At 37.3% G+C, this 144179-nt stretch overlaps 1 protein-coding gene across 4 annotated transcripts; it reads right to left on the bottom strand.

Annotated features, from left to right (window-relative positions):
* Positions 1 to 2295: 2295 nt before the first annotated feature.
* Positions 2296 to 69918, bottom strand: ARHGAP28 (Rho GTPase activating protein 28). 4 transcript variants are annotated; one of them, XM_026035467.1, is made up of 15 exons: positions 69783 to 69918; positions 32218 to 32420; positions 27714 to 27931; positions 22384 to 22471; positions 20253 to 20410; positions 17777 to 17942; positions 17595 to 17686; positions 16208 to 16285; positions 13098 to 13260; positions 11242 to 11324; positions 9279 to 9476; positions 8443 to 8562; positions 6290 to 6444; positions 5564 to 5628; positions 2296 to 3614 (listed from the first exon to the last, which is right to left on the bottom strand). In XM_026035467.1, the coding sequence occupies exons 1-15, from the start codon at positions 69905 to 69907 to the stop codon at positions 3523 to 3525; spliced, it is 2004 nt and encodes a 667-aa protein (XP_025891252.1). In that variant the 5' UTR covers positions 69908 to 69918; the 3' UTR covers positions 2296 to 3522. The 4 variants fall into 4 exon arrangements, with proteins under 4 accessions (XP_025891252.1, XP_025891253.1, XP_025891251.1 ...); XM_026035468.1 differs by having other exon boundaries at positions 6290 to 6414; positions 8443 to 8586; XM_026035466.1 differs by having other exon boundaries at positions 8443 to 8586.
* Positions 69919 to 144179: the final 74261 nt, after the last annotated feature.

Below are 144179 nucleotides of genomic sequence, written 5' to 3' on the forward strand. Positions count from 1 at the left end.
CCAACTCCTGCCCCCTGTGAGGAGAAACTGTTTATTAGTGTGGAAAAAATGGTAGACATGAGAGAAATTARTAGTAAAAAGCTTTGGAATAAGAAACCTCTAAACAAACATATATTTTTTTTTCCCGGAAAATGCAGAGTGAGGTAGTTTACAGTATATATAGACACAGAGACATTTGCACACACCGTACGTTATAAAGACATTACCTGTATAAACAGATTAGAGCATTCCAGTCTGTTTCYAATACCTACCTTTTGGCAATACTCTCTATAGATGTGGTTCATATGCAAAATACTATCTTTGYAGAACCATGGAGCATGTAAATGCATTAAGGCATCTTTGGAGTTTGCTGAAAAGGTTTCTTCCTGCATGCTACCATTTTTTATTAATAGCTTTCCATATGTGTTGCTTTGACAACAATACTGTTGTAACTTTGGTTTGGACTGAAACTGCTGTTAGGAACAGCAAATTCCAGGTATTTCCACAGGCTTTTTTATRTAAGGTTTCAAGCTGAGACATCAAATTTTAAAATGTCAGAGTGATTTTTCAGTTTGTCTAACACATTAATTCAAGTTAGTGTACTACAAGAACACAAAACAATTTAATGTGTAAGAGTATTTACCACAATACACAAGGGTCATTAGGGTCTGCTCTCATTTGCATTGAAAAGAATTTTGCCACTTTGTTTCAGAGATGGGAGATGTTTGGCTGTATTGTAGGAGTCTGGGCACTGCATGTAGAATCTAGTTCATCTGCTAATATGCATATCTTTTCTAGTTATAGGCAATTTTAGTATAAAACAAATGATGGATATCATTGTATCAGATTTAGCTTTTCCTCAATTGCAAAGTGGAAAGAGATGAAGGTGTTCCAAAAAGCCCTTGTATTCTTTGCAAAGTGTGGTGAGATTTACTTAGGAAATGATTTGGTGAAATTTTCATTTCATAATGCAGAACATACCAAGCAATTTTCAGTTTGAACCTAGAGGTGCTCAGTGCTCCTATAGGTGCTCTCTGCCTTGCATGGCTATTGAGAACACAGACTGTYGCGAACGGGCACGACAAGGAAGGTCAACGTGTCTGTCTGAAAGTACTGTAGAAAAAGTTTTCTTGTTTGCTACCACAATTCAGATCCTTCAGTCAACCTTCAGGCTTTTTCTACAGTCATAAAAGCTCTTCCGTTGGTCATAAATACATCTATGCTTAGCATTTATATTGTGCTYTTCATATTCAAAGCACTTTCCACATAAAAACCCTTTGTTGAACTTGTCCCTCCTAGACAGATGTTTGAATTCAACTAATTCTCATGTTACCTTTATAAGGAAAGAATAGCAAAGAAACCACAGAAGAAAGAGCTGTCCATGGCCATAGAAGGAACTAAAGGGACTCCAGAACAAGGCATATGACAGAAAGTCAATGCTTAGTCCTGTGAACAAATGACAGATTTACAATCTCTCATGTCCTTAAGATAAATAGTTGTCAAAACAAGCGGTGTATTTTATAGGACAGCTGTCCTGGTCTTAGCCTGGCTGTACCTATGCAGCCATTAGTGTTAAGAAAAAAAATGCTTGAAAACTAAAAATCACATTGACTTTCAAAGAAAAGAGAATACTGTTGCTAAATTTTATCATAGTTTGTTTCAAGAAAGAAAGACAAAATCTGTTCTCTGTAGGTATTTTTGTTGCTGGGAGGATTTCTGATTAGAGGTTCATTTCTCTCACTGAAGGCTAACAAGGAAAGTTAAATACTGGGAACCRCAATTAACTTTGAATCAGAAGTAGGGTAGGTTTTCTAAATTGTGAAAATTGCTGTGGCAGCAGATCATCACAAGTTAGAGGCTTTCTCTGCAGGACAATGTACTGCATGGTCACTTCAGGGACTTGGTTCATAGACCTCTTCCATTCCTACCACATGGGTGTAGCTGAAGCCCCTGCCCTATGTGTGCGTCCACGTTTTCAGACTTATCAGACCGTAGGTGAATTCACCAGAATTCACCATGCAGGACAGTCTTCCAATGCCAGGGATGTCACATTATATTTGACATTAGTTCCTTTTTCTTTCTTTTTTCTCTTTTTTTTTTTTTTTTTTTTTACAGAAGGCAAAGCTGAAAAAATAATTATTGTCTTCCAGAGACTTATGATTTCCACACTGAGTCAAGTTATATAAAGTTATGCTTAGTTATATAAAGTGTAGCCAAAACACACCCAAATACTTGGAGAATGCTGCTCACCCTTGTGGCAGACTACAAACTGGACATACACGATTATATTTGTGCTGTTCCTAGTACAGTGCACTGCTTCTCTAGGCTTTTGTTCTCTTCAGAGACAGTAAATGACCTTTGAAAGGTGCTACGATTTGTTACTTATTTGTAAAATTACTAGCAGAGCTGAGCCTAGCTTAGCTACATCTTTAGGCCCAAATTTGTAAATGTTAAATAGTATTAAATCCCTCTGCTCACTGGAAGCTCTTATTCTAATCCATGCTGTATTATACAAGATGCAAACAAGGATCCTTCTTCTCAGTGCTGCTGAATAGTATAAAAGCTGCTTACATATTAAAACTAAAATAAACAAAAGAAAAAGAATTAGGTTATGAATAAAGAAATGATAAAGGTTAACAAAAAAGGGTGATGTTTTTAAGTGGCACCATTTGCACATATATCTTATTATTGAATGCCACAGATTTAGGTCTATGTGAAAGATGAAAAAGGTCTTCTACTTAGATACTAAGTAAAAGATGGAGCRAGGGAATATGCCTCTCCTGTAGCATTTGTCTCCTGGAGCTATCAGTGTGTGTGTGGTAGAGGAGGGAGGGAGAAAAAAACAGTTAGTGGTCCTACAAATACACACAGTAACGTGATCCAGACAGATGGTTTCAGAAGACGGACAGACTGCACGGTGCTACATACATAGAACGGTATGGCTATTCTTCCYCCACCTGCCTCCCACCAGTGTCAGGTACCAATGTGGAGTGACTGAGGACATAAATATTGCAGTAATGCACACAGTACGTCTTTTAGCAGAAAGGTTTGGTTTTCTTTCTCAGCTACATTTTGGCACTGCTGTAGAAGGAGCTCCTGCTTCCATGTTTTAGAGATACCTTCTTGTCTTGAATGTCTCTGCGACGCTTCCRTGGTTGGTAGTGTTGCATGCATCCTAGGATGCCACTGGAGTTTTCCCTTTTCAAAAATACACATTCTAACACCAGCTCAGGAAAGGAACAACTCTGTATGTGACAGGTTGTTCTCTGTGCTTCGGTACCTCGGTCCTTCCTCTTAACTCCTGCGCCAGCTGGCACGAGTATAATCCAAAGCAGAACCGATGTGAYGTTTTCCAGAAACTGGAGCGATAGTTCTCATACCAAAATCAGTACATGGCGAACATCAGCTGAACAGTACKGTAGGAAGGAGCTCAACCCCAGAGCTACCAATTTGCTTGAATCTGTGGTATGACCTTCACAAAACGGTCAGGCTGCATCGCGGTTGTCCATTTGGCCATGGTCCAGCATGGTGCCACCTCACACTTCAGCTCGCCTTGGGCTTTATCACCCATTCTGCCTGAGGATTTGCACGGTAAACATCTAACATGTAGGYGTCCGGGTCCAGGCAGTGCTGACCTGAGCCAAAAACGAACAGCTGTGAATCCCCCCACACTTTCAGCACATTCAAAGGACACATAGGACGGACCTATGCTTAAATGCCTTGAATATGTCTCTGATCTGCCTATGGTTTGGTGTGCAGGTGGGTGTTTGGATTTGCATGTGCCTGTGCCTATGTGCAGGTGGGTGTTTGGGCAAATTTGCCTTTCTGTGTTATTTGGTGAGATTCATGGATTCGCCTTCTCTTTCAGACAGGCTGCTGGACTTTCCACGGAATTATGGAAAAGGCAGTAAGTTTTGGACAAATATCAYGGTTTCTTTATTGCCACTAACAATTGCTGTTGGACCTATAGGATGTAGCTTTATTTCTTTCCCGCTTGGTATTATATCTCTGTGATTTGATTTCTGTGCTCTTTTCAAATGCTTGAAAAGTAGCTCTGTGAAGCTGATGTTCTCATCCATGCAGGAACCAATGAAGAAAAATATGGAATATATCAGGGTTTTTGGCAGCTGCTGTTTTGCTGGTTAAAAAAAACTAAATATAAATAATGGAATCCTCCAAAATCTAGTTGTTAGATGGCTTTTTTAGGTGGTGATTGGAAATAGGAGCTGGCTGCCTGGGGAGTCCTAGCTGCCTTTGCGACAATTTGTTTTTGACTCAGAAAGAGGCWTTTAGTTCATGTTAATTGAGTAAAAAGGCAATAAAATCTTGAGTTTAAGTTGATTTGTTGGATTATATTGCATTTAGACAGGGTGATGAAGCAATTAACTGGTGAGGTTACACTTCTGTGACATTAAGGATTAATGGTAATTTTTTTCTTTGCTTACTTCTAAGGTCACTGCAGGTCCTAACAATTATATTCAAGTAAAAGCAATATAAATGAATTATGCATAGTCAATGGAATAAGGTACCCCAGAATATCTAGGACTATGAAAACTATTTTAAATGAATATATGAATTAAATGGGCTTATTTTTAAAACAGCATGGTGGGTGTAGTTGGGATTGTTTCACAAGGCCCATGGGCTTTTCTCGTGTTTTAGCATCTGTTGGTCACCGTACTTAGTCAGGCTAAACAAATAACTAATCAAATTTTGTTTCTAAGAGCATGTCTTTAGGAATAAAGACTTTTAGCTTTACTTCTTGACTGCTGTTGAAACAAGATTTGCAATAACTTTATAGAGGCTGTTCAGAGCTGAAACTAGGAAAACAAACAAATTTGATCAGATAATTGACAAAAGATTTAAGCACAGTACCCAGAATTTTTGTATGAATAGAGACAGCAGCAAATCAGAACTATGTAAAATCAAATTAAAATCACGTTTTGACCTTTAGGCAAATAACCTGTGTGGTGAGCCACTACCGTTATTATTAGAAAAATGTCACTGTGTAAACCACAGAAGAAGACAAAAATCCTACTGCTCGTAATTTACAATCTGAACTAAGCACTCAGATTAGTACCAGTATATTGTATGTATGTATGTATGTATGTATGTATGTATGTATGTATACAATGGCTGAATTCTTAATTATGATTTTTTATGTGGAGGAGTTTAACACTTAAATACACTGAGGAAGAAATGTAATTTGAGAAAAGATTTAAGAGCAGGGTGGAATACGCTTTCAAGAGGAAGACCAAGGATCTCTTTACTAGGGGGAAAAATCTCCATTATGAGAGGGAGAGAAAAAGCAAGAGGTCAGATGAATCTGGCAAGACTACAGCATCCATGAGGAGTCCTGCTGGGATCTGGCCATAAGGTCATCACAGCCTGCAGGGAGCCTTTCCCATTATGCTGGAGTCAGGAGGGATGATTACACTGGTTTTTAACAGCTTTTGGATCAGAAACCTCCTTTCTCGCAGATGTAGTGGAAGGCAGGGGAGACCTGGCTATGTGAAAATAGTACCAGTGTGCAGTATTTTAACAGACTAAGGACATTCAGGAATCAATTTTGAAATATGAGACATACCTATATTTCCTCCAATTTCATGTAAACTTTGGATCTGTCCTCCCGTGTTTTGTGATGATCCATGGCTAAGAGAGAAAAAACTTCAGTTTTGTCTTTCCTGTTATAATGACTGCCCTATCAACCCCATCTATATTAAGCAGGAATTTGAATTTTTTTGCCCTTTTCCTGAAAAATTTACTTATCAAATGTAAGGACTTCTAACAAATTAAGTGCTACTTAATACTCTCTGCTACAGAAGTAATTCTTTATTTCACAGTCAACTAAGTCTTCTATATTTTTATTATTTATTTGAAAAGAAGAATTATGTGATAACAAAAGAAGGCTTTGTAAGAAGAGACTTTCAGGACACAATTTCTCATTTCCTGTAACGGTTAATAATTATTACTTTACAGAAATAAAAACTTTACTGTTTTATGGACAGATGTAAGACAATCCCTCTGGGTTAAATATGCAGCAAGTCTATAAAATGTACGTTTTTAGTAGAGGCATAACATAGGGCAGATTGAATAGGAGCCAATTGTTAAGTAACATAAAAAGAATAAAAATCAACTAGATTTTATTAGCCTTTTTTTTTTTTTAGGTTAGTTTTTTTTAACACGATCATAACTTAACAATTTTAGGTTAATAAAAGAGTTCTTGTAACACAGTCTCAGAAAAGGGTCAATCTGTTCATTAATGGTTCTGGAAATATTGTTCAGGAAAAACAAAATGTTCTGTTTTACCCACCTGTTTTCACAGTGGAATCGAGCCAGGATGTCTTTGGCTTTTGTTTGGCTGTTGAGTTGAATAGCCATAGAGACTTTTGAATGTAGTGGAGCATAAACTCTTATCACTCCCTCGGGTATGTCAGACTGCAGGTATGGGGGAAAAGTGACTGCTCCCTAAAGTCAATATTCAGTAGAATAATTCTAAGACACATATTGCTGTAGCTCCATTCAGAAAAAAAAAAAATCTACAATTCTTTCTTTCAAGGCTAGTTGAAAAAATCATGCATAGACTCACTTAATTATTCAAATGACATATTTACATTCATATAATTGCAAATTTATAGGTACAGTATAATAAGATACTACACAAAAGCAAAAACTCCTCCATAAGCATCACATTAATGCATGTAGAATAAAGAATAGCCTTTGAATTATAATTGCTGTTAGTAATATTCTAAGTCAATTTGTTGTCTTGAGATTTTGACCGTCTGCTTCTGTTAACATTGGCCAATCAACCAACTGCTTACTTTAAAAATACATTTAAATATCTAGCAATATCTCTTCTTCCTTTTAAAGATGAAATTCTCTTGACACATGAGTGAAGATCCAATTCTGTTTCCGCTTTCTCTAGCTTCAACTAGATCGAAGCTTAGGGACATTAAACCATAAAAAGTGCCATATGGTTTCCGTTAATTTGAAATTTGACCTTGTGCAGGGTTCAAACAATCATCTGTGAAGTTGATGCACTCTTCCATGATTAATGGCAGATAAATCAATTAGCAAGGTTTGCATTCCAATTCTAATCCAGTTAATACTATGCTGAGTAGAGTACAATAGTCTCTCCAGACTTTGTCCCTGTGTAATGTAGAACATCTGAGACTTATAAGTACTCTCAAAATTCAACTGTCTGTCCAAACTGAGTTTGTCTCCAACATACCCTTCATATTTCAGCTACCTGCCAGGGGTGGACTCCTTTTTATTAGATATAAAGGAACAATCAGTGAGAATCTGTCTCTGCAGAGTTGCACTCCAGCAGGTCAACCCCTAATCTGTACTGGTGCCTGGGGTTATTCCTCCTCAGGTGCAGGACCCTGCACTTGTCCTTATTGAACCTCATGAGGTTCCTCTCTGCCCAACTCTCCAGCCTGTGCAGGTCCCTCTGGATGTCAGCACAGCTCTCCGGAGTGTCGGCCACTCCACCCAGCTTGGTATCGTCCTCAAACTTGCCAAGTTCCACTAATGTGAACCATCCTACTACCCAGCCACAGCTGAATGTATTTGTTTAACATTCACAGAACATTTCTATAATATGCAGTCCCATTTCTGATCATTTTAAAACATAAATACAGATGATAAAACAGATTAAAACCTGCATTACTATTTATATCTTGAGCCGCTAGAAAGCATTTTGCCGGACAACTCCTTTTCTCAATCACTCCCCAATACTTTGCCTTTGCAGCCTATTGGGCTGGGAAACACATCTSTCAAGATACCTCCCAAATCAGCTTATTTTGTATGGCAAAAGTATACAAGCTGCTGTCTGACTAGAGAGTACTGGGATTTTTTCTTTTTTTTCTTTTTTTTTTTTTTCTTTTTCTTTTCCTTTTCCTTTCCCTTTCCCTTTGCCTTCTCTTTCCTTCCCTTTGCCTCCTCTACCCTTTTTTCCTTTTCTCAGTCTAAGACCTTTACTCATACTGCTTTTTCTTTTTTTTTCTCTGATAAAATGTATTTGAGATATATATATATATTCATTTGAAAAACACAAATTTATCTACTTTATTTCCCAGAATCACCAGAGAGCAAGTTCTCTGTCATATGGGAGATGCATAGGCAAATAATAAAGCTAGCAGTAGCTACCATGTGAAACAAATGATATATGGAAAATAAAGTGCAAGAACCAAACTGAACAGTTAGGTAAGGGTGTGGATAACCTAGAAAAAAAGAAAGAAAATGAAAATGAAAGAAAATGAAAGAAAGGCAGACTGAAAGTCTAACTAAACCCAGATGGGAGCATTTTCTGAGTGAAAGAATGGAAATTAATTTTAATGAAATATTTAAAGAGTGCTTTATACACCTCTATAGGAATTTCCTTCCCCCATCAGAGGTTTTTAAGGGATTCTAGAAGAGGGGAAGTGTTAAGGATGYGACTTAAAATGATACATTTTAACACACCTCTGGTCTTTCAGGCCTCTCCCTCTCCATGGTCTTTCTCCTCAGAAGCTTTCTTACGCCCTTGTCAAACATCAGCTGCCTCTTGCTGTTGTTCATTGCTGCCTCATTCATTTTTCTCACCTGGGAAATCAGAAAGGATGGGACCTAAAGGAAAGAAAGTGGAGCTGAGCATATACAATGAATACCTCTCCTCATCCCCTCAAATTGGTTTGGGGGCTTTAGAGAGATGCAAAACTATATGCACCAGAAACTCTATTCAATGCCAAAAGATACAGGGGATTATTAGCTACAAGTTATTCTTTAGGTAAAATTGTAAGTCCTTTTTTTCATACCACATAAAACTTTTCAGTGATGCTTGCAGTTATAGGAAATTCATTGCAAGGCTCTCATCTCCACCAACCCTCCCTCCCTTCTAAGGGAACAAGCTGAGACTGTCAACATTTTCAGATAAACCTTCAGAAGTCCAGCAAGCAGGAAAGACACTRACCCATATTAGTTATTTTGAGCTAGACTTTAAACAGTCATTTAATCTCAGTCAAGTCTAGACATCTCATCTAGACATCTGCACTTCATCATCTATATTATCCTGTGTAATCGGTGGTGTGGGATTGGTACTTGCAGAGGATTTATTCATCCTAAGAAGGATGTCTTAGGTAAGGAAAAGCTCCTTTCAGGCTTTCCTCTTTCTACAGATATATAAGCTCTACTCATTTTCCATAGAGCAGCAGATAGTTTCTTCTGCCAAGACCTGTTTACACTGATTTCTACAGATCTGCAGCATATCACAAAATACTTTTCTATCCTGGACACATAAAGAGAGAATCACCATTACTCACTGTCCACAAGATGTCCTGGTACCTAATTAAAAGTCGCACGATGTGTGCTGTGGTGGCAGCTGCTTGCATTTCTTGTTGGTTTGCACGTTTGCCTTTGTAGATGAAGAGGTTTGGTGCAACAATCATGGAAACATTCCAGAGATTCATTTTATTTTTCCCTTCATTGGCAACCACCTTCTTCAGGAACTGAAGGAAGGCCTAGAAAAACAACACCTATTATGCTCAGTCTCACAAAAGGTTTTACTTATTAAATGCAATATTTCCAAATGTAGATATGTCTGTCTAAATATTTGCTTTTTGCAAGTGATATTTAGGATTTTTTTGCCTTCTAGCTTGAGCTCACTGTGCATGATATTCACGAGCACACTCACCCTTGTTAGTAACTACAGAATGATTCAAGTTATCAGACACAGACATTAATAAATTGTGAACATTTTGAGCATATCCCAAACTCATTAAAATCAAATGCAGTATTTGCACTGAGACTCTAAATCGTTCAGTAGAGGAAAGGTATAAAGGCTTTGCAATTGAATAGTTTATTTCTCCACAGCATTCAGGGTGTCCATATTGATGTATTTGGTAGAGGCTTTTTTTTGTGCTGGAGTCATCAGGGTGATCGGTCTCTCTTCAGACACGCACCGCTCCCCTATGTGCTTTAATTGGAGGCATTTCTGCCAGCAAACCAAAACTGGTTCTGGGATAATGAAAGCAAGAAGTGCTCTGTGGTAGGTCTTTGACGTTGCATCTGCATATGCATTGCGGAGTCGGAGAAAACTTGTTTCCATTTTGGACAATTTACGTAGGATTTTGTTTGAGTGACTGAACAGGAYGGATTGCTGTTCTCCAATGCAGCAATCACCGTAGAGTTAGAGTTGTGATCACCATATTGTTGGAACTGCTGTCTTCATACCCTGCCTTGCAAGTAAAACATTTTTACTGACCAAAGAAATACAAAACAAACTCTACTRGAGATATTTCTAGAATCTCACTAGAGATGGCAAGTAGAACAGTATTCAGCTTTGTTATCATCACTTCCATTTCTGTATGAAAACMTAAGAATACTTAAAACTACTCCTCTATCAAATGCTTTACATATGTATATGGACTTGGATATAAGAAATAACCCCTAATCTTCACAGAGCCCTAGGAAAACTCCATACACTTTAAAGAGGTAGTCATAATTCTAGTCTTGTACTCACAAAGAAATACAGATCAAGAAGACACCTGAATTTGTACCCACAAAGMAATACAGATCAAGAAGACATGAAAGCTACACCTAAACTGACTCTCCAAGACTTTTGAGGTGGAGGATCTGATGAAATATTTTGGGGTTCCAGACAACTCAGTCACCCAGATTTCCCTCATTCCCACATTCAAATCCATGAGTTTCCAAACAAAAAACTTTTGTAGCCAGTTTCTAGCAATCACATGGAGCAGTACAGGCCAAGGAGTATGGATTTGTAAAGCCAAACAGATCAGGCTGAGGACCTGATATCCAGGCTATAGACATATGTTTCAGGAGTTTTGCTTAGAACTATCATCTTCTCTACTCTGAACCAGTGGACTTCTTCAGTGCCATTCACCACCTGGAGTGTCCTAGACGAGCTCTTGGAGTTTTAATTTTATTCCAAAGTTAAAGCGAAAACCCAGAAACCCAGAAAATCTTATTTTCCAAACAATGTGAGGAACAAACAGCTTTAAAATGGACACTTCAAAGCAAAAGATACTTAGCAGTTTTCACCAACATCAGCATTTGGATACTTCCAACAGTAATTCCTTATTGCTTGTAAAAGTAAGTACAGCCAGSGAATTGGAACATCTTTTTTCAATGGAATTATAAGAGAAACAGATGAATGCTTTCATGGCAAAGCAGCTGATCACTGCCTCTTAGAAACAAACTCCATCTCTAATTTAAAAGTCCAAAGCACCACAGATGGTGGATAATAGCACACAGAGCACATACCTTGGCTGTGTCTCTATTGGCCTCGGGCAGCAGCATGATCAGCAGATGCAAAGCTTGTAGTTGTAACTTGATCTTGGAGATTTCTAAGAATATGAATAATTAATATTTAAAGTCCTAATTATGATTGGTTTGTGCTAAAAGCCTTGCTAATCAGTTGTTCTAGAGACACAACAACCACCAGTAATTGAGAYTAGTATGTTGATATTGATTAGTGGCAACCTTTTTCCCAAATGGCATAAATTCAATTTAATGAATGGGCTTTTCCTCCTTGTCTTTGGTCTTTTTCATAGAATGAGACAATCCTGTACAAAATTCTGTCTAAATAACAACAGTTCTATAATTTTTCAGTGTTAGTCAGTTTTTCTTTGATATCACTATATTCTCTTTTTAATATCTATGGCATAATCATACGGATCATGCCATTGTTACCAAGTTTCAAACTGAAATGGGTACTTGTTCTCACAAAATGTTCAGATTGGTATTTTCGAGTGATTTGCTGAATCCATGTGCCCTTACTTTCAAGCTTGACTGTTAATAACTTAAGTAGTATTTGTACCTTTAATCATAAATCTAGCACTGTAGACAAACTAGAGCCTCTACAGAACACAATTTTTCAATAGTTGTTCTATATTAATAAGGTACAATTCTCGCTAGAAAAGTTGGGTTTGAGAAGATGGGAAGGACATAAACTAACTCCACCACTCATTCCCATTTGGGGCAAATCACAGAATCATAGAATGGTTAAGGTTGGAAGGGAGCTCTAGAGATCATCTRGTAAAACTCTCCTGCTCCAGCAGGGACACCTAGAGCACATGGCACAGTGCAGGTYTGGAAGACCTCCAGAGAAGGAGACTCTACAACCTRTCTGGTTAGCGTGTTCTGTCACCCTCAGAGTAAAGAAGTCCTTCCTCACATGGAGGTGGAACTTTCTGTTTTTCAACTTACACCCATTGCCCTACCACTGGCCACCACTGAGAAGAGCTTGGCCCCTTCCTCCCTACGTTCCTCCTTTATGTACTCATGATAGAGGTTCAGGGGAAAAAACAGCAGTGCTGGAGACAGTGTCTGTTCAGGCAATAAAGTCACTTTATTGTGTGCATACACCACCTCCTATTCAGTCGTTCCCTCCATGTTTTCAGCCTGGGACTCACAAGGAGGGTATTCAGATATGTCAAGGTTACAGGAAGGGAGACAACTTTTGTGCCCTTTAAAATGCTTTATGGAGACACAAAAAAATTGGCTGCAAACTCACAAAAGAGTCCCAATTTTTCTATACCGATTTATGGTTGTACTAAGAAATGCTCCATCCCGATACTCACACTCTTTCCAAACTCAAGAGAATTTAAACTAAAATTAATAGGTATTATTAAGCTCTAATGCATCCTTCCTGGAAGGAAAATGTACCAAGCATGAGATGCTGTGTATACGCTGAGAACAAAATGAAGTTGTCTGAAGCTTTCTGTAAGAACTTCTGTATTTATATAAACACTCTGATCTCAGCATAAACGATAATAAACACAMAATAGATCTAATAAAATAATAACTAAAATGCAGTGACTTGAACTTATGTGAAGTTATGGTGCAGAAATTTTTATTTGTGAAATCTATAATGTGCGTGGGTCAGAGGTTATATATGAAAGGCAATGCTCACCATCACTTAACCACAGGTTCATATCCCAACTTAAATGGACTTGTCAGCCACAAAATGAGTCTATACTATTTGCTAAATAAATGATTTTTTTTCATCTGAAAAGGAAAACTTGCAGAATAATCAAATGTTTAGACAATGCAGTAGACCTCTGTACGTAAAACACTTCTACATATTACCATAATTTGTTTATCTCTTTTCTACCTACTTTCCACTAGCGTGATGAAAGCAGGTAGATATTCGATGGTGAAGAGTGGGCTTGGGAGTTCCCTTATAAACATTTTTAGCAGTCCTGCTGCATCATTATTTCGTACTTGGTCCCAGTCAAAAGTRTCATCATAAAATTTTGCCTCAAGTTCTTGATGGAGATTCTGAAAGACAGAAAAAAAAATCTAACCTTTAACCACTGCTCCTGACCTTACAGTTCGAAATCATTTCTCAAATATTATTACAAACAATAGCATATACTGAATTATATATAGCTGAATTAAAGTTGCCTTAAACCAGGAGTAACCATCCAAATACAGTAGTATGGAGTTCTACTCCATAGAGCAAGTTAGCTAATCAGATGCATATGGATGTTTTGCAAACCAGCTAAGTTTTGTTTGTCATAGTTAAGATTTTTGTCAATGACACATTTGAAYGAGTTTAAAGCAAGACCTCTTTGCACAATGTAACCTTTGAAATAAAGGTCAGCTGAATGACATTTTTATAACATTTAAAAAATATGTATTTAAAACATTCTCTAGAGGCTTTGACCCTTAAATCACAAATGAGTAGGATCTTCCTCTTCACCACCTGTTAACTTGCTAGAGAACCTGTTGGTATTTTACCTAATAGAGCTCTAAGGCAGAAGCCACTTTAATCTACTTGTTCTGCAGTGTCAGCATCTTGCTTTATAACAGAAGTTTAATTTTGGAGGCAAACTAGTCAACATATTCTGCATATGTCCAGGGAAATACGCAGTAGGGTTCCAAGTGGGAGGATAATTTGGCTTCAAACCCAGATTACTGTTTGGAAAGTGCAAGCTCAATGAAAACATCATTGGGTTAATAAGATTGAAGGAGGCTGTTATAATATAAAGATACCCATAAATTACAYGATTTCCATAAGTTTTACTGGCAARAAACATTTGATTTACAGTTTCAAAGCATATTTTTTTTAATCAAAAGTGTATTACTATAATACAAAAAAACTTAGCCCATTAAGACAGAAATGATTTTTAGAAATGAAGTCTGTTTACTTTCCACAAATGAATTGAAGGAAATTACATATCAAATATGGTCACACATAATGAAGTGAAATAGTTGGAACAAAAGGAAACACAAAGTCATTCAGGATTTGGTGTATAATGTCACAATCTCATTTTTATCAGCACCTTTTACTGGTTGTAATCTGTGCTACCTCAGCTTCCTCTGCATTCACATACCTTGCACATAATCCATGCACATACTTGGATTAAATTCTATTCTGGTAACTAATTGAGAAATGTGGAAAAGAATTCCTCACTTTTTGTTAAAAGCTCAAGAAGAGAAAAGGCTTAGTATGTTTTATGCTGAGAACTATGAAGAAGCCTTAAAATGGAAAGCCACATTTTGAAATACACACACATATTTCATATATACACATGCACAGACAAGTATATATATACAAACTTTATCTATGTGCATGTGTTCATGTATGTGTATATATATATCTAAAGACATTTTTATGAAGCTCATTTCTTATAGCATTTTTTTTAAATTGACTGATCTCGCAATAGACTGTCATGCATTTTTAGTTCACTGCAGCTTTTGTTAGAAATCAAGGACTAGAGACAGAGGAACACTTGTATTTATGTTTTCTTCATTTTATAGAAAAGTAACCTTTAATCATTTCCATATGCCTTTTATTCCTCCAAACAAGACTGAAATAAAGTTGGAATGCCCTCAAATCCTAATGTCATAATAATGTATGAAGGCTTTGAAGGATGAAATCTGAATCTGCTTTGGAAAATTCTCTTTCTTGCTGGTTGGCTCATTGGACAGACATAAATGAACCCACAACTCAAATAATTTAAAACCATCGTGTGGGAAGTTYAACTTACCACCCAGTGCAGGAGAGATACACAGAAACTAGTATCTCAAAGCAATTCTCTGAATATAGTTGTGAATAAAAATAAGAATAGTAAAGATACAAAGAATATGAAGACACCAAGAGCAAGAGAGTCATTTAATAAGGCAATAAGACAGCCCCACTGTGTAATCTCCCTGGAGAGGTCAGAAAAACTGGAGGTTGTGTGAAATAACATCTCAAATATTTGCCTGAAAAAAATGAGGAAGCTGAAATATACAAGCTAAATTAGGGGCTCCCTTTTGCAAGAGGTGGCACTTTGGAAAGCGTTGAGTGCTTGTATCGATCCAGACTATCAGAGGGAGTTGGGATGCAGCTGCCTATCTTTGGCGAGTGTCACGTAATGCTGTTATTTCTCTTGCGCTCATTTTTAATGACCCATCAATATTTAGTAACTCTCATTGTTCTTTTTTCATGCCTTGTGGCTGCCACCGTGCTTCAGCTGCCTCAGATAGGAAGRCTGTTTTCTTCTGAATGAGAAAGGAGGTGAACACTATGAGAAGTTGCTTGAAATAGACAAACAAAAAAAAAGGGAAAGAGACATCACTAAGCCCAGGAAAAAAATCTAATTTCCTAATGATTTCAAGGGAATAAACCACTTTAAGAGGGAGTTAGTATGGAGAAACAGCTGCAGCACTTAACTGCACTGCAGTTGCTCACATGCACGACTTTTTGAGCACAAAATACCCTATGGCAACAGTCAGCAGATAAGACTCCAAAAATGCAATGCTCTATGCTGCCAAAACTGTCTCACCCGGGACATGAAATTGTAAGATCACAGAGGATAAGTGAGAAAAGAAATCACACAAAGGTTAAAGTGACATGAAATGAGATCTTTATCTTGAATTTACTCAGTTTAGCAACTCTGGAGTCTCTGAAATAAATTAAAACAGAGATAAGATCACCACAATTTTGGATGACRGAGATAAACTGAAAGAATCCCTCAGTGCTTAGTGGAGTGAAATTGCACTAACCATCGAATTTGTGCTTTTTATAGAACATTAACAAATGCAAAGCAATAGCACACATGTTCTGTGATTTATTGGTTCCCAGGAACCAATCTGACCTTTTGCTTGTAGGAATAGAAATACTGATCTATACACATCAGTGTTTATATGCAGGGGGTATTTATATGCACTGTACTATTTTACACAGAATCTGTGGTCCGGAAAGCAGAATGCAGCTTKTCTGGGGACAAGCATGTACCTTAACTCTTGAGGCAGATCCAGGCACTCGAAGAATTCCTTCAGTTTCTAAACCTGTTTCCTCAAGCTTGAGTAACAACTGTGGCAAAAAAAATAGAAAAATATTCAGAACTTTTTAAAAATACTCTTAAAATACTGTTTCAGCAGAGCCTCCTTGAAATTAACTCAAAAAAGATACATTTCTATATAATTAGCTAATGAAAATTATTTGTTCATGTAAGTAATTGTGCCTAATTTGACTTCCATGTACCTCACCCTGAAATACAGAGTCAGAGAGTTTGGAAATCTGATAACACAATAGGCCTTTCTATCCTTGACTTGAGACTTGGCACTGCTGGAGAACAAGTAACACATAAAGGTATTAATAAAAGGGTAGGTACATAGGCTAAATCACAATGGTGTTTTGAGGGAAAATTAACCTCTGAGAAAAGTTGAAGTCACACACTGAGGGCTACAATAGAGAGGACTATAGATAACATATGTTYCTGAGACCTGAGAACTCAGATTAGAAAATGACCCCAGGATACTTTACTTTTGAATTTTCTGTGAATAAAAGCATAGTCTTTTCACCTAATTCTGTAGAAAAATAAATAGATTTTATTTTAACAGAATAAAAATGAGTAAAAAAGGAAAATAATTTCCTAGTATTTATTTGCATTGCTTTGGCTTTTCACTACCTATCCTATTGGCATTAGCTTCCTTCTCTATCAGTTGGATCCTGCTAATTTGCTAGAGGAACTTGACCGAGGAGCTGGTGCAGTTGATTGAAAAGACATGTAATTATATTTATCAACGGCCTYGGTCTTCTCCATGACACCTCATCCTGCTTGTTTTGTCAGCATTTACAAAGAAATCTGTTGCAATTTTAAGTCCATGTAAATCTGTGCAGTTTTATGTGTGTTTGTATATRTGTCCAGAACATCCACTGGATGTCACCGTATTGTCAAGTGATTTATTTAAATGATATTGTCTTGTTATACAAACCTCAAGGAGAAGATACAACTTCTGCTATGGAAATARTATCTAGTTTTAAGTCATGGAAAATTAAAACTCTTGAACTTCCTGCCACCATTTCTTCACAAACCCAAAATTTTGCATAGCATCATATTTCAGTGAGAAATGGAAGCAGAAAAACAAYAATCAGTTTCCAGATGGTATCATAAAATTCCAAAGGAATGGAAAGAGGTCTCTATGCTAGATAAAACACACAAAAGGAGCAGTTTTTATCTCCACCTCATGAAGTGTTCAAACCATRACATATATACAGAAAACTTGTCAACAGCTTGAAAACTGTAAAGTCTTTATCTTCTTTTATCTGACGTCTGTTTGTGTGTCAATGCTAATGGTGGAAACGCAATTGTGATGYAAGCTGGTTGTGTTCTACTCACTTTTTGAAAGATGAGGGGAACTTTTATGCCTGGAACCTTCTTTTGATCATTTTCCAGTAGTACTGTGAGAGGGACTCCAAAAAGACCATTTTCTTAAAAATAGAGAAGTAAAAAATGTGAAAGGCAGAACATACATCCTCACACACATCTTACCAGCCCTGAGAACTAGCCCAGTGCAGTACCTCGTCCTTTGATTCTTTCTGTTCTGTTCCTCTTCAGTTCCACCCCCAGCGCATCATAGAAGGCCGTTAACTCGATAAGGGAGAGGTAGCGGATCTTCTTCATGTCCTCGGGAGAAAGGTCCCCAACCTCTGTCAATCCAAAACGGCTCTTCCGAATGATGAATTTCTACAACAGAGATGGGTCGCATTTTTATTTTGATAAAAATTAGAGTGTGTGAATTTTGTTTGTGAAAGAGATGCCCAGATGTGAGGGGAAGACACAGTAAATTAGTAACACCAAGGACCTGATCTGCACTGCTCTATATAAACATAATACATTGAGATAACCTGAAACTCTCTGGAATGTAAAATTGAGCTTCTTACTCATTATGTTCACTTGAAGTTTGATTGATGCATTTTGCCAGAGTAGACATATTAACCTARGTATCCTGACCATACTAGCTAAATATTTGAAATAATTAGCTACATTCTAATTAAACTTTTATCCGTTTTCAGTTGTTTATAATACTGTGCTTTGCTTCTCCCATAATGCTGCTGAAGAAGCTGGCATGATTCATCACCAATATGGTTGTATATCAATGATGGAGGATGGCAGGGAAATTAACCCATACTAATACCTTGTATTAATATCMGTTTAAGAAGTTTTAGAGGAAAATGCAGATTAAAGATGAGAGTAAAAGTCCCAAATTAAAACCTCATAGTCCTGATCCCAATCTACCACTTACTTACATATTTTATTACTCAAAAAGCATTTAGACTGAGAAACAGGACTCCCAGAAGCTAAGAAATATGTTATTCACATAGGCTTCATGTATCTTTTACATGAACTAAAGACTTATCAGTTTTGACATAATTGTTCTAAATAATAAAAATGACATAGTGAAGAGTATGTTTTCAAAGCACTGTAGAACTTTGTTATTGTAATTTAAAGCAGTAATTGTTAGTCATAGGCATAAATAAACAGCATTACAAATCATCCCCTCCTTTTAGAGAGCTGAGTGGAAGCAAAGCCTTTAAGAATGCCTTGTTGCTGGATACTCAGCACAGCCCTCTTATTAAGTGATTTTGGACTCAATAAATTTAACCCATCTCTTGATAAGGCCAATCAAAAAGACTAGGAAAAAGACCAAAAAAAAAAAATTAATCAGAGACTAGTTTCAAAAGGAAGACAAAGAAGATCAAGATCATGTAAATCATATTCCATATGGCCTTTCAAGAGAAGACAGAGTGCAGAAAGAATAACCAGTTTAATGACCAATGTATTGCCAATTTTGGGCCAGCATCTTCCCTCCAGAGAATACTACATTTCCACTGTTACATTTATGCTGAGACTTAATAATGTAACAAAACCTGCAGGGAGAATGATCTTCCAAAGACATATTAAAAGAAACAGAATTTCTATGCTTTTTGAATCCCAGTGATGAAAAAAAAATCCATATGCAAACAAAGCATAATAAATTATGTTGAAAATAAGAAAAAACAATTTACACAATATACATATATTTTCTGAGAGGAAGAAGAAAAAAAGAACACAGGGAATAACATAATCCCTTTGGAAGTGCACTTGCCAAGAAGAAATCCCAGGCTCTCCATGACAGATTACAAAGAATGGCTACAACGCACTTCCATGGTGGCTGGTTGTCTGCTAATATATCACTTATTATGTGATACAGTGTTAAAACAAGCTTTGGGCTGTGCGTCTTTGTGAGAAAAATTACTGGAGAATCATGACACAAGACACAACAAACAGTACAGTCATAGCACTGTGCAGTGTTGAAGGTGGCTGTGGTATTCTGAAATGAAATTACTAGCATTTGGATAAAGACTATGCCTGGCATTGTTTGGCATTTTATCTTGATGAATGCAGTGATATAGTTGCTCTCTGGGCACTGAAGTTTTCCCCATCAGAGATCAGCCAGACACGCTAAAGCACAAGGATTTCACATCAGTTCTAATTTGTTTGGTATCTATTTCTCCTTTCAACAGGATAGCTTACTTCTAAATCTCAAGTGCTGGTGCCTGAGATGGACGAATGGGTAATTCTGAATGAATTCAGTGGATAGGAACAATTTTATATCGGTACTGGACACCACAACATTCAGGAAATCCTTTCAAATAGTTAACAATCGTTTCATAAATTTCACAGGCRATAATCAAGCAATGAAAATGACTCCTACTCTCAGTACCAGTAACTGGCCATTATTTCTAGGTGAAAAATGTGCAGATGATGCCATTTTTCTTTTCTGGATTRAGTTACATAGACCAGCTTGTGATGGATATAAAATAAGACTATGATGGAAATTTTATTTTCTTTGGAGCCCCTCTGGGAGTCAGAAACACATGAGGTAGGCACCCGCAGCAGGAAGTGCCCATAATTAAGGACATCTAGTATGTCTTAACAGCCTTCAGTGTGATCTAAAGCAGGACATGAACGGGTTGAAGAAAATAATTGAGAAAATATCCAAAGAATACTTACAGGCAAAGCAGAGTCGTCCTTTTTGAATCTCTGATTTTTCTGCCATTCACGGGCTTTTGGAACGACTGTAATGGATTCTGAGAAAGAAACCTCATAGGAGAGCTCTTCCATTACCAATGGGCTGCCTTTATCTAGTCCACAATCTAGACAGCTATTAGCTGAAAACAACGGAAACTGCATATGAACATCAAATGTATGTTTGCATTTGATACAGAGACATTAAAATTTTGACTGAGATGACAAAAATCTTGAGAAAGTAATAAAGGAAGTCCTTCAAAGAGGAATTTCAGTGTAAAACACAGCATGTTCCTGTTTTGTCTGGAGGAAATTACCCCTTAGAAATAAAATCCCTATTTTCAATTTTTGATTATTTTACTGGTTGCTTTTTCGTGAGAAAGATAGTCAAGCTGGAACTTCCTGTTTATCAGGAACTATCAAGTTTTTGTACTCTGCCCTTGTCTACTCAGGCCAGGCAAGTGTGTTGGCAYGTGTGTAATGAACAATTAAATTAAGAGTTCCTGACAGAAAATACAGTTGACATAGTTTCTCAATAAGTTGACTTATTTACACTCATAAGACATTGTGTGTATGTTTATATATACTCCCATACATAAGGACTCACATTTCCCACAGTTGCTACTCTAGGTGTATATCACCAAAATAGGATTCATTATATAGTCTTCCAGTTTGTAAAACACTATCTCTACTGGAATTTCTGATAGAGATTTTGAAATACTTTATTGCTGTACTTTAAAATATAGTTGCCTCCTGAAATTAATGGATGCCAGAGGAAAATTTTTGAAATCAAATATYAAGCACAGAAACACTCTATTGTCATGGAGTCCAAAGAGTAATAACATGCATGAGTTCCAGTGTTGCCAACTTTCATGACTTATGTCCCACAGCTCATGACACTTTTAGGTTTTCCCTCAAGATCCAGCTCCTTGACTCATGCAATTGGAAGATAATCATAGCTTTCACTGAAAGTGAAGTAAAGTTTCACCTCCCAGGACTGCAGAGTTTAACAAACATGACCTAAAGCCATTCAAAAGCCAAAGGAAATCAGAAGGTGAATTAAACAGTATTACATGTTTTATGGACATGCGCATGTCCCATGATTTTTGAATCTTTTGTTTGCATATACAGAGACTTAAATATTTTTTGAAGAACACTTTGTTTTGGCACAAATTAAAACTGTATTATTTTACAAAGTGTATTATTAAATAATTTACAAAATAATGTTATGCCTTTAGGCCCCAACAACTTGCCTTCTGAACTGTGGCCTTAGGTTGCAGGCCAGCATTACATATTAAAAGGGCYAACCCATTCAAAGGTGTTTTTTTATCTCTCCTTCTCAGATCTTGCATCACAGATCCYCCCCTGTGTCCCTGGCAATTTGGTCCCCATCTGTTCTAAAGCAACTGCTCATAGAGCAGAAGTAAGACCAGCACAGGGCTTCTGCAACCAAGGAAAATGTGTTTGGCACTATATCCAGACTTAAAAGTATAAGGGAGTAATTTAGGAAAATGAGGATTGATACCGTTTTATATAAGCCCTGAAAAATAGCAATGGGATGAGCTTTCAAGCTAAGAGAAGGACATTCACCTGGAAGGTTGCTGACAGTTCTTTGGATGCTATGTAGAGCAGAGCCATCATTTTCATTAGCACTGCCAATCACCACCAGGGTAGTGTCCAGACCAGAATAATACAGGAGAACCGGAAAAATGGTGAATTTCTAACATTACAATTTCTGCAGTACTAGAGAAGAAATATGAAGGAAATAGGCATCTTTCTTATTATGATTTGCAACAAGAAAATATGTTGCTGACATATTATGGGCAAATTCTTTGTCAATTTGTTTAGAGGTTATTTTTACATTCCTGGTATTGAAACAATCAATACCTTTTAGACTCCTCAGCCTCAAGGGCAGGAGTCTGTGTCTGCATAACACCAGCCTTGAACAGAAAACTTTGGTTCTTACATGACAATAAGCTGATAATAATCTTAAGAAAAAATATATTCAGCATGTCTCCGGTGCACGGCAGGGAACTGGCCTCACAAGCACAGACAGATCTTTCTGTCTATCATTTCTAGGAGGAAGTGAACACTGGTTACACGTTGGCATACTCACAGCTAACTGATTTCCAAACTGGCTTCTGCCCAGGAAGCTGGATACCATTAGAAGGAACTGGTGACACTGGAACTGTCTCAAATGTGGGCTGATGGGCAAGGAAAAATGATCAGACTGCAGTGAAAGTAAAAGTCTATGGACAGAAACTGCCACAGTTCAAGCAACAGTGAATCATTCTCAGCTTACATTGTTTTGCGACGTTTAAACAACCTGTAGTGATTTGCCAGAGTCCGTTTTTCATAGCCCAGTCTGGGAATTAATCTTTCTCAGGCTGCACAGATATGGATCACGTTGAGGTCAGTGTTATTACAGCTCTCTGTAGCTAATGAGCCCTGCCCTATATAATGACTGAAATTAGCTAAGTAAATTGCTGTACGTAATTGTACTAAGTGAAAGGTTCTTGTCAAATTGTAATCCATCCCASTTTTAATCACTTTGGCCACAATTCTGCTTGAGCTATCTCTGACACCCGTTGAGCATCCAAGCACGTGCCAGACTGGACTGTTCTCCATCGTTCAGGACTTGGTCACCAACAAATTGCTAATGAATTGGTGTCCTCCAATGGGTTATGTACTCGCACTCTGTCAGAGGACTGCAAGAACATATTGGTGAAAAAAAAAAACCCCACCTTTTCTGTATTCAGTTTCTTTTGTTCCTGCTCCAGAAATCATTCTGCACTGTTTAAAAATGAGGCTAGAACATGCGGCACAGCAGAGAGGGGGCTCTGGAGCCCACGGGGTGACTTTCAAGARGTGTCTCCGTTTCTTGGCTGCTGTGCTTTGTGCTCAGCAGTTCCGGGATAAAGACAAATCAGTCTGTGTGTGTGGAGGGAGGGTAGGAGCTCATGGGCATTATTTTCTTGCCTGAAAAAATGGCAGGATATAAAGAAGCTCTGAGGGGCAAAAATGGCTAAGCTGCCYCAAACTAGCCTTATATTTTTCAGTCTGCTCTTCTTTGCATCCCACTGGGTGCCTTTGGAGCCCCTCTGTTTCTCAAGCCCTGCTGTTTCACACCTGACCTTGCTATCAGATGCTGCCACCTCCTAAAGAGCAGCCTTCATTTTTCTACCAAATGTGCAGCGAGAGCCCYGATGAACCCAGCCAAGCTGCTCTTTAAATTGCTCTTTAAACTGCTAAATCGGCTGCTTATCAACAAGCAGGGATGCCTCAGGGCACAACATTTTGTCTTCCCCATTTGTAGTCAGTGCACAGGAGCAGCTTCCAGGCTGACAAAAAAGTCAGATATTTAAGAGGGGCAGTCCTTCCAATTGGAAGCCCAAATTAAAGTGGCAGTCGTTTTATTCAATCTTATCCTTCAAGCTATTTGGGTAACAAAGTCAAATCTAACATGAATAAAATCTCTCCTGAGAGAGTCTATTCAACAGCCTACAAACTTGATAGCAAACAGGATTTGAGTCACATGGACTTCCTTTGCGGCAGAATGTAAGGACTGTTTTTTGTTTTTTTTTTAAGGAGAACTTTTACGATAAAACCCCATAACATTTACACAAATGGTTTTACAACATCAGACAAAGCAATGTGAACGTCAGGTAGGAGTAAAGAAGTGGAAAGGACAGTTAAACTTGCCTCTGCATTTCAGGCAGATCAAACATAAAAGTWATTATTCCACAGTTTAAGATCCAGATGGAGAAACTAATGACAGACATCAGCAACTGCAACTGGCTCATCTACTTTCACTGCCCAAAGTACATGACCTTGAAAATAGTATTCAAAATAGGCTTACAGTGAATCTAAAGTATATTAAAAAAAAAAAAAACTTTCAGTCTCAATACACAGGTGAAATCAATAGCAAAAAAGCAGTAGTAAGCAGTTTTAGCTAAGCGCTCTGCGGCTGGGAAAGGTGAACTAAGAGCAAAGCTCTAGCTCTCACCCAGCAGTGTGGAGGAGCCTGGAGGCTGCTCTAGCTTGTTGCAGATGAATATGATGAACTGTGCACTTACTGAACAAGGAATGACTGGAAAACACTAGATTTTTGCCTTCTTTCACCATGGGGAGAGTAACAAAGAAGCCAAGTCTTCCAATTATTTGGTGGAAGCGTCTTCCAAGCAGAAGATGCTTCCACCAAATATGCTTTTCAATGCATTCTTTTCAGAGATCTGTATTGCTTCTTTAGTGAAAAACAAAGATTTTAGAAAAATGAGATGCTTCTATCTTGATGAATGTGAAAGGCCAAAAGTCAAATTCTGCCCTTCCCCAAATGGGGACAGTTTTATTGAATTGGCTAGGTCTCCAGTGAAGACAAGACTTCACATATCCTGAGTTCTGTCTGCAAGTGATTCATTAGGCACTTCTCATTATCTGATGCTAAAAATGACTCCAGTGTTTACTAGCACAATGTACACAGGAATTTCCAATGGGAAGAGGAAGCCAGAACAGCAAGAAAAAAAAAAGAAAGAGATGAGATGGAAAGTCAGATCTTTACTAGCTCCTTTGTTGTATAAAATGTAAAAACAAATCAGTAGAGCAGTAGAACGAAAAATTCTATTGTCATTCCTACAACTAAGGGAAATACAGGCAAAAGAGGGTAGCTTTACGGATCTGTTCAGGATACAAATTGCCAGTGCTTTGGATATAGTCATATTTTCAGGCTCTCTCATCACAAATGCTTTATCGTGCAAACAGCTCTGGGCTAGTTAGTTGTTGTTCTTTAATTAGGACATGATTTTGTCATGCATTGCCCAAGAATTATGCTTGCAAAAACTCCAGAGTTTTAGCTGGTAACAACACGCAGAGCTGTTAATGAGCGCGGTGCTTCATTGCCTCTCCCAGTAAAAATAATAGCAACAATAAAAAAATCCCCCCCTATTTGTATTCTGCTGTTGATTTTTCTAGGCTTTGAGCACTAGCAGAGCCGATAACCTCCATGGGAAACGGCGGGGGACCAGCACTTGGGGAAATCAGAACGCTGTGATTAATAAACCGAGCTTAGCTTGGTGCCCTGCAGGCTGCAGTGCTGCCTTGGGCTCAGGGCAGCAGGAACTGGGGGGSCATCTTCACCCTGGGCTGCCCCTGCTCCAGGTCCTGGTGCCTGCCTGTGGCAGTGCCCTAGGGCAGCAAGGAAGGAAAGGAAAAAAATTGGAAAAGATAAGAGAAAGCAGACAGAAGAAACTAGGGAAAAATATCTTTTTTTTCTCTCTCTCTCTCCTTTTTCTTTTTCTTTTTTTTTTCCCCTCTAGATGACAACTACTTATGCAGCTTCAGAGGTCACCACTGTATTCCTATAAATCTCATCTCAGGCGACCCTAGTGAGCTAATCACCTTTTCCCTCATCATTAACCATAGAAGGGAGTAATCCATCCTGTGACCCACCCCAGGCTGCTGAAATGCTTAAAYGGATGGGAAGAAGATACAGAGGATTATAGAAACAGTTATGCAAAGTAATTAGGGCTATTTTGCTATTTACAGCACGTTAACKTCTCAAAAAGCAGGATGGAAGAACAAAAATCTCCTGCATACTGTTTCAAGATGTCTTTTTCACCACCTTTTTTCTCCAGCAGCTGTGCTGAAAAGTTTTCCCCTCCCTGTCCCCCGTTGCTCTCAGCTTTTGGCTGAGTTGTTTTTAATCTATATAACTTTCCCAAAATGATTCATCCTGAAGACTCCSCAACAGCTGTAGTGCTCCCACCAAGAAAACAGTACAGAGACGGGRGCAGCTTAGTCTAATTTTGCCTTACAAAGAACTGCTTGGGAAATGCACATTTCAGCTTCAAATGCTGAGATGCAGCTCTGCTGCAGCAGTGATGCAGCAGTTGTTGCAGTGGCAGAGGAAGGAGGTAGTGGTTGAGATGGACCTTCTAAATCCCACAATGAGTAGCAGASAGAGCGGCCCAAAGGGCACAGGGAGCCTAGCAGCCCTTTAGAAGTAAAATCTCCTTCTTAGCCCATCTGAGGGAAGCAAGCCTGTGCTCTGCAGATGTGTTTGTGTGCAGGTTTTGAGAATGGTGCCCTGTAGAACTGCATATTTTTGTGGGAAGCAGGAGAGAGAGGTCTTAAAGAATCACTTTCTAATCTGATCTTTCAGACTTTCACAGTACAGAACAACTAAGCGAGCTGGATTTCAGAGCAGGTAAAAGGCTGATTTGAAGGACAACAGCTCTGGAGCTTCAGTTGCTTTGTCAAGCAAGAAACAGAAGAGAAAAATAAGCAGGTCAAGAAAAATCAATAACGTGTGCATTTAAGAGAATGCACACAACATCCATTTGGCAGGCTCTAATCTATTTAGAAAACTTAAATTCTATTGCAAATTATAAATGTATTGACGTTTGCAAGTATGTGATACAGAACAAATGTGATGATCTTACAAAAAGTGCCATAAACTTTCAGTGTTCATGCAAACATGCCTTAGGAGTTTTCATGCAAGAAAGTCTGTCCATAGGAAACTGCTGTGCACTTCTGGGTGTATCTGTGTGTTAYGAGCTTGAAGTTCAAAACAATCTAGATGCTTACGTTGAAGATCAATAAATTAAGCCCAAACCAATATATTTTTGGAATTTTAAGATGATAATACATCTCTGCTTTTGTTTTCCACCTTAGCTGAAATGCCAGGCTTTGGGATGAAGGAAAGGCAAATAGAAAGGGATAAAACAAATTTATAGAAAGAAAAATTTTCTTGGGGGGTTGCAGTGATACTATTCTTTTCAAAGATGAGCTTGTGAGCTTTTCTGTGTCTCCTACATAGAATAACTTGAATCACACATTTAAAATCATGTGTGCTGCTTTGAGCATTGGAATAAATTCATGTAGTTGACTGCGTTCCCCCAAACAAATTGTGTAAGGATAAGATTGGTGTGTTTAGAGTTCTCCTTTGGGAAAAGTGGATGAAGCCACTAGAGGCAATGCTCATTCTAAAGCCATGAAACAAATGAACAGTTAATGGATTTTTGTTTGCTGTACAAGTGAAACGTAGCTGCCAGTGTACTAGTTGCAATCATGCCGGCAGGTGTTTAATTGCTTATGTATATCTGAACCCCAGTTGCTTCATTAGATAAGTTTTACTTCACTGCTGAGACTGCTGAGTAAATAGCAAGTGTTCCCAGAAGCCAGCAAAAATCTGAATAACTGCCAAGAGTAACTCACCAATTTCCAAAAAATAAGGGAGTAAATGTTAGTCTTGATAGGAGATTGCAGGAGGAAGGCTGGCAATAGATACAACATTACGTTACAGGTTAGTTGCAAAACTGCACCATCTACATCAGTCTGTTTCTTCATTTCCTCTCAAAATGCAGCAAACACATCATTAAACATCTAAACTTAGTGCCAGAAACTGCTATAACTGTCTGCACGTCGACAGCAAAAAAGGCTGTTCCTTACCGCGGAGTCGCTGACGCCGAAGATGTCGCGCACATCGCGGACGCTGTGCTTGTTCTTCTTCCTCAGCGTCTGCGTGTAGGTGTTGTACCTCTTCTGCACTGCGGCGGCTTGCGTCCGCGTCAGGGTGGACAGCAGGGCTTGGCCGTCCTCCTCTTGGGCTCCCGAGATCAACGTGGACAGACCTGCGTCTTGCAGCCACTCAGCCTCCAGCTCCCCTTCTGCGGACACGGGGGAAGAGCGCGCGTTAGCGGTGCGAGGCAGGGAGGYGGTTTGGTGCACCAGCCTTCACCTCCACAGCTTCCCACTTCCAGTCTGTTACAGGCCACAGGGGTAAGTTAATTCAGTTTTGTCGAGACTGTCACCTTCCAGTTTGATGGTCTCTGCACGGGAGAGGCTGAGGAGAAGTATTTTAACCTGTGCATTAACACACCTGAGTGAGAAAGGCTGTATAGGTTCTATCCTGACACAGCAAGAATGCTGAACACTAGCCCCTTATTCAAGAACATAAAGGAAATCCCTTTGGTTATCATAGTATGCAGGTTGAAGCCTTTTGGCAGGTGGTAGTTTAGCAGGTGCTTGAGTTAAATTAGGAAAAAATATTGCAGTACTGTATACAATAAAATTGGGATGAGATTATTAAGGACGAGAGGATTTAAAATACTTAAAAAAAMCCCAAACCCAAAACTGGGGATTCAGCTAGAAACCAGGTACTTTATAAAGATTTCATTTTGAGGGAAACTTGACACCCATCCAGTCTAACAGCCAGTTTTGGCCAAGGTGATTAAGACCCCGAGCTACTCACTAAAGAGTAAGGGTTAGGCAGGGGTAGGTATTTTTAGGTAGGGGTGAAAGCTGAATAAATAGCTGTCCTTGCTTGCGAGGTATCATGCTGATATCTAATAGATGAAACAATATACATCCCAGGGTCACTTGATATTCAGATTAGTAGTGACCTACTTGAATCCTATCTGATACTTGACTCTCCGTTGGATCATCACTGCAGTTAGTTCTACAGTAATGCAGTTCTGCACCACATGAAAAAGCATTTCCTTTTTCAGGCCCATATTAAATAACATGAATATCACATGTCACTGTAGGATAGGGAGAGGTTCCCAATCTTTGTCTGAATCATTCACTAATCTTAATTTTYGCTGTTACTGCCTTTTTATTTATTTTCTAAAGCAAATGACCAAGAATTTTAAAAATCTGTCTTCACATGAGAATTTTGTGGGCCTTTATTTTAACTGTACCTTTGAGTGACAATAATGTGCTTTTGTGACAACGCAATGAGAACAATAACTGTGTTCCAACTTTGACTGAGGAGCAGGTATTATAAACAAACATGTTAAAAAGATAATGGATTAATTTGCAGAATGATCCTTAAAACAACTCCTTACAATGCTCTTAATAACAGCCTTGCATTCCCTCTCTTTCTTTATTGCCTCTCTGTGAGGTAACCAGAATGCAGACAAATTGATAGATACCATTTTACTGTGTGTTGGCAGTTACATAGACAAAAAAAATAAATAAAATTATAGGACTGGTCAGAAGAGGCAAGTGACATTTACACAAATGCCCCCTCCATTCCTCCTATTAACTGGCTTGTCTCTTGGCAAAGCTCTGTAAGAACATCTCCTTCCAAGAACCCTGCTCTAAGACAGTGGTGCATCCAGCTCTATATCCTGTAAAACAGCTTGCTCCCACTCCATTTCCTTCTACATATAGGCTGACAGACTGTTGCTTTTCCTCCTTTCTAGGTTTTGAGCTAGCAGAGGTCCTTCTGCTGTCCTTGCTCTTTGTTCCAACAAGCTGTTTCATCTCTGTGTGCTGCTGTTCCAGCAACAACCATTCATGTACCTGCTTCTTAGTTAAACTCATTTTGGCTCTTGTCCTGAAATATTCTTTCCAAGAATTTAGTTTTAAATCAGACTGGACTTTCATGCTGCTATGAAAAAAAAAGTAAAACTCACAAAATTCTGCCTGCTTACCAGTCACCTCTGTGACTTGCTTTCTCTGGCATTTTCCTTTTTCCTGTTCCAACCACSCTCAAACAATAAGCTAAGAAATGACGACAACCAAAAGAGTAAAACTATTGCAGAAAAAGAATTTCTGTATAAAACGCCTCAGAATTATATAATGCATAGGTTTAAGTGAGGGCTAATAAAAGCATGTTTCATTAAATATTATTTTTATAGCAGTAGCTATATAACTGGACCTAGACCCTAAGCTCAAATCTGCCAAGCAAACAGATTCCCACTAAGTGGTAATTCTTTTTTTTTTTTGTTTTTTTTTTTCCTCTTTAAGAGTGTTAGAAAGATGTGCCTTTCAGATAATAACCCCAGACAACTCATACTGCCTCTTGAAACACTGAGTGTTAAAGGCAGCTCTCTATATGTCACTGTCACCTTTAAACACCGATTTACGTCCTCTTCCCCTACTTTGTCATCCCTCATGTCACCCAGTATGATCTTTAATTCTTTCTTATTGACATCATCAGTGTAAGTATCCTGAGGGCTTCCTCTTACACACATGACCTTGCAAAAAGCAGTATTGTGGTTTTGACAAAATCACTGGTGTCTAGTTGTTATCACCCCCTCGTTTCCTTAAACATTCTGCATCTCTTCCTCTCAAAGACATCTCAAAAGGATGATGAATATATATATATATTTATTTTACCCCGAGGATTTCCACATTGATTTTCGGTGTTTTGGCAAGGACTATTAGCCTATTAGTATCTTGACAGAACTCATTGTTATTTCCAAGATTTATAATCCCAGACTGTATAGATTCCTAAAGTTAATAACTAGAACAAGCACTCCCAGGTTGCATGTGTTTATATGTGTATATATGTATTCAAAAACAATGATACAGTGGTAAATGAAGTGTGGAAATATTTTGTATTTTACCTTGCAGTCTCATTTTTAATTCAAGTCAGAAAGGAAAAAAATCAATGTTATGTATTGAGGTGCAATCAGATGAAGAATAACCTGGGACTACAGCGTGGTTTGCACAGTTGTGAAGATTTAGCTCAAAAGGGATGAGTGTGGCTGAGAGGCCTCTGCAGATATGAAAATTTGCCCCAGTACTGCCTTGATCTGGTAACTTTCCTGGCTCATAGATCTGTGGCATCCCACTGGCCATGGCGACAAGCCAGGGACATCCCAGTTCATGCAGAGAATTAAAGGTCACCTCCATTCGCTCACAACAGAGTCCCTATCTAGAACTAGTGAGCAGTATTCCCCATGAAGCCGGAATATGTTTGGAGCCAGGTATGGGACACTTATCGTGACTGATTACCTATTTAGTTGCTAAATATAGTAACCTTTCTCCTTTTTCACCCTGTTTTCTTGGTAGCAGAATTAAAGACATCTCATTGCACTCAGAGGTAAGTGCATCATTGCTCATGTTAATAATTGCACGGAAAGAATATACCACTTTTTCAAAATCTATCCCTGGATCAGTTGTTCCTAGACTAGTGGTCATGACCTAGACTAGGACTGCAGCAGTTATTGGTGGGTCATGACCCCAAGAGAAATTCTGTTTCATTGCATAGTGAGACTTGGTATTTTGCATTGCACAATATAATAAGTCGTTAAGTGGGATCACAACTGGAAAAAGTCTTGAAGACTGCTGTCCTAGATGTTATCAAATCATCCAACACAAAGCTGCAGAGCAACAAACCAGTGCTGATTATTACAAGTTTTTTTCCAAATACATYATAATAAAAAGAAAAGAGGAAAATATTAAAGTAGCATAGTGAAATAGTAGTATGTTCATAATAACTTGTGCATTCAATAAATGGTTTTGAAGAATGAGGAAGCTGTATGATGTAGACATCCATAAATTCAGATTCTGTCTCTCCTTGAACTACACCTAAGTTGGGCAATCTCAGATAAACAAGCAGTTATCAAATTTGTGATAGGACTGAAAGATCTATCTAAAAAYGGCTTCAAGACTTTCATGACTTGTGCTTTATATCCTAGAAAAGCAATGAAGTGGAAAATTCCAGTAAAGTATTTGAACTTTTTGGTCCCTTACATTTATCTCAGTCRGCTTGGTTTATTTAATGCTGAGGACGAAGTTTTCCTTTAGTTCCTCTCTTTTCTGAATTACACATTATCTGTCCTCCTGAAGCACAAATAAAAGCAGTGCAGAAAATCCTACTTCAGAAATCATGTTGTTAATCCCAGAGCATAAAGTCACCTAAATTCTTGTATTTTTTTTTCCAGTAACCCCCGATAACATCAACTGTAACACTTAGAAGTGGAGTGACAAAGACCATAGGCCCAGCCTTGCACTTCTGTGATTTAAAAGAGTATTATATCAATATGGACTTAAGCATACTCCCCAAATGATATTAAGTGAGGTTTAAAAAACACTGCACCTCTGGCTCAATATTTGAATCATATTCATGCTTGGTGATGGGAGAAAGACGATCAGGGCATCACTAAAGAGACAAGGAAAAACCAAAACGTGTCTAAAAAAGCCATATTCATGTGCTTACCATCAGCAGGCTTGAACTCCAAGAGTGTTGATTCTTCAGGCCTATCTTCACTGCTCTCCTTAATGCTCTCCACTTCACACCAGAAGTCCTCCATGGAGGTACTGTCCATGGACACCTGTGAGTTGGAACGACTGAACGAAGGAGGAGGTGTAGGCTCGTTGGAAAGCATCCTGTTAATCCTTCGACAGCGAGACAGAGATTTTCTGAAATAGTGGAAAATAAAAATATGTTATTTTTTCCCGTGTGCCAGCTCGTATCATGCATGCAAACCATGCAAATGGGGCTTCAAGTAAAACTGTACCAGAGAGACAGGAAGAAGATGCTGGAAGGAGAGTACGTAATTTTGTTGCTCATAATTATCTCTGCTCATAGCAGTTATGGTTGTACATTGATTTTGCATTTAATAATTTATCTCTTTATGGATCTTTAATGGTCTATACTCTAGCAGGAAACTCAGGAGATGCAATTTCTATTGCTAGCGTTGCTAGTGGTAGAATGAGGCATTGAGAAGATATTGCATTTTCTTTGTGTCTCCATTTCTCTTTCTGTCTCTTCTCATGTTTTCCTTACTGGCTGTAATGTTTCAGCAAAAATGTCTATGAGAAAATAATTCAGCTTTGAGAACACTGAAATATTTTACAAATTCATCTTAACTTCACTGATTGTGTGTATTATAAAGAAAGAAAGAAAAACCTGGAATACTTTAATTCAGCAGAACCTTATATTCTTTTTTTTTTCTTAAGTTACACTAAAGCTTAACAAAAAATTTTCTTTGAAATAAAATACAGTACTTTAGGCCAAACACAATATTAAAAATATATATAAGATTTACTAAAAATCAAAATTAAAGTATGATTCAGCACAATGATATCTCCCCTTAATACTTTTAAAATATTTTTAGCAAAACAAGGAGTSAGGTCATCATTCTTTTTCCTTGACTATTCCCACTGAAAATTYTTCCAACTGGAGACATTTATACAAAATTTTGTGAAATACCCACCACAAAGGTCTTGTCTAGCTTTGTTCTTCCACGTTATTATGTGACAGTAATGCCATAAACAACTTTTGTAAGTGTAATTACAGTAAACAGTAATAACCACAACAATATTTGTACAAAAAAGTCAGGAGGTAACGTAATTATGGCAGTGAGCTAGACTACAAGAAGCAATGGAAAATTCTGTCATACGGTCTTCTGGCCTTAACTTATCTGAATTAATTCAAATGCAGTTTCCCTTTCTCTTCCTTTTCTTTATGGCATCATCCTGCCAACAGCCCTTTGTTTAAAACCACAGACATCACTTTTACTCCATCCAAAAAAAAAAAAAAAAAACACTTCCTTTCAGCATTTCCCTTCTTGTCAAAGCTTTCAGAATGAATGTATAAACAATATACTATTTAATAAAGCAGAATGGATGTACTTTTTCTCTTTTGCACTGCTGAAGCTGCCTTTGCACTTCTTACCCCAGGGCTGGCTGCTTCCCTGCAATTATTGGAGAGGTTTTTTTTCCCCATCATTTGGGTGGTCTAAGGCAATTAGCTCGCAATTAGCGTGGAGCTCAAGGTTAGGGAGCTGGGGTGGAAACAATGGAGCACAACAAATTCCAGCTGTGGACATTATCAGTGCTTTAAAGAAAGCAAGGCTGAGCTCCTCTGCCCTTTGCCTCTTCAAACCCAGGGGCATGTAATATAGACAATGCACTTGCTCATTTGTTAGTAGTCAGATGCTGAGAATCACGACTTTCAGATGGATGAAAATGTTTCAGCAGAAAGAAATGGACCACTACACTATGGAGACAAATAAACAAAGAGAAAATGAGAAATGCTATTTTAAATGTTTCTATCTTCTTTTTTTTTTTTTATTTTTTTTCTCAAAAATGACGAGAGTTTGCTTTCAAACAAAGCACTAAAACTGTTATTCTTTTAATTAGGACAAACCACAGTGAACAAATGCAAGACACAAATGTGTTTAAAGCTATTTGAGTGCTTTCCATGTATCTTTCTCAGTGCTGAGATGAGACTCTTGCAGTTGCCCTCTACTCATAAGCTCTGAGATGGCTGAGATACCTGAAAATATCTCAGTTGGTTGAATAATGCATCTGGAAATCATCATGGCCTCTATTTCTTTCTAGATTCACCCTTCTCTGCACTGCATCAGCCTCAGCAAGGAAATGCATGTCTCCCAACCTTTAAATATCATAAGATAATATTGTACTGAGGGGCCCTTGGCTGAAGTTTTAGCTACTGAAACAGGACACCTCAGAGCCAGCCAGCAAAGCTCCCATGCCTGGTAGTAAATGGGGAAACAGCTCTTGCCAGGCAGTCACTCACAGCTATGAAAAACTGTGCTCTTTTGTTTAAAAGGTGATAGTGAACATAAATAAGGAAAACGGCAAAACTTCCTGGCAATCCAGCAGCATTTGGGGCCCCTTTCCACCAGGATCTGTACAAGCCTGAGGGAAACATGTAAGTTCTGGTGCAGGGAGTGAGATGGGAGCTCTCTCTTTCCAACCCACCACCCATCTCTTCCCTGGCTTTAGCCTCTTTAGCCTGGGGCTCTGCCCGACACCCCCATGCCCACACTGAACTGCCCACCCGCCCCGTAATTAGATTGCTACTTATTATAAACCTGGGCTAAAAATAAGCTCTTGCATCCCATATACAACACAACTCATGATTCCCATTGCAGCAGTCACAAGAACAAATGTTCTTGCCATTCTGGAGGAGAAGAGGGATTTTTCCCTGATAGCATAGCTGGCTCTGACCATTTAGTCATGGTCAGGGAATTTAAACATTTCCTGCCCTCCCAGTGCAAATCTCGACCATGACCCTTGTGCTCTCCAAGCACCGCCGGACTGATCCTTGGGCTTTGAATCCATCAGCACTTCAGCTTACTCAGACTGTGGCTTTTGATTTCACCATATTAGGAAGAAAGAGGCTTGGTGGGTCGTCCGTTTTCGCCCACAGTGAGTATGTTATTTTGTCATATTACCATACCCAAAAGCTAAATGCAAAACAGATCATGTAGCACAGCAACAACTGCTGTGACAACGGACTTTACCCAATACATCTAAGGTTACTGGGTAATTAACATGAATTTACAACAATATTAAAAAGTACGGAACATATTTGGAAAATCAGCCGAACAAAGTCTCCGGAGAACTGCATATCTGCGATTTGTTATCTCAGTCAAGATTAAAGCAAGCTGTGTAAAATTCCTCTWGCGAGAAATGCTAGGCAGGGATACTTTATCCTTATTGGTAAACAACCAGAGCTTGCTTCCAGGCGGTCTGGTACAAACTGTTTCCGATTATTCCAAGTCTTGCTCTTAAAAATTCACATTTCCAAACATCTCCAGCTGCTGTTTTGACCCATATACCTGCAGCATTTTGTCCTGGAGGAAGTGGTCTTGCTTTTATATGATAATGTCAGTTGTCTCCATTTCCTCCAGCCAAAGTTGCTCAAAACAGTCTCAGGAAAGAAAAAAATCACCCTGAGGAAGTAGAGAATATTCTTCACTACTTTTAATTCATTTTTGAAGGACACTGAATGAGCACTGACTCAGCAAGCTGCCTACATTTCTCAGTAACAGCTCAGAAATAGCTCTGTAAGCCTTGGCTGCCCGTCACCTGGGGACTCTCCTAGCAGAAAGTCCATGTTTCCAATGCCTTTTTCACCCTCAAGTCTTTCTGATGTGGTTTGTTTGCCCTTTTCCTCTCYTTTCATCCAAAGAGAAGCTTACACGAACCAAATGTTCATACTAAGCTGGTTTTGTTGTTCTTCAAGAAAATAGGGAAAAGAAGTTTTGTTAGATAAGTAGCAGTCATGAAGCTCATGCTCTGGTTCTTTCATTCTGTCTGCACTGGCACTGGTGAGCTAGTCTGAAAGATTTGATAAAATTAAAGAGAGGAAGGCTCTCATATCCTGGCTTCCTAGATGGAAAATGCTGGGAGAAATATGGACCTTGAAACACCAAACAAAAATGACTGTGACTCCTCTGAAGGAACCAAAATTGTTTTCAGAGTGGAATTTAAAAAAAAAAATGAAAAACACATAAACACACATAAAACCACACCCTTGAAAAAGAAAAGAAAGAGAAATAAACAAAATGTATACTACAGTGGGCAGTTTTATCAGAGCACCCCATTATAACTGGACATTTATCACAGAAGAAAGAATTAAAGTGCCAGTAAAGAGAAATGTTTACATATCATACAGAAAACTTTCCATGGAAAGTGTATTGCAAAGAAGCAGGATATTTCCAAGGGACACAAAGATGCTGATGGACTGTGACTCTAGTTTTGCTGGTCTGTGGTGTATAACAGCAATGCAAGGCAAATTGAATCTACTGTGTTTAATGTTCTGTACACAGGATGGYAGTGTGCTCGTCAGGAGCTCATAGCACTTCCCATAGACTTGGGGATAGCCATGTCACTCCAATAAGAATTTTGTCCTATCCCTGGAGCGAAGAKTAGTCAATCCACACAATGAGCTGGATTGGTGACACCTAATGATTGCTCACATGCTGACTAATGATAAAGACATGCTGGTGTTTTCAGCTTAATTAAGTAATGGGTGGTAACCAATCTATAAAAGAGATAGGGAGTAATGCAGTTACCTTGTAGGTAGAAACAACATTTAATCCTTGTTTATACAAAAATAGGACACCTCATTTTTGTGGAACATTATGTTTCATTTCATTCAACAGGTCCTGAACCTGCTTCACCACAGTCAGTCTCTTTTATAGAAATGAGGAAGATGAAGGAGGTAAACTGTCATGGTCGCTTTAGGACTAAGATTTGCCTTTCCATATGATAAGCATTATATCGGAAAATCTCCTTTATTCAAGGAAATCAGTAACACGAAAGTAACACGGGAGTAGCTGAGCTGTATTCTCTCCCCAGATGTTCCTGTTCTTCAAGGGAAAAGACARTAACAACCAACACCTAACAAAAAATAATTGCCCTCGCTCTCCTCAACCTTCCTCAAATGTAAAATAAAGGGGGTTTTAACTTGCACTGAAGGGGAAAACAAATTTCTCTCTGTTAATTATGAAATTAGTATTTTTGTTTTTCTGTAGAAGAACCAATCATGGAGCACCTTTTCTCTTTCTCTCTTAAAAAAAAAAGAAAGCAAAGAAAGATTCCAGCAATTGGTAATACCTTTGTGCACAGGTCATGGCTTGTTTTGGACAGCACTCTTCCCCAAATCTCTTGTCTCCTAGTTCCTTCCTGGACACTCATTTCCAGCACTGTGTTTGTTCTCTGCTTGCTTCCTCCTCTCCGTGCTTGGTTGCTTCTGCTCACAAAGGGGCAAATACCTTAGACAATATGCCCCCAGCTCCATCTGCATAGCTCTGTTTCTCATTACCTTGCAGCTGCTAAGCAAGCTGTAGGCAGGGCATCCTTACGTTTCACCTTTCTTGTGCTAACATCTAGTACAGCAAATATTTAACCTGACATGCTCATTGGCCTTGTGGAGGTTTAACCCAACCTCCTTCATAAAGAATACTCAAGTAAGAAGCAAAATTTCATTTCATTAATAATGTTCTTTTCCTGTTGCTTAGCTAAACTCYAAAATCATGTCAGTTTTACTGCTCTTTGTTCAAAATCGTGTTTTGAAAATAAGCTATGTTATCATACTGCTGTATTAGCTAGACTTGGAAAGCCACAAATTCAGTACTTCATATGTCCTGGTATTCCACAGAACATTCCACAAAATATAATTCTGTTATTTATTAATTCTGCATTTTCAGATCTTGCTCCACAAACACCTTTGGGACGAAAAGGATATTCTTAATGTCTTTTAATGAGTCTTACATATAAGACTTAAAGACAAGAGCTTTAGAAGACTTTTTCTCCTAAGACAAATTATATATTCACAAATTATCTGCAATCCATCGAAGTACGAACAAGAGTTATTGAGATTAGATAGTTAAGTTTGCATGCTGGTGTTATCAGTCACCATTTACAAATGCAATTTCACCTTGGGCTCTTTAGCTCTCTCCAACACAACTTTTTTCATAATTGTCACGGAAGTCCTGCCATTACAACAAGGGCCACATTGTGAGGGCTCTGTGGCTGAGTGGTGGATGCTGTAGAAGAATCTCCTTCTGTTTCTGGCTTCCAGTGTGAGGGCTCTCACAATCAGACCCTTTGAGCGGGGTGAGTGCAAGGAATATGCTCTCTAGGTATTGCCTGCTGGCAACAGTGACCTTAGGGGACATGACCCAGACCTCTTTTCCACACTGGCAATCACATCACTTCAGGACTAGTCTAATGCACCATCAACAATGCACTGCCTGGCTTGAAGGCATCTATCAAAATGTGAAAGAGACTCTATTTCTTCTTCAGCCTTAAAACAAGGCTAATCCTAAAGGGCAGCAGGGATTCCCAAATGATTAGCAATAACAARAGTACATTCTGTTGACCCTTTTTTTTTCCAAGTGAATTGGAAAAGGATTCTTTTCATATACATTAAGAAGCAGCAGCGTGTACTGGTTTTGAATGCTGAAGACTTAAAGCCATGAGCAAATGGCGACAGAATATATTAGACATATTCCTCAATGGCCATGGGCAAGATATGAAGATATCACGGCCTTCAGCAGGCAATAACCAATTTAAACATCTTGAACAATTCCAAAATTTTTAGTGAATTTTCTTTTCCGTTCATGCTTTCTTCAGACCTATTAATTTTCTGTGAAACAGAATTTTCTGAAATAAATCAGCATATTTAGGGCAGACCAAGATTTTCCAAGATGAAGCATAGACCAYGTACTGCAGGCTTAGGAAATGCCATGCTTCCAAGACACGTTTGATCTATTGTGTGTGTGCAGTACAAATGATTTGTGTCTAGCACTCCATACTCCCATGAGTCAAGCCATTCCCTATATGCATGCTAGAGGGCTGATCAGGGCCTCCAGAACTACGTGTGCACCATACTGCTTATCTATTCATGTGGAACCGAGATCTCCCCAAATCCCAAATGTCTGGCACTTGCCCAGACAGATGATCAGGCAGCTGAGCAACCCACAATGCAAGACAAATCCTCCCAAATTCCACTTGGGCAGAATTTGAAATCCAGATGTATGGCAGCCCTGAATATGCTATTGTAAGGTTATCTATCCTTGGCATCAGTTATTTGGTTAAGCCACKCAGTAAGCATGGGGCAGATGCATTTCATTCTGCAGCTGGGTGCAAGCAGCTCTGCAGCATCTCATCCAAAGGAACAAGCAAAAATGAGGCAGAGACATACTAATGAAAAGGAGAGGGGAAGGCATAACTGCCCATGATGCATTCTGATCTCTCACACTGTGTAAAGACTCACTCTGATAGCAGCATCCTGGGATAGCAGCATGGGACCAGCTTTACTGGAGTAACAGCTTTCACAGAAGGTTGTGGGAAAAACATACATCTCTTTTCCCTGCTACAGCTCTGGGGCAGTCACTTCTAAGGTGAGCAGCAGCCCTGTACACCCTCCCTGGGAAGMGCAGCACTCCAAGCCAACGGGTGTGCACCATGGTGCATGCAACTGTGTGCAAGTGCAAATGTTAAAGAGATTAGGAAGAGCAGGGAAATGTGCAGATTAATCCAGAATCTTCTCTGACAACAAAATTCATAAGCCTTCGCTAGCAACTCACACTTAGCCAGATTCATTATTTACAGTGCAACAGGATACAATCAAAACTACAGCAAATGTGTCAGTTTCAGAGCTCAGAAAGAGCTTAAAAATTCAACAAGCAAAGAAGAAAACCATGTAAAATCCACAGGGAAGGAGAATTGGTCAGTTTTAAAATATTCTTGGCTATGAAAGCACAAATTTGATCTCTTAAGGAAGCAAGAACTTTTAAAATACTCATCAGGAACAAAGAAATTGCAGAGACATAAAGCTCAGACTGCCTAAGTACAACTTCTAGTGTTAGCTGTATGTATGTTGCAGGAATATCTGCGTATTTTTCTATTTTAGTTCATTCTAAAGCATATGCTCTCTCAAAGAATTATTATTACTACCAACTAATATTATCTTTAAAGTGATGATATTTATACAACTTACATTAACGCAATAGTATTTACAGGACTTTCTATTTMTGAAGCTCTTTAAAAGACAAATTCAACCATTTCAGTAAAGTTAATTTAACAACACAAATAGCTAGACTGTTGTATCTACTTGAGGGCATCTAGTTCAATGACATACACTGCAGTGTGTGCTTTTAGGGCCCTGATATAATCAGTAAAAGGAATGAGGAAATTCCAGGGAATGAACATCTAAAATAGGCAGGAGCTAGGAATCAGGATTTATCTTTGAAGTTTTATTTGTGCTTAATTTTAAATGAACTTCAGCTGTTACTTGTTTCCTTCCTACAATTAACTGCCTTATATTTTTAAATAAGTATTTAAATAAATGTAAATAAATGAAACTCCACTCATTCTGCATGAAGTGGTGGTTTCAGGTCCTTATTAGCTATACTTATTTTGATGCAATTTTGGGTTTTCCTTTAAAGGGTCTTTAATTTAGATGGAAGGCAAATTTGACTTATAAAGCAGGACTATGTTGAATGCCTAATGTGTCCACTTACATTTTAGTTATTAATTTTATGATTTACAGCAATTCATGAGTAAACATTTTGGACATTATATTTAATAGTTTTCAGAGTGCTTGACTGAAGTAACATAAAGCTACACATTGAAATTTTAAAGCTATTTTATTGAAAAAAAATCTCATGTGGTGATGATATTGTTAAATCTTTCTGAACAGTGGGGAACAACTTGACATTGTCGCTATAAAAATCTTGGATCAGATTCTCAGATAGTTATAAACTGGTACAGCGCCGCTAGCTTAATTAGTCCCACATGCCTGACTTCAGAACATGCTTAAATATGCTTGACTTCTCTGTGGAGAGTGCTCATGTTGAAGTTACTACAAATCAAAAAAATTGCATGAACAAATTTACTTCCCACTATTATGTTTTTTTTTCTCTGCAGCTCTGGACTGCTGTCAGGCAATTCTGAGCCCTCAGTATTGTACTTTGTGGCATACTGAATCAGTGAGAAGGAATGGCAAAATTTCTGGAAAATGTCATAGCAAATAAAAATCAACATGCGAGCGTAAGTCTATTACTTTGCCACTCAAACACATCTGTAAAGATGATATGGTTTACTAACAATTTTTTTTGGCTATTTTAAGAGTTAAAGACTCCCAAATATTCTGAATAGAAGCTATGCCTGCTTAATAAGTTGGTGTAGATGTGGTATCTGRAAGAATTATCTCAAAGCACTGTGTTCCCACTTTCACGCAGAAAAAAAAAGAAGCCCAGAGCCACTCTAGRAAGTACTACAGCACCTACTGTAGACACCATGATTTACAGATATGGATTTATCATGCCTATTTTGCCAGTTGCTGATTTGTTCTTGCTTGTTCCAAGCTGTCCTCTCTTTGCACCATCTTATGCTGGGATAACCAAAAGAGGACTTCGGAGAAGTGCCTCTTCGGATATATTGTATGCTCTTTAATTTCAGTTCAGAGTCTGAACTCAGATACAAAGATTTTTTGTACTGTGGATGAAGATGGCAGAATCAAGGAATCACTTACTACTAACCCAATCACCTCCTGTAGCATTTAATGAACTATATACACAAGGGCTTTTTAACTGGAGACACAGAGAGACTGACAAATAGGATTACTGAGGAAGGTAAAGTGATATCACTAAAATCATACATATATTGTACTGCATCAGAGTATTATATGCACAAAAGCTAGTTTCTGTAACACAATGGGTAATACAAAACACTAATCTTCTGTTAAGTCCTTCAGAATGTGACTAAAGCTTTTAACCAAACTTTTTTAACTTTGTGCATATTTTTGACTTGATAGCCTATAAAAAGTGTTTAATATAGCTATGCAAATGTAGTAAATAATGTTTGAAAGCTGACAGGCTTATGTCAAATGAGTATGAGTAAGTTCTTGTGCTCTCTGTAGTCATGAGTACATGCTCCTCTTCCCACTCCTGCCTGGATGAGAACCATGATGCTTGACTGGAGGTGAAGATTCACAGGTCCATCCCTCTCCTAGTGATCATGTTAGATCTCCCACTATACACTTTATGAATGGTGTAAAGCTGTAACACTACCAGGACACCACATTGTTTATCAGTGCCTTTGATACATATCTAGCCCGAGCTGTGGCAACTMCCTCCAGCCAAGGGCTATATTTACATTAGTTACAGCTGATTCAAAATGCTTCCACAGGATTTTGAAATGGGCTGACCCACCTCCACATGTTTAATCCAAAACAGARACACTAGACTGCTTTGCTAGTCAGCAAAGGGATAATTGTGCTAGTATCTCCAGTTCCCTTGTTTGAGTTGTTATCCTTAGTTGGTATCCAGCCTATGCTTGGGTCAGTATCTTTTCCGGACTTCCCAGAGAATGTGGGTTATGCTTCCAAAAGTACTGACTGACTAAGGAGGTTGGACAGCAAATTCCCATTTCCAGAAACAATTGCTGAATTCAGGAGCACAAGACCTGGGGATGCTATAAATGCTCCTAAGTACAAAGTCTATTTTGAAAGTGGCACTTAGGTATTTAAGTCTAAAAAGCACTTTTTTGAATCCAATTTACCCATGTACTATTAAGCTCATTATCCTCAGAGTTATCCGTTTTCTGTAAGCATTTAGCTTGACCAGTTTGCTGGTATTTTCACCACTTAAATTCAAACCTTATCTTTAAATTTGCCTTTGATTAACACAGCTGTTATTTATTCTTTTGCTTGGCAGGAGTTTCTGCAAGACTGCCATAAGGTCAGCCTGTTTGTATTGTATTGTACTGCTAATCACTTTTTCCTTTATGAAATACACACACAATATCCTAAGAGGAAGATTGCTATACACATAGATGGAATCATGGTCATGTATAAATATGTATATGAACATGTATCAAACATCAGAACAAAAAGGAGGAATATTTTAGTAATCTCCTATGAGATTCTGTGAAAAAAAAAGTCTAGATAACACATAGAAAAGAGCATTTCATAAAGCATGAACCAGGGGATCAACATTAATCAGTTGCTTAATGGAAGTTTAATTCAAGATAAAAATGGAACAGACTTTATTCAAAGTAGTTGGAATCATTTGGGTAGGAAAAAGATCTGTCAGATTAAGTCCTTGCTATATCATTATGTTCACTTATATATAGTTTGCCATTTAAACTTGTTCTTAAAAGAATGCATTTTAAGACACTTTCTAATAAGAAGCAATTAAAATAGCTGAAAAAATAGGATACTGTTTAGTGTTGATTTTCAGCAGAATCTGGCCATTACCTTGGAGCAGCCTAAAGAGCAGCTAACTTCTACCTATCTAGACAGATCTACATTTCTTTTCTGTACTAGGAATTCACAGTTGCACTGCCAGCAAAAGCCCTAGAACSTAGCAGTTCTCAGTGGGCAGAACAAGCTTTTCAGTTCCCAGACAGGGTCCCTAACATGTGTCTGACTTCCCTGAGAATAGGAGAAAAAACAGTGGTGAGGCATGTCTCAGAATTCTTCTTTATCCTTACGAAAAAGAAGTCACAAAATCAGTGAAAACAGCTTGGACAGTCATTTATACCAATGAGCACTTTTTCCCATCCTCTTTCGACTCCCTTCTTTATTGGACATTATCTACTTCTCTCTTCTAAACAAATCAGTTAAGAAACTAGCCAGTAAGAATGAAATCTAAGGGGATAGTTGTCTCCTGGATTTCCTCTAAGTGCTTTCACGTAGCAATAAGAAAATACTTGCTCTTTCATCCTGATCAAAGTCAACTTAAATCTCTTATGTACTCATCATATTGGGCCATGATCATCATGTTGGACTGCCCTCAGCATCTGATGCCACCTGAGATTTCCCTTTGATCCCCAACATGGGCTTTGTGCTGCTGCTACAGAGAGAATAACAGCAGAAAATATCCTTGAAAAGATTTCYGCAAGGCAAGGAGTATTTTTTCTGTAGATAGTCATGACCCTGGCTCATGATACTTTAYTGCACGGGAACTTTGGAACTAGAGATGTTGTGTTGGCCACCGCAGAATGTGCAATTTGCCTTTGAACGGAAGCTGCTGAATGAAGCTCTTCAAACACTCCTGGTGTTTGCTCTGGAGGTGCAGAGATGTCAGCACCTGACCTGCCAGCCAGCGTGAGAGAAAGCCCCTGAAGCCCCAGCGGAAGAGATGAGACTGTCTATGCATGCTGCCTTTCTGGATTATTGTTTGTATTTCCATTTATTTAGAGAAAAAAAAAAAAGGAGCTTCTGTTTTCATCAGAATGATGAGGGCATGTGTTAGTTTCCAGCTTCCTTATTTTTTTCCAATTTCTGTTAGGCAAACATTTTTAACTGCTCTACACTATCACTGTCCCTGTATTTTTACATRGTTACCAGCTGCAAACCCCTTCAGATGGAAATTGTGCATTAGAGAGAGCCTGTGCTACCTGTAAATCCCTGTCTGCCAAGTGTACAAAGCCAAGCACTATTTGAAAATGTGGATTTGGGTAATATATTTGTGAATGTAAAAGCACTTTTGCCTTTACAAAGCAAATCTATGCAATATGTATGAATTTATCACTTAAATTATCAGACCTGACTTTTAAACTATATGTCTTCTAAGTCTCTTTCCTCCTTTACATAATACTTGTGTGAACGACTACTTGTGCAAGTTAGGCTATGGTCAGGYCACTGAGTTGAAACACAAATCATATCAAAAACATATAGATGACATCAAAAAGTAGAAGTTGGAAAAGGTAAAATTCTGATTCTGAAACAATTGAAAGGAAAAGAGAAAAAAAAAAAACAAACAAAATCACATACACCTCTGTTTAACCTAATCTGAAGCAAAGATTCCCTTGCCTCTAAAATGTTACCCTAGCGTCAGGCATTTCTAAAATGGGGCAACCAGCAAGGAAAATGTTGTCTTCTAGCAGAGCATTTCWAGAAAGCATTGCACAGGCTCGTGCTTACTCTAATGCTCGATTCTTGAGGCATATTTTTGCACGGATTCAGCCTGAATCAACACAGAGCCTGCATGCGCCCACCCTGCTGCTGCTTTCGCTTGCGGGGCGCCCTGGTGTTTCCTGCAGCAGAGCATTTTTTGCACCCCCCCCTTTTCCTGCCCTGCAAAGCTGGAAAATTCCACTGGAGATAACTCTGAGGGCTTGCTTGCCCTCCTGTCACTCCTCGCTTAGGAAAACAAGAGGGAGGGAAGAGGCCAGGGAAGGCTGAGAAGTTGCTGATTTAGGAAATGCCATAAGTCTTACCTCGGTGCAGGCCTGAGCCCTGGTGTTATCCTTAAAGGAGTAGGGCACTTCAGAAGCCTGACTTCTTCATGCTCCTCGTGGCTGTAAATCCTTCCTCAGCCTGTGACCACGAATTTGCCTGTTCTGGGATCTATCTGACGCATCGGGTGTTCTGTCCCTAGTCATGCAAAGGCTGGAGGCAGAGAGAGCAGCGGCGCTTCTGGCCCTTGTGGGAAAGAGGCTTGTGCTGCCCCATCACTATTTAAAGAGCAAATATCTTCAGGATAAATCCTCTTAGTGTGCTTTCCTGTTTGTGTCAGAACTTAAACCTTTTGTCCATTTCCTATAGGAGAAATAAAGGAGCAATTAGCCCTTGCTGCTCTGTAATTCGTGAAAGTCCTTGTGTGTCACTCGGAGAAAAAAAAAAAGTCAGAGCTAATTAATGTGTTTTTTTGCTAGAAGAATGTAAGACACTATCATTATCATGATTCAAAAAATTGCAAATGACCAGAAGCAATTTAATGAGGAGCTCTCCCTGCCTGGTGACTGCTGCTCCACCCCATGCGGAGCCGTAGTGCACAGCACCATCTAGGAAAAGAGCAGCAAGCCAAAGCATGGCTATTAAGAAATCAAATATTTATGGAGAAGGCTTTTTCCTATCTTTTTTTTTTCCCCTTAAAAAAATGACACTTAGATGAATGCAATTAAGAAGCATGCACCCAGCTTTGTATGATCAGTGGCCCAAATTAAACTTCCTACCATAGAATATATAGTGTCTCAAAACATACTATGCAAATGATTCCTTCCCATAAGCAGTTGATGCATTTCGAGGAGGCTTAAGAAGCAGCTTTTAAAACCAGAATGCATTTGCAGTGATCAAACTTATCTCCCTCTACTGAACTCTACCTATGCATGGAATGCGTAAATTGGTATGGCAAATTTGTAATGTTCCTGTTATAATTCCTCCAGCCCAAAATATGTGAGGAAAAGCTGACTTTCTGCTTACAAGGTCTTTGATATTCTTCACTTCCTCCGAAGGTATAGCTGGAAGCCCTTCAGCTGAGTGAAGGGAAAAGAAAGTCTGAAAGTATTTAGTCAAGACAAGYGAAGGTTTAAAAATAAAAACAAGAAAGGGAAAAGACTTCCTGATTCAGACACAGCTTTCCTGAATGGTTAGGAAAGGACAAAAACAGAAGTCATTTAGTGTTGTGATTCATCTTGAAATTAAATTTGTTTTATGTTTTAAACTTAATCTCTTCTTTCTTCTGGTGAACTTTTTAAATTACRGAAGTCCTTGACAAGTTTGAAAGGAGTCCAGAGTCTTCCCAGACTTTCCAGAGTCTTGAAAACTTCAGAAAATTTACTACTGCCTGTAGGCCTGTTTAGAGCCCGTGATTTAAAGGATAAACTGCAGGGAAGTGAGTGGCTTAAGAGTTTGGTAAAGTGTCTGCTCATGCTGCAAATGCAGTTGATGCTGATGGTGACTAGAAAACACCYGGCAGCTTTTGTTGCCTTATATGAGATGATATGGAGGTCTTAGTCCATAGCCTCCCATAGCCAAGTCCATTAGTCCATAGCCAAGAATATATATCTTAATAATCTCACCTCCTGCAGGCATTGAGAGGACAACTCCAGGCTCCAGTTATAATGTTTCCCACTTTAGGCATCTCCTGGTCAAACCTTAGGCCTCAAAATATGAGATGGCAAGTTAGGGCCCTTGTTTGCTGCAAGTTGCTGTTTGCAGCAGGGAGAAAGTCACCTCCAAAGGGCAGTTCAGATCTCCCAGGAATGAGGTAGCCACCTCCATGGATGGTAGACCAGTGGATGGTAGGCCATCCATTGATGACACAGGAAGAGGACAGCAAGGGACTCACCTGAGAGCTATTAAATGTGGGAAATATCTGTCTGATCAACCAGTCCCAGGTATACTTGAAAGTAAGGCAACCGTGACCTGCTTTTCCCCACTCTTTCTGAACCAGCTCAATGGTGAGCCCTAATCACAGCTGTACCACGAAAAATAAACAGTGGCAAACTCGTATACACAGGTGTTCTGCTGCAGCCAGTGCAGATCTGCATGTTACAGAGATACATCTGCACCGCTGCCTTCGCAGATTTGTCTTTGATTTATTTTTCTTTTTCACTGTTGGTAAAAAATGACTCAGAACTGGTCCCAGACTCTGCTTACATGTGGGCAAAAGGATGAAATAGTTCAGGAGCAGAGATGCTGAATGTCATATGCCTGACAAATAYTAGTGTATGGTTTTAAAAATTTTACTCCTAAAATGAATGCAGAGATATAGAACCTGCTATTGACTCTGTATTATTTTTTTGCAAAAACACACAGATTATACTGAAAATAAGAGGAATGCTTAAACTCTTTGCTTCATCTGGATTTAAGGCCCAATATTATGCATTATTAAGCAATAAGCTATGTAAACAATAGATTTTTCAGGGTTTTAGACAAACAAATAATTGAACTAGATTTTCATTTAAAGCTAATCAGAAACAAAACTATTTGATCCAGGAGAATGTTATTACTTTGGTCCTAGGGATTTTTGCTGTGTTTTATTTTATTTTATTTACTATTAACTGAAAGTTAAATAAATTATAAACAAAATATTTCACTGCCACAATGAAATATTTCAGATTTTTTTTTCTGATTTTTTGCCTACTTTTTTTTTTTCCTTGTCTCAAAAAATGCTCTGTAGATTATTGCGGTCAACACAATCATACTTTTTTTTTTTTTTTCTAGAAATAAATGTTTCTTTTGTTTTTGGACTTCTAAATGTAATCTAGTTTAACAAGTCAGTACTGCTGGGGAATTACTTTAAAGTAATTTAACAAACTGATGTCATATGGCAAGCATGAAAATAAAACTACGAGGAAGGAACTGGAAGAATCACTGTTGGATTAATTATTCCACTGAAATGAAACTGGCATGATCATAATCATGTGGTGTTTTTTTTCTGAAATACGACWACTATTTTCAGACTCTATAGATTGATCTATTCCAGCTGTTGAGCAAAAAAACAGAAGCTCTTCTCCAAGCAGGATTTTACATTAACAGTGGGATATGTTAAGCACACATCCTCCAAATCTGGCACGTTTTTCATAGTAGAGAATGACAATGTCCTAAAACTTAATAGGTGATGTATTTTAAAGCAACTGYTTAGATAGGAAGAAGATAGTTACTCGGGGCCAGACGGTCCAGCCTTGACATCAGCTCCTCAGATGCAATGAAAGATTAAGCCTTCTGTTAGGCGATTTCTGAAGATCTACTTATTCTATCTGGGTTTTCAGAGCAAATGTGTGAAATGTCTCCCCTTCTATAATTATGATCGATCAGGATTTAATTGTGATCTTAGCTCTTATTTYCACAATAAGGTTTTTATGAGAGAAACTATTTGATCTCAAGACCATTTGAACATAAAACCACTCAGGCAAGTGAAGAAAGTTTACAGAGCAGGACAAAAGAAGTACTTCAAAATGTGCAGTGCCAACATATGAGAACCCATGGAAAAGCGAAAATCCTCACAGTGCCTGTAGGAACAATTTTGTTTTGCAATGCCACTGTGCTTCACAGGAGGCCTACTGCTGGCTTATGGAGCTGAATATCTTAAATAAGCTGACGTGCTATTCTTAATCTGGAATAAAGTACAGTGTCGGCAAAGAAGGTCACCTTGACAAATGAACTTGCCTGCTGGAAAAAATACTCCTCCACAAGTAAATTAACAGGAAGGGCTTGAGCTTGTTTTCCAGTGCCCATTATGATGGCCACAGATGAGGGCCATATGTACACAAGAAACAACGTTGTGAGACATGTGAACGGGGAGTCATTCTTTGTGCCAGATTTATAAATATTATTTTGTTTTCAGGTGGGTCTCTAATATTTGCAAAAAGAGCATTTTGTGCCTTAATTTTCAGTCAGCTGTTGACTTTTGTATTAGATCCTACAGAAAAAAAAAACAAAATGAAAAAGATTGTCTTTCTTCTTGCATTACACCAGGTCATACAGAAGCTGTTAGTTACTCTAGTTTACAGTACAGGATTTACAGTACAGTTCCCAAGGGAAACTAACTGCTATCCCGCAGAGCCCTAATTTCTCTCAAAGATAAACAGAAACAACAGAAGGCCAAGAAGAAAAATATGATAGAGAAGTTGCTGAGTGAGGAGAAAACAGCAAGAAATCCTATCACTCACGTGGCAAGAAGGTGAAGAAAATCTATATTTGCCAGTATTTCTTAATTTCAATATATATTCACTAAGAAAGACAGCTCAGAGCTGCTACCTCATGAAATTATCATTTTTTAGATTGTGCCAGCACTACCATTTCCTAAATTCACCAGTACCAATTTTTGTCTTTTGCATCTTTGCAACAACCCTTTAATTATAGCCACGGCCTGGATCTGGTATGACCTTCGAAAGGTCTTAGCAGGCACACCTTGAATATTCACCTGAAAGCAGTGAAAATCTCATCCCTAAGAAAGTCCTCTTTTTCAGTGATCCTTCCCCAATTTCCTATTTTTTATTCAAAACCATCTTGGTCTTTCTCCTGCTTCTTCTGTCTGATGTCACTCTATGCCTCTGGTGCACAGAGAAATGATAGAACTAGGACTGTAGCAGTCAAAAATGATTATTTGCCTCCATTCTCCAGAAAAAGATAATATTCACATGTGGGCTGAAGGTTCAAAAATTATTAAAAAGGGTATAGAAAAGCCAGAATGGATGACATCAAATGATGAAGGATTACTGCAGCTTGAGCAGCASAGAGCAACTTTGTTTAAATCCAAACAAAGCCAAGCAATGGCTAGAAGCCCTGGCTTACCAGTGGCCAAATATAAGACATTTATTCCCCCTTTTTCCTTAGATGTTAACTAAACACTGCTAAACCAACTACAGCTAAATCATTTCAATGTATCAGAGATATTTTTACATTAACAGATGTGCGTCACTGGCGTAACTTCAAAAGTGACTGTAACTATGCCAAATTTGTATTTGGTCAGTAATCATTATTTTCAGAGCAGGGGTGAGTTTCTGGTTAGTTTCTAATGCTCTATCAACCAATTTACTTTTCCTTAAAGATGAGGATTTAATTTGAACAAAACATCTTACTAGTTTTACCCATTAGGTAATGCCAACTTAATCAGCACTGTGTTTGCATAGTACTTGAAGGGAACTGTAAATCATGAAGCGTTTTCCACTACAGTGACTTTTTAAGATGCCCATTAACTAAACAGACATTACATCKGAAAACTCTAAAACTTTATTGGACRTGAAGAGATAAAGGAAAATAGAAACCTTTAATTTCTGTATTTAATTATGAGCTCTGAAAAAGCTCATAATTATAAGATCAGTCTCTGAAATTCATTTCTTTAAATAGAAACATATAAAGCAAAGAGGTATCACATCAAATTACCATGTATAACATAAAAATTAGTTTAGTCTAAAATTTTATTAATCATTTCACATGAAAGTAGACCTGGGCTTGGCAGTCAGACAGAACCTTAGAGGAATCAGCACAGCAAAAAAGTGAGCAGGAGAAAGGAAATTTTTATTAGTAAATGTCTAATATTAAATACACCAGAGAAGACATCTATGTTAACCATCTGTGTTGTGAAACCACAGACATTTCAGCATGAAGGGTAAAACATATAAAATTAGAAAATATTAGCATAAATAAAAGAAAATAAAAATAAAAACATAATCCCTTTGAAAAAGTAAATGCAACACTATTATTTACTGTAGCTACCACAAGTCAGTGCCATTAAGAAGGTGACATTAGCTGAGACCGTAGATCTCCTCTGCATTCTTCTTGTGCTGTGTTTGCATCTCCTAGAGCCCTTAGAGTTTGGGAATTCACAGAAGTATAACAGTGCCACCTGAAAAAAGCAGTCCCTTTACTAACACTAGCAGAAGTGGTGTTTTGGCCTTATTTGTGCAGGCCTGGAGGCTGTCATAGCTGCAAAGTGGTGGAGACTGGGGCCCTCCAAATGCAGTTTTATCTGTAACTTCTAATGGAAAAAGGACATGCTCCTTTTCATACACATCTTCTCATAGGAATGACCCAGATTCCCACATGGTTTTGACACTTAGGATTCATAAACCTCTATCTTTACTATCATTATCTAAATGAGATACAGACAGATGCACAGTTTCCATCAATTACCGTCTACAGAAACCTCTATGTCAGAGCCAGCAGTCACCTGTCRTTTTAGGCTTTTCATTCTCGGTTCCTCACGTGTGCATGAAGCCAGCTGGGAGGTCCCGGGAAAGCAGCCCATGACACTCTTGTAGATGTCATACGGTCCTGCTAAGATGACTATCTCAAAAATATTTCCTCTTGCAACATTTCCCCTGTATCAAAATACTTCAGCTGCCTATTGTTCATCTAAGAGCTTATAACAACYCCGGCAGTTGCACAAGCAGAGCTTTCTCAGCTTTGGCAAGACAGAGGAGCGTGATACTTCCAGAAATCGCTGGGTCAGATAGTTCAAGAGCTATGGTAAGAGGCCAYATCTTGAAAAGGCATTTGTGGTCACAATTTCCAAGTCACAGCAATGGTCCCCTTTACTGGCCACTATAATTTTCAGCATTGCAGGGCTCTTCCCTCCGCAGAGCTCTTCACATGCTGTCTTGTACCTAAACTTCCACCTAGTCACAGTTCTGGTGCAAGGTGAAGGAATACAGTGACAAAAAGGAATCAGTCTTGTTCTTGCTACTGGGACTATGAAAACCCTGCTCTCCTGGCCAAATTCCAGCGGACACAGACGGCTGCTGCCTGTTTACATTACTCTGAAATTCAGCCTGTTACTGACGTCACTCCTGATGGCTGTGTTTGTTTCTGTGTGCTATGAAGACAGTGTTGTTATTATTATTATTATTATTATTATTATTATTATTGAGCATTAGAGGTCTTAGCCAGAAACAAAAGCCTCCTGGGTGCTGTGTTTTGTATCACATTTGCTGAATGATGCTCTTTCCCATACAGAGCTTGCAGCTCACCCATGCAAATGCTCTGCTCTCTCGCTATGTCCTGACTGATGGTTAGGCACAAAGTGTCATTTTGAACTTTGTCATTTTGAAGATAGCCACATTGAGAGATATAACACGAACATAGCAAAACCAACACAAAGTCAAAATGTCTTTCCCATATGCAATAGCACAGCAATTTTAAAGCTACTATCCCTACTAGGCATATAATTAGTGCTCTGATCGAGTCAAGAATTATTGTGTGTACACACAAAGTTTTAATCTAAGGAGTGATCTAGGACTATACKTGGTCTTTCCTAGGCCATTGGCCAATTTAATTTTATGGCTGAGGAAGAGAGATGGAGAGGAAAGAAGGCAAAGATTTCCTGCTGCTTTTTAAACATTTTTTTGGTAGGCTGCTTAGAAAATTTAGCAGCTGTTTAAAGATGGTCTGAGATGTGCAATCRTCTGGCAAAATTTTATTGCAAGGGAAGTGGAGAGTAGAGCACAAGTAAGGTGTGGTTGCTAGTGAGGTCAGTGTCTCTTAGCTGACTGTAGTTTTCCATATAGTATATATACTGAGTGTGTCTGCAGGGAGGCACCACCACAGATGCATACGCTGTGCATGACTGATGCAGACTAATGCACACAAAAGTGTGCAGAACATGGGAGAGATTATACTGCAGGGGAGGTGAGCATTTCAGGAGTTTTAAACTGCTGAGTGATGATCAACTCAGGGGAGACAGGCAGGCATCAGCACGGGTCCAGCTCTGAAACTGAAACCCTGAAGGGATTTGCCATGGCAGCAAAAAGCTTCTCTGCTYGCTCTGTCATTCCCTTCTAATTATAACCTCCAGACTGATTACAGATCTGGTTATACAGTTTGGAAAGTTGTTTAAGAATTGTACATTCCAGCCCTCTGTTACTAGGGAATAGGGAAGCTGAGCACACAAAAGGCAATCATCCTGCTGACAGCCGTGCTTGCAGCCACAGCACTGCAGTCCTTCATGCAAAGTACATGGTCAGGCACACCACGAGTTCCCATTCATCCAGTTTTCTAGGGACTTCTTTTTTAACCTGTTTAGCAGTCCATTGCCCTGTTGCAACAGATGCTGACAGTACTGGAAATTTCATTATATCCTCTCCTGTCCTATCCTAATCTGCAGATTAGGAAGTTTTTACTTGTCATAGGCTCTGCAAAAGCAGTTTTAAATAATTTGGTAGGACCTTATTTCAGGCCAAAACACTGTCCTCTCTGGGCACTGCACTGGAATTCACTCAGCAGGCTGAGGGGCAGTGTTTTATCTAGTAGCCTGGGTAACAAAAGGCTTAGTGGTAGAAGGCCAAAAGGTAGAAGGAAAATCTCAGTCAGACATGCTAAGGCTCAGAGCTGGAAAGAATTTTTCTACAAACCAGGAAAATGAAACAAGGTCCAATTCCTGTGAGGTGCTCAGCACCCTGGCCATGATCCAATAAAACACTTARCATTAAGCATGTGCCGGAGAGTACCATAGAAAACCGCCTGGGTGCTAAGTACCCTGCAAAATCAAGATCCAAATGAAACCATCCATAAAACAGATGGCACGATGTTAGCTTTGCCATGTTAATAAGTTCTTTGATTTGCATATCAACATCTTTCTCTCTTATTTTCTCCTTAATACTCTCCCCTTTCTATAAAACATTCCTTATGTTCACTGGGGAAAGAGAGGAAAAGGTATGAAAAGTTCCCCATGTCCCTGTTCACAAGCACAGAGTTAAAACAGGAACTCGGAAAACTTCTGGTTGACTTTAATGGAAATCCCACTAAATTAGCAGTGCTTGGACAAGGACCATCAGGAAGTCAGAACTGCTAGGGAAAGAATTAAAATGCTGAGTGTGTATTCTAGAGAGCTCCTGAACTATCTACAGTAAGTGTGCAATAAGCATTTGAGAACAGCAGCGCATTTATCAGAGGTTATTCCTAAGAGCGAAGCTGTGTGGTAGGTGGGCAGTAAATATGGCACAACAGAGGAGGCAAAGCAAGAGATGGATTGAAATGGATCTCTGTCTCTTCACAAAGTGGATTCAAACTGAACTGAAATGAGAGTCCTCATATCCTGTGTTCATCCCTTGTGTCTCTGCTGAGGTCACTTGCCAGACACTGGTGGGGGGAAGAAACTAAAACACTTGTTGCTGTTTTGTTTTTTCAAATAAGCTCCTGGTTTTTCACTTCTTCCTTCCCAGCACAATTACAACCATCTCCAGAACTTCCTCAAAATRGCAAACAGTGCAGATGCAGGCTTCCCACTGAGTGTTTTTGAACCCTGGGCCGCTCACTGGGAAGCCTGCACAGCTGCATCCCACTTGCTGCCTGGCAGGCACCACTAGTGACCAAATCCAGCCATGATCCCAGCTCCTTGGCAAGGAGCACTGGCAGGCAGAGGCGTCCTGGCTCAATACTRGCTGCCACGGCCTGGATTAGGCCACTTTGGGCAACTCCTTCGCTTCTCCATAGGGCATTTCCTCCACACAAATGGTACGGACTGCCAGAGCGGTGTGAGCCCTGAATTTGCAGTGAGATGTCTGAAGCTATTTCAGCAACGGTTGCAGTGTTCATGCAAAAGGAAATGGAACTGGAAAACACTCCTGGCCTTTCTTTTCCTATTTTTCTTCTTGGTTTTCTRTTGTTTCTGGGCTGAAGGAAGCAATAGTGTCCCTTTTCTCTACACCTATGTTTCACCAAAGAAACTGCTTACTGGAGTCCAGTTACTGAGTTCTTTTAGATGAAAGGMTTTTGTGTGCATCTCTTTTTAAGTGCTTAGACAAACAGCGTTCTCACTATCACTGGAAAAATTCCTGTGGGACAGCTAAGTCATATTAACGTATCATGTGAATACTTAGTCTGTGAGAAATGTGGCATAACGTAAACTTATTCCACGGTAAAAGAGGTGTAAACTTGGCTAAGTTATTTTTTATTTGCTGCCTATTAAGAGCAGATCCATGAACAGATACAGACGCTCACATGGTATATGGTACCTTGTGGTACTATGGGTAAATGGTACCATTGCAACTGGTTTTGGCTGGACTAAGAAGAAACAAAATTATTCTGAAGATACAGTGGCTATTGGAGAGCACCTGTGGACTTGCTAGGAGACTGTCAGTAATTTTTGAAACTAAGTCCTTTTCTGTTAGAAATTTCCCTTCAGGAAACCCTAACATAAATGCAGTTGTCACAGCTCTAGCAGATACATAAACCTGCAGATAGACATTTCATCTATTTTTTTTTTCCACACTTTCTGTGAAAACATTTACCATAGGCAGCTCCACAGTTATGTAGAGTGCCAGGAAAAATTTTTGGCTTCATCGAACTCTTTGAACCTATGATAGGAGCTGAGAGATGGGTTGGGAGGATCCCAGGACACATCTGGAACATGCTTCATCAAGTCATCTGAGTCTGTCCTCCATGAACAACAGGACAAGACAATCCGTTCCCTCAGGTGTCAATCCACAACAAAAGTACAGTTCAACTCAATATGAGAATATGGATAAAAAATGAATAAATCAGGACCAGCAAACACTGCAGGAAACACAGAACAAATGCCACCAAGAATAAATTTATGATAAATTTGTTTCCAATATAAATTTCAACATTACAGCAACTCAAAGGTGATACCAAATTTCTCCAATTAGTTATCTTCTCACTAGGGTTAAAAACAACCCAGCCAACTGGGTTGGTTAGTAGAAACAAACCAAATCAGAAAATACAGTAGCATATAAATCAAGAATTTCTACCCAAAATATTATCTGATTAGTTTCTTGATGCAAAATTAATTAACTTCATTTTTGTTRGGTAGACATTGAATGATAGAGTAAGATCTTTGCTAGCCAAGAAACTGCTCTATTACCATAACTTCCAGGGAACTTGGACTTTTTGAATATAGTATAGGATAATAGTCAAAACTCAAATATAATGTAATAAACAATTTGAATCATTTGAYGAGACAGGTTAAGATTGCATTGCAGAAATGTACAGACTTGATATTTCAAAAAAAGTTTTATCAACCCACCATATGTGAAGTGTATTTTCCTTATGCCTTCTTTTTTGAAATACCTGGTGACATCAGTGTATGTCACTTATTTGTCTAGGACTGTGAGTAACTTTTAATCTCAACAGTAAATCAGCATTTAATATTCTAGTCACAAGCTTCCTTTTCCACATGAACTGGTTACATAACTTTTCAACAATTTTCATTTCAACAAGTGATGATCAGATCAGTCATTTAAATAAAGCACCACATCAAAACTAGCTGTTGAAGTTGAGATTCATTTAAGATAAACTTCAACTAAAGAGATTCATATGATTTTACATCTACTTTCATTATATGTTCTTTATCTATTCTTAGTTCTCTACTCCGTAATGGAAGAGTGTATCTGTTCAGCAAGATCTCTCTCAGTGTTGTAAAATATGTTTCACTATCAGAGACCGAACAGATAAATTTGTGTTGATTTAGTCAGATTCTAGGAACATCTTATATTTTACATATGTATTCCCCATTTCATTAACTAATAGCCACTACATCCTCAAGTTTACTCATGAGTTCTTTTAGATTCCTTTAGTATTGCAAGATTCTTTGATTAGATTCCTGATTGGCTGTTACGTTAGTTTATTTTATCTTAATATAAGTTGCACACACTAAAAATGCTATAGAATAGGATCAGTCTCATTGATCTTCTAATTTAAGGAGCCAAACAATTACATTTCCTTTCATTTGAGCTGGTTTATATGATAAGATTCAATTCAGTGATTCAGCTCTAGAAGACAGAATACTAGCTACAAAGACTGAAATAATTTCTCACTCTCAAAAGCTTTATGATTTACTACAAACCCTCCAAAAGAAAGCAACCCATCAAAAGTCAACAGAGCCATTAAAGYATAAAGGAGATCATGGATAAAAAAAAAAAATAATCCCACAGCTTGTTACTTACATAATTTCTTAAAATCTAACCACTTCTTTCCAGCTGCCTGATGGAGGATAACTGTGTATAAGGCAGAGACAGTCTAAACCTGAAACAACCCATCCTTTGTTACCCCATTACCTACCTATTTGAAGCCTGCTAAAGGACAAGCCCCTGAGCAGCTATATAACAATAAAATAATATAAAGGAAAAATACATACAAGATTTTCATCAGCTTTTTTTTCCTTTCTGTACAGCAATTCCCATGAAGACAGTAGTTCAGAATATTTTTTTGCTGTTAGTTTTGCTCACTTTGAGCTTTTATGACTGCTTGCAGATCCACATCATTGTATTTGATTTCAGCTAATCAAGCATACAAATGAACAAGAATGCAGACAAATAGCACAGTAAAAAAACAGAGAGGGAAGTTTTTTCAAACAAAATCCCTTTATTAGGTAGTGGTTCCAGTGATGCAATCAGAATAGGAAGGAAAGTCTCTATTGCTTCATTGTTTTGTTTGGATTTTGGGGTCCAATGCTAACTTGTGATAATATTTCCATTTGTAAGTATATTTTTCTCAGGACATGCAGAAAAGTGTCTATAATGAATCTAATAGGAAAAAAAAATCCCATTGAACTGGCTCTTTCCATTATGAATGACCTTTACACGATTGTCCTGCTCTATTATCTTTCCTGGGTTGTTTAGTAAGTTTGGCTAGAGTATTGTTTTGCCTCCAAGTCCTTGAAATTCATAAAGTGAATTCAACACAATGTAATTATAGACAGCTTTAATAATGGAATTATCCTTATTAGGAAATCAGAAAATTTTAAGAAAAAGAGAAAATGAAATTAATACTTATAAATGACCAAATAGAAGCACTGCAGTGTACATGAAGGACATAGTTATTTGGAGCAATATTGATATAGCATATTCAGATCTTTAGAGGCAAGTCCGAAGCCTAGTGTAGCCAAGAGGAGTTTTGAATCTGACCTTAAATGTTGTGAGATGTCAATTCCATTGTAATACAAAGATTAAACTCTCTATAACCTCCTCAGTTCAATGGTTAAAGTAAACATGCCTTCTCTGCATACATGACTTAACTGATTTGCTGATCACACCATGTAATTCCAAACAGAATTTTCTAGGTGGCAAGTGCTGAACACTGTATTTTCTCTTGGGTGGTATGGTTTACATGTGGAAAAAGCTGTCAGTGACAGAATATTATTTTAAACAAATTATATTTGTCATCATATCTCCCAACAATAAAATGCATGGCAGTAGTTGGGCAAAGTGAGCCAACTCTTTTCTTCATGTGTAAAAATGGTGTTGGAGATGAGAAAAAAGATAAATCCCCCTTCTATGACACTCCATCATCCTCTCAGCATGTAAAGGTATGTGTTGTTCACTGATTATCATTGAGATCTGCCCATTACTTCCATATTATCTTTAGAGGATACAGACAGAGTTTGCTTTTTTTAACTTCATTATTCATTTTATTGATTGTCACAAATGATGGAAAAGTGATATTAAGAGATTTTAAATAAATGTAGTGCCACAGAGTAAGCACTGAAAATAAATATTGACATGATTAACTGATCATTTATTAAATTATATTATTARTATCTGGTTACTTAAGTATATTGAGGTCAATTAACGTTATAAGGCCCTATGAGGACGTCTAGGGAAAATCCACTATAGATATACATTAGTCTTCAGTAAAGATATCAGAAAAAAACTCTCCCTACTATCTCTTGCTCTGTTTCTGGTATAAACTGCTTCAGATAATTTCAAAAATGAATCCAATATTAAGTTTAAATGTGTTTAAAGTGTCCAAAGGTTTTATTGATACTGTCATAGTTGATTTTATTAATACTACCAGATCCAGAGAAGTTGTGGTGTAGGCTATGGTTGTCTGCAGCCCTTAGGGTAGCCCCATAAGTAAGTATTATTTCAGTGTTTGGTGCATTTTTATTAAAATGTTTGCACAGTTTGAGGTCCCCTTTGGGTGGAATAAAAGGTAAAATCTCTCCAAGTGATGGAAACTCATCTCTGATGATAGTCTCAAAGGAGGTAACTTAATCTAACCATCCACTCTACTGATACATCAAGGAATGCACTTTGTCAGCCTTTGAGGGTTTAACTACAGCTGGCAGTCTCAGAAGCCAATCCGTTCTTAGTAACAGCATCGCCTTCACAGAATTACAGACATACTTTCAGCAGATATACCCAGCTAACTGCTGAATGATGTTTTTCCACCCACTTACGCAGTGGTCAGTGTCTTTTTCAGCATTACTGCCCTGGATCAAAGCCATCAAATGATTCAGAAACCAAAGACTGAACTGACAGCTCAAGAATAAAGGTTATGAACTTTAATTATGGTGTTTGAGCATGGCTCTATTTAGTCTCTGAATATCAACATATTTCCAATCCAAATTATGTGCTTTTATTAGAAAAGACACTCTTATGGACAATCAGATGCTGACTGGTCTGTATATTGTGAGAGTATTTAAGAAATCAAAGACATTTTAAGTCTAGAAAACTCAGAGCTTTACTCTTCATACAAGTTAGCTAAATAAGGAGGAAAAAAGACTAACCCAACAAAAAAAAAAATGTTCTCTATATGAACTATTTATGGCTATCTGCTGTATCTTGTTGCTGTATCTATTTCTGTTGCACCCTGCATGGATTCAGATGCTGGATTCTAGGTACCTTCATAGTATTATCATTTAGTGTTTTTAACTGAATATCATGGGTATCAAGCATTTTGGTCAGGCAGGTGTCCAATTTGTGCAAAGGAATGAGTTATTCTGTTAAAGTTCAAATAAGTTGAATAAAGTTACCCCTGTAGTTTGTAAAATATTTGAGAAAAAATGCAGGATAGCTTTTCACCTATTTACTTTATAGTTCCAGTCCTGAAAATAGCCAGCCTAACCTATTAATCAGCRGAGTGGCCTGCTAAGAAAAACATACCCTTTTTTCCTTATCAGCCATGAAGCATGAGTCTAAACACTTTGAATTCCAGCCTTCAAGATTCCACCTAAAAACATGTCAGCAGACTGGATACCCCCCAGTTCAGAAGTCTTATAGCTCTGATAATAATACTCTGGGCCTCTCTTTGGCTTTGGCATAATACTGTGCTAATGTAGCTCCACAGCTCCTGGACATGGGCAGAGAGGGTCTGGATTTGCTTGCAGCCACCCGTGAAAAGATATCCTGAATTCCTATGTTGTAATCATTAAGTAGAAGCCATGAAATTCACTATGGCATGGGTTTATGACCTTGCTGCTAACGCCTATGGTATCAACTGAATTGTTTGGGTTTTCTTTTCTTTGCTTTCCTTTTTTTTTTTTTTTCTTTCCTTTTTTCTTTTCTTCATTGCTCTATTCCTCTTGACTTATAATATATATTACCGAGGTCTTGGAATACAGCTGTTTACAAGTATGCTTTGCATACTCACATACCACAAATTTCAGTGTCCTGGCTCTGACAGCAACAAAAAATACACCCAAAATAAGACAAGACTCCTCCTTCTTGCTTCAGTAACTCTCAATGTAAATAGGAGAAGTTTACTCTGAAAAATATGGTTTACTTTATCTTTTGGAATTCTTGATAGCACTAACACTTTTAATTATAGGCATTTTCATTACCCACAAGAATATCAAGCTCCGTATTTGAATCTGAAAAGAGAAGATTGGCCTCCAAGGACATTCTATGACAATAAACTCCTTTACAAATGGGCAATTACTTATAACTACAGTGACTCATTGRTGCATGACACATGAATAATTAATTGCAGACTTGTGCTTAGTATAGACTGAGGCAACTTGGTTTGGCTTGCTTAACCTTACTGCATTGCTGAGTGTGTCATGGTTAACTTCAGGCCTGGACTGGCAAAAGTCTTGTTAAATCAGTTGTTAAAAGCAGCCATAGGAGCTGGAATCGATTAAGGATATAGTATATCTTGAYCACTCTAACAGCAGAGGCAGAGGCAATTCTCCTCCCAAGAATCTGTGTTTAGGTACTTCCTAAACACAAAGGACATAGCTTGTGTCCTGAAGAAAGTTGTTAAAAATGGACATATTAGGTTCATCTATTTTTTTTTTTTATTTTCACATATCATTGGATGCCACAAATAGCTTAAAGAAAGGTGCTTAAAGAAAATTCCAGTTATTTTTTGACTTTTTGGGCTAATAATTCCAATGTTTGCATTATATTCTGTGAATTGACAATGAAATATGRGTAGCTTTAAGTTTCATTCTCCATCTATGGATTTATACATTGTGCATGCGTGTATGCACACTTAAGTATTACCCAGTACCTTTAGAAACCTGACATTTCCAGTGTTATTCTAAAAACTCTCATTACTAATTGATTTTACTAATTGAAATAGAAAAGGAGGGAAGGCAAGTAGGAGGAAAGGAAGACAGTAAGGAATGCAGGAAGGAATGTAGGAATAAAGGAAAGAAAACAAGCAAGTCAGGCAACAACAAAGGATTACAGAACATCGTTGAGGATTACGGGAAAATGCATCATTTGAGTGGAAGATTTAAGAAGGATTCTGCATAATTGTTCCCAAAGGAGCCTAAAGATTGCTATGCATTAAGAAGACTTCTCTCCTGTGCATAGCCAGCTGTCCCCACTTCCTTCTCCTTCTCCTGTCTCCAAAATGAGCACTTTCAGTGTTAAATCATGATGCAGTCATAGTGCAGCAGGATTTCGTATTGAAAACTTAGCTATGTCCAGACAAATATTTAGAACTTGAGTTTTCACTGTGGTTGAATAATATAGGAAAACCTTGCAAAAGAAAGATGAGCCAAGTTAATGAATACTTCATATTGATGTCTTATTCAGCAAGAATCCTGTCACATAGGTAGTCAGTCAGAGCTGAGGCAAGAGATAATCTCACCAGAATAACATATACTCCCGAAGAAAAATATAAAGAAAAAATGTTTTTTGCTATCTTGAACCTCTTGCCAGTGGATTCAGAGATAAAACTTCCATTAGATGAAGTGATGAAATGACTTAGTGCTATTTCACATGTCCACATGACCTAAGTACACATTAACTTGATGMACGTGTATTGGTGAGACATATATCTCATTTGATTTTCCACTCCAGAATTTATTATGAACCCATTATTAAACTAGAAAGACATACCATTTCATGCTGAGATTGAATGTTACAACTATTCAGGTTTTGTTCTCATTCTAACGTTAACTTTGAAAAGGATCTGACCTTCCTGTCTGATAGGCACAACCATCACTTGACCAGAAAATAAATCTACACAATAGTTTGTTCTTGGTTTTTATTTGGCAGAGAAACTCAAGCATAGGAGGCTTTCCAGTACCTATTCTAGAATTTGCATATACAAACCCAGATTTTGTATATGTGCAGACTAATGCCTGTTGTGAAGTGGCTGGTCAKGAGTCAAATGTGGGCCTGGAGTAAATTTATTATTCCCTCCTCAAATCTGTCTATAGGGAAGCTAATATTTTTCTGATTAACTACCAGAAAATACGAGGACTTACAGCTCTACAGCTTCTTCCACCTCTGGTGGCAAGGTGTGAGTGTCCTGATATCTGATGTTCTGAGATTTGGCCCACAGATATTTGAAAAACATTTTGCCAGTCTGTCTCTTGCTTTTCTTACATTTTGGCTGGTAAATAATGTCAACTCAGTTGGACTGCTTTGGACAGTCTTTTTCTGTCAAATATGCAGAATATATCAATCCTAACATGGGTAATTTCACATGTCTGAAATATCCTCAGGCTCAGCATAGTTAAATGTTACACATAGCATCCCAAACATGAWAATGCAATTATTTTCAACAATGAACGTACTGATTACAGGCTGTCTACTCCATTTTTTTTTCTCTGAAGACCAGAGGCTCTGTACATGTCTGGAAGGTGAATGGGTACAAACAGGGCCAGAAATGTTAGAGAGCCGAGGAATCCTCTGAGCATTAGTCTTTCCTTTGCGTTGCTTAGAAGGGAATGCCAGCTGGAACACTTATACTACCCTTGGCTAATACAGTGCTTCAGAATAAGAGGAAATCTCTTTGCAACAACCTGTCTATTAAACCATTTCTGGTTTTGACATCAAAATCTGAGAGCCAGCACCAGACCATGTCTCTGGTGTAACTTGGGGATTGACTGTAAATGTCTTTGACACAGGACATCTTCTAGGAGATGTTTTCTCACTCTAAATCCTTTTATTTCCAAATGAAGASAGGAATGAGGTCATATACCTCTGAAGGAAGGCTAGCAAAGAGAGCCTCTTTCCTCTGTCCTCATTGCTGCCACTGTCCCTTTTCCTCCCAACCTCTTGCTTTCTACTCTTCCTGCAGCTCTCTGGAGTCTCTGTCCTTCACAGCAGGACCTGGAGGACCACTCTGCTTGCCACTGTGATGAGGCCAGTTCTACAGAGAGAGGAAAGAGGAGGAAGAGAAACAGGCCAACTGCCTAAAGAGGATGACCAGTTCAGCTGCCAGCTTGGGACAAGGCCCTGGCAATTCTTCTCCAAGTTTCCTTCCTGTGTTTTTTTAAGGGGCTCACCACCACCATGTCTGAAATGCTGCATGTTGCATGATCCCATGCCTATGGCGAGTGCACTGTCTGGCCACCTGGAGCAAAATGCTGCAGTGGGCCAACTGCTGGTCTGGTGCCGTGGTTAACCAAAATCCAGCATGATACCTTGAGCTTTTGCTATGGATACTCAGCTATTTTAGGATATGATTCTATATTTGTACTGTGCTAACCAAATGCTTTTCAGATACTGACCTAGCTGGGACTTTCACTAGTATTCCATAATTGTATCTTGCAGTTCCCTTTCTCAGCATGTTTTCCCCATATTTACACCAAACCATTTTGATTTGTGCAAAAACAACCCTTCATGGTGCTTGACTCCTGTCTGTTTGCTCTGCCCCTATCCATGTGCAATCTGAAGGTGCCCGTACAGGGCATGTAGGGCTCTCAGCTCTTATGGCTTTCACAGGCAGCTCCAAYCATCATGTAATCAGAGATAAGTGACTTAGCTGAAAATGAATAGGGCAGCTGGCTAAATGCTCAACCAAACAAAACGATCAAAGGGATGGTGCCAGATGTTTTCCATCAGCTCTGCATATGGAGATACCAGGGAGAGCAGCAGGCGCACCAAACTAAAAAGAAACCAGAGAAGCCAACTCTAGTTTCAACCATAACATGAGGAACTGGCTATAAATACTACATTCCTCTGTGAGGCTCCCAGAGGACATTCTGTAGGTATTTCTGTAGCTTGCAGGAAAAGCGTCTCTACTATTGTCTGCCTTATTTATAYGCATCCTTCTGCTAAAGGTTTGGTGAAGTATTATCATTCTTATTATCTATATGAAACAAAAAAAAAGTTTCAAAAACATCTTTTAGGAGGACTAAACGTCTTTGTTTTTCCACAGAATGTACTTTTTGGCCAATTTGTTGCAATATAACATTTTCTTAGAACTACTGTTTTGCAGAGTTGTCTTCTTTTAGWATATTTTAAATTCTAATTTCATACTTTTGGAGACCAAACTCCTGCAAGAAGCCCAAATAATTTCAAGATTTGCTATGGAAAAGGAGCCAGCTCTTTATTTTTGTCTTCTGGGGAAGTTTACGGTAGAGCAAGATAAACACCCAAAATAGTTAAGGTTGTTTATCCTGCATCACTTAGAAGACATCACTTGTATACAACTGTGCAGGGGAGCTGCTCAATCAGYGCTGACAGAAATTAAGCACAGCCTACCCTGCCTTGGGGCATACAGACTTTCCTTGCTGCACTGAGATATAATCTGCTTCTGTTGGGATGAAACTTGAACTGCTCATACGGCACCTCCTGGAGAGCACATGGCTATTCCTTCCTTTTTTTTTTTTTCCCTCCCAGAGATACAGTTGTCATCTCAGGACATTTTACCTCACCCTTACATATGCCTGTGGTATTTGGGAGCTAGCAAAGRGGGTGCATATTGCAGAAGGATCTGGTGCCCTGCTTGTCTGTGGTAATGGCTTTTCTGCAGGTCCCAAGTCTGGGTGCATTAGACTTGCTGAGCAGGGACCCYGACAAGTAATTTGAGACAACACAGAAACTTCAGAAATTCTCCCTGTTCTTTTTTGACTCTACAGAATCTGTGCTCACCCTCTGACAGCAGGAGGAGGGAGACGTGCTGAACAAGCAGCAGAAAGGCATTTCCCTGAAACAACAGAAACTGCCCTGACTTTTATTTGWCTATCAGATGAAATAGGAAGGGGTGCTGACTGCATCAATCAGGGGTGCTGAGGTCTGTTTTGTCTTTACCTACATAGTATGCTCATAGCTTTGGTAACACACATATCTTTCTTTGAGTGAATATTAATTGAAAAGATATTTATTCCCTGTATAAACAGCTCAAGGGGCTCCTTATAAGATGCCCCAAACTCCTTCTGCAGGCACAAAGGCTGTGAACGTGCCTTTTCTTTACTCTGATCCTGATCTCACGTACTTTTATAAGTCCATTTATTTATATAGGCTTAAGCTGTTCATTGCAGAGGAAATACTTGTGATTTACAGTGCAGGATGAGTTCTATGCTCATAGATAAGTTAGTAACAAACGGACTGAGGAATTCACTAACCCTCATGCTTTAGTCAAAAGAAAGCTTGAGTGTGACTCACTGAGGAATGCTTTGTACTCCCCTAATTGCATAATAACCTTAGAGGGCTTACTGGCCATTTGGCACAGGGGTCATTCCTGTTTCCTCTGAGTGCAGGGAGCTCTAGCTTCTCACTGGATGCACGTCAGACAAAAGGAGATGTGAGGAAGACGTATGTAGCCCCATGTTTCCTCTGTACCCTATAGGAGCAGTACTTGAACACAGCTACCAAGTCCCTCCTTCTCAGAAGGGTCACTAGAAAAGCTGACCATCACTAAACTTTAACCTGTTGTGCCAGCATATTGTCTGTATTGAGAGGTATAATGTGATATTCTGGGTTCTGGTATTTGTGACTTCTGAATTCTAATAAATGTGGCAAAAAGTAGGGGAGAGGCTACAAGCATARAACCTTCCTTGTTGCTTTCAGTAAGACTAACTGCTAAGGAAAGGAAAAAACAAAGATCTCCTCAATATCTTGTTCTCACAACCAATAAGTAAAAAAGTTACGAATTATATAAATAACATATAAAGTAGCAGGGATGTAAAACATAATAAGCAAAGTGAAGAGTCCTAATGTCCTGTGAGAAAAAAACAGAAAATGAACTTCTTGGTTGCATTGTGCAACAGTGTGAGAGTTAAAGGAAGACTTGTCTACAGAATTCTCCTGGCCCTCTAGCAATCTCAGCACTGAATCTTTCGGCACTGACCCCATGTGTGCAACTGGTAAGGCAAGTAAGTCTGTAGATGGAACAGAAAGAGCAAGATAGAAGTGAATAGTAAAGATGACTAGGGAGGAGATACTTAAGTATAGCTATCCTAAATCCACTTAATATTCTTTTATTCTGGAGAATGACAGGAATTTGTGATTCCTTTTCATAATTTTTAGTGTTAAGAATATATGTTAGGAATATCTTTATGCTACCCAGCAATGCAAAATCCGTAAGCCACTTTGGAATCCAGAATCTTCCCTTTGCTGATTACCAACTGTATTAGGATGGAGTCAAGCTTTCATCCAGCCCTCTCAATCTTCTTTGCATCTATGCATTTAATGTCCTTGCCTTCACAGTGGCCTCTCTTAMATCTGAAGCATTTAAAGCTCTTCTTCCCTCATTCCCCTTACAGTGCCACTGCTCACTGTTACCCAGCCTATAGCCAGGAGGTTATGACAGTCWCCCACACTGAGTTCACTGCTCTGTTGGTGGCTGTGTTTGGTGCTGATGTCAAAGCTGTCCGAGTATGTTTTAGTTGTGGGTATAGGATGCCTGTCTTCTTGGCCCTTCAGGGAGTGTGGACATGAATCCAACTGGTCTCGTACAAGAAACAAGTGCTGAAAATTCAGGCCAGAGAGACAATCCTGAGCAAGAAACAGAACTCTAAATACCTGCATAACTTGACTAGTGCAAACTTTGCTGTTCATCTACTTACCCACTGTTTTCATGGGTTGATGAGATTTCTTCTCACCTAAATCTTTTTTTTTTTTTTTTTTTTTTTTTTTAATAGAGCTTTTCTAATTGTGGAAACAGAGCATTTTAATAAAACCTGAAATGGCTGATGGCTTCTCATTTTCTCTGAGAAACCTCTGCTTAGAAGGTTCCCTAGGTGAAAGTGTCTGCAAGAAAAAACATGGCTGTGAAAGACTCCTRTCCAAGCCTGGCATGGGAAGCAGAATTGTTCTGATATCAGTGGAGCATTTGAAGCAAGAAGAAAGGAGGTTATAGTAGGAAAGAATGGGATTCTTAAGCTGGTGGGTAGCTGAGCAATACTTTACTAAGCCAAATGCTAACATCCAGGACTGATTCTCTTCTCACAGATTTGTATTTGACTGACTTCATTAGAACTAACAATAACCTAAACCCAGAGACCTCAGAGGAAAGTCAGGCTCTGGGCAGTATGTGCCACCTTTGTGTCATACCTCTTCAAATTGTTGAGTCAAGGAATCAGAATACTGTAGGACTCAAGGGACACCAGACAGAGTCTACTGCAAAGCTTCCTGCATTAGCATGGTGGCAGTGGAAGCTGTGTAGAACATGCAGTCTAGGAAAGAGTTCTTAGAAGATGAAGTAGAGATTAAGCTACAGCCTCTTTTACCATTTGCTGAAATATTCAGTGCATTTGCCTTCATGGATTCTGCATTCCAGAGGACTGCATGCTGAGTTAATAAAATCCTTCTGCTGAACAAGCTTTGGAAACTCAGMTAGTTACTGACTGCCCATGTGGCAGAGTTTGGCCATTGCTGTTGAACAACTGCAGGAAGTTAAGGACAAGAAAGGGGAGACAGCACCAAAGGGATGCACAGATTCCCAGGGAGACACATGGCTTGGTCTCATGGTAGGAGTGTCCAAAGTATGTTCCTCATTGAAATGCCAGGATCCTCTTTAATTTTTTTTCTTTCAGGAACTGCAATTTGCACTTCTGCTTTTCTTAGGTGATGTGATTTAGCTTACATTCTAGCCTCATACATTGTCGGCTTMAGTTGCAAGACCATTTTAAAACAATTAGGACACCTACAAGAAAAATAGCAAAACACCAACTTTCCATTGATTACAGACATAAAAGGAGATTCAGTTTTAACATTCTTCCTCAAGGAAGAAATGACATATTCCCTAGTAAGCCAATGCCAAACCACTACTCTCTGTTTTGAGTAACAAATCCCATTCTTACTGTGTCTAAAACCCCAGACTGTGTATTTCTTTTCTGAACATGAAATTGTGTATTTTGGTACTGCTCTCAAAGAAGAGTTTAGCAGAACAAAGGAGTTATCTTTATGAGGCAGCCAGGGAAATACACAAAGAACAGGAAGATGCAGCTAACCTAAATAATGACACTGAAAATAAAATAACCGTTGGCCTATAAATAAACAACATGAAGTAAATATCATTATATTTATTAACAGGAGTCATGGACTTAATTTGTACTTAATTCTTATTTTATCAAATTATGGTTCTCACTTTTTTTTTTTCAGTCAAGCCACAGAATAATATTTTCTAGTTTCTCCATCTTTTTACATTTTTTTAAAATAATATGAATAGTATGAATGTGTGTTTAGGAGAAAGGTCAGATTCCTAAAACAATAAAATTACTCAAACTGCTGTTTTTGAATTGTACAAATATATGAAGTCTTGCAGAGCAGGGAAGTAAACATACACACAACTGTATTAATTAAGACAATGCTTAATTTCCTGCAACACAAAGGAATTTTCATATTTAGACTAAGTCTTTAAGGAGACAGTCTCCCATTGTGTGTGTGGGGGTGTGCAAAACAGCAACTGCARTTTCGCAGAAAAGCCAGAGCTCTTTTTTGACCTGGGGGTGAATGGGGAAGGAACTGAAATACATATCTAAAACAAAACCAGAATCCACTCTCTGAAAATTAGTTTCATTCACTTTAGCCTTTTCAGTTTCAGGAACAAAATCTTGAAGAACCTGAGCCAAAGCCTGATTCACATTTTTATTTTCCTAGGTCTTGTGTTGAGAACACAAGGTAGGAAGCTAGCATGATCTGTTGACTTATAAGATTTTAAATAAGCACTTGAATTTTCCACTCCTAATCACCAGCAGCAGCGGGTGAATCACTTCCCTGATGGAGGCAGAGAACGTGCAAGAGCAAAGTGCTTACGAGGCAGCCGAGTGACCAGAAAATGCTTTCAAACTGCCCCACAGAGAGCAGAACACATGGAGTAATGAAAATAATAATAATAAAGAAGCAACCCACAAGGAACCCAGGCAAAACAGGAGGGCATGTTACCGGTTACGAGCCCTGAGGCTTTACCTGCTGCTGGGCGAGTGGCTGGAGGGCACCTCCTCCCCGAAGCTCTGCTCCACGCTGGGCATCCTAGCGGGGCGGTGTGGATGATAGGCGGTGAGGACCACGCTGCCCGAGTCCTTCATCTCCATGCTCACCGACACATGTCTCCGTTCCCAGCCGGCGGGCGCAGGGACGGCGCTGTGGACGGGTAGCGCCCGCGCGCCGTCACCAAAGTGGGCGCATGGCCTTGCTCCGTGGCGGCCGCCCGGGTGCTGTCAGGAGAGCCGTGTGACTCCAGCGGCTCCCCGGCAGGAAAGCCGAATTAGCATGTATTCAAAAACGCCGCCCACAAAACAGCCCGTGGGGAAGTTCCTAGGAAACTGGAAACCTGAGATAATCCAGTGTGGCATGGAGCTACCGCAGGGGAAAACTTCTCGCTCTGCTTCTTCTTGTATTTCTTTTTTTTTTTTTTTTAACTGGATGATTCCTTAGTATTCCTGGTGCTCCTAAATTCGGCACCGCTAAGTTATTTGTCAGGTAAGCAGCGGGACGTTACTCAAATACAAAATGTGGTTTGGCAGGGCAGGGAATGACATTTATAGTGCTTGCAGGACAGATCTAGAAACCAAGTGGGCTGAGCTCTGTTTAAATAATCAAGAAAACAGTAACCTTGATTTCCTGCATGCCAGATCATTTCTGTGGCAAAAGAGTGCATTTGCTTTCCTCTGAAAACTTTTAGCCAACATTGCTGTGTTTGTAATGAGAAGGGCACTGGGAAAAGAGCAAAATCTTTGCACGACACTGTGGGTGGCCTTGGGACCACTCCATCAGCAAATATGCTCCAAAATGTTTGATATTTTTATATGTTTACACATGATTTTTTTGTACGATAACTATGTGTTTTCACTCCAAAGAAATAAACAAGCAAACAAATCCAGGTCCAGTTTGAGAGTAGTGGCCAGAGAAAATTCTGCAGACAGAAAGAGAAAACTTGCAGTCTTTCCTTTTCCCCTCCTGCTTCTTTAGTGCGACCGTTTCTTTTTTTTTGAAAATAAATGTTGCTCATAAATGACTCTTCCGAAGAGGTGTTGTCCTGCATATGAACCAATGATCGGATGCCCCTTTTTCTTACCCAGTGACTCCACAAACTGCTTTTCAGGAGGTTCTCTGAGTACCTGGTGACCCAGCAGATGAAATACCAGCCTCTGTGGTTATTTTTCGCAGTGCTCCCAGCACAGGTACAGTGTAAAACACCTGTTAGGGTCTGCTTTGATACTCTCTCTATAGAAGGTGCTCTTCCTAGCACTTCTATACGGCTGCCTAACTTATACAGTAAGGCCAGGCTTGAAGGACCCAAAAATGATACAGAACAGCTGATCTCCACCATCCTCCTGAACCGTGTGTCCTGCCCACAGGGGCATGGCTGTTTCAGTCAAATATGTTGCTGCGACTCATGTAGGCAGTGCCTGGAGTTAATTTTAAATCAGCCAGCATAGGACACTGATAACAGTGCTACTTGGCAGCACCTCTTGCTGTACTCACCCAGGAAGCATAAATATTTGAACATGCAGATTCTCTAGTCTTGCTCTTGCTGCACTGTTAACATGTCCTGGATTAAATATTTTAAAGGCAGGTTGCACACCCTAAAACTGTGATTGCTTCTCTTGCAGAGCGGAGGCCCTCCTGGAGTCGCCATGTAGACATGCAAATATACTGGAAATACAGAAGAAAGCTCTGAGCAAACTCAGGAAGCTTTTCCAAAGTTAGTGCCATTAGGATCATATGCTGAGGTGTTATTGATGAAAACTGTGGCAAGTGCAAGTATCAGTGAGGACCTCATTGTGCTCTGGGATTACTGAGCTACTAAGAAGAGGGAGAGGGTCCAAAAGATTAGGGTAGACACCTTCCTGAACCTCACATGCAAGCTCTGGAGAACTGACTGGCCACTGATATGGTGCTGGCTGTCCAAAGATGCAGCCAACATCATTGTATTTTTCTCCTTGGCTTCAAGTTCCCTTCCTGGATGAGAAGGTGGGAACTCCACCTCTTCAACCCAAGGTTGGGGGATTTGCTTACCAACATCTTTTTAAAGGCATTCTCTATAGTKTAGGAAACTAAACATGTGAGGGAACACTATAGTAGGAAACAAGAAGCACCATCAGGAATGGAGTAGACATCTTCAAGGATATTAGACTAAGACCAAGTAATGACTCAATTCCAGAAAAATCCATTTTCTCTCTCCTTCCTTGCTTTACAGCTTCCTGGCTTTTTTTACAGCTTTCCTTGCTTTTATTTTCTTCAGTAACAACAGACAGCAGGATGCTTATGTGCTTTAGGCTATGTATAGGTAAAAAACCCACAAGAATTGCCATATATTTTTGGTATCRTTTCTATTTCCTTTCTTCCCATAATAATAATAAAAAAATTCAATACAACTTAGAAAAAAATACAACTACTCTCTCAATTGTAAAATGCATAAAAAAGGAGCTTCACATTTATTAAATGGAATTTTCTCTGTAAGAAAGATAAATATGAAAGAATTTATTTGGAGATTTATAAAGTGCTGGTGCACAAACTGGATGCTGGAATGGAAATGTCACATGGCCTGGCATAAGTACAAATGAGAGCTAAAAATGTTTATGGGCATAATGGCTCTTGGGGTTAGATGAATGCCCATTATTGAAAACACTAAAAATGATGATAAATCAACTAGAGAGGCACATCAGCCATTAAATGCAGTTTAACTGGACTAGTAAAACTTCCCTAAGAAAAGTGTACAAAGCAAAGCAGGGCAGCTTCCTCCTTTGCATGCATCAACATAGTTCTGTTAGTTAAAGGGAAATTTATTTTCCTGATTTCTAAAAAGGCAAATGGGGGAATATTTTAGTCCAACAAACTTGTGYTTTTACAGGATCCACTTTAATACAGTACAATGCTCTTAATTGCTTGTCAGGTGGTTAATATCTTTCCTAATATCCTAATTCCTAATATCCTAATTTTCCTGGTATTCCTATTCCTAATATTCCTCCTAATATCTTTCAAAATACTATGGAAGCCCCAGTACACTGGGTTTGAAKGGGCCACATCAGACTGTAGGAGGTAAGGGAGGGCCTGGGTCTTTCAAATTTTATCTTGTGTCTAGGCCAGAGTAAGAACTTTGCGCTTTCAAAAGTCTGGCAGAATACATAGATTAGTGGGCTCAGTTTTTGAGAACCYGGTCTGAAAACATGGGCTAAGGACCAATTTCTGTATTTTCACAGCCTTCCCTCAATGRGAATATAGTTGTAAGAGCAAGGCTGCAGCTTTTCTGAAGGAAGAGTCTCGATGACAGTACGATTCAAGAAATATAGACATGCAGAAAGTCCTAGCTTACTGGGATGAAGAAAGAATAGCTGTTGTTGCTAAAAATATTAATATATTTTGAAATAATTTTAATTAATAATCTTCTTTGCAGTAGGTTGATGGGCAGGCTAAAACCTTGCTCTGTTTGTGGCAAATTAAAAGGTTACTGCCTTGAAAGAAATGAGAAAAGATATAACGTAAATTTAAAGCAGTCTTTTCTGGGTGAACTCTAAGAGGGGTTGTCACTGATGGAAGGTAAATTGTCAGCTCAGGGTGCTTGTCTTGAGACAGCAAATGCATGTGCATTTCCACAGAATGCAGAAAAGACAAAAATCCCCTTTGAACTACAAATCACAGAAAAATCTCCTGGTATTGAATTTCATTGCTAGCCTCTGGCTTAAATCAGCCAGGATTAAATTGGACAGACTGCATGTAAAACTTTGAAGTTAATTTTGGACCAGTTTAATGTGAAGTTGGGTTGGATTAAGCTTTAAAGGGAAAAAAATGTCTAAAGTAGTATTTTTCACCAATTAAATCAAAGGAAATATAYAGTGGAACAGTGCACACAAAAAATGCATCCTGGCATGTAGACTTCACCATCCTTCTTGTTTAGGCAGTAGAATGCAATGAATTTTTCATCTGGATAAAATAAAGAAAACTCAAAACCGATGTATTTCTCCATGCTTTGGAGGTCAGGGAAGATCTGTCTTACTTGCTTCTGATTTGATTTTTGCATGAAAAGATGTCTGGGAGAAGAGCTATAGAGACACATCAACCCAAAATTCTGATGCATGCAGTGAGCAACAAGTGCCAAGAAAGTCCTCAGGTCTCTGGTAAAGATGAGGTTGGTGGTATGTAAGTCTTCTACTGCTCAGCACCAATATTTCACAGGTCACTAAACTAAAAATTATTTTGAATARGTTAATGCTGAATTTAAATTCTGTGCTTTCTATTCTTGCATTGCTGTAGTGGCTATGGCCTTTTCTACTTGCTAAACAGGTGAGGTGTCTGTGCAGGTAGCTGGAGACTTKAGTGAGTAAGTATGTAAGAATGCCAGTAGTATCTCAAAATACCCACTGCTTTTACTACGTWAAAAATTTCAGAAGTAAAAAAAAAATCTGCTTTGTTCTCCTTTCCAAGACTTTTCAGACAGAGATTAAAAGCAACATTGAGGAAAAGCTCGCTTGTTCTTTACAAACGCTTTAAGTGGCCAAGGTATTTAGGTGAAGAATTTAGAAATCAGATTTCAGGGCCATTGGTAATGTTTCAAAAAGTTTCCACTAGAATCTGAAATTTAAAGCTCTATCTTTGCGAAATATCACATTTTTGAGTCAAAGGCTCAACTTCAAAATTAAACACTCTACTTCAATGAACTTTAAATGAGCATTTTTTATTTAGTAAATAGCTTTACTATGATTCCTTTGTCTTAAGCACACAAAAGCATAGAAAAAAATATTGAGTACTTTGCAAAGCTACTTGATTACTAACAGCAACATTTATTTTCTAGGAGTTTTAAAGTTCCAGATTAGACTACTCATATATTTCTCCCAGGTTAACTATGTACAGAAAAGGAAAATTCCTTAAACTGTCTGTCACCCATAGCAGGGTTTGCTGGAGGCTTACTTTAGGAGAAAGCTCATATCCTTTCATTCATTTGTTAGGCCCACCCTCTTTGTGCAATGTTGATCTAACCACTTCAGCTGGGACAGCTGACATCCACAGCTGAATGCTGTGGTCTGTTGGTTTTTTTATTCTGAGGCAAGTTAAAATTACACCAAGAACTGGTAAACTGGTCAAGTTAGAAAGAGTAGCACTGGGAGAGGCTGGCTTCTCCTCCCAGTGTTTCTGTAGGAATGGTCTGAAAACAGGAATTGGTCATGGAAGAGGAAAGGGGGCAAGAGGTGGGCAGAAAAAAGTATTTTCAGTACATGTGTGTCTATCAGAATGCCTCTGAAAAAGCAGGATCAGGGCAGGAGATTGCCTTAGTGAAGGAAGGATTAGAAAAACATTCATATATCTGAGGCTTAAAATCATATATATAAAAATCTATTAACATAAAAATAAAGATAAGTATATGTTACACATCATCCAACCAGGATTGTAATGAAAAATCAGAGCAAGATTCTTGCTCTGTTCTAGTTTCTTGCATAAAAAMCATCTGTATACAAGTTTAGAAAATTGCCTTTTAAAATTTAGCTTTTTCTATGTACCAGTCAAATATTTAAGCAGCTCTCTATATATGGATATATAATTGTATGCGTATTTATTTGCTTAGGAAATGTCTCTGTATAAACATGTATACTCATAGACTCCTCGTCTTCAGACTTTGTTCAAACATTTTAAAAAGTTATTCTTTTTTTTAAATAACATTTTAAAATAATGTTATTGGAAAGCAAAAAGTAGTTTTCTGAAAATTCTGTTCTTCTGTCTTAGCCACAGTTGTGTCAGTTAGCTAGAATAGGTGTGAGTAAAATTATTACAAAAAAGATTGCAGCAAAATATTGCAAAAGATTTCTGGTTACAGTCACATTCAGCATGTTTACAATACTGTTAACTTGTTAACTGTTCCCTTTCTAGGAAAGGCTTTATGTAAGGCATAGCTGGCATTTCCCTGTAACTATGCCAACCTTTTCTTTTATCACACAGTTTCATATCAGAGTCTGTTTCCCACGGACCAGGAGTAGAGCAAAGCTCTGCTGATGTATTGGAAARGCATATTGAGTGAGACAGTCACCAGAACACCAGGCTGTGAATTGACCCAGGCTCTGAATTCTCTTCTTGAGAATATGTGCAATAATTCAGGAAGCAAAAGGAAGAGATGCTAGCAAGAGCCTTTCATGTTTCTCCTGAACCTTACTAGAGACATGCCAACATCAGCTGTCTTGCATGGATAACATACTCCTCTTTTTAAAATCAGGAACTGTAAAATTAAAAGGACTGATAGCACTAACTGGCCTTCCTAAATCTGCACAAAAAAAGGAGATACCTCAAASTTTCCTGCCCAGATGGAGAAGGGCAGTGTATTTCTGAAAAACTCACTTAATTCTTTCTGGAGAGCCAAGCATAACTTAAATCCTCACAGCATTTTGGCTTTCTGTGGCTTGATGAATTGAATTCCTGAAGTTATTTCCCACATTGAACTAAAATTACTTTTGCCTTGAATGATATAGGTTTTCAAGTGTGGAGTGGAGGTAATTGTATCCATCTGCCTACTCTGAGTACTACCTGCCTTTGTAAGTGCTGTGAGTGTCTTGTTATYCTTGCACCTCCAAGCACGCTCCAGGCTGACCTTTCTCCTTTAGAACAAATTCAAAGGTTAACATAGTCGAGAACAGAAAACTGTGAATCTGTGTTCTGCATTTTGGTCCTTCCTTCATGTAGTGTTCTTCTCCTTCATGCACTAGTTATTGCAGAATGAAGTGGATCACTCACAAGTGATTTTTCTATTTGTTTTGATTTTTTTTACARTTTAAAATTCAAATTCTGAAACCTCTGTAATTTGAGTGAGAAGAGAGTGCTCTCAAACAAATGAAATGAGAATCATTGCAAATTAAGAACAAAGCAGTTTGGATATACCYTAAATCTTGGAAAGCCTTTTTGTAAAAGTAAACAGTGAAAARGATAGTACATTTAATCATTGACATAAGGAGAACCACAACAAAAGATGTGGAGAACATATCAAAGTAGTGACAATMTATTTTATTCTCCACAGAGGATATGTGCTAATTTTGGCCGGATGCTTAGGGAGACTAACAGGGAGTTAGGGAGTCCCACTTGGTAATTATTAAGTCACGCAGATTAGTCTTAAGTAGAAACATATAAATACATGTAAATTTGCATTTTTTATTGCATACAYTAAGAGACATGCTTCTAAGCCGTTTCAAAGTTCTGATATTGAACAAAATGCACTTAAACATGTTTTAAAATGCTGGAAATAACTTTTTGGATTCCATTGCTCCAAGTGGATGGCTGCATCATCAGCTAAAGAGCAAGATGAGCTGAAAGAGCAATGAAAATCCRAGGGTGATGGGAGGGAATTCTGCAGTATAAAGTATTCAGGAATTACTGCCTTGGGACATTGTGAGGAATTTTTCCAATTTTCAGATTAACAAGGTCAAGCATAAGCCATTCCCTTTGAGATACTGGTCTGTTTCTTAGTTGGAAGATACTTCAGTGTTTGAGGACATGGAAATATAGTATTAAACTTTGAGCTATTGTTCATCAAAAAAAATAAGCATTCCCAGGGTTATTACGCCAATTTTGTTACTGTAAATGCTAACCTTCTCAAAACTAAAGGAAAAAAATGYTATTAAGCCAAAGGCTTTGCTGTTGGAAGAAAAAAAATAGTATGTAGTTTTCATTTATCCGTTTCATTTGGTTTTTGTTTTTCTTCACATATAATTTATCATTGGCCTCAGTGGGCTAAAATCCATGGTATGTAACTCTGTTAAAACGAAGTCCCACCAGGACTGGAAATGGATCCATTTTCTCCAGATTAATTTAATAGAGGAATATTTCACACACTGAGGAAGCCAAGCCTGCAGATGACTTGTTTTTGCTTCAGAACTTCAGGGAATAGATGGGAAAGCTGCAGCATTAGTGCACCTTAATGAATCCACAAGACTATGTTCATTACATCAATTCAACTTTTCCTTTTTTTTTTCTGTTTTTTTTTTTTGGTGACTCTACCTTGCTGAATTACCAAGAGCTTTTTCATATTTTTCTTCCTTCCTCTCTCTGCTTTTTGTTGCCTCCTATCCTGTCTTTGTGGTCATGCTTGATCATAGGCTTTGGTCTCAAAAAGGCCTGGACTTTCTTTAGTTATTCCTGCAAAATGACTATCATATGTCTCAATGTTCAAAGGAAGGTGGCAGGCATACACTCTTGAGCATTCTCAATCCAGTGACTGTGGATGCTGGGGAAGCAGGAGGATAGCGGCTAACAGGAAGGGGCTCAGCTCACTTGTCTTCCTAACCGGCATCTCCTGTTGCCAGTGCTGGATACAAAGCCCTGGGGTGGATGGACCACTGGACTATCCAGTGGTAGGATTGGGCATTCCTTATGTTCCTCTGTTCTCAAAATAAATTTCCAAAATTTTGTTCCCTTAACACTGGAGAGACCATGGATGTGAGACATAGTTGAGAAATAAAAATTAAAGGTGATGATGGCTTTGATATGTTTGTTCTTTCATCCAGATATATTACAGTTATTAAGCAGAACAGTATAATGAGTTTACCCTTAAGCAAAGCCAAAATATGTTCAATATATTCACTGATTTTCCGTCAATCGCAGTTCATCTGTGATCAGCAATGACATCCGACTTACAACCTTGAATTCAGTTGTTGGATCTGGTTGCCTTTTTGCTCAGGAGAGTTTTTGATAAATGTGTCTCCTCTATGAACATAGCTTGCCCTCTGTATGTATAGAGAATCAGATTTGCTGCTAGCTCTACCAAAAGCACGTAATGAATGCAGTCCTTACAGAGATCTACTCTAGCCCACCAAATGTACTGTTGAAGCATTGTTGAATTGTATTGCAGGAGAGTGTTTTGTGGCACCAGTCCACGTGATGCAGCATAGGACTTCTTAGGTTATGTTGATACAAATCATCAAAATCTCTTGACTATTACCAATACTGCTTGGTTTTTAGAGGTATTTTCTATATGTTATGTACAACATAATTTTCTCTCCTTCTCTCTCTCTCCTTTTTTTTTCCATACAGCAGTTTCATTATATCTTTTCAATTGTTCTAGTCTCTAACATTTCAATCTATCTTATCTTCTACTGAAAAAAATAGTATTAAGTGACACTTGAGGAAAAAAAAAGAGAGAAAATAACAAAGCCATAATTTATTAAGCGTAACTTAACATGACTCAAATAAGAATGATGAAGTATATGAAAAAAAAAAAAAAAAAGATTAGATACCAGTAAGTTGGGTGTTTTGTCCTCCTCAAAGACTTGTCATTTGTTGAGTGAGCTATTACAGGTCTGTTACTATACTGAAAACACTTTTCTTGCATGATAACCATGCATGCAGCAGCAAAGATATAAAAGCAGAGAAATATGGATAAATCTGAGTAACAGAAATCATAAACTTTTACCTTGTCATTTGTTAAACATCTAACACAGACCAAACTGTCATGTGGCACTGCATTCTCTTGCAGAAAACAGCCAAACTGCTGAAAACAGCCCCGTTTTTTTTTTTTTTTTTTTTTTTTTTTTCTGAGCAGTTACTGATGTTGCAACAAACAAACAAAAAGTCTTTCAGAGGCAAAATGCAAGGCCAAGCACTTTCCTGGGTAAGCCATTGTACCTAGTGCGCGAGCTGGATCTCAAAACAAGAGCTATAAATAGACAATGACTTTTGTGCCATATTAGTGCTGAGTATTATGAATTCCAGTAACTTCAGTTTTTCAGCGGCTTATTTTTATTTTCCTTTGTTCTGTTCAAGCAAATGAGCCCAGTGACTAAAATGTCACCCATTCCTTGATAGAAAAATCCAGGAATAAACTGTAAGATCAGGAAAGAGCTTGTGCCTAGAAATACTCTGAAACAAGCAGGAGAAAATGCTAAGAACCAAATCTGGATGCAGAAAACATTTTTTTTTTTTAAACAAAAGCAATAATCTTTCATCTAAAAGTCCCTTACTTTTCTGGTCTCATTTTAAATTCCAGCCGCTAATGAAGAACATCACTAGGCACAGGAGGGGTGAGAGAGATTTTTCATAGAAGGTCAGTAAGCTGTTTGTTTTTGTTTCTTTCTTTGTTTGTTTTTGTTTTTAATTTATGGAATCCTATTGTTTGCATACTCTGAAATCTGGTAGCAGAGTGGCTAGTTTCATCCAAACACTCTTATAAAACTTTATGAATGATATGGGACATTAATGTCCCTTGCAAGTAAAGTTCCCATTTGCAGGGGAATTACTACAGCATGATGCCACTTTCATAGTATATCCTTAGCGATCATCTTTCTGAACACATCCCTCAAATTTACAAGCGTCATACTGCTAGCAGTAAGGACAAAATTCTGTTTTCATGTCAGAAACAGTTTTCCTGATGTTGTCTGTATTAACAGATCTCACTGTAAAGAGAGAGAGGCCCTCGTTTTCACCAAGCTGCTGAAATCTTTGCTGAATCAGTGCTCTAATGTCATCTTGGTGTGTGCATTGACTTTATTGATGGTCTGGACTCTGGTAGCTGTGAATCCCATGGCCCTTAGTGGCATATGATGGCAAAACTCTTCTAGGGATGACTGCAGCTCAACTTATCTGCTTCACATCAGGCATTGCAGGTGGGATACAAAAAGAAAGTCAGGACAGCTACACCATGCTGAGGCTGCTCGCTGTGAATGCAACACAGCAACTGAGTGTCTGTACGCTGTAATTTTTGCCAGAGTGACCAGCTGGTCCACCCAGAGTACACCACAAGGGTACTCCAAAGGATAAAAGTTCTGACCTTCAACAGTCAATAAATTAAACAGCCTTAAATTAAAGCCTCTTCTGAGGATTTGAAAAWTTATCAATGAATTATTTGAAACTTCTGACCATAGGAAATATTACCTGTGTGGGATCATAACTCTTCTGCATGCTGGCAGAGTGTGATCCTTGAGATCTCAGATTGATGTCACTGCAGTTTTATCGTGGGGTGAACTTCTCTAGCCAAATTACCGGTGCTCCTTATTTATGCTACTGCAAATGAATTTTGTGCAATCAATCTCATTAGCAAAAACACTGCTGTTCATTCTAGGAATGAAGCTTGGAGCTGTAACTCCCTGTTTTTTCTCTTTTCCTTGTTAGATTGGACTGCTCATAGGAGGTCTATTCTCATAAAGCTTCAATACCCTAAACTTCTGGTAAACTTTTGATCCATCTCTGGACTACCCTCTGGGTCTCCTGACTCTCCAGTAACTCTGTTACCCCCAAAGAGAAAGTTGCAGACTTATTGCTGCTTTTGCTTTTTCTRTCTACTCAGAGGATCTCTCTTAAGGCAAAGTGGATAAATCCAATTTGGTGAATGCCAAAGAACATTGGAGCAGTTACAACTGGAGGCATATAGCAAGCAGATGGGCTTCTGGACTTTAAATAAAGGGGAATATTGTATGTTACACCATTTCCTCTGTTGTAGTCCATGTTCTTGTAAAGGTTGTCTATGGATGCCAACTTTTTCTTCATAATAACTGCAGGGTTTTCTCTGCACAGACAGAAAGTCTCAGTGTTGCATGTTCTTTGATAATTAGCTCTTTGCTAAGTAATCTGACTCCTATGCTGTTTGTGTCCAAAAACTGTCCTCATTTGGATTGCAAAGTTTTTGCAGGTTTCTTAAAACAAACTGAAGAAAGCCATGAAAGAGATTACTATGCAACTTGGATTGATTATTAAGACTTTTGTGCTCTGTAATTACTGTACCAGACAAGAGATGCCRTCTCTGGCAAGCCACTCTCAGTATATCATTCTGGTAGAGAGAAGAACTTGCTCACCTGACTTCATCTTGTAACGTGCAGCAGGGAGAGATTTCTTATCATGAATCGTGAACGGAATCTGTGGAGGATGGTGTGATTCTGAGTGTAATTATGTGAATAATACTATTTAAAGTTGCAGTTTATCTTTCAAAGGTACTAAAAAAAAAATCTTCATCATGACCAAAAGTGCAAAGAGGCACAATCTTCAAATTCAAAATTTCTCTCAACAATGCATTGTGTTTTATTCCTCTTGGTTCAAGTACTGCTAATTTACTTCTGGCAAGGCCTAGAACAGAAGCAGTTATTGTACCTATGGGAAGAAAAACACAAGAGAAAGTATTCCTTTTCATCTTGAGTAATGATTAGAAGGCAGGGAAGGCAGCACAAGAAATATTTCAGCACAGGGGCAGAAAGAGGTTGTCCAAGTCAATATACCAGTCTTTTCCCTTGTTTWTCTGAAACTAACTTCCCTTCATTTCCACACTGCTCCTTTAACTCATTTTTTTTTTCATTACACTACATAAAGTCTTGGTATAAAGCAGTTCTGATTAAAACATTTCTTACAGGCTCTAGTTTTTGAACTTGGGAGAAGCCCTAATCTCTTTGCCTGTAGTTTTAAAGTGTAGTGAAGCAGTGAGCAAACAGTTTGAGTCTGCAGTTTGTCTGGTCATTGCAATGCCCAGCAGTGGCAAAAATCCTGCAGTGTTACAATATTTTGACTTTTAAAATCCTTATGCCAAACRTTGAAGATGCTTTAACGTGTGGTTTAAATAACCACAAATGCATGTGGCCTTACTTTTAGACCAGTGTGGCACTAAGGCCTTACATCGGTTTTTGATTTTGCACTCAAGCATTGTCAAGGCAAAGGAAAATCATAAGAAATCCACATATTTCCTATGAGATCAGATTTGAAGTCCCATTCAAATTATACATAACTTAATATTTTTAGAATGTCCAAAGCATATGTTTGAACCTGTAATAATAAGTAGCCTCTTTCACTCTTAGGTAATAGGTGTGTATTATTCTCTTTTGTTCTTCGCATTTGAAGACTATTTTTATCCTACACTAGCCCTTATACTTTGTTCTATACCTTTTATCCAGTAATCTTTGATGTGGAACAACGCTAACTATCTTTTTAAACCTAATTAGATTAGAATTCTCCTTATCTGTCATRGCAGTAATATCTTCAAAGAATTCCAGCAAGTCAGTTAAGGTTGAATTCCTTCCCATCAATATAAGCTGAGTGTCTTGAGATGTTATCCCTCTAACAGAGAGCTCTTTAAAATAGCTTTCAATAACTTATTTAAAAGTCTTTAAAATCACTGGATTGTTATCTCATCTTACCTCTCCCATGAAACCTTTTTGATAGGTGGCTTTTAATTTTCTGTCTTTGTAGTTTTATGCAAGGATCTCACTGTAAGCTAGTGAACTTTATATAGAAATWAAAAATAAAAAAAAATGTTCAAAGGTACTCTTTCTCTCTTTCCCTCTCCTCCTTCTCATGGATATTGTTTGGTTTGTTTGAATAGAATTCTACTGACCAATTACATTATCTACCTAACAGAATATATCCTCCTTGACTTTGAAGGCTGACTCTTAGCTGAAAGCAATTTGCTTTATATTTCCTCTGCAACAGAGGGAAATATAATAAAGATTTAATAATTCTATTATTTTTATTCTCATAATAACTTCCCAACCTTATTTCTTCAAAGTTCCAGGAAGYGCAGCTGTGCTGATTTGAAACATACATGTAACAAGCCCAGTTAGATCCATAGAAGACCTAAGTACTGAGAGCTGTGCTGTAACTTATGGTTGATTTCTTTTTGCTTTCACTTCATTTTAAGATTTTTTTTTTTTTCCATAATGCCACTCTAGGTGGCTCTCTGGAGAATGCTCAGCTGTGGTTTCACAGCASGTTTGCTTGTGAGCTGAAAACTTGATGATACACTCATACACAAGGAGCAGAGAACGAGAGGATCTCAGGAGACCCATGCATCTGGCTTTCCATGAGTGTGGACCAGAGACACAYGCTGTGGGACTGCAGAAGACCCGTGGTCAAAGAGCAAGGGCCATGTCCTTCTCTCCTCTAAGCAAATCTACAGCAGCCCTGCGAGACATGGTTAGCAGGCAAAATCAAACTTGGAGCCAGGTAGTGATCAGCCAATTCCATGCACTAGGAGAGTTCGAGGACATGGCTAGGATGGGGTCAGGAGCACCCAATTTGGGTGCCCCATGGAGGCAGGGCCTGTGGTACAGCCTCATGGTACAGGGTAAATGTTTTCTGCTGGAGCATCACCAAGCAACTGTGATTGTGCCTTTGTTTAAACAGTGTTCTCCATTCACTTGTATTAACTAAACAAAAGTAATCACAAGTATGTTGAGCTGAAACCCCACTTTCGAGGCTAATGTCTGCTTTGTTTAAATAGGATATGCTTTTTGCATATTTAGAAGCATGTGTCAGACAAATGTTTTACAACAAAACCATTTTGCTGCAATTGTGGGCTGAGAGAATGACTGATTGTTGTCTAAGAGTCCCTTTGTTCTGACTCCTCAGGGGTCTCCCTGTGCACTTGCAGCCTGAGATTCATTTCTCTCTGAAATTGAGTTCATATGTCCTGGAGGAAAAGAAAATTCCAAAATTATCCCCTCATTCTTTTACTATGAGATCTTTTTTTTCATYGCTCTCATGAACATGCAGTAACTGATTTTCAAAGCCTCAAATTGAAATCTTAAAAATCCAGTGAATGTGGCTAAATGTGCAAAAACGTGATGTTCAAGCTGAGGAAGCAGGAATTGTCTGGGCTGCTGTGGTGCTCTGTATGGAGGTGTCTGTGTTAGCTTTGATGGCAATGGTTCAGGTGCGGAAAGCAGCCCCCGCTGCAGCTCCCAGAGTGTCTCCCTGCTCCCATCCCTGCCAGCCCACACCTCGGGCACACGCGTTGCTTAACATCCCTCTGAAGGAGGGAAATGTTATACCTGTAAGTCTTGCCTGCAGTCACAAATGTTCACTAACTGAACCCAAGCTTCAAGTTCCAGTCCAGTGCCTTTTACCACTTCCTTCTCTCACATGACTGTTTATATTACTGAGCTTTTGAAAAAAAAATGCATATATATATATAATGTATGTTTGTTCATAGTTGTTAACAGCGTTCTTGGTTTTTGGAACATACTTAAAGCCGCTATGYTTAAAATTTGTCTGTAAAGCCTGTTTGCCCAAGGGAAAATACAAACTGAAAATCAAAGTTTCAATTCTCCTAACATTCGAATAGAGATTTAACCAGTCTGGTAAATGCTGCTTTGCCACATTAGTTCCTTTTGACAGAGAATGAAGGAAACTAGGGACGGCTCCTGGCCACCTTCTAGGAAAAGTAAGAGTAATGGTGCGTTTAGGCAGGAATAGTGGCAGAGATTTCAAGATSATGGTTTTGTTGGCTTTCTCATGTAGGCCTGATGCTGACCCAAAATGAGAGGAGASCACTTCCTCTGACAATAGAATTCTCCCATATCAGGCAAAGCATTTTCCAGAAATATAAAATACTGGGATGAAAATGTGGTTGCATTTTACATTTTTTTTTTATGTTGATATATGGAGTACATACCCATTAAGAAAATTTATTTTTTGTGCTAAGTCTTCTATAAGCAATGATTCAAATTTGACAGGATAAGAGCAGCTCTGCCTTTTGGAATATGCAATTATATTTCTGTAACTTATTAAGTATCCAGTCAAAACAATTTTCTTTCATTTTTTGTGTTTCAGCCAACAGTTAATTTCCTTGGGTTGATAGGGGAGAGAGAGAGAGAGAGAGGGAGAGAGAGAGAGAGAGAGATAGTCTGTAATAAAAGCAGAATAATAATTTTCAGATTTTTGGAGATCAATATAATATTTCTTTCCCAACAGAGCCAGCACAGATCTTTTAAAGAGACCTAAAGATGTGACCTTACAATCTTCACTGTCCAGAGAAGCAAGAATTCAGAACATATACTTTTTTTTAAAAATTTCTTTAAATAGTGCAAACCAAACTTTAGATGCTTCTTTTGCATTTTCCCCCACTAACACATTAGAAGTTGTTCATTGTTACTTAAGTCTAAAGCTTTAAGGTAGTTTCAGCTACCTTAAAAAATTTCAATTTACCAGATGATGAACAAACTGCATAGAACTAAAACACTATTACTCGKTTGTCCTGTTCACGTAGTTTTGTAAAATGCTGGATTTACCAACTCTTCAAATTTTGATTCACTCTACTGGCCCTATTGCCTCTGTTTTCACATCCTGGGATATAAAAGCAGTTACCTGGACCTTTCCAGAAACCAACCCGCGTCTGGACTGGCTGTGGCAAAAACAACATTTCAGCCTCTGCCTGCTGAGCTGGGTCCCGGATCACCAATTTCCCTGCACCAAATGTAAGAATTTTGGCCTGATGAAAGCATTGTGTGAGTAAGAAGTGTGGAAATCCTGCAGTTCCCTGGCACGCGCTGGGGTCATTAGCAGCCAGTGTAATTTACAGCAGSGCTTATGTCCTCCTGGAAAGTGAAACCACAGTGAAGGCAGAAGCATGACAGACAAAGGCTCAAATGAAAAATATAGATAAACAAAAAGGAATAACCTATCTCCTGGGGTTTCCAGAGGGAATATATCTAGAAGTCTCATGACATCGGTAGAACGTACTGCCTTTTTACACTGCTGTGTATCATAAATTAAATTGAAAAATTTGACTAAATCTAAGACTGGTGAGGATATCAGGTATCACTCTCAACAGCCTTCTCAGGGCATTGTGTTCATGATGACTTTTTCAGATCAAATGCAATATGCCAGYTATTGTATACATAATACTGTCCCTTAAGGCTAGTACATTCTAACAAAGTGTATAGTAGATCTGGGAGGGGAAAATAAAAGAAAATAACCTTTCCTGTATGGTACATAAGGCCGAAAACACAGATGAKCTCTGTGTTCATGCACACACATACACAAAGAAACCATAACACAGCTGCAAGGTCTAATTTTAGAGGCTACAAGCCTTGACCATGAGGTTTTCTTTTTTTTGGGTGGGTATTCCAAGATTCAAGAAAGGCATAACCTTGAGATATTTAATCASTCCTTGAGACTAGTATTCACAATGTGTCATTAATCTGATTTTAGAAAAAATATCATGAGACTACACTGGTAAAGAGTGGGCTTGATCATAAAGTCTTCTTCTGGTTTAGGTACAAAATTAGGATGTCCTGGAAGCTCAACCTTCATCGCAGATGTAAGCAACACAGAGAATTTCACAAAAGTTAAATTATCTCAAAATTGTAGATACTAAGAAAGTGGGGCATGTTTCAGTTGAAATAAATGTGCTGGGAGTCTGAAGGAAAACGGATGTTCCTCTGATAACCAACTCAGATAAAAAGCAGAAGTTAAAAATCTCTCATCCTCCAAATCCCCCCTTCCCCACTCCCATTCCCCTCAAGCTGAAGTTTTCTTTTTTTTTTTTTTTTCTGGTAAATAAGTGAGGATTTACTGAAAAGGTTCTGAAATGGACCTTGTGCTGGAATTTTCTTTCTTTTCCTTCAGTATTCACAGATGAATCTTACGAATTAAAACTTCAATATATTTGGGAGTAGATCCACATACTGCAGAATTTGCTACTTTCAGATGTACTATTTGAAACCTTCTTAAATGACAACTGGCTCACAGCAGGTGGATCAAAAGCTTAATTTAACAGTAAGTCTTAATATAACATTTTAGTTAGATATATAAAAGGAATGAAGAAAACCATATTTCTCTAAATATACAACAAAAAGGAGTTCTCAGTTCTGTACACATTTGGTCAGCAATATAAAACATCCACAGCAGCATTTCAGCAGGGACAGGAACAAACAGGCTAGTGATGCTGGAAGTGTCTGGTCAGTATGAAATGGAGCAAAACTGAGCCCAGGAGGATTTATCCCTTGGCTCATCATATATAGTATTCTTGGCTGTTAGTAGTAATCCAGACCCAAGTGTCTGAGGTTTTTACATTTGCTTATGCTTGTATAGATGAAGAACACTCCAAGATGCTTTTGTGGGGAAGCACCACAGTAAAATCCACTCCCTATCACATTTCTACCTTATGATCACAAATTTTTACTGTCCCTCCCACAGAAATGCTCAGTTCTCTTTCAAAATGGGAATGATTCCTGACATTCCTGGTTAGCACATTCAGAGGTTAAACATAAACCAGAAACCAACACTGACTATCATTAAACATTCCTGTGCCAAATACCTTACTGAAGCAAAATGATAAAAGCTCAGCACGTCATTCTTGGCAGGTATGACTGAATTTTTCTTGTGCTTCTATTGATATTTTACTATTGTCTCACAAATACTTTTATTCACTTGTATAATTCCACTKTCTTTAGTCTTGTGAGCCATTATTTCTTCTTTTGGTTCCATGCCATGTACCAAAAAAGACTGCAGGAGGTCATCGCTTGTTTATTGCATGCTGTAATGAACCACTAGGAAGCTTAATTAACACAGGCAAAATATCAAGTGAAATTTGACACTTAAAGGCAACTAGAGTAAACAGGCACCTATTTACTCAGATATTAACTTAACTGGAATGTGCACAGCCTCTGTATAGTGGAGAATATTTGACTTTTTCCTTTCTACCCAGATTTATGTCTATTAGAATTGACTTTTCCCATCCAGTTGCCAAACACATTTTAGTGACTGCTCTCTTCAAAATGTAGGTATGTTTTTCTTGCTCCTATATCCCTGGAGTTCAAGAAATGGGTGCACAAGAATGCGGAATTCACAGGTCCTAGTTGGTACAACCACGTTTTATGGAGCAGAACATTTTCTCCATCATTTCATCACCAGTACTCTGTATTTAACCATGTTATTATTATAAACCGCTTTTGTGAAATGGTGGCAATCCATGAGATTTTATGAACTTAGTCCAAACAGGCATCTGAGATACTAAAAGATATTTATTGACATACACAGGACGATATACCATCATTCTCAAGACTGTTTTTTCCAGTCTTTATTTTCTAGTGTGTTCATGCAGATAATACACTTGAAGACATGAAGGACTACTATCAGTCTTTGGAACATTAACAAACTAGATTAGGCCTATCCATTGCTTAAAAAGTAACATATATTACCAGGATGTTTCCCAATCCCAATTCCTTCTCTTCCCAWATTTGCTAAAAATGAAAATAGTGCCAGTACGCAAAGAACTTAACTGTGCAATCCATTAATTTTCTCTTCAAAGATAAGCACAGTATTACTGTAATTCATAACRCAATAAGTTCCACTTATGTGATAAAACTCAGCATTTTATCAGGCCATCTTGAGTTCAGCAAGGATTGACAAATACAGCTCTCAAGAAATGTTGCCAGATACAAGCTGAACAAATCTCTGTGAAAAMAAAGGGATTTTTGCTATTCTCTTCAGGTGGAAGAATTAAAGAAACTGGGACTGCCAGTGTTTCCCAACACTTAGATTTTCCTTATTGTGTTTTTAAAGGCTACTTAATATAGCAATAGGGCAAGCACTAAGAAAAAACTCACAAGCATATGTAAGAAATTAAGTTATAGAATTCTTCCTCAAAATATGAAATAGCTTAAAAAAGTCATTAAAACCCTTTCAATATTATTGTCAGTATTAGAGGTCATTATGATGAAAAAATGTACCTTTCTTATCTGTCTTTAATTTAGGACAAGAGGTTGCAAAGGTTGGAAAGCCTGGAAACCAAAAGATGTTTCTTGCCTATAATTCCTGAAAAAGAAAAGATTCCATCTCATTTTCAGGCTTTTTTTTTTTTTGAAAACAATCAGTCAAACAAAAATTAAACTGTGCTCAAACAGTTTCTCTACAAGCACGATCAAAAGCATCAGTGTTTTTTCCACTTTTGTTCTGTTAACACTAATTCTGTTTAAATAATTTAGTTCCAGCTTTCAAAAGTGAATAGGATGCTCTGTTCCTCCCCAAAAGCCCTTTCTCTTCTTTTGAGACTTCTAACCATAGACATTTTCAGCCTTTCCCCAGAAGATTGGATTATAGTCTCAAAATTAGAAAAACTTTCTCTATTAAGGCTTTGCATGATTCTTTTCCCTTATGAAGTTTTCAAAAACTAAGCATGAACCAAGTAAATTTCTTTGCCACAGAGAAATCCCCCAAAACACCACCGGAAAAAAACCTACAACTAAGAATAAAACTCCCTTTTAAAGGGATAACTTGTTTGGTAAGCATCTCCATGATAGTGAACAGCAGAACTGTTCACTTCTTCTTATAAAATATCTCCATTTGCAGTTTCTTTTATCAGCTGCTTTCCCTCCAAAAATAAGGGAAATTTTCATATATTTTGTTCTTTCCTAGGTCTATTTTCCTGCGATAAGTTCTCATTGATCCTATCATCTTTGTAATTCAGATAGTATAGGACTTAGGTCTTGAAGAAAAAAAAAAGAAAAGCTATATATATATATAWAAATATATATAAACAAAACCATCAATACTTTGACGTTCAATGTTCTTTTATGCACCCATATCACATGTCCTAAGATTTTTTTGAGACTGATAGCACTGATTCTGGATGCTTCCCCAACTACTTCTAAAGAGCAAAACTAAGCATAAAGAGTCTGATCTTGGATATAGCTGTAGAAAATAGTTGTTTTTGAAGTAAGGTCAATATTCTGTGTGCATACATCCTTATTTGTGCTAGCTCTTTTGTTGTTCAGGAATGTTTTGTTCATCCTCATCTGTTCATTCGCAGTTTTTTGCAGTGAAAAAAATTTAATCTGCAAGCCTTTAGAAAGTACAAACCACTGTTTATAGTTTGCTTTGCCTAGGAGATAAATTTCCATTGCTTATCTGTTCTTCCTATTGAAATTAGTATTCTAAACATAAATGAAGAAAAAAGTTTGGAACTTTTTATTTAAAAAATATATACATTTACCTACACATTTAAATTCTATTTTCATTGTATTGATATTAACTGGAGCAACTTGATTAAAGTATCATATAGGTTGAGATTGGGTAGAATTGCTGTGAATTTGCAAGTTTGATAAACAGTTAGTAAATTGATCACCAAAATTGTACAGACTTCCTATTGAGGTGTTAGACACAGTTTAAAAAAAAAGCTGTTTTGATTGGTGTTTTCCTAAATGTTCTTGATAACATTCTCACAACAAAAGATCATCTTTCTCACCATTGTTCATCAGCAACTTGCTTTACCTTTCCTCTCCAAAATAAATATAGGAACAAAAAACAATAACAAAAGGTTTCTTGGTGTCTTTATTTTTTTGTTCCACAGCTTGGAGATCATCTGGGAGGAGATTTGCTTTTCAGCCTGATCCCACTACTTGCAAAAATGTGGAGATCTGACCTCAAGCATGCCCAAAGGGGRAATGCAATCTAGAGAGGAAGTCTTGTCCTTATCCTAAAAACAAGTTGTTCAGAATGGCAAGGCAAAGTATAATCACAATAAATATGCTTCAGAGAAGACAACAAAGTTGGAGATACTGGACTCATCAATTCTGTTGAACAGTAGATATGTGGATATGTGGATATTGGCTTTTTTCCAATATCTTCTTCTACACTATGTATTTTATCCTATTTCTTGTATCTGTGCCTGTCTTCTTGTGACCAAGTCCAGGTCTAGCTTGAATATTCTTAACAAAAACAACCAAATAAGTGTATACAGAGATGTAAATACCAAATATACTAAGTAAGTACAACTTAAAAGGCAATGTATTCATTTTCTTTGTGAAGCAGGATTAATGCAGAAAACTACTAGAAGTATACTGAGTTGTTAGTTKCCTAGTATTTTTTTTCATATGATGCCCAAACCTATATAACACAGGTAGCTAATCCTGTCTTCTATATTTATAATGCAGCACTAAGATGTGAAACACACAGAATATGTCTGGGCACATTTTCTTGCGTACAAGTTCTATACTACTGAAAATAAAGGAACATTTGATAATATGGGTGAAATAGTTATGACTACTTGCAGCCTGTATCAAATTTCTCTCCAGCTGCTCTTCAATTATTGCTCAACTACCAGGGCTTTGGTATATGGAAAAAAAGTCCTGAAGAATTTGATCAAGGAAGTGATGTTGGTTTAGAAAGAAAGTAGCTGAGTTTCAAATGCCAGCAGGGGAACATGACAGGAGTAACAGATGTAGCTCTAATACTGACTTTGAATGGAAAAGACATTAGGCAGCCAGCCAACACTTTCCTCTTCCTGTGAAACAAATGYGGGTCTTCTACAAAACTGATGTCTAGCTCTCCTGGCTGCAACCTGAAATACCTGTTACAGATACAAGCATCTGTTTACAACTGTTAATTCTCCAACGCATGGGATACATACAGATGTTATGGGAAGAAGTTCCATATATCAAGTGGAGCATCCTGTAGCAGATGTTTCTGACAATACAATGTTCTCTTGCAGAGAACAGAGACAGAATTCTGTGTTCTGTCTATTGAACACAGAATATGCTCATTATCTTCTTTTTAATCCTACTTAGAATAACTACAGAAATAGATATAGAACATTGCTAAATAGTTTGAATTACTATTTTATTACATAAACGTTGATATTGTTCATGTTATCTGTGATAGTACTTAAGTATTTTAAGATTAATATACTTTTCAGCAACTCCAGGCTTAAATGAAACCTAAACTTGTGATAAAATAGAAAGCAGTCAGTCTGAACATAACAACTATTGAACAATGGTCTGACATGTTACACTTCGTAGAGGACTGTGGTATAGAAGTAAGGTATATGGATACCATAGCCTAGTACTTTCCATCTCTATAGGCAAAAATGTTCAAACCATTCTATACTGCTTTTTGTAACAGTGTGGGCAGGCAAAACTCACCTGAAGAGATATCAATAAAACAACTTCATAAAACTGAACAAAAGTTTTGATGTGAAAAAACTGTCAAATGAGACATCAAATACAGGGACTGGAAAGAAAAAAAGTTAATGTACTAATAAAGCTTTGTTGTAATGAATGATAGGACAGTCAATGGGATCTGTAATTATTAATGACTATCTTCTGGACTCATTATTTTTTCCTAATGTAATTAGTTATTTTGTAATCTTAAACACATTCTGAAAGTATTAAGCTGCTCTGAAGCCAGGAGCCATTTCTACATTGCTAACTAGTATGACATGGTCTTTGTTGATCCTGAGAATGGTTCTATGAATGAATCTTCATCAAACAGTAGTTTTTCATCAAAATTTGAAGGATGAAGTACCAGAATGATACCTTTTTCCAAATATGGTTTATGGACCAGAAAGCCATAGTAGAAACAAATCTGCTAGATGAGAAAAGCCTATGCCACTGAGCGGGGAAAATTCAAATGCAAAGCATTTCAATCTCTTAAGCTGTATTACTATTTTAAGTATTGGCATCTCTAGTGAAGATCACTTTAGAAAAGGAATAACAGCTGCTAATTTGAGAGCTGGAAAGACAACCAAAATTATTTATGGTAGTTGTAATAAAATGAGGAGGGACCTCCACAAAGTCTCAAGAATCTGCAAGGAACTACTTCAGAATGGACTACTCTGCTATTAACGAGGCATCAAATAAAACCTACACTATATACCAACAGTTGCCAACAGTGGCTACCGTAGCAAAGATATTTAGCGAGCCCACAAAAACATAGTACAAGCTTGTCTCTATGTACGACAGTTGCCATAATTTATTTATTGTTAATATTCCTGTGATATCACTGTAAGCTATTCAAATATAAAAGGAAGAGATTGACAAAACCTTTTTTGACAAAAACATACAAAGATAGAACTAATTAGTCAGATTACAAATGTGTACAGTTGGAGAGGAGGGAGGAAAGTATAATGATTTAGTAAAATCAATGAGTGCACTAGCCATTTTGACATTTATATCTCCAAAATGCCCCTATATTCATATGTAGAGTATCACTTCCCACAAAAGAGTTTACCTTGTCACCCAGACTGGGAAGAAGAATCAGAAGGACATTTTAATTTGTTAATGAAATTATAACATCTTAAGAATTGGATAGTCACATCCTGCACAAACTTGATTAACTGATGGTCTATTGTGGTTACTAAAGTTGCTGAAGACTGAATAAAGATGAGAGGAAAAGCAGGGATTTAAAAAAGGATTAACAGGAAGTAAATCTCACGGAGATACAGAAAGTATGAGACAGGGAAGTGCAAACAATGGATCAGCTTTCACAGCAGATGGAACCCAGTTCAGCTGTCGCTTGATACCAGCCAAGACATGTCATGAGTGCCCTTCCCAAATGTACAGTTGCTGTACCCTCAAAAATTTGCAAGGAAAAGTTGAGCTAGAGGTGAAACATTACATCATTAAATTCAGGGTGTCTGCTGTTTTTAAATACTTGTAATTACTTGCCTTTTATTTCTATTTATTTTTATTTATTTTATTTTACATATAAAACAAAGTTTTATGGTCRGAGATATGTGAATAGCATATATGTCAAGCAGAAGGACTCAAGATTGTACAAGCATTCTGAGAAGAGATCTCTCAGAAGCCCATGCTGAATGAGTGATGAGTGGTTGTTCCTAATTGTTAGAGGGGATGATAGACAATGAAGTGCGCTCAAAGAAGAAAAAGTCCAAATAAAAAAAAAATCAAACTCACAACAAGATTTTCAGTGGGTGAAGTCTGTTGARTGTTCATGAGAGGGAATTTAGAGTCTTCTTGTCTTGAAATACCTGATGGGGAATTAAGAGAATATCTCTTAATTCTTCCAATGTTTCAGCTAGGCTAAGCTATGGGTTTTGTGGTGGCTGTTTGACAAATTAATGCTGGTCTCAATTAACTTTAATTCATTAAATGAATTAAATGGGCTATGTAAAGTCTATTTACATTCACTTTTGTGTTCCATTAACATTTAATTTTCATTTCTGCAAGATTTCGTGAAGCTGCAAAGCCTTTACTAACCAGGATGAGTGTGCTCACTGTAACATATAAAGTAAGCATTTTATCCTTATTTTATGAGAATTTGAGGCGTCGTATGATTAGGTGGCTGACCTGGTAGTATTATAGCAGACAGAGCTATGACAGAACTAAGAGCAGAACATAGATATTTTCCTATGGCTTATAACTGCTGATGGCAGGAAGTCTAACTATTTATCTTGGTTTTCTACTGGTTTATATCCTTTATATCCTGTGCCTTCAGCCTTGATAATCTACCTAATGATCCTTTCAAAACCTTCTTTTTCATTTCTGCAATTTTTTTAAAGATTTCACAGAATTTCTCAGAATTCCTCCATTTTCCCTCATTTTCTTGTCAGCAGTTTGTGAAGCTTGTGCTCTAGTTTGACCATCAGGCTATGAGTCAATTGGCTAGCTAGCAGCAAAAATATAAGACGTGATCTGAACGGATAATTTTGCTCATAAAAAAAAGGACTAAGTAGGCCTGTCTTTTCTATCTAGCTGCCACTTTTCAAGAAACTTGCATCATTTTAACTGTCTTTGAGATATTCATTCTTCCATCACATCGCTTAAACTGGTCAATCAGTTAAAAGTGAATGGGGAGAATAAAGAAACATGAATGAAATGCACCTTGTCTCCAAAGAGATCAGTTAAATCTAATCTAATTAAAATACAACATTCATACATTAAGAAATAAACAAATTTATATTGAAAAAAATAAAAACAAACTTTTCTGTGATTATTTCTAAAAAAAATAGAGGTTTTTAAACCTCCGGTAATTGACAAAGGATGAGACTTCAAATGTCAGGACACAGATGGTAGATCTCTTTTTTTTTTCCCACTATAGAGAGATTAGTTCATCATCTGTAATGAAAAACACATTACTGATGATTCATCTATGAAGCCATGCCTGATTATTCAGTCTTCCATTCCCTGTTGTTGGATAGATCCATTACACTTTGTTTTTTCATAGCTAATTTTTGGCAAATTAAAATGCCATTTCTTGAACAATGGTTATTCTATTTCCATTATTCTGTCTGGACCTCCTGATCCTGCCTGACATTAGCTTTACATTTGGCTGAGGCGTAAGTGGGTGGTGTTATTACACTGGGAGTGTTTGGCTTGTATAGCTATGTTTCTGTCACTCTTTATCATCACAAATGCTTTATCTCTTTTCAGTAGATTCCTGATTAGAACCTGAAAGCTGCCTCAAGGCTATATCAAGGGCCTAATTCTTCTTCCAGTTACATAAAAGTAAGTCCAGAACAGTTAATATAATTTAGATTTATGTCATTGAGATCAAGTTTCTGCTCAGTACATTTTCAACAATTTGGGGGAAATAAATATTTTGAGGTTTTAGTTATGTGAGCAGCTTGACAAGAAAATAACAAATTCCTCGATAAAGATGATTTCCCCTCTACTTTATTCCCACAAAGGATGTCTGGTTATGACAAACACCTACAGATCAGCATCGTTATACGTAGCCATCATGGACTTAATCTTGCCTTCAAAGAGCAATACTAAGGCAACACAGTGAGGACAAGTATACCAGTTTTCTCTGTAATTTTGAAAGAAACAGAGTTTGAAACAGAGAGACAGTGTCTTGAGTTTATTGATAAAAATAGACAGAAAAATGGTTTTTTTTTATAGGACAATAATTTCTTCCATCTTGAAAGCAAAGAGCAAACTTGAAGACTTTCACAGTCAAGCAAACATCATGCAGTAAGTAYGCTGGTTCAGGGATATTTTGGTATTTTGGAGCTCCTCCAAAACTCCAACTAAACTTCCAGCTGCCTCCCCCCATAGAAATCTGGCCTACAAATAATGTAGGCAGAGGCATACTTTTCTTCCTAGGAATCACTTTATGTGTGTTGGTGCACTGTGAATGCACCCACTGAGGGTTAACTGAGGGTTCATATAATCTAAGTGAACAATTTAAATAAAAAGCTTGGTCTTTTTAGACTAAACAAGAGAAAAGCTCCTCTTGGTCTATCAAGCTCATGCTCAGTGTAACCTGAGTGGTTTTTTTTTAACTCAAGTGAGCTCTGTGCTTATCCAAAACAATCATAGCTGATGTCAATTAGTTCAAGCAAAAAATGAAAACATTATACTCTCTCTCTCATATAGCCAATCACATAAACTTTTTCTGTTAAGTTTTTATGTAAAACTGGATTTTGTACTTCTCCTTTAAGTCAATGTGGGTAGAACTGTTCATTCCCGAGAGCATGCTATTTTTTAGTTGCTTAATTTGATACTTCGGTTTAAATTCCCAAATTCATATGTATATACCAGTTTATTTTAGTTACAGAACATCTGAAGTTAATAGTTGTTTTGTCATTGAATCCAACATATGAACATGGAATTAGGGCAGTAGAGCAGAAAACAGATGTAGAAAACTTTGCTGCAAATCTAAGACTTAACTACSTTAAGTCCAATATAAATGTTTAGCTGTCTTTTACTGTCCTTTAGCTAGGGTCTGCCTTCTGACCAAAAGAATCAAATTAAAACAACACTGTGTTTATTCCAACGTTTGATAGCTGCCAAGATCCCAGCAGAGAAATCCGTTACTGATAAAAGAGGAGTAGGCAGGGAGACAAAAACGTGTTTGTAGACTTGGTTAAAGTTTCCTTTTTTTCCCTCAGGGAACCCCTGAAARAGGCTACGTTTCAAATGAGAGAGATATTTTTATTCTTGGAACCTCAAAACCAATTAATAGGTGTACAAGTCCTGTTCATATTACACTTTATGATCTCAAGGCAATTATGCATTTCTGCAGTATGAAACATGCTCTCCATGTGGAGGGTCATGGTAGGATCTTCATCACTGGATCTTGAAATTGGCATTAAAAATTCCAGGCACATTGTTAGACACAGAGTATAGAACTTTTCAAATTGCTAGATTGTTTTTCGAGAGTGTAGCCTGAATAAATGATTTGTGCCCTAGTTTACAGGAACCAATTGATCCCAGACTGTAATATGCTGAACAGCACATTCCCGAAAGGAATTTGCTGATGTGTTAACAAATGGTGATCCCAAGCTGTTCTGTGCTAAACTTGATCAAGGTTTCTTCTCTATTGAGCACTTGATATCCCAGTCACGTTTCAAAGTGAGGCTGAGTGCTGAGAAGAAAATGAATGCAATCATTTGTGGGACTGCAGTGGCCTCTTCGCAAAGGCAGCAAGCTGATGTGGCAGGGTGATTTCAACACTTTTCTTGGGGGCAGATGTTTGGTTGAAAAAGCTCTGATTTTTCTGCAGACTTGCAGGAGGAAGCACAGGCACTTTATGAATTAGATCTGCTCACAAAATCACTTCTGTTTGATGTTATCCCTTCACACATGGATAACAAGTAGGACAATCAAGCAAATGATCATGGCTTTTAACAAACTACTGTGTCAGGCAGAAAGGTATGTGCTAGGAATTTCACAGAATCACAGAATGGTTAAGGTTGGAAGGGACCTGTAGAGATCATCTAGTCCAAACCTTCTCTAGCAGGGATATCTAGAGCATGTGGCACAGGATATAGATACACTGATATAGAATTCAGCACCTTTGTGTCACACAAATGAAAATAGAAAGGTAAATTTAATAAAGTGTGCAGGAGCAAAGTACAAGACAAGATTGTCAGTTTACAGACAGAGCTTGGGTCTCATATATCAGATAATAATATATAGCTGCATATTGTCTACTATGGAAATTCCTCAAAATATCATCTTTGGTATGGATTTCCCACTGTTATGTTCCCACGTGAATCTACTGGATATTCAACTTTTTTGAGAAACTAGTGTTGACTGCATAATTTTTCAGCTATGATTTATCCTTCATTAAGTGTCTTTAGAATACCACAAAACAGACAGTTTCTTTTTTCTCTATGTCATTTTGGAGATGACTTATCAATAGCCCCGTCCCCAAGAGCCCCTCTCTTCAGAGAGGAAATTTGGGTGGATAGTTTTTGAAAAACATTAAAATACCGATGAAGTATCAACTAATTATCTCAAAACTTGAAATAAAAAAAAAAAAAGCAAACATAAAATTTTGCAAGTTTTAGAAAGGAATAGTCATATGAAAAGCATTGATAAACTCCTGGTAATAAAAATTWACAAGAAGTAGTTAGCAATAACTTGATTAAAGTACATGATATATCCCCAATACTCTTGTGCTTCATTGTTTCCAATAAGCCTGTGCCTCCAAATTAAATTTTCTTAATGATCAAATCACTCAGAATTTGTTGAACTTTAAGGTGTGTGGAACTTTGAGTGTTGTTTACACTCTAAGGCTATTTCCTTTCTCAGGATTTTACCTGAGAATGTGGAGGAATGATCTTCTTGATTTGCTTGAAGAGAAATCTTTGGTTAATTAGTTGTTTTCAACAGATTGATTCGGCACKTTTAAAATGACTGCATTAATTTAGGTAATTATAGTGAACACACCATTAGCATTTAATCAGGTTAATATTTCAGCATTTCAGTAAGGAAATTACTGAACCTTATTTAGTGAAACAATGTTGAATAGATTTCAAAATGCTTTTCAAATTCCATGTAGGAGCTAGATACGTGAAGAAAAGTRCTACAGATGGTAACGTTTGGTTTTCCATGTGGAACTGAGAGGAATACACCTCTTAAGAAAAAATTGGCTATGTAATGCAGCACTTTTTGGTCACCTGAAGAATTTAGTTGTGGCTTCCTGGCACTTATTTGGTACCTGCAACTTGGTTTAAACTGTATATAAGTTGTAAGCACATGAGAGAGTTTCTCAGAGGTCCTCCACATGGAGGAACAACCACTGAGATTCTGCCTGCATGTTTGGAGGGCCATATTGGGCAAGATATGAATCGATCCCTTTCCTTCTTATGCTGAACCAGAGGCTGGATATTGAGGCAAGGTCTGTAGGATTGAGAGTGCTTCATGTTGAGCGTGCAGCATATCTGTCCTTGCAGTATAAATGAAATCTCTGTGCCTCCAGTACAGAGAATTCTTCCAGTAGAATYTTCTAGTACAGAGATTCTTCTAGTAGTGAATCACTTAGACTTAGCATCCCTGCTGCTGTAAAAGYGAAGAAGTACAGAGAAAAAAAATTGCACAGAAACACAAATAAATAGTCTGTGTGGTATTGATAGTATTAAACAATAAATCACCCAGGATAGCTACCTTCTTTAAWGCAAAAGGATATACTTGGAGGGAAACCACACATATAGAAGARTGGACACATTTGTAAATATTGGAGCTGAAGCAGTGCAGACATCCAAAACACCCAGTGCTGCACACRGGCATATATTAAAAATACAATCTGGCTCAGATTGTGTGAGGTAAAAGAAGAGGCAATGGCATCCTAAAATATATTGTGTATAACATTTATAATGAAACACAACATGACTAATTATGTAATAATAGGCAATTAAGCAACTCTTTCAGTCAATGACATGTTTACAACTGAATGAAAAATGCTGATCTTTTTCTTTCTTCTTGTTTAAAACTTGAAGTGAGAAAATGTTAAGTCACTTTTGTTTATAGACTGTGATAATGCTCAGCTGAGTGCTGCTAAAATGAGCTTATTTAACCTTAGCTCAAGCCTGCAGCGTCAGCAAAAATGTCTATCTGACATTTCTATTCAGGTAGAAAATACTAGGATGTATGCTATCTAATTTTAGCTCTCTACAACTAGTTACTGCTTGTTAGCAGTTTTAAGTTAGCAGTTTTAAGTTAGTTATCTATGTTGTCTACTGCTCTAGTCAATAACAAGAGATAAGTATATCCAAAGAGGCAATTTCTCCCAAATGAAAAAGAATTCTGGGTTGACAAAAATTTCCTGCACAATCAGATTGGCCAGGAAATGAGCCACRGGATCACACAATGTTTTTTTAGAAGGGTAAAAGGTAAAATTTTCTGGAAATTACATCTCACAATCAACACTGAAGGAACACTGTAGCAACCATTCAGATCTATGGAGWGTAATGAGACAACCATTAATTGCAAAACCATATGCTTTAGAGTGGATAATACAAAAGTACAATGTGCTATTATTCTAAGGAATTTTTTTTTACTGTATCTATGGAAACAGTAAAAAAGATAAAAGCAATTTTTTTCATGTTCAGCACACAATTAAAAGCATGTACAGCTATACATATTTATTTTGGAAAATAGAATCACTTCACTTTGTAAACAGGAGATGCAGTTATATCCCACTTCTTAAATAATTAATCTCCTTTTCGAGTAACAAAATCAAAAGTGATTTTGCTGTAAATGTCAAAGAACCATATTTAGTGTGCAATGATCATATTCTACATCCTCCGATATTTTCCGAATCCTAAAACATAATTCATTCCAGTGATCCTTCCCCAGCAAAAACTTTCCCTTCCTTCAATTAGCTAACTGTGGTAACAGCAGAAAGCAAAAACCTTTATGAATGAGACAATAGAGCAGCTACACCTTGAGTTCATTGCTGATCGTACTTGCAAAGACAAAACGAGGCTATGAGTGAGGCATGAAGACTTTAATAAAACTTCATAGTTTTAGCATTATCTCAGAAGATTTCTTTAGACAGTAAAGAACTCACAGAAAAAAATTGCTTGAATTCAATGTTGGATTTGCATTTAGAGGAGACATCATGTTCTAGTTTGTTTTATATATTATTTGAGTATTCTAAATTTAAACCAAGTTCATTTGATATTATTTTTAGATATAAAATATTTTAAAGAGCAATCATGCAGTTCTTGGAGTACTAGCAGGAAATAAAGTTGCAATAAAAAAGATACAATTGGCACAAGGAGCCATAAAAAATAGAACTGAAGGATTTGTTCCATTGAGCAAGAGAAAAACAAGTTAAAATATTAAGACAAGGAAGTTAAAAGATAGTCTAAAAATCAATCTACTATACTTTTATCTATTATAGAGATATTTTGAGCCACGAGAATTTAAATGCAGTCAAAAGTACGAGTAATAGGTGACATATCTGAGGAATCTCAGGCAACTGCTGATAGAAGCAAAAAAGGTAAAACTAAAATTCTGCAAGGCACAGACAARGCAGTAAGGGAATACTACTCACTGCCTGCCAGGCAGATTGCTGCAGACATCAGAACTGCCATGGTCCTTCGGTACAGAATGATTCAAGAGACCCAAATCACCAGTATTGCTAAATCTCTGTGATAGTGGCTGAATTCTCTTAATTTCACTCTCTCTGATAGCAAATGGGCTGGTGCATCTTTAAGCAGAAAAGTGAGAGTGAGAAAATATAAGACAGGAACTGCTTGTCACCTCTGTCTATATTACCTGGAAGAGACAGGTATTCCATTAGCACACCAAATAATTTTTTTTTTTACAATAATAATTCCAATTTTAATAATAATAGAAATAATAGACCTAAAAGAAACTTGCATCATGTAGTTTATCCCATTATAGAAATACTTCAACTAAAAGATTTCTCCAAAAATGACAGTGAAAAGATCATAGACAATAATCTTTTTATAGATCCCATTCCTGTTCTTTTTTTTTAGAGTGTAGTATTGCTAAATTTTGTTCAATTTATGGACTCTCTCATGGACTTTTTTCCTATATTTCTCAATATGCCTTTAATTGATCAATTATTCAATCCTATGGCAATGCATTTTCTTCAGTGAAAGACATTTTAATTACAGAAGAACACTTGGAACTCAAATTATGTCTTCTAGATTACTTGAAATCACCTCTAGGCCTACTGATATCTACAAAATTGAAAAATATCATTCCAATCATCAAGATCATTAAATTAAATGCTTAATAGTGCCAGATACAAGTCAAATTTTATAGAATGTTGATGTGATACATCCTAACTTTCTGAATACTAATATATTTATCCTAATTTTTACAAAATTATCTTTTTCAAATTTTGATCATAAACTCTCAAAAAAAGAAGCTTGTTCTCAGAAGTAGTCTGTGAATCATTCTGAAGTCCTTACTTTAGACAAGCATTCATCCCTCTTTAGTAATTCTCTTTAAAAAAAAAAAACAATAATAATATATGATCCGATGAGCTTCTTTGATGCAAGGAAGCTTAGCAAAAAAGCTATACTCACATATGTGTTGACAACAGCAGTGGCACACTGAATTATGTGAATAGGAATTAAAAACACAAAATTTGGAAGAGTTGCTGATGAGGGCATATGGCAGGTCTTAGTGAGGGAATCACTTGCTCTTTCTATTCCATAAATTCTTCAGGCCAGAGTTCAGAAAGGTAGATTGAGAAACATGATATAAAATAAGACAGAGTGCGAGTATAACTTTATAGGACAAATCCAGTATCTTCTTGAATAATTTGACTAAAAATAAAAAAAAGAAAAAAGATTTTAATACATGCTGAAGAATTTGTTCCTTCTGGCTTTGCAAAAGAGTGTGGTTTTTAGTTCCTAGTTTATGTGCCTCTTTTAGTAAAACCTGCTGTTGAAAATTCTATCATGTAAATCAAAACATTTTAGTAGCCTTTTATCTGACACGTAAATGGCCATCACAGTCACATCCTTCATTTTTACATAATTAAATAATGATGATAAAAAGCTTTGTTTGCCACTGGTGTAACAGTTTCCAGAATAAACTTCCTTATGGAACAATATAAACAGGTACAGACCTGTTTAGTGTATAGTAGTATAATGTAGTGATTTATGCAAATATAGACTTAAGAACATAGTGAAATAAAACACCGTGCATTCATATCTAAGCATTCATTCTGCTTTTCAGTTATAGAGGGAACATGCCCACAAATACTTGGACTGGAAATGTTTGCAAATCCTTGATAATGTAATTAAGAAAAAGTCACTTGACATTGCTGCATGACATTCTGTTCTTTGGATCCAAGATAATCATTTATGACAGCAATATTATTATTCTCAATATAATATGAATATACTATTCAGTAGACAGCAAAAAATTGAGATAAGGATAAAATCTGTTTGGATATAATTCCTAACTGATTCCACACACAGCAATGTCCACATTCAATTGTAATTTAGACTTTAAGATTTTTAATTGTGATTGGTATGTGACATGTCCTACACGTACAATACTTAAGACATATTTCTCCATAAAAGGTAGATTACTTGCCATCAGCTGGGTTCCCCAGAGTAGTGCATTGATTTGCCAGTAGTCACAATCAAAATGTGATTCATGACTGCAATTTTTTTAAGTCCTGCCAAGGTAAATATGCAAAATGCAGAATACAGCCCAAAAGATAGTGCTCTTTACAAGAAGATGCTATATCTCTATTTGTGGTTATACAGTCTCTGGTAGGGACACTGGATATCTGAATGAAAACACATTAATGGTTTTACATAAACATACATGCATTGATCATCAAAGTAAGGGGAAAAACAAGGCCACAAATAATATTCAGAAATATCCCAGGAAAAAATGAATCACATTAAAAAACAAACAAACGTAAAAACCTGTGAATTTGCTGGGAACACCCAGAGTACATAAGATACCTCAAGGTGATTTGTGAAAAATCATCAAACACCTTTTCATACATATACATATACATATACATATACATATACATATACATATACATATACATATACATATACATATACATATACATATACATATACATATATGTAAAACACTTCCATTCATGTTCTTTGTAAGTATAAGAGCTAATAAAGTTACATGCAGCAATTTAGAGGTAGACTTTCAGGCTCAGCAATACGATAGGTAGGATAATTCCCTGACAGAAGATACGGCATGCTAAGGATCAGAATTCTTTTTTATCTGAATGCTGAATCTACAAAATCTAACACAGAAACAGTTAATTCTCTGTCCACTATTGGAAGTCAGGAATGTACCTTCTGAATAAAATGCTTTTTTTCTAAGATGTCCTACTCATTAATTTTAATAAAGGATTTTTGAAATGTCTTATTCTTCCATTTTTAGTAGTTTGCAAGTATAGATACATCCTTTATTGATTATTATTTCTTTTTCATGGTATTTTCAATGAATGTAACAATAAAGATTTAAGGACGCGTACCTCTCAGTCTGGGTTTTATTTTCAATATATAAACTTTATATTTCCTTAACCTCTGGAAATCTAAGGCATCACAAATCAGGTCTTGGATATGGAAGATCTGATCCATTTTCTAAGAGCTCCCCTCAAAACTGAACAAGAATGAGATATTTGTGGCAGTTTTTATGTCTTGGAGTTAGGAACAGATGTTCCAGATGTGATTTGCTGCTTTCTTGTGGATACCATATTGGCAGGAATTGCAGAAATGAAGTGTGCACCAAAAAGTCATAGCCAGAAAAATTTAGAAATTCTTTAATGAGGTGTTATATTGTTCAAAGGAGGAATTAAGAACATCCCTAACACCACCCTTCCTGTGACATTTTCATATTTCTGCCTTTTGCCTTGGCTGTTGTGCAACTGCATTTTCTCCTGCCATTTTGCATGAGTATGTAGGACACACAGTGCTTGATGTAGGGGACATTAGCTCATGGTATTCCTTGCTGGGGAAATCACTATTTATCTATATAAGAGTTTATTTGGTATGTCTTTAATGTTGAGGAAGCCTTAAGATAGCCATCAAAATGCATATATAACACAACAATGACTGAATAATTATTTATACATTTAGTGATTGTCTTATAAGGCTGAACTTTCAGATCTTCCAGAGTTTTTCTCTATTTAGAAGGAAGAACATGTTTATTATAGAAAGGTGAGTGATATAAATATTGCAACTAGCTATAAACCAAGGATACACATTTTTTTCAATGAAAAATGAACAGCATCTGTAAAATCTAAATTCTTCCCCAAAGAAAAAAGATATTTAAAAATAAGAAAGAACATCTTAAAAATCCCCAAATGGGTAATTGCCTAATGAGCTTTGAAGTGCTGTCAAGTTAGATAATTCACTATTATACTTCAGTATAGGATGGAAATCTGCCTTTTTAAATGTCAAATATTTTTTGAAATGTTCCATTATCTAAACCTCTAGGACTAGAAACAATATTTATCTAAAATGATCAAATATTCTTCAAATATCTTAAATATTTTTGGAAAGATATCTGTCTGCCTATACTGATCACTAGCAGATTTAGACCTATCACTATAGATATACAACAGATGTACAACAGAGCATCCTCTCTCTACCTGCTTATGAGAGCTTGCACTGAACCTGTAACAACAGAAGGAGGTTTCGGTTCTTCACATGTTATCTTACTGTAAAGTGTGATGCAGGTATTGTAATTTTCTAAAACTTGTTGATGTCATTTTCTTCTATTGCTGCATTTTAATGATTTATATTTAATGAAGTGAAATGGCCAACTTTTCTGCTTCTGTTTTCTTTAGATAAAGACGCTAAAGTTGCTTTAAACAGAAGTTTCTTATGTTAATCAACTGTGAGCTGCTTTGAAGCACAAGAGTAATAAGACTGTAACTTCGGCATTTATGATGGTCAGATTCATTTTACCATCTAACCAGATCAGTTGCTAATTTAAAAAAGTCTAGGCTGGCTTTTGTACTTCTAAATCAGTTGGTAATTGTAGTCGTGTATTTTTTGATAGTTCCCTCTCCTTATTAATTTTGCATTTTATGGTTCCAAAATTCAGTCTGGAGTTTTTTGCATACGATTAACTGCAGACCATTCATAAGGCACACTGTAAAACTTATTAAACTTTTACTGAAAACTTTTATTCAAAACATCAAAATACTTTTGTTAGTTAGAAGACATTGGAAAAAGATTTTCAAAAAAGTTATGTGTTTAGGTGCATAATTTGTGAAAATCCCTTTAAAACAGTGTTACTTCATATGACAATGATCTGGATATGAGAAAACTTGCAGGATGCTTTGTTCCTAATCACATGTTTTAGAGTTCTTTTTTCCTTTGCATACTTCTCTTCACTTATTTGTATTTCACAGGGCTTTCCATAGTATTTCCCAAAGACCTTCATAAGGTGTCACTAAAATCAACAGCCTTTAAAGGCACAGTATTACCATTCCATTTTTTTACGGTTGGCTGCTGTGAAGTCTGTGCTTGCTCAAGGTCAGCATGGCTCCAGGGAAAAGCACAGAACAGAACTGACTATAGCCCCCAGGCAAGATCACTTTCCTGGGGCACAAACCAAAGCCTGAGGGGATTTTCTCTTCATTGTTGGCACCTGCATGTTTGTTTTATGAAGCTTCCTATAAGACCACTTAAAGATCACCACAAGAAATTTCATTTAAAGGAGGATATAAAGTACAACAGAAGCACAAARCAAAGTAGTTCTAGCATCAAAGGTAAGAAATGACCCATGCATTCTGGAATGACAGAGGCAGTAAGTAAGCCAGTATGCACTGAGCTTTTGAGTGCTGTGATAACCACCAGAGCTAAATAAAATGCAGAATTTCCTGAGTGTTTGGCAGTGTTAACTTTCAGAAGAACATAAAATATTACAAAAAAAGAGAAGAGTTTTATAATCTTGGTCAGTGATTCAGCATTTTSTTTATCTCGCAGCATTAAACTCTCTGTGAAATTGGCTGTCTAATCTACCTAATCTCCCCTTCTCAGGTTCACATAAGGAAAATGAGGTTACTGTATCCCTGCTCAAAACAACTGTGTTAACAGCCTCCATTCTGCATTTGTCTTTGATGTGCTGAAGCTCAGAGAAAGCCAGTGGTGATCATGAAACTCAGGGCCAATGGGCTGAGTGTGACTGTGTCTAATGGAGGCAGCAGGTATATATTGACCACTGTGGTTAGTGATATTCAGTGTGAACTGGTAAAATTAGCCCAACATAGCAGCCAAAATCTTTGCCAAGGTCTGAACAGTCATGTAACCAACTTGGGAAAAGCTGTGTTTTTCCAGCTGTTGCTCAAGACAGTTTATGAGATCGTCTTGTGCAAACTCTTCCCTCTTCTTCTCCACCCAGGGAGCTTCTCCACTCATTTCCCTGGCTCAAGCTTCTTCCCTTGCAAGACTGAGCTGGCAACTAAGTTGTTTGCCAGGACTGCTATGCATGCTTCCTTAAACTGTAGCATTTGGCAGCTGTTGGGCATGCATAGAATATAGTAGGGTAAAAAAAACTTGAGGAAATGAAAGACAGTTAAAAGAAAAAGTTTTTTTCTCTCTACTTACAATCTTATAATAACGATATTTTTTTTTTTAATAATTTGCAGCATCAACTGAGAGAAAAAGAGATTCTTAGTAGTATCATAGCATTATTAAGTTTTTGACTCTCTCTCTTCCTCCATACCCTGCTATTTACTAGAGGTGAATCTTGTAAAGAGTCTATGGAAGTGCTATGAAAAATTATCTTCTTCTCTCATTATCCTATAACATGAGAAACTTCCCTCAGCACAACTTCACGTGTCTCTCAGACTCTAATCCCTGATGAATTTGTAGGGTAGCTCCATTCTGCTTTAGAGTTTTTCTTTTTATTCCTGGAATATGTTTTAGATAGCACTGGTGAAGAAAAAAAAAARRAAAARRAAAAAAAAAGGAGTCTGCACAGCATAATACAGCCAGGGGCAGTCGTGGCCACAGCAGAGCACAATTGTATTCACTTAGAGGTAAAGCAACAGAAACCATATAAACCATATCTGAAATATTGCTCAGAATAGTGGCTAGAGGGCTGCAAGATGGACGYCTTTGAAAAGAGAGTTTTAAAGAAGCTAGAAACACAGCATTTTATGAATCAGACAAACAGATCCTAATTATGAATTCTTCACTATTTCCTCTTGGCCAGCCCCGTTCAGCTGGAGCTCGCTGCAAGTTGGAGGCAGTAGAGCTACATCAGCTCATTCCATCTGAAGAGTTCAGAAAAGCAGAAATGTAGAACAGTTATTCAGTATATTTAAAAGTTGAGGTAGTTAAACTGTAAGGTGGATTCTAACAGCTCAATTCCAGTTTCCTGTTAAAAAAACCTGACACACTGGCACCAAGAATTGCCTTTTCTGTATAAATTATTTTTTAAAATGTCAGATAAAGGTAAGGACTGGTTATTTAAATAAAATACAATGAACGAATGAATAAGAAAATATATAATGGTTGGTTGTTCAGAGAGAAGGAATAGATTGGAACAATTGTGGGGAAATAGTATAGCCCTTCTGTGTTTTTAAAGTAAACACAGCCAATTTCCCACTGCAAATTCTATCTGACAGGAAACCACTGAGTACTGAGAAGTGGGGGAAAAAAAGTGTGACTTGTGAAACCCACATACAATCAGAAGGCTTCAATAAAATAAGAATCTTTTAAAAGTAAGAACTTTTAGTAAAGAAAAAATTCAGAAATAAAATAATGAGGAATAGATGATGTCTAGGCACTGGTAGGATCCAGATGCTGACCACAGCTGCCAGACCGAGGTTCGTAGCACAGGTAACCTCAGATTGCTCTGTGCATGCTGTCCAAGACAGGGAGAGAGCATCTGGTGAGAACAGAAAGGAACATGGAAAGCTATGCCAGGCGACCAAAGTTGGAGCTCAGGGCTCCGGGCTTGAAGCCAACTCTCATAAAGGAGATTGTCTCTGAAGAGGATTGGCCCTGAAGCTGTTCCAGTTTAGCCAGGGCTGAATCCATCTGTGAAGTCGGAAGGTAATCAACTCTCTACATCTTCTCCATTCTCCTTTTCTTACGCATTAAGGATGTCTTGAGACAGAAATGATTCTGGCCTACTCCTGGAAAACTTCATTTTCTAAGAGTTTTGCGAAAGGMTCTTGCATTAAAATATATGAATATATAAGAATAGACTTTTTATTTTTTAAGGTAGTAAATATATGTTATGAGGAGCAATATCAAATTTTTTTTAACTCCTAGATACCAGAAAGCCTTTTCAATTTAATTTGTTTATTTATAGATTTTTTTTTTAGAATAAAAAATGATAATTGAAGCTATTTATATTCTATTCATATCTATGAATACAAATCAACAGAATGATAAATATTTACCTCACTGAAGCCCTTCTGACTTTTCCTAGGCAGGCTACATCTTTCAAGGCTTCCACTAGTTCTACTGATTCTACTAATTTGCCCATGTAGGTTTCTTGGGCCTTAGGGATCTTTAAAAAAAATCTGTTATCACACTTGTCACCTTTCTGTCCTCAAGTACCAAGAGTTTTAAGCCAGAGGATGGATACTGCTGTTATTAATTCAGCTATTTCATCCTTGAGATTTCTTAGAATTTTTGGGGGTTACAGCCCCGGTGTTTTTTGACTTTCTTTATTTTTTGTTCCACAGCTATTCCTACAATCACTTCAATTTCAAATGATCTTTTTTTTTTCTGAATCTACTCAAAGAAGGCGGCTACGGAGTGGGATTTTTTCTTCAGTTATTTGCATAGTGAATGTCAGGGCAACAAAAAAATTTGCAGACTTATATWCTGGTCATCAGCTGTCCCTACTAACCATGTACCTTGTTTCTTCTGATGTTTTATTCTATACTTGCTCTTCAAACCTTATTTTGGGATACCTTATTTTTATTTTATGTTTGATATGCCTGGACTTTTATTTCTTTCTGTTTTCTTTATTTTCTTAATATGAGTGTTCAAGATTTCGGCATTTTGAAAAATCTCTTTCTGCTTTTAGTAACCATGATGTTTTGCCATTCTATCTTCCTTTCATCCTTATTCAAGTCTTTCATTAGGTAAAATAATATACATGTCACCTCTAAAAATATAAATCTATTAGTTTCTCCTTTGGTCTCCTTGTTAACAGGCTTCCTCATTTTTGCATTGGTCATGTTGGTGAAGTCATTGAGGACTTTTTCATATTTTGATAGCCTATAAGTCTGCTGGAATACAGGGGTGAGTGTGAGCAACTTCAATGTTCCATGCTGTATTCTGTGCACTAGGCTGAATTGATAAGCTATGTATAATAATGCATTAGAATCTTAGACAAAGCCCTTCCTGTAAAGTCAACAGGATTCTTTTTATTCTTTTCWGTTTTAATTTTATTTCCATATCCTCTAGGTATTTTCACACGTTCTTGARTAAGCTTAACCTGGCTGACTTCTTACCATTCTGGAAGCTTGTTTCTTCATGACTTTCTGTAATAGTTCAAGAATGCACAGAACAATTTTGTGTACAATCTTTTTCTTATAATTAGAAAGGTGTATGAGTTTATGTGCTATTTTTTTCCCCATAGCACAAATCCTCGTATTCACAAAACAACATGGTTCAACAAAAATGGATTGAACAAATTCATGAATAGTAGCTGCTTTAGTGATGGTGCAGAATGATGCTCCAGATGCAACCTCCAGCTCAGAAAGATGTTAGAAAGCAGATCGCTGGAAATTGAGATGGTATATAAGCGTAAATATTACTCTTTATATGTTCTCTTTTTTTTTTTTTTTTTTTTTTTTCTGTTCTTCTGAGTGCATGTCAGTTGTTGTCCAAGACAAGGTATTGGGGCAAGTGTTCCTTTTGTAACAACTCTGTACTGTATTGTGGTTCTTATAAAAAGTGAATCTGCTGAAAAGATGTTTCATGAAGTCCATATATTTCCCAAAAAGTTGGTTTCAAAAGAAAGCAAAGGAAAAAGTATTGCCATTTTTCAATTATTCATTTGTAAAATRTTTTCCATTTAAAAGTAACTGTTAAACTATGAAAAAACCAAAGCTGATATGAAACAGTTTTATTGTAACAAAATATTTCTATCATTCCAAAGTCTTTCTAAATATCTTCCTTGAAGAAATATCTAACAATGCTCAGCTTTTGATGCTTTTCAAAGTAACATAGACTGCACAGTCTTGAAAACCTTTACAAATCAAAACATTCAGACCCTGAAAATACAAATAACCTTAACAATAAACAGATCATAAAATCCCTCCTGGCATATGAAAAGAAAATATCGAGTTATATTAAAATGAAAAGCAGCTTTGGTGCTTTCTTATTTTTTATTATAAAAAACATTACAGCAAAACAGAAGAAGGAAAGTAAATTTTAAAGCAAGCTATCACCAAGGTGTGTCCTGGAATGTTTTCATCATCTGCTATGAACTTCCTTCCACAGTGACACTCTACTAATCTTCATTAGAGCTTGAAAGGTGGAAACTCTTGTATCTAAGAAATGTCTCTTTCCTTGAATGAAGCATRGTTGCCCCATCGCTGCTTTCATCCTGTTAGCCATGGCCATAGCATTTCTTTTTCTGAAAGGCATATGGTTATTAATGTGAACTGACCCTGAAGCTATTTACTTGTCATCAGTCTGGAGGAACACACACAGTGTTTGTTGTGACTGTGGGCTGTTCCTGATGGTCTGCCCATACCACCTGCTCCCTTGGACACCCCAGTGAGTTTGGGAGGGCCTGTTTATTTGACCTATTGTGGAATGTTAAAATTGTGAATCGCATARTAAATTTTAACTATGAATATGCCAACCTGTTCAGAAGACATGCCTGACTCTATAGTTAATCACAAAGATGTACTAACTTTAATAAGTATATGAAATAACRTATTTGTAATGTTTATATTTATATTTTAGCGTAATATTAATTATAAACTTAATTACAAACTTAATTATAAACATAATTAAAATTCTATGAGGTTATATCCTTGAAAAGCATCATATGGCTTCAAACAGAGCAACTTAGCTGAGGTAATAACTATATTCAAATATAGTATTAAGAAAGAAAACTTTGAACTGATTTTATTTTCAGTAAAAATTTAAGTTGCAAAGGAAGCTCACTACCTGTAGTGAAAGAGCTTTCATCCTAAAACACTGGGAAACAAAAATTCATCTGAATGTTTGATCTATACAGAGGGACTTGAAACTATAATTGATAGGAAGAGTATTTCATGGGCTTAGTTTGTATGGGGCTCTCCCTGACATTGGTGTTTTGATATGCAGCCCTAGAGAAGTGCTTCATGTGCAGATTCACAGSAGGACACCAATATTTCAGACTCCCCAGCACAGAGTTAGCTTTCCTGCTGGGGTTCAGCCTCCCTTACATGTTTGAGAGAAATCAATTTACCTTGATGAAAAATGATCAGAAATAGTACTATTTCTAGGGATTTTCCCTAACATTATGTCAGGATGAGTAGCCTGCCTTTTTATTTTCCTACATTTTCTGTGCAGCCTTCACCCAGTGCGGCTACTACTGATTGTCAGCTTGGCTATAAAGCAGTTATAATGCCTAGCTGTCAGTTTATTCAGAAGTATTTATACAGCTCAAGTATCTCCTTCTAAGTCTGCTCAGACTTCCAGGAAATACCCGTTTCGCCTCAGATATACTCAAGTGCACGGCACAGTTGTTAGCACTGCTGCTCCACGCTGATGACCATYGTGTCTCTTAAATGGATGGTTTCCCTTGCTGTCACCAGAAAATATGGTGTGGAGATCAACATGTTGCTTTGGGCCACTGACTCCCAAACCACGCACCCTTCCTGCTTCCTAGCCAGTCTTTCCTTTTTTCTTGGCCTGCACCGTTTCTGCTGGGCCCATCTCTTTGCTTTGCTGTGGTCAAGCGTTGCTCACCTGTGTCCACCTCTGTCCTTGGGAGTATCTGCAAGGCAGCACTTGAGGAGGGCCCGAGTGCCTGGRGTGTTCTCACTAATGGGGACATTGTAAAAATAAATGCTCGTCCAACCTCAGATTTGTTCTTTAAAATATGGAGCATCATTTATTTTTCTGTATAACTGCCTTGGACACTTTTCCTCAAGGCAGATATTGTGCAGCCAGCTGTCAGTGAAATATATAGCGTATAGCATATAGCACATAGTATACAATATATCATAGAATCATTAAAGTTGGAAGGGACYTTTAGAGATCATCTAGCCCAACTCCCCTGTACAAGCAGGGTAAATATGTATTAATTCATGKGGACCTTATGTTAGTTATTTCTTTCTTTTTCTTGTTTGTTAGCTCAGCAACCACAAAAGGCTGTTCTGATTGAAAGCATCTGTTTTCAGATCTCCTTGTCATCAGGCATCCAGAATTTACAACTCAGGTTTCCAGAATAAAGAGATTGACTAAAAATAACAAAGTTTCCTCTTGTTGTCTCTCTTTTCTTTTTGATATGAAATCATTGTTTGGAGGATTTTCTCCATCATAACATTAAAAAAAATAGGTTCTAAAAAGTCATATTCTCACATAATAACAGCAGGAGTAGTGGTTTTAACATAGGAAAAATGGAAAAATACTCATTAAACTGAAAACACAACTACATTTAAAATATTTTTTGTTTTTGGAAGGATTTTTTTTTTCCTGTTTGGACCTATCTTAAGGAAAAATCTATATTTTCATAATGTCCATTTCTAACTGGGAGAAAACATCATTTTAAAATGTTGACTAGATACAGTTTCAGAGTTTCGAGTTACATCAGCTCTCCCTATAGCCTCAAAATAAAATAATCTGTAAATTAAAGTAGTAATTATAATGTGTTCATATTCTCACAAAAGATATACATCAGGGATAACTCCATGGACATTATCAGTCTTAATAGCATGTATACCATGAGTATAAACTCACAAACGGCTCATTAAAATAAATGATGTTGACTAAATAGACTTAAATTTACTGTGCAGACAGATATACAGGATTAATCCTTCTGTRAGCTGAGATCACGATCTTCATTGTCTGACAACTTTATCACTTACATGTAGATTAAGTATAATTATAGGTTCTTAAATATGTACTATTTTATTTAAGAATGTCATGTTCCTGCTTCAGAGCAAAATTTTTTTGAAAGATAGCTTATTCCAAGAAAATATTTTCATTACTCATTCCATACCCAAGCCAAAACAGTTCCTTCATGGAAGATGAAYGCAGATGGTCCTCATCTCCTGTCTCCCATTAGCTAAACTAGYACATCTTCTGTAATTTCTAAAGTAATGATTCAAAAATCAGGTGAATATTTCTATTATAATTTTAGAGAACTTGTACAGCTACATTTCAGATCTTGCAGAATATATTTTTCTGTGTATTTTGCTTGAGCACAGCTTGGAATCTACAACCTCCTTATGACTCTTGCAAACCACTTATTGCAGTCATAATTTTTTTAACGTGAGATAAAACATTTCTAGGAGGGTTTTCACAGAGGAACTCAATAGTTTAATGTGCTATGTACATAAAACACTGTGATAACAAACTGACAGTATTTCCTAATTAAATGTAGAAAAAGTTGTTTGCTATAGTGGTTAGTAAATCTATATCTCTGAYTCAAGTGCAAGTAACACTAAATTATTTCTCAGGGTGGAAGTTAAAACAGAAAATTCACAAATTTCCTCATTTAGCAAAGGACAATACAGATAGGTTTAATTACATAATTTTTTTTTTAAATACATAAAGTTTTAAAAAGTTTTCTTTTAATTTTTAATTTTTTTAATGTTTTTTTAATGAATAAGCTTAGATGCAGAATAAAGTCTACTCAGATAGACATAAAAAACAAATGTACATTTTATAAATACATCCTAATAGTATTTTTWAAAATTAACTTAGTGTGTTAGCAAAAATCATAGTTTATGTGACTAAATATTTAGGACATGATAYGGGGAGTTTACAGTGCAAGGGTCTTTCAAAAACCTTTGAATAATTTAACTTTAAGAATGAAAGATGYTTATAATTAAATATTTAAGAATAAGAAGCAATATTCTGGACTACAAGCAAATGGTAAAGATACATTAGTAAGTAGGGTACCATCTGGTCACTGCCATTAAATGTCCATTTCTTCTTTGAATAACACGTATGCACAACTGACAACAGTTTTTTTATTATACACAATMGCTTTAATTTCTTAAGAAAAACCTYTGAATAATTCCTCCTTAATTATTAAATAACTACATAAGGTTAAATCTGTTTTTATTGAAATTTTAAGTAGAAGCTATTGTTAGAGACAACTTAAAATCTTAAAAAATAGCTAAGGTAATTAATATGCCAAGAGTATTTATGTTATTTCTTGTACAAGCTAACCTGCAATTTTTAAACACAGAAAGCACAGAAAATACGAGTGGATTTGACAACTGCTTTTCACAAAGGGACAGATTTATTTCCCATCAATAAAATATACGATTATTATTAATGAAGGAATGAAGAGTAAACAATGTTAAAAATTAATATGAAGAAAAAATACTGAGCATTCATTCTCTAATTATTACACTTCAGTTTAATGTGATACAGGAAAGAACATTAATTATAATACAGTCATTGGTCATGTATTGCAAAACACTAGTGTTCTGAGAAATTGGAAGAATGATTGATGTCAGTATATTTGCAAAAGCTTTTCAAAAATATTATTTCACCCAATATATCCCGTACTGTTTTGAAAAAGACTGTSAGGCTAAATACTGTGTTAAAACCTATTGCCCATGTGACATTCGTAGTGGATGGTAATTGCCTCTTTTGTTAGATGAAGATACACAGAAAGCTAAATGAAAATGTTATTTTTATGCTATGCTTATGGGGATGACACAAACCTAGCTGTTCTTGGATTGATCTCACTGCAACCCTTGGTTAAATAACTAATTTTAAGTAATCACAGAATATTCAAGGTTGGAAGGGACCTCTAGAAATCATCTAGTCCAACCTTCCTGCTCCAGCAGGGACACCYAGAGCATGTGRYACAGSGSRGCATCCAGGCGGGTTTGGAAGATCTCCAGAGAAGGAGACTCCACAACCTCCCTGGGCAGCCTGTGCCAGGGCTCTGGCACCCTCACAGGAAAGAAGTTCCTCCTCACATGGAGATGGAAACTCCTGTGTTTCAGCTTATGCCCATTACCCCTTGTCCTATCACTGRTCACCACTGAGAAACGCTTGGCYCCCTCCTCCCTAGAATCTCCCTTCATGTATTTACACATGTTAATCATATCCCCTCTCAGCCTTCTCTTCTCCAAACTGAACAGGCCCAACTCAAAGTAACGCAGCTTACGTACTCATCTCTTGATGAGTGTCGTGACTGCATGAATCCTGAGGAGTTTATTCTGCAAAGCAGTGATACTCTCTGTGGCAGGCAGCCAGAAGGTTCAAAGGAGGACTGGAGAACTGAATGCTTCTTCGGGACTAGAAGGTGGCTTCTTGAGACAACATCTGCCTTCAAAATCTCTAAATTATATGGTTGAGTAGCAGCTGAAAAGGAKACAGACATTTCTGAACTTGCCATGTCCACCTTTTCCATAACTGCACRTTACAGATTCTGCTCAGTATGCCTTCAACTTTTCTATACCTTTATAGCCATGTGAAAATGAGTTGGATTTTTTCATACACATAACAAGGGGGAGCCAGAAAGTCATTGGATGCACAACAGAAATTAACCTGGGATAAGTTTTTGCCAGGCAGTAATATCAAGGGATCCTATGCAGAGTGACCTGGACCTCATATGTCACTAATCAACTGTATTTCTATCCAGGCAACTTAAGCAAGAATTTCTTCATCTGAAGAATTACGAAAAAAAACCTTCTGATACTGTCATGTGAAGTAAATATCATGATTGTGCTATCTTCAGAAGACTTTGGAAGGTCTTGGATATTTTAATTAAAAAAGGTCTGTGAAGAAGATACTTGACCAGAGAGTCTCATGCAAGGAAATCCTCTGATGACATAGAACTGGAAAAACTCAAATAGTGAGGTGATATAACCTGTGAAGGTGTCACGACTGAATTGTTAATTCATGTAGTAATGCAGCTTAAAATAATCTCTGTAATTGCAGAAAATTCCAGAGATGCTTTGGTACAATCTTCTAAATTAGAGTTTCTGACAAATAGTACTAAACAGTGATAAAATTATGAAGATGCAGCACTAAGTCAGCCTAAACAAACAAGGCAAATTGTTGCTGTGCTTGAATTACTTCAGAATTACTACAAGAATTACTACAGAATTACTACAAGAATTACTTGAATTACACCAGATGTGCAGACTCTTATCCACCAAAGACTAGGCTTTCCTTTCATTAATTGATAATTGTTTCACTTCTGAAGTGAAAAGCTTGAAAAATAAGTGTAGAGTGGAGCCACAGAGAATTTCATAGCCACCAAGTGGAAATTTTACCACGTGTTCCTATATACATCACCTTTATACTGTGAAGACCTCTGCAATAATAGATTGTCCAATGAAAGAGGAAATCTGTATTTGTAAGCTGAAAAGCACAAACACAGTGCTTTTTCTTCATTAAAGATGGTTAACTTTATATGACTACCCTTGTAATTGCATGAAAATACTGTGTATTTATTCACTATGGAAAAATCTTCTATGTTTTCTTTACATGATAATATTTCTTCCAGTCTTACTTATGTTGTAGATCATCTGTCTAGAAATTAATCATTATACATTATAACTGTTAATCATTATATTTATGATATTAGAATATCATTATAATGATATATACCTTATCATTATAAGCATACTCATAATTATTTGATATTAAGTAGTTTTAATGGCAAGTGATTTTTTAGATTAGAAATGTTTGGTCTCTGCTTTTAACTGGAAGCCTTTCTATGACGCATATAGATGCTCTTTTGGAGAGAATGGTTTATATATAAGGTTTAATTTCTTTTCAGTACAATACCATAACATCCTGGTTCTCATTTTCAAGACTTAGGCACAACATGAGACAGTCTTGCTCTCTTGCAGGGTGAAACTGCAGATTTCCTTCCTGGTTTAGTTTCGGAAGTTAGACACAGAAACCTTGGCCTGAATGTTACCGAATCCAAGGTACCTAGTTTGTAATTTAATAAACGTTTTATAAGTTTTAGTGTTATGCTGATAAATTTAAATCAGTATTTAAAATGGATACACTCCAAGCAAAACTGCACCTAAAACACAGCACTCAAAAGACTTGCAGTGCTGCATGCTTATTAGAGCAAGTAAAATCCTTAATAAMATTGGCATTTCTTGTTTTAGATGTGAGAAAGACTGGGGGAATGATTACTCACATGTCAGACAGTGAAGAAAAAGACAGGCCTGGAGCAGCTTTGTCAAAAGACATATCCATATGCTGCATGAAGTAAAAAAAATGGCTTTTCCAACTTTTTTTCCAGCTTCAGAATATAAAACACGGAGGATCCTCCTCCTGCCAAGGAGTCCTTCCATCAGTCTTTTAAAACCAAGATATCCCTGCGATTTGTACACATTGAAGAAGTAATTTTATATTCYTTGCTACCTGACAATAATATATCAACAGCAGTTCTGTTGGCCTGTGATCTTCCATGAGAGCTCAAATTAAATCTGTGTCTGCTGCAAAAAGTTATTGCTTGTGTGTAACAAACTCTTYGTCCTCTTCATTCTTCCACCACCCAAAAATCATGCCTGTGCATACATAGGCCCTATAGTGGACGTTACACTGAGTTTGAATATATGAATATATGAATATGAAGTATGCTGCATGTATTACAAAAGGTATACTGCTGTATTGCAGAGGTACTTTGGGCTCTAGAAAGGCAGGAGCTCAGGTTTATTCCCGTCTATAAGTAAGAGAGCTTTATGAGTGAATCAGATCTACGTTGGCCCAACAGGGCCTGACCTCACTCCATCTCTCCCTCCTTAGCCCTGGCTGATGGGCCATGTGCTTCTGTGTCAGATGAATCATTTGGAGCCTTGGGAGCACTGCGGTCAGCTTTGCCCTTGTAATAAGTTCTTCTAATATTGACACAGCTTGCACTGGCAATCGTGGGGATTTTGCCAGGATAGTTTGTAGGGACTTCCCTCAATGCAGTAAGATGACTGGGAATTGAGCATTTTGCTGGTCTATCTGACCATGTAAGCCAGGAGGGTGAAGCAATATACCACTAAAATATATTTTATGCATAGATGTGACCAGTATGAACCTCTCAGTAATAAGCAGAAGAGTACCAAAAGAAGAGACTGTGTCTGAAACTTTTTAGCATTAACGTCCTAAGAAAAAAAACAAGCCGGTGYTCAACCCTGCTCTTCATCCTCCTTTATACAGTCAAACTTTTCTTACTGCCCACACATCTAACAGCCTGAGACATGACAYTTATGTTTTTCCCATCTGGCTTCTTGTTAGCCCACACTTGCATCTACAGACCTTCTGTAGTGCAGCTATTATGATTGTTGTCCACAGCCAAAGTCTTCAGTGCTTATCAGAGTCAATAAGGGAGGCAGAAAAGGGTAAGAAACTGGTGGAATCATGTTGGTATAAAAAAAGTGCTCCCTGAATAGCTGTTTTATCTTAAAATTAATAGTTATTTGTGTTGCAAAATATTTTGCAGAGATTTCACTGCTCTCTGMATGTGTGAACGTACACATGTTCTCAGAGAACCATATGTACACACGTTTATATGAATCTGGAAAAAAATGTAACCTTTAATTTGGTATTACTTTTTACTATTAGCAGGAATCCATCATGGATAACAAAGTTAAGAAGTAAACACAGGATTATTTCAATCTGTACTTTATTAAAAAGAGAAATCATGAATAGTCAAACTGATATTCTTAATGAGTGACAGGGAATTTCCTGATTTGGCTTGTCAGGCACTATTTTCTTACAAAGCTGATTGACAATCTTTTGGTTTCTYTTTACTTAAGTACTAGTTTTCTACTAGAGACCAAACAAAGCATAATCCTTAAAGAAATCTGAGATGCATATATTAAATTCAGATGTGATGTAAAGTGGAGAGTTTTGCTTATTCTTGGCTCAGAGGCATGGAATTATGGTAATTTCTACCAGCATACTCAGTGCCTGTCCTTTTGTCGCAAAATGGAACAGGCCTTGGCTCTGTTTCTGTTCCATTAGTGACATGCTGACTTAACCACTTTAATGCAGCTCAGGCATTTTCTGTCTCAGTGATGACTTCCCCTGTGCTCAAGAGACAAATGAAACATGCGGAGGGTTTTTGAAAGTGAAGTGCCACATTATGCACTAAAACATGTTGGTGTGTAAGTCAGTATCGCACCCAAYATCTCCCTTGACTTAATGGCTAGCACTAAGAATGAGGGTGCTGAAACCCTACTAATAGCTGCAGGTCCAGCCAAATTTAGCAGATTCCTAAGAGAGATTCAGAAATCACTGGCTGGAGCAACTGTGCACAGCCATAATGCTCTAATGTTCCACAGTTTGTGAAAGATTCCTRTAAATTTAGGTGAAGAAGAAAAAGATTTTTACCCAAAATTCCAAACACTACTAAGATGATGAACGATCCAAAGAATAAATAGCAATGTTATTAGAATAATTATAAAAATATGTAACTGCTCATATTCAAGTTCATGACTAGACCTCCTGAAGGTAGGTCTAGTAGCTAATGCTATAGCTAAGGCATTAAAAAAATTGCTATTAAAAAAATTGCTATTTTTTACTATGAACCTGCAAAAAGCAAGAAGTAGAAACAGAAAAAAAATGATAAACATTGATTTGCATGGTGCATCAAACGATRTGGGATTTACTCTCTATGTGCTATAGAAATGTGGAATTAGGGGATRGGGTATCATGTTCACAAAAGAGACGATTGGTCTTGTAATTTGAATTTCCATTTAGTATAGAAAATTAGAGCAAACAGAATAAGAACAAAATTAAGCTTTTGTTCTTACCTAGAGGGAAATAATATAAACAAAAGGAGAAGGATGTGTAATTTCTTCACGAGGCATGATATTCTTGTTATATATGCTGGAGATGTCTGAGTAACAATATTGTTTCTATTTTCATAGTCATCATGAAACAGAAAACCTACAATTTGCCTGGAATACACATTTCCTGAGTCATAGTCACCATTAACTTGACTTATAACTTATAACTATAATTTCAGAAATTTCGTTCATTATAAATGCTAATATTTTCTAGYACTTAGTAATGTTTTGCAAGATAAATATTGTAGAAAGATGTTGTTCTTTCCTCTAAATGATCAATTAATAATGTTGGATCCTGGATTGTACATAAGGATAGTTTTCAAATTGACTAAAAAACAGCATTTATGTCAGCAAATAATAAGGAGTTTATACATACTCAAGAAGTTTACCACACAATTATCTCACTGAGAGGAGCATGTCATATGTTCCATGCTCCCCAAGCATCTGGTCACCCGTGCCAAAAGAGAAAATACAACATTCACTTCCCTTAGGGACTTGCAATATTTTCAAATTATGAAAATTACATGATGGTAAATGTATTTGCACGCTGCAAAAATGTTACTGTTTTTTACTAGTGACCACGTCCTTACTCTTAAGTAGGGCAATTTTGTGGTCAGTGATGAAACACTAACCACATCCTTGGTGTGCATTTAGCCGCTAATACAAGTACTGCATTACTGCTATGTGAATTTTAAAGGTACCGTCATTGCTACATGCTGTATCTTACTATTGTCATTGTGCAGGGCTGGGAACAAYCACAGAGCAACTTTATGTCACAACTGACCTAGCTATTTATATTTSCTATGTGTAAGTGCTGCCCTCTCAGAAAATCTGCTTTCTCACAGTGGATGTTGCAGATCATGACGCATCAACTGACTAAATAAAATGATGTTAGTTAAAATGGCTAGAAGAACAAAATACATTTGTACAATTTAATGCCTATGAGAACCTGCTAATTCTTCTGACTGTTTCTGCAAAGTCTCTGCAAGTTCTCTGTTAATAGGTTAATTCAGCTCAGAGGGACATGATATTTTGCTTTCAMGACTACGTATAATACTTTGCCCTGCAGTTCAAGATACATTGTCCCCTGGTGCACAACAAGTGATGAATTACACAATGCAGTGCTGCCAATTTTCCAGCACACACAAGATGAAAGATATAAACAATCTTTTCCTCATAACAGCAGCATGAGCTAAGCCAGACTCACCAAAGCTGAAGAACCCGCACAATAACAGACTTAAATCTTTTTATGGGCTATGAGACACTCTCTCCTTAGGGTCCCATATTTGAAAATCTGAATATAAAAATGAAAAATTTACTTAGTACATCCCTAACTAACCAAAGGTACACATAGATAATATTAATCTATACATATGAGCATGTATGTATCTCCTTGTAAATTTATACACACATTGTCATTATTAAAACTCTACAAAGGAGAATAATTCTAGGCTACAAATTCTTTAGCCTTGATGTATCTGCTCACACTGAGTCCTTTTTCTTTTGTTTTACTGTAGCTTTAAATTTCAGATATTTTGTACCTTATATCAGGAAGATGTCTTTTTGACAGCCATCTTTGACTCCAAGTTTGAGATCTACCAAAATCTCTAAGAACGTCTCAGGAGTGATTTCCTTTCTCTCACAGACTTATTTCTATACATATTTTTAAAAGRTGCTTTACCAAACTTATTTTTTAGTCATAATCTTTTTCTTAGGGCCAACCTTTAAGAAATGGGCTTATTAGTGCTTCAGGATTCCTTTGTGAGCACTGTCTTTGCCACTGCTCTCTTGAACACCTGCAAAACTCCCTCAGCTATGGCATGAAAAATTYAAATTACCCTGTGAGCAAAGACATTCAGGAAAAAAGACACAATGTAGACCAGTAGGCAAAAAGCTACAGATTCATCCAAATATGCAAAAACTCAGAAATTCTGATGCCTGCACATGCAAATCTTGGAGAAGACTTGAAAGCATTCTTGAGGCTTCCTCTCACTACCTTTACCGTATAGTTTTCTGAGCAGTAAATATTATGCTCTTTCACTATTCGTGATTATGAATGGTTATGTACCTATATAAGGTTATAACTCTCCCTGAAGGTATTGTTATTGGGCACCACAGTACCATCCAGGATTTCCTCTGCCAGCTTAGCAAAGCTTCATGAAAAATAGGATCTCTCATGAGGAAAAGAAGAAAAAATCCTGAATCACAAGTCAGAATGAATGTATTTATGTGGTGAGCTAAAAAATTTGGACAGAAAGTAGTAAGGAGTTTTGAAGAACAAAYCATGCTATTGCTGACTACTAGGAAACAATAATTTTGGGCTGTGATTCTTTGGTTATTTGGAAAGGAGATGCAGAAAAAAGATTTGAAAGAACAGGTTGCCACAGGTGTGAGAAGAGTTGATTATCCAYGAGGTAGACCGCAGAGATGTCAATGACAGAACTTAGTCAGAAATCAGTTCAGAGCTGAGAGAGTAGGCAAAAAGAAAAGCATTGAAAATAACATGAAAGCAAATGTCTTCATGGCAAAGGACAGTAACAGAGTAAATGACTAAAGAAAATGAGGGGAAAAAAAAGAATAACTATCTAAGTTATTTCATTTTAAGCAAGATACAATGAATAATTTTACCAAAAGCCTGGATCATAATTGAGGTTGCACTGCAAATTCTGATTAAATATGACAATGAATTAAATTTGGAGTTTAGAAGCTATCTGGAGTTTTGAAACCATCACATTTATAAAACAAGCCAGATTTCACAGGAAGAAGGTGAGTAAAGAATTACAGAACAATATACTTAGGTAAAAGGTATTGTAAAAGTTGTATGAACCATGAAAACAGAGATATGGATGAAYGGTCTGTGTACAGAAAAGCTCTTGCATAAGAAATCTTTTCGTATCTTGATCTGCTTGTGGTTACATGCAAAAGTGAGACAGAAACAAGATATTGTATCAATGAGTAATTGAGTAAGCTATATTAGGAAACTAGGATTTGAACATATTTGCCTTTCTTACATGCAAATTTTCATATCACTAGTGAATATCCTTTGGTAACTTTAGTGGAAAACAACAGCCTTGGCTGGAATATTTTCATTAAGGTGAAAAGAAGACAGTAGAATAAGGGCCTGAATGATACCAGCTGAGAGGACTCTTTGCTGAGAGATTTGTGTTCCAGATTTCCCATGTGAGCAAAGCTGCTTTAGCGAAGTCTCGTTTGCAGGTTGTCTGTAGGCTTAGAACTGAGATCCATTTGTATCAGAGAGGTGCTACTACTACCCACCTGAAATYCTGAATGTGCAAGGTAGCAAATGATTCCTAAGTATTAAGGCGTGCATCCCTGCACGCTGTAATCTCCAGGAAAGTTGGCTGCGTATGAGCTATTAAACTGACCAGGAGCTGTGCATGAGCACAAGTGTTGACCCACAGTCATCCACATCTGCTTCCTGCTGATACTAGGTTGATTCTATAGTTGTCCACTCCCAGGTAAGGCTGACACCAGTGTGTGGAGTAGCTGTGCCCTGGGGCTTTTCTGAACAGAAAGTCTGGAGGAGGCTGCAGGATCTGCACTGGCTGCTCTCTGTCTCTGCTGCCCGCCAGGATGGAGGATTGGCCATGGGAGAAGGGACCGAGACAGACTGAAAATTTCCCTGCCCTTCTGAACCTGTGTAAATAAACATGATTCATTTACTCGTGGTGATGAAGTTTCGTATGCATGGAGAGCCGCAAACAACTACTTCCCGAAACTGAAACCACTAAAGCGTGTAATGGAATTAAATTTACTTAGAATTAGAACATATCTGGAAAAATAACTAGTTTCAAAATAATGATTCTAATAACTTAGTGGGTACATAAATAAAATCCTCGCACTTTTTTTACACTTTTCAAGGCAAGAAATATGAAGATCAATATATTTCAACATTTTAGTTGTTTGTGATGAATATCACATATATTGCCTTCTTCCAAGGCAATAAAAGATTCTCATGAAAGCATTAGTAAAACCAGAGTCAGAGACAGTATTGTCCACAGAGGTTTGGGAAAATTATATCAATGTCATCAATAATAGATAATTTTTTAGAAATGCTTGATTTTCTTCTAGTAAATGTTTTAAAGTTTCATCGTAGGGTGTTTTGGGTGAGAAAAGAAAGAAAATACAGGTCAAAACCCAGCTCTGTAACTATCTCTACCTATAACTCTAACAGCACTAGCAATAAACAAGTCTGTCATCAGCCAAGATTCTCCCTTAATTCTCAGCAAAAACAGGATTGTGTTTGCTTACATGTTCAAGTATTTTTGGTGCATCTCTTGTTTTATTGGCAGTTCTGAAAAGGGCACATTCTTTAACACTGATACACTCTTGGATCCTGCCACAAAATGCATCAGACTGTGCAGGATATGGTGTTATCTACTTTCTAACACATAGTAAATTAACTGCTCTCATCTGCAAGATGGACAGCTAAATTGAACGTTTTCATATAGTTTTCATTAATCAGCCATGTTTCTTGACACCTCTCTTTTCTGATATTAGCCCCATATCAGATGAGACTAGATTAATTCTATCATATTGACAGAGGAAATTATAGACAGTGAAGATATGACACTCCATCAGTGGCAGGCACTTTTCAAACTAATGTCTTCTAGTTTATATTACATACACTCACAAGCACTCAATTCATGGTTTTACAGATGTATTTTATCCTAAGAAAATAAAAGATTCTCAGGTTTTCGAAAGGTGCCAGCAATTGCTCTGAGCCTAAGAAGAGCCTAAAACAATTGTTTCCTGAAGCATAATATTTTTAGTGGAGTGGAGAGAAAACATGAGAGCACAGTACGGGGATTGTGGATGAATTTTTATGGCTTTTATATTCTRTATAACCAAATTCCTCCTAACAGATAGTTTCAATACACACTTGAAGCTGTGCAAATAGAAGATTATAAATTCACAGAGTATAATTTGGAGAAATTATCCAGTCGATCAAAATTAATAAGTAAAGGAATCTAATAGTGTGAAGAATCCCAAATACACTCATGCCTCAAAGAGTGATATTTTCAAGGCATATTTTCTAGTTATTACCTTACTGARGAAAATCAAATACTCCTCTTATATAAACAAGACTTTTATATTGATGTCTGTCTAGGAATTTCCAAATTTCACTGAAAATTTCTTCTTGCTCCTGTACCTTGTACATAATGTACCTTGTCATGAAAATATCGCTTGTCATGAAAATTACTAGGTCGTAGTACAGTCCTATGACATTAGTATTTGGTGCTATATAAAAATCTCTGTCCTGCTTTTTCATAACCTGTCCATATTAAGGTTTATCACAACACTGAACCATGCTGTCYACACAGCTGAAAGTTTTAAAACAAAAATTGCACTAGCTGTCATACCAGAAATGTTATTGATACAAAATTGAACTAAGCAGAAGTGTTCCTGCAGGTACATAGAGCAAGAGAGCCTGTTAGTATTGTTACTAGCAATTATTTTTGTGTAAAAAGGTGTTTCTTGAATTACGTAGGTGTTTCTGTGTATGACAGTGTATTGCTGCTTGGTTTACAAGTGTATTCTAACTGAACGACAGAGAGATGTAGTTTGTGGCAGAAAATAAGTTTATCATGGACAACTTTTTACATGTAATGTGCTGAAATTTTCTTGTATGTGCTAGGAGTCACATATCGTTTTGTAAGGCCAAGTCCCCTTGCACCAATGTCGGAGGACAGAAAAACTTCTTAAGAGTCCAAGGYGGGGACTCCATGTACCAGAAAGGTGCAGAGTTACGGAACAAATGTTTAAGAAGGTTTTGTACCTTAAGAAGGTCATTGAACACGTATGTATTTTAGATTGAGTGCATACAGGCTCATTCTATTTTTTAGAATTAATATTATTATCTGTATCTCTTATTAATATGCTTGCTTTCTTTCTGCATTCTCATGTATTATTTTATATTTATGACAATATAAAGTTGTAATTTTCTACAAATTCATTTTATCTATAGTTTCTGGCATTTGTGCTATATGTATTTTTGTTACAAGTAAAGCCTCCTGCTTTATAGGTGAGTCTTTCCATACTTGTCATTTACTATTTCCATTGATCTATGACAAAACTGTGATGTGTTTTCCTATTGGTTACCTCTTACATCATACTTTTGAGATGAGAAACATTTCCATGTCCTGTGTGTCCCCTAAAATATGATTTATTCTACTGCTATAACTAAAAACATTATCTGTATTTTTAGTTCACAGTACATTAAACGTTGTGGTGACACCAATCAATTGACCATTGTGCTATACTCAAARCTGTAAATGAACCAAATTTCAGCTACAGACAGAGCTACAGACAGTAAATGTAAGTATGCTGCTTCTGTACAATAGCACAAAAAAATTAAGTAAATCTCTGTGAAAACAAACCAAAACCATCAAAAAAACCCAAGATAGACAGAGTGACACTTTCATAAAAAAAAAAATTCAAAAAATATTTGTTGTTTTGATATAAAAATCCTTTCAGCCTCTGCACTGATTGTCATTAGCTTTGACAAGTACATTGAACTACATTAGGTAGCCTCATTAACCAAGCACAGTTTACTTCAAGTAACAGATGCTCTTTGGAAGGTTAAAACTGATAATCACTTTTTGATTGCAAAATGGATGTTGAGAATAAAGGTATGTGATTTTCATTAGCTCAAAAGCTGTTGTTGTTTGGGTTTGGATGATTTTTGTTTTGTTCTTCTGGAAATAAAAAACTAAAGTTGGCAAAGAACGTGGGAATTTAAAATTAATAATGTCTCATCTTCTCAAAATATTCCTGTAGATTTTTCTAGCCTTGTACTTGATAGCTCATAAAAACAATAATAATTTCAATGCCAAAGTACAAAGAAAAAGAAAATACCCTAAAGTAATAGTTTTCCAATGCTACAGATAATGTAGGTGCTGAAATATATGGAAGAAAAAAAAAAAAAAAAAGGTTGTTGTTGGCAGAACATGGTGGGTAGTGATTAATGTCAGGAAGAAAGGGGCAGATGTCAGACATTCACGAGCATGAACAACACAACAAAACAGCACTAGTTAACAGCATTTAGAAAAACAAGATGCTTACATTGCCCCAGGATGGATCATCTTTCAAGCAAATATGATAAGCTTGACCAAATCATCATTTGTCTTCAAAATGTCTTCAGTAATGGATAGCACTCTTTTTCTCTCCTTCAGTCCTTTCACACCTTTTAGAGAATATGTTGATTTTCTGAAATTAAAGAGCATCTGAGTACAATCTGTTGCGTATGACAAAATAGTTTTATTCAAGTAGATATTTTTGCAATTTCTTCTTGTATCTTTTGATGTATATCTTCTAGATAGACTTATTGGCTTTACTTCATCTGCTGAATTATGAAAGTGTCCTCAGAGATCCACAACAATGCAATATTGCTTCCTGGCTTGTGCATTAAACCTCAATTATCCTRTGGTAGGAGGTCTAGATACATCTGTGTCATGATAAATGTTTACAATTTTACGGGTGCTTGTTATATCACTTTGGAAGGGAACTTAATATTCATACTTAGATGAAGAGTTCTTTGTGCAATGTGGTCGGTCTGCTCTGCTCTTAAGGTCATTAATAAGTATTTACACAGAAGAAACACAGGAATGGTTGCTGTTTTATTCCTCTGCAGTGAATATTTCATCACCATATACTGCATGATGAAGGTAAAAGGGGTAAAAGGTGAGATGTTTATAGTCTTGTTCGGTGTTGGAAAGATCTGCAGCTTTAAAGTTGTGGGAATAATGAGTTTAAGATTTAGTTTTAAAGCCTCATATATTTAGATGGGCAATACCCAACTTTGGACAAATAATAAACAATTTAGGCCTAAGTTCTCCTTGGCTATGGCTAAGAGATGTTGGGGAACACTACTGATAATCTCTACTGGTAGAATGGGCCCCCATATGGTTCAGGCTTAGACTGGTAAGCACATTAACAATGTGGCTCACAGTAATTCCTATGGATTACTGTGGGCCAGTGAAAGCAAGGGATGCATCTTTACCCTGGCCTTTCAGACATATCTCAGTTGGATGATCTTTCACTCTTACAGCTACTAACCCTTCCTATTCTTTAGAGTGCTTATACTTCAAGTTTTATAATCTGATGCAAGGGACAGATAGCAATGCTTATGCATTAGTCTCATGAATTCAACTACAGTATGACCCCTCTCGCGACATCTGTTTTTACCACTTGTAGTGCACTCAYTTTCCAAATGAAATAACCAAAACTGTGAGAAGTGTCTTGAAGAAATATTGAAAGGTTAGCCTTCAAAACTGCCATTCTCATAGCAGGAAACTTGATCAGCAGGATGTATATATTTGTGGAAGGGATTAATTACAATACAGAATAAAAAAGCTCTAATAAATTTTGGAAATAATCAGGCTATGATATATGCAATATGAACATATCTGTCAGCAAGCTCCTGACATAAAAGGTCAAAAGGCTAAGTGCACTTGCAGAAGGATTTTACAATTTCTGCTAATTTTTTTTTGTAATTATATTAAGCAATGGAGGCTGCAGGACACCAGAGGAATGACTTTGCTGAAACATTGCTAAATGCCCTCTGAAAAGCACACTGTTGAGATAATCTCTGTAGCAAGGAACAAACCAGATTATGAAAGCCCTGTCAACTAGAAAGATTATACTGATTCATCCAAGTCAATTCCCACTCGCAGGAAAATCAAATTCTGATTTTAGTAGGCCTATTCTCTGTTCCTATGAAAGTGTCCAGGGATAATTGCAGTTTACAGTGAGTGTTAGCCAAAAATTCTTCGAACTTCTCTTTAATTCACAGTAAATAAAATAACTTTTTAAATAGTTGCAACCCCTTGCTAGCTGGCAGACTATGAAAATTATCCTTCTTTGAGCAGAAATGAGTGAGATTTTCTTTTCTCAAAGAATTCATCATGTTTTTAGTGAAAGAAGAGAACATTTTACCAMAGATTCCATGTTTATTTCATCAGGCAGAAAGCAAGCTTCACACATGATCCTGCACATAACACACATCCGGAAATCCAGAAATAAGTTCATATATCATGTAACACTTGCTGATTACCTTCGCTGTGGAGCTGTAAGGAGCCACACTGAAACCTCATGAAATCCATCTGCTCTTCCTATGTCTCTCCCACCTCGTTTGTGGACTTTGCCAAGTTTCGGCACCTGGAATCATCCAAACCTAGTGTTATATCCATCCAACCTATTGACTCCTCCCATATGCTTGCAAACAATGTGAAATTTAGCTTTTTTTATTGGCATGATTTATGAGYTGGGATTAGGTTGTCTTTGTAGGAAAGACTAGATAACTACTTCTGTGGCAACATGCTGTAAGTAGTTTCGTGAGGGAATAAAACATTAAAAGTCAGCCTAAGAATCTGGGAAGAGGAGATCAAAATTCCTTGGGAATAATCCCATTAAACTACTGGAACTGATGTTATGTTAAGTTTTGTGAGGATATAATTTTGTGAAACACTGCAGTGTMTATGCCTATTTTCATTTTGTGAAAGTGAACTGAAACTTAGTCTTTCCTATCACAGGAAGGCAGTCTAACTTCCTTACAGTTTATTGGATACATGTAGTTATCTGCACTGCCTTCAGCATCCTAACTCCCAAGTCTTCTCCAGGGTCACATTTGGTAAGCATGATCTGAGACATGCAAATCATATTGGGATGTTGGGATATCTAGTTTTTTTTTTTTTTTTTTTTTTTCTTGAATCCTAATGTCCTGATGTAGTTTAAACACGAGTTAAGTACCTTGCTTGTCAGCATTGCCAAAGATTTAGAAAGCTGTTGGCCTGCTGAGAAGAAAAATAGAAAATTTTCAGGAAATTAGATGACTGGAATTTAGGAGAGTAGGGAACTCCAGCAGATTTTTTTGGCCCTCCTCTGAGAACATTGTTGGGCACAGATTTGGAGGTGATTATGCATGTTTATTTCTTCATGGATACTAGTCTCATTGAAAACCAATTCAGAATCAATAATATAAGTGAGTTTTGGAGGTCCAAATCTCATTGATCTTGTAATTTTAAGTGAGGTCAGAGTATCCACATTTATTCGCAGAAGAAGGAATCTAGGCAGATAGATCATTTATCCTGATGGCTGAAAGGAAGGGTCTGGAGGAGATGAACAGGATGGAAGCTCTTGATTCCCACTGGCAGGAAGGAGAGATTTCCTTACTGGGAGSTACCTGCAGGACTTTATTAGTGGGCTTTACCTGTCTGCTCATTTCATGCTTTTTCCCCCCAGATTGAAATGGTTTACACAGACCTTATTGTGTTTCCTTTCTCCCACAACCACCTCCTTCCCTGCCATGTAGAGCAGAAAACAAGAGCAGTCCAGTGTTGTACCCCAGGCGCCCTTCATCTGCATGGCACACTGCAGCTGTTTGTCAACAACATTTTCCTAGCAAACCATTTGGCCCTAGCCATATGTGGTGTCCATGCGAGGGCTGCTGCTGCAGTACATCTCTATGGTGAGGACAAAAAAGACAAAGAGGTCTGAGAGGACAGAATGAGAGTATCCACGGATGGTGGACTGACTTGCGCTGTATGTGTTTGTATGCAGACACCTGGCATGCACACATCTTCGGTTTGAAAGTCCAAATCATCCTGAAAATGAGGGTCATCATGACACTTGGAGTGCTTGGTCCTTGCTATCCCAACTGGAATATAAGAATGAAACATGAAGGTGCACAGTATGAATCTGTTATGTAGAGGGGATGGAGAATATTCATATTCAGTCACATGGGCACCATTGCTTTGCAGGCAGCTCAATTACCCAGATTCTCCTCCAAGAACAGTTGCTATAGACTATATATAGGTACAAGATGAAACCTACCTTTGCCTTTCCCATTAGACCCCAACATTTCCATTAGACCCCAAGTTCCATTGGTTAACTAGTAACTAAAYCCAAAGTCAAAAAAAAAAAAAAAATGSTTCTTCAGTCTCCTACACCTACAGCTAAGGTGGCAAGAAAACCTCGGAAGACTTTAAAAATATCTAGCCTTATTTTTTAGAAACAAGATCTGAGATTAAATCCCCAGTTCTTGCTCGTGATCTAGAAGGAAAGGAACTCAACCCATAAAAAGTAATTATATGATGACTGAGGCAGCTGCAGATTGTGAAAACCTCTGTCAGAGCAGTCATTCTTGGAAAGATTAGTGCCAAAACCACACATCTCCAACCTCCTGCAATTGCTGACACAGTTTATACATTGTCCTGGCTTTGGGTATAGACCAAGCCTGAGGTGGTCCCAGAGACAATCTGCAAGAGTACTAGTGATAGACTAACATCATAATGAGAAAATTCTGTAACATCCATCTGTAAAAACGTACGAACCACAGAAACAAAGTTGTTTGATAATGGATACTGGTAATGAACGGTGATATAGACGACAAGAAGACAATACTGAGGAAGGATAGTGTGTACTTACAGGAAAATGAAAAGAAAAAAACATAGTGATTATGAATGTATTTATTATTAGCCCTCTTACTGAAACAAGGGTTGGTTGTGCTCAGTATAACTCTGTGTCTATGTTTGGATGCTGAATCAATGCCATCTAGTGGTGGTATTTTTGATGGCATGATCGTGGCATAACCGGTTGAAAATCATCAGAATTTTATTTACTGGATAGTGAGATTCCTTGATATCTTTCATGCCAATTTAGACTACATAGCCTAAATTTTCTTCCAGAGTGAAAAACCAAAAGCCACTGATGTATAACGATAGCAAGAAATGTGCTAATTCAGAAATGATTATGTTTCCATTAGTGCAAATAGCTGTATTCATCACACCTATTGACATATATACATAAATAGAAGAATTCTTTTCGATTGCAGTCGAGCATGTGTTTAACATTCTTAATTTTAAAAGAATTTCTAGGGATAGGAACACCAGGATGACCAGCGTTAACAGCCTATACAAGTTTGTCTAATGAAAGGTATTTCCACCCATTGTAGATCTGACAGGGAACTACATTTTATTACCTTTTAATTAGTACCATCATTCTCCCAGGTTTTTTGTCATCACAGATGGCCCTTCAACAACAGATTCTTCTATGTCAACAAGAGCTGACAAGAAAAAGAGTTAACAAGAAGGATCCATTTCAAGCTTCACAGGAAAACAGAAAAGTCCTGAGCCCCCTGCAGTCATACATATGAAAAATGATCTACTTCGGTGGTCTGTTATTTGCTTTTAGAGTATTGGTAGAAGTGAAATGTCAGATACAAATRCAGTCTTATCTCATTACACCTAGTTGTCAGTGGTAGTGGATATAAATGAGAAGACATACTCATTTATGTCATAAACATAGCTGTGAGCACAGTTCTTTACACTTACATGACAGGAGTGCAGAAAGGGCATCCTACAGATCAACTGATCATTTCTTTAATGTATTTATGACTCATAAATTCATAGTCTGGTAGATACTTTCACAAGTGTTTCTGCATTCTGTTCAGTAATAAGCATCAAAATGCAGCTCTCAAACAGATCAACTGTTGGTTTAGTTTCTTCTGCACAGGTCTACAGTTGACTTTACAATAGGGACAGAGGGCAAGAGCTGGACAGTTCTGCTAAAATGTGAAGTGTTGTTATACTGAGTACTAAAACTCAATAGGGATTGAGTGCCTGAGACAAAACTAAATGGAATAATAGTGAATAATATGTCAAAGAATGTGTCAAAAAAGCCCTGGAAATATTACAGTGGGATGAGTTTTCACTTCATATTTTTGAGACTGTCCTTTTTCAAGCTGGCCTCTTTTTATGTTTACCCTTTTTCCCTTGTGGATTCTATGAGGCCCTTCAAATGTGTATTTTTACAGAGATGCAAACACAACCTTATCTTGTAAACAGTGCTGGCACAGGAGACCAAGCTGAAGGCTGATTGCTGCTGTGAGGTACTAGGAACATTTTTTTTTAGCTTGTGAAAAAGGCCTGTGGGACTTTATTAAAGAAAAAAGAGTCAGTGAAGATACAGTTCCTTGCACCCACAAAGCGCTAATACATCTTTACAAACCTAAAAACTGAAAATTTAGGAAATTTAATTTTACTTTAATCTCTTTAGAAAGGAAATGAATAACTGCAACTGGTACTTGTACATAATATGCCTTCTATAAGGGAAGATGATATGCAATCCTTGCTTTATTTCCAAAGTGTTGTGGTTCGTATTATTTCTTACAGTACTTTAAAGAATTAAGAACTGTTGTGGTATGCCTTTCAAAACAATAACCAGCAAATGATGWGCAAAGTACCTATACCTTTGGGCCTGTAAAATCTTTTCTGCATATGACTACAACTACATCACTAGGAAATCAAAAGATAGAAGCTAGTATTAATATTAAGCACTTTACTTTTCCTGGGCATACAGTCACAAATTTCTCAGCTGCACTGGATGCTTGGGAATCATTTCAGAGAAAGTTTTGAATTTTGGGAGTGAGTCTTTTAGGGTGTTGTCTTAAGAATGTGGTACAAGCATGGTATCTGAAAGCTATTTGTAAGGATGATAGCTGTTAGTACTCTTTCTTGCATATGTTTTCYAGGAATTATTTTAATACTCAGACTTTACTGCATCAAACTCTGCTTTTTAAATACTGAGAGCCTAAAAACTGAAAGGTATTTTTTCTCCAGGTCTCTAAAGCCATTTTGGGTTATCTTGGGCTCTGTGTGACTGTTGCCAGACGTCCAGTTGAAACTCAAGAGAGGTTTATCAGCCCTGAGCTTGGTCGTCATCCTCTGCAGCAGCTACCAGTGCCCAACATTGACTAGATGAGTCCTGCCTTTGCCAGCAATGTGGGCTGGGACTAGCTGAGACAACCATGTGTCATCCCCATCTGCCTCTTCAGAGACCATGAGTACTCACTGGACTCATGGAGACTGGAGAAAATATTGTTCTCATTAGTTATCAGAAGCTGCCAAACATGTTGCCATCACATCTGTACATCCACCAAGCCACTGGAAATGAAACTTTGCCTTGACCCAGGTATGTCCTCTTTTCACCATATTAAGCCCTGGCATCATCTGGAATGCACCTGACCGAGAAACCAAACCCCATCAGGTCCTGAAGGTCGCCTGTTCTGACAGTATCAGGTCGCCTCCCAGAGCTGCATGGGGTGGCAATGAGCTGTCTGCTTGGAATGGAGCCTGAGACCAGGGTGTTTTTTACCAGGGCTGCCTTCTGGCAGTCCTAGACAACTTCATTTTTTCAGATGGTAGGAAAGTACTCAGGCAGCTCAGAAATAAACAAACTTGTCTGTGCTAAGGTCCCAGGTGGCAATTGATAGCTGAAAGTTTCTGGTCTTGAAGAAAAGCTGCCCTCTCCTTTCTGAAGCTTTATACTAAGATTTGATGGCAATTTCAGTAGAGAAACTGTAGGATGCTGAGATCTACCCTCATTAACTGACAGCTATTATGGTCTAATTGGTTAAATAGTCCTGGCCTCTTTTAGATATGTTTGAAGATACTTTTAATTATAAAATCCAGTGGACTATCCTTCATACTTTATTAAGAAGCAAGAACTATTGCTATTGCTATTGCTATTATGAAGAATATTTTTACCAATGAAAGAAAATAAATGTCAAATAAATAAATAACAAATAAATAACAAAATTGCACTTACTCTTTTCCTCCTGAGAATGAATGTGATATTAGAGTTGCACTTCCATGGGGATTTTAGAGTCATTTTGGTAGGTATACATTGCAGGGAGCTCACTGAAATTCTTCAAAAATATTCCATAATAAGGATATTATAGGGTTGCAGTTGTGCCCTACTTASAGAGTACTCAGAGTTGTTTTTCTGATCCTCTTCTAATGCCCTTGTGTTTAATACTTGATTGTTTAAGGAAAGTCCAAAGAAAAATGCAGAATGTCTGCATCTTTAGATAATTAGTCTGAATCTAGGGTAGTTTTAGTCAAATTAATATTTTCTGTGTGACTATTGGTCAGTATGATTCCCAACTACTAGTGCTGTGATAGGGCAGCCTCCTTTCATGACAGCAAATGAACACACCTTTGCCCATGAACTACAACTCCRTCACTCATCTATACACAACTTGCCCCTTTGGCTTTCAGCCACTGTTCCAGGCTTGCCTTTCTTGACAGGTAGTTTGGAAGATATGGCTGTTTTYAATCCAAATATTACATAACTAAGGATCTAGTGAGTGATTGGGTATCAACAATGCAGAATCTTTTTATATCACACATTCAGGTCACAGCTTAATGAACAGTGTTTTGAAGCCAAAGTCAACTGTATGTGCAGCAGTGTTCCTTTTTGCTCTCTCTAGTATTAATTGATGTAACTTATCAAGTGGGAGATAGGAATACTTCAACGAAAGATAGCAGTAAAAACACATTTACAAAATATTCTCCCTTTCATCAAAGGGCTCCTTCAACAGTGGAATCCACTTTAATTTAAAATCCCCTTGGCTTTGTTGCATTTAGCATCCACATGATGCTGAGACTTAAAAGCTGCCTGGAGACTGGCAGGCAGCTCCAGAAAAGGAACACTGAATAGATGTAATCTGCTCCTGACACAAGGTGAGGTAAGTCAAATCTCTTTTGCTGCCAGATAAGTGATTTTTCTTTTGGCAGCAGTGGGGCTGATATCACATTTCTGATTAGATGCACAAAGAGACTGCAGTACATATTTCTTGGAATAATAGCTGCGGATGAATATGTGTGTACATTGATGATGTAAACAGGTTTTCTTTCTTTCTTTCTTGGAGACRTTTGTAACAAAGCCTCCATTACTTTTACAGCAACTTCAAAAAAATATTCTCCTAAATGGCGTATTTGGCCTAGTCTCTTACCCTAGACAGCTTATGACCCATATTTTGTGTGAAATACAAATATGTTTGTATTTCTGATTTCAGGAAAGATCTTTTCAGAAGGTTCTTCATCAGTCAGYTCTTAGTTGTATTTGAAAAGAAATCCTGCATCCTTCAGAGAGGAATAACAGCCATATCCTCTGAATGATATTCATAGAGGATTTAGAACAGCTAGATCGGTGCAATCACTTATTATAGACAGGACTTGTTTTGTATGTGTGGATAGTTTCCAAAAATGAAATTGCATTTCATGAGTTGCATACTTGAGGTAACCATCCTGCCCCCAGACCGGACTCTCCCTTCTCCCTCTGTGCAACTGCAGGGTCTGTCTCAGCTCAGCACAGCCTCTGAGATGATGAAGAATGAAAATTACTGCAAGTCAACTGCATCGCTGGCCTTGACCATCCACATCCATATCACACACTAAAATCGGGGGCTTAGCAAGTCTCTGGGACTCAGTGTTTAAAGAAAGCTCTGTGGTGGATCTTGGGAGGAGAGTGTCCGAGCTCTCACAGTGCCCATTTCTCTTGTCAGACTTTTCAGACTCAGGATTTACATGACATCACATAACTGCAAAATAACCTGGGAAGGAAGGAAGGAAGGAAGGAAGGAAGGAAGGAAGGAAGGAAGGAAGGAAGGAAGGAAGGAAGGAAGGAAGGAAGGAAGGAAGGAAAGAGAGATTTATCTGAAAGGTTTTTTTATATTAGACAGAATCAAAAGCAGCAGGAAGAAGAAACAGTAGACAAAATACAGGAAGTATTGAGCAAAAGTTTTGAACTATCACAGCAAAAAATGCACAATGCACTGCCTGCTAACAGTATTTACATAGATGTTCACATACTAAACTTTCATTTAAAATTATAAGATCAAAGCATCCAGCAAGCAGCTGAGGGAATATTAAATGTTGATTTAAGAATTCTTTGTGCTCTTTGAGACCACTGGCGACCCAGCTCAATGGTCTGTCTTCAGAGGTGGTCAATTGCTGATGCTTCAGGGGAAGGCTAAAAAGTAAAACAGAAATAAAACAAGAATTATGCTTAATGGAAAATATCCTCTATTTCTGCCAAGAAATGGAATGAAACACTGAAAATTGGAGTTTAATTATAGTAATTGTTTTACCAAAGCATGTTAGGAGCTCCAAAGGAAGTGGATGAACAGGGGAACTCAGCACATCATGTTTCAAATCCAGATAGACCCTGGCTGCTTTTGGTTCACCTTCTTCATGCGGTTTTGGAATCTTTCTAAAAGACAAGCTGTCTAATGCCAGGGGATCTCAGTGATAGCCTATGTACCACCACCGTCCTTGGTTTAAAAAGTTGAATGTTTAATCAGTTTGGTTATCTCAACCATCTAGTGGCAGTAGCCCCTAGAAGCTTCTTAATCCCTCATCAGAAAGCAAAATGATGGAGTTTCTTGCAGCCTGTTTCTTGGGCAGCTGAAAATGCCAAAAGTCTTACATATTTTTAGGAGTCATGGTTTCGAACTCTATGAGTCTTTTAGTGGATTTTGAACTTTTTCTCATTTCCATTACTATCCTGAAGCACAACCAACAGTTTTGTCAATGCTGCAGACTAACACTAGACTCATTCCTTACTTTTACTTCACTTTCACCTTTTAAAATAAGACTTTTTTTCTTTTTTCAGGCCTTCATTACAGAGAAAGAATCAAGATGCTCATTTAGAAGTAATTACCTTTTCCTGTGAGATTTTTTTGAGCCAAATACCTAGTGCTTCCTGTTGTCATTGATTTCTTTGACTTCATCTCCTATCCCATTAACATTTAAAATAGTTTTAAAATACCCCACCTAGTGGGTGAAACCACTAAACTAGTGATTAGATGTTTGGTGGGTTCTGTTGATAGCTGGAAACACTTCTAGATATCTAACTTCATTTGTGAATTTAGAAGACATATAAAACTTCTTAACACTAATGAATGGGGGTTAGGTTTCTCAAGTTCATACTAAATACAATAGATTGTTTGATCTTTTTCTTTAATCTGTTTTTTTCTAAGAGCAAAAAAAAAAGTTGTTTGAAAGGCCAACTACAAAAAATGATTGCTTTATACCATTACTATGGCTTAATGCTACTTTCTGTTTCATTTGGGGGAATATATGCTTGAGAAGAAATGCATTTAATCTTGCTTTAAATTCTGCACACTTTTAAACTGAAAACCTTGAAGAGCTTGATGAAATGAGTGCCCTCGTTTTTAAATCTGAGTTTGTAAAATCTTACAATGTCTTCATATAATTAATTTATATTCACTTCTACATGATGATGACTTCTCCATAGTTTAATAAGAAGACACAGATGTCCATTCCTAGCAATAGATTCAAATCAAGACTTAATATTTTGTTCTTGAGAGTGAAGAGTGTATCTCTACAGCTGTAGATCATTATACATAGATATTATGCTCAGTTTGTTAAGTGTCCTGTTTACCAAAAATGACACTAGCTGGAACTTTATCAGTACACACCATAAAAGCTATTGCAAACAATAGCATGTGAATATCTTTGACAGATGTGATTCTTCCACATTGTGCATGATAGAAAATCTCTGAACTACTACTTTTCCACATTGTATAATAKAAAGTTTAGAGTACTTCTACTTTATATGGTGTCTGAACATTTATTTAGTAGTCAATAGTGGTCATTCTTTGTAAAACAATGTCCTTTCTGAGACTAAATTTGAGGTTKTTAATCCTAATACTCTTGAAAATGTACACAAGAACATATGAAGTTGGTTAAATATTTCCAAGCAGATACCATACATTTAATGGAAGAACCACAGAAACATGGACTTGTGACTTTTCCTGTTATTTACACAAGATAAACGTTATGTAGACTGCAAATATTTAATTGTCTGAGTTTTTTTAGTCTCTCTAGTTAAATGGATTACTTGCTCTTTATCATTCCAGCTAAACTCTGAATCCTAAATAACCAATTGGATTGGCAGCAGCTACAGCCACAAGCAAAGCCAAGTTTTGATTACTCAAAATGTAAGTAAATAGGAACAAGAGTAGTCTATAGAAACAGGATGTGAACCTTAATTCACTGAGGCAAAAATTCTAGCCAGTAGAATTTATTCTCTGAATGATGACTGGRGCAAGATTATAGTTAATTAGAGTGAGATTATAGCCTATTGTTTAGGACAGTCATTTGGGAAGGAGGAAAGTAGTGTTTCAATCACTTCTGCAATTAGCTCTTCATTTAAATGGTTTAATGTAAGGTCATATCCTTCTGGCTCCTGGAAGAGTCCTTCATGTTCTTTCTAAATACTTCTTATCCTGTGGCAAAATCATTGGGGAGTCCAGCAAAACAAATCCTTCCCTGGAACTAATTGTACTAAGTTTTAGAGCAAACTTCTGYTGACTGCCTGCTTGCCCTTCTGAACATGGATAAGCAGAATATCATGCTTGTGCTTACTGAAAATGAACTCAGCTGTRTTAATGAGCATTCAAGATGTGAAAAGATGCTTAAGCAATTAAAAAAAAAAAAAAAGCTTGGTTGGAAAGTAATTTTATCAAAACTGAAAATTAAGGAAATTTGGCCTCATTGTGAGTGGAGTATGTAAGAGGTGACAGTGGTATAGGATGAAAAAAAAGACAGAGAAGAAAAGGAAGAAAAGGCAGAAAAAGAAAGAAAAATACATACAGCAGAAGCAAGAATTATGAAGGCATACATCAGTTAAGTAATTAACTGATTATGCATTTGAATGAGGTACTATATTGAATACYGCTCTTCCAGGAAACAGTGCAATTTTGAAAATAACATTAAATAGTTTTCTGTACCAAGAGCTTTCTCATGAAATTACTGAATGCCAAAAATGTATCCACTTACTAATATACATCTGAATGTGGCTGGCATGGTACTTTACTATCAAGAGCAACTGATTTCAGAAATGCAAAACAATGTAATACGTGTGAAAACTGTTATTGTCACTAATTATCATGGTAGATTTATTTAAATCAATCCTTTTGCATAGATTATTTTGCATAAACTGTTAAAACGGTGCAATCCATTTGAACGAAACTGTTATCAGAGATGTATAGAACAGAAACTATACTTCACATTTAGCAAAAATTCTGGAAGAAGATACTAATAAATATAATAAATAAAGCTTTAATACAATGAATTGAGGGGCAGATTTTCAATTTGGGAAGAAATATTGAAGAAAGGTATGGTTCATTTATTTTTCATTTTGCATGAATTCTTTCCCCAAAATGATCTACATAAATTATAATTTCTTACTTTAGAGAATTCACATTTATTGAAATAGCACATGGTGCAGAATGCTTAATTAACATACCAAAAAAAATGGATAAAGTTTTAAATATTTTGCTAATCTTTTAGTTTTCAGTAAAGCTGGCAGAAGTGATGATTGAAAACAGCATACTTGAGGGAGGCATTTGGAAATATTTAAGAGAAATATGGCCTTATGAAAAAAATACAAAAACAATCAGAGAACATATTAAACACAGATAAGGATTTGGCTACCTTTGACTCTAATACGAAGACTAAATTTGAGCCATTCTACACTTGTCCAGAGTACACATTTCATGAGAAGATGCCAAGTCTGGCATGTGGGAAGGAAGAGCCACTGGCAAATTCAAACACAAAACTTGCAAAGTCTATCAAGAAAGAGATATTTATTGCTGAAAGAAAAGTAAAAAGTACCCAATTTCTTTGTCATTTGTTGATATGAAAGTTCTGAAATACCCCAGTTTTCAACAACCTCCAGGAAAAAGCACATGTAAAATAGCAATATTACTTTCAATTGCCTGGACACAATAGAAGCACTGTTCTGTGTCTCTTCAAGCCTCCAAGTGGCAGTAATAATTTTTTGCCAACAAAGAATGGGTAGGAGCTTTTAGCTCATTCAACTGAACTTGGTGGGAAATGCTATTTGAAAAAAATATTAAAATTTAGGGTGTTTTTCATCAATTGTTGACTTGTTAAGTAGGCCACTGGGCTAATAAAACCTAYTCTGAAGGTATCATGGTATGATAAACACATGGTTGCCCAGACAGTCCTACAGCACTACTGGCTTTCTGTTGCCAAAAGCCTTGGTAATTTCAAGTACCGTGTTTAGTGCCAAATATATTACCATGCTAATTTTGTTCCTATATAGCACAGAAGAAAAGTAAATGAATAACAACTAATTTATTTTCCAATAATATTAGTATTTCAAACTTCTTTATAACATAGATGCACAGAACAAAATGAGTTGTTGGATACTCTACTAAAGAGGGCTCTTTCACAAAAACCTGTTTTGCATTCAAACGTCTATCCGACAATATAAAGCACGAGCATGAAGAACTGCAGCCATTTCAATGTTGTTGTCCCAGGAGTGTAAAGGGACTTCAGGGGAAACATAAAAGAAATAAGTGAAAATCTGTACTGCTAATTTTTTGTTGAAGTAGGATCTGAAATATGAATTCATGGAGCCAAGAGTAGGTCCTCTTTACACAACTTTCTATAACAAAATTAGCCTTAGTGTATAATTTTGTGCATCATCTGTGACTGTGAATCATCACTATACATCCATTTTTTATAAACTAAAGGAAAAGCACAATAGCATAAGCAACTGAAGAATTCTATCCTTTTAAAACTGTAACCAAATCTACAACAATAAGCAGAAACAAAGCATATGAATGGCCTGCATATTACGTTTTTTTTTTTTCACTTAATTAATATCCCTAAATAAGTTACTTTCTCCATTTAAATTGATTAAAGTCCATGACAAAACTCTGATTTACTTCAAAGGGATTCTAAGTTAGCATTTCACCCTAACTTACATTGAGGCTTTGCTGCAAAGACTGTCAAAAGATATTGAGAAAAAGGCCTAAGGGTCATGAAAATAACTGCAGACATCGTTCTACAACAAAGGCTGAAGGATTAATAACATATTCAGAAGCATGTTTAAAGAACGTTACATTTATTCATGAGTCTAAACAGTCAATAAACCAGTACTAATGGAAGTGATTATTACAAATGTATGTTGTTTTCTTATTCAGAAGGAGCTGAATTTTAATCAGAAATATAGGCATTTAAGAGAATATATTCATCCATAGATTTAAATGTTGACTATTATAGCAGAGCATTCAGTTGTTCCTTCTTTTATCAATCAAGTTATTGTTTATAATTAATTTCAAGAACTTCTAATAGATGACAAAACTTATGGCCTCACAAGTGAACATCTTAAGTTTTTTAGGTTTTAAAAATCTTAATTGCCAAGCTGTAACCTCAGACTTCATTCTCATCCTGTAGACACAAGAAGAATAATTGGCCAGCAAGTAGAGGAGCAGTCTGTCAGATATTTCTATCAAATTAATAAATGAGCTGAATAAATGGCCAATGAAACTCTACTTGAGTAAGTGTAGTTCAGTGGATGCTGAGGAGAGATTTTTAAATTGATTAAGTTAAACTAAAAAGGATGCAAGTTTTTCCAAAAATTGGTGAAAACCTCTAACAGCATTTTGCATTTTCARAGATTTACTGCAGAGGATATTAGACTGTATTACGGTCATATTAACAAGTTGCATGAAGAAAAGCACAGAGAACAATAAAGGCAGCTTTGTTACAGAACTCATTGGCATGATCTCAGAGTGAATAGACTATACAGAATTTTGCTCACTGTGCCAAAACAGACAGCAAAGATAATTAAAAAAAAMAATACGTCTGACAAAAATAAATAAATCTTGACTCTGGAGATCCTTTGTATAAAAGGATGAGATAAATACTGGCGCCATCTCATTTTGAAATGAACAGATGTGACAGATACCTATGAAAAAGCTTGTTAGTTTGACTGTCACTGAATGTCCTATAAGTACAGAACCATGACAACTCATGATGAACTGGAAGGAAAGGCAGGAAGGTAAGCTCTCATTCATCAAATATGCACCTATGAGGAACAAGCAGGTTAGGAAGAAGAATAATTTTGCAGGATTTCTAATACTAATTCTTGTTCCTAATATCATGGGAAGGGAGAGCACTTTTCCAGAGGGATGACCTCTCCACCTACCCTGGAATAATTTTTGGGTAGCCTCAATCCTCCCTTGTGGTTCCCATTCAATTCTGTGTCCATAGCTGAGTCTGTTGGGTTTCAGAGACTGCCTGTCTGACACAGGGTACCTTGTCTTCCTGGAATAACAAGGACTTTCCTCTGGGGACCAAACTCTGTTCTTGGGACTAGTCAAGCTGAAATCAGAGCTGGCTCTGGAGGGTTGAAGAAACATAATGCAGCTCAATTCCAGCTTCACAGCTCTCTAGTTCTAGATAATAAGTGAGAATAGCTTCATACTTCTGAAACTTGCATTCAGCTGTCTGTCACCCACCAGGACATTTTTGACAGCAAAGTATTGATGGAGCATGAGGACCCTTAGACTTCTCTTAATCTGCTTCAGCCTTGTTGTCTGATAAGTCACTCATTGATTCC

The sequence above is a fragment of the Nothoprocta perdicaria genome, unplaced genomic scaffold (assembly GCF_003342845.1).
Source record: "Nothoprocta perdicaria isolate Ctin4 unplaced genomic scaffold, notPer1 scaffold_16, whole genome shotgun sequence".
Lineage (NCBI taxonomy): Eukaryota > Metazoa > Chordata > Aves > Tinamiformes > Tinamidae > Nothoprocta > Nothoprocta perdicaria.